This window comes from Meriones unguiculatus, chromosome 2, assembly GCF_030254825.1.
Source record: "Meriones unguiculatus strain TT.TT164.6M chromosome 2, Bangor_MerUng_6.1, whole genome shotgun sequence".
Taxonomy (NCBI): domain Eukaryota; kingdom Metazoa; phylum Chordata; class Mammalia; order Rodentia; family Muridae; genus Meriones; species Meriones unguiculatus.
The window spans coordinates 60,315,228-60,459,406 of record NC_083350.1 but is presented as its reverse complement, the minus strand read 5'-3'; positions in this window follow the sequence as shown (position 1 = coordinate 60,459,406).

Below are 144,179 nucleotides of genomic sequence, written 5' to 3'. Positions count from 1 at the left end.
ATTTAATTTTTTACAATTTATTCATTGTATATTCTTATTGTAGCCCCTTCTCTCAACTCATACCAGTCCCAACCTCCCTCCCTCTTTCTCCCCTATTCCCTTCTAGTAGTCCACTGAAAGGAGACCAACAAAACTAAAAAATCTGAGCCCAGGGATCCTGCAGAGACTGATGCACCAACCAAAGACCATACATGAAGAGGACCTAGACCCCCTGCTCAGATGTAGTCAGTAGAAAATGATAGTTTTAAGAAAGGAAAAAAAATAGCATTTGGGGAAAGATTTTTCCTGTGTTCAAAGCTGGATTGTGTCATTTGAAAATAGCTAATGACCTGAAAGAGGTCTCTAGAAAGATACCACCTGAGGAACACTGACCACAGTAGGCCACAATTACACTCCTAGTCCATAGTGCCCAAACACTATTGGAGCATGTTCTCAGGCATGATTATAATCTCAATTACCTCAGGGCTGGATATCTTTCAAAAACTAGGTATAGGGAGATTTGGCAACTCAAATACACTCCATCTACAGCATTTCTCACGAATCCTCTAAAGAGAAAGTGACATTGCCAGGATATTTCTGAAGATCATTTATTTAGCTACACTTCTGCTGTCATTTTTTATATGCTTGGTATTTCGCTCCCCATTTGATTAAGAGAGGCATACTTATAAATAAAAGATCTTAGTCTCCTGAAGCTGTCATGCTCTCTTATTTCCCCTGTGAAGTCATAATCCCCCATTTGTGACATCACAGCCTATCCACTGCAATCAACAGTGATGTTTCAAGCTGGGTATTAAATGCTTCAGAAGAGGAAGACATTACAAGAGCAAAGGGACTTTCCAGAAATAAAGATGCAATTAGTATGTAAATGACTCTTTCAATTAAAAATAAGAAAGAAAAAAAGAAGAAAAATGAAGAAGAAGACATGAGTAGTGGACAGACAGAATGATTTTTACCTTTTGAAAGAATGAATCTTGGAGTAGCTTTGTCTTGTAGCTTGTATCCTAAGGTTGTTTTTCCCCTTTTTGTTTTTGTTTTTGTTTTTCTGTCACAAATGAATATTCAACGCTAAAAAAAACATACTCTATAATAAGAGATAATTCTTTGAATAAATACAACTTTTTTTTAAAATGGGCAAATTATTTGCTCTAGTAACTTCACTGAGAATGGGGCAAATTTAGAGATTTTTTTTTTTAGGAAGCCTTGTCTCAATTTCACATGACCTGACATTGTTCTAACTGTATAATACATTTCACCAAATCTATGCATCATTATTGGCTTTTACTATGTTTAAAGTTATATCCAACTTCCTTAAAGGTATTTTCTACTTCAGAACTTGATTGCATGGTACTTTCATCCAGAAATGTGCCTGCCCCAAGTTTGTTCCACACTTTCTCTGGCCCATTAAATGGCAAACTCTATGCTATATGTCTTAGGGAATCTTAATCAGCTTTTATATTTTCATTTACATTAGAACCTTGCTCATTTGTGCTCTGGTACCTTAACACTTACTTTCCTTGTCCACGCACAATTATTTTTTATGCTCACGGGCTTGAAGTTTAGAGGTAGTGTCTTCTCTACAACTTGTCTTTGCCATGACTACAATGGTAATTAAAGAAAATACACTCTTGCATTTTCATTTACATTGGAAACTACTTCAGGCTATGGCACCTGTTCTTTTGTAATGTCTGGAAGGCATGTGTGTATATATATATATATATATGTGTGTGTGTGTGTGTGTGTATGTAATTAATGGTGAAGAGTACATAAATTTTCTATGTGGAGTCTATGAAAGATTCAAACACTTCCAAGACCAGTACAAACTTAACATTGTGTGTTTCTCTGTGTATGTGTGTGTCTGTTTGTGTATGTATGTGTGCGTTTATATGTACATGCCTGGTTCAGAGTTTAAATTTAGGTCTTATAATACTGGAAGTGTTCTACAATTGATAATAATTTTAAGGGAAAGAAAAAAGACTTCAAATATAGACAGTGAACTCTATGTGAAATGTATTGTCTTTGTGAGCATTATGACTAGATGAATACCATAAGTTAATTCATTTTAAGAAAGATTCAAACAGAAAGGGACATTATACATTCCATATTCACTTAGTTATGTTTGTTGTTGTTGAGAAGAGACACACAACTCTTATAAATCAAAACATTTAGTGGGAGCTGTTTTACAGGTTCGGAAGTTTAGTTCATTATCATCATGGCAGGAAGTATGGCATAAAAGACATGGTGCTGGAGAGCTAGCTTAGAATTTTACATCTGACTCCACAGGCAAAAGAAAATGGGAGAGAGAGAGAGAAAGAGAGAGAGAAAGAGAAAGGACTTGGCTTGAGCTTCTGAAACACCAAAGCCCACCCCAGTGGCACACTTTCACCCACAAGGCCACACTTATTCCAACAAGGCCATATCTCCTAATCCTTTCAAATAATGCCACACACTATGAGCCTTAAGGAACAATTTTCATTTAAACCAGAACATTCCACTTCCTGACCCTCATAGACTTGTAGCCATGTCATATGCAAAAAATGCATTCAGCTACTTCCAAAATATCCATATATAGTCTATAATGGTCTCAATTGCGTAAAAGAGGAAAGTTAAAAGTCTCTTCTGAGACTCATCTCAAATTTCTAAACTGTAATCTCCTATAAAAGCAAAAGAAAAAAGCAGATTGTATACTTCAATATGCAATCACAAATAATATATATATATTTTCTTCCCAAAATGGGGGAAAATAGCTTAGTGAGTAAATAGTGTACCAAAGCAAGACCAAAACACCAACTAGGAAAATGTCAAACTTTGCATCTCCATGCCTGATATCAAAGTACTCTTTTGCTATCCAACTCCTTTCAACTTTGTTGACACCAAAACACTTCTCTTTCCTGGGTTGGTTCCACCACTCACTCCCAGGTCACTCTCCAACATCCTGAGGTGTTCATTGCAAACCAGGCATTTCTTATATCCTTGACTCTAAAGCCTAAACCATACAGGCAAATCTGCCAAATTTTGCTGTTGGCTGCACCTGGAATGTGGTAAACTCCTTCAAATATATTTTCTACAGCCTTCTGGTTTTGATGATTTCCTTCATTGCCTAAGCATGGCTGTACTGAAACTCACTCTATAAAAATAGCCTTTGATTGCAGAGATCTGCCTACCTCTGCCTCCTGAGTGTTGGGATTGAAGGTGTGTGCCACCACATCCAGCCCTAAGTTTTTTCACAATTCCCTTCCATAGTTTGAAAGCTTAACTTGGTAGGATCTTGCTCTGATGCCACCATTCCTTTTATTGTATTTAGCTTGGATTTTTTTTTAATTTGTGTATCCTTGAACACTGGACTTGACTCCATTACACTTCCTAATACACATTTTCTCCTCAAACTGTACATTGTCTATTTTTCCTTGCTCAGCTTACTCCTTTTCATTGTAGATATGCATAAGCATGGCCACTAATAAACAAGCAACCTAGTCAATACCAGGTTATCTGGATATCTCCCCTCTTAAAGCTGTAAATCTATGACTCTCCAATTTTTCTTCAGGCAGACTTTTTGGAGAAGGACATAAAATATCACATTCTTCAACAAAATATCACAAAATGGTCTTTAGGTCACATATGATTCTCTTCCCCTCTGTAACCTCTTGAACTAAGTCTTATAGTTCAAATCACCTTTAGGACCACTGTCTTAATGTCCCTACTAGTATGGTCCATTATGCCTCACTTAAAATATTCAGCTGCTTTCCTAATCCAGATTTCCAAAGTCCACATTCCAAAAAAAAAAAAAAAGCCCACTTCTGGTATTAACTTTAAGAAACACCAAAACCACAATATCTCTTAAAAAGGAAAACATTTAATTGGAGCTGGTGTACAGGTTGAAAGATTAATCCTTTATCATCATGGTGAGAAGTATGGCAGCATGCAGGCAGATGAACTGGAGAAGGAGCTGAGGGTTCGACATCTTCTTCCACAGGAAGCAGGAAGAGGTTGTAAGTCACACTGTATGTAGCTTGAGCATATGAGAAGTCAAAGCCCACATGCAAACTGACACAATTCGTCCAACAAGGCCACATGTAGTTGGGTATGTTTTTCTGCCTTGCACCGAAATCCTGGAATAATAACTCATGAGACCCTAAATATATTTACAAATACCTAGGCCATGTAGCTAGGCTTTTCTATGACTATCTCATAACTTAAAATAACCCATTTATACTAATCTACAATCTGCCACTTGACTGGTTACCTCTACTCAGGTATCACGTCTCTCTCCTCCTCACATCTACCTGGGCAAATCCAGAAGGATCCAAGAATCCTTTCTTCCTGCTGGATATACCACCATCTATTCTACACTTCCCTATAGGTGATAGGTTTTTTAATTGACAGGTGATGCATCCATACAATACATAAGATAGTCTCTCTACAACCACACATACTCCAACAAGGCCCACATGTCCCAATGTTGTCAAATAATGCTACAACCTATGAGACTTTGGAGGCCAATTTTATTAAACCACGACAATTGTTCTTAGACTGAATTCTGGTAATCCTTATCTGATATTTCTGTACTTCAAAACATTATGACATGCCTTAAAAATTAGAAAATGAATACTAACATATCACTCAGTGAAGATTCTTTTATTCTTGGAATCTGAGATTTGAAACTATTTATTAGACTAATATGCATCTGATTACATTGATCAAATATTTTATCATCCAATAAGTAGGTTTCATTAGTGAAAATACTGCTAGTCAGGATTATTTCACGATGGTGGGCATACATCTCTTTGGTCTAATAACGGTGAAAGTTAATTATCAAATATTGCTGGAGAACTCAGAGAATGTCACACCAGAAAAGGAAGACTACATATCCTTAAAATTCCATGAAGCAAGTTCAAAAAATAAAATGGGTAAAACAAGAACTATAAAGTAATGTATTATTTCACTTACAAGAGCTATAAAATGTTCCAGAGTTTTGTAGTAATTAGTTACATATGATCAATGCTTATTTTCAAAAAAAAAAAAAAAAAAGAAAGAAAGAAAGAAAATGGAACTGTGTTCTATTGTTCTAGTTTTCATTTTGTGAGTGTGATAAAACATTCAAGTAATAACTTGAAACAGTGGCCATGAAGAATTCTACTTGTTGGCCAGATCTGAGGCTCATGTTTGCATATATATGTGTGTATACATATATAAAACACGGTATTACCTACATAGTCATTATACCACTAACTGTCATCTGAGCTTGCCTACAAGAAAATTCTCCACAGATGTTCCCATAAGACTGTCTAAGAGATAATTCCTCCATGAAGGCTCTTATCTCAGATGTCACTAGCCTGAGCCAAATTGTGAAGACTAACTCTACTCTTTGCCAATTTGACATACAAACACATCACTTTTAATGTTATCCTTTCAATTACTTGCTCCCTGGATCTTAACTTGTCACTGTGAAACAAAGTACAACTTTAAAAATCAGTGGACTTGGGGAGTGGCATGCAAGCAGAGGGAGGAGGGAGGGTGGGTTTGGGAGGGAAGGAGGGAGGGGCTTATGGGGGGATGCAGAATGAATAAAGTGTAATTGATGAAAAATTTAAAAAAAAAAGGGGGGGGAAATAATTTAAGAAGCTTAAATGACTTTCAAAAGTGGAGGAAAACATGGAGTTAGTCAATTTGCATGGAGCACGTCTCGCCTCTGGGGGCAATGGTCTCCTGAACCTACTCAGACCTCGGACACCACCACTGCTAGTTCTAGAACTGACGCAGGATGTTCCAACGAGGGGGTTAAGGCTTCTCATAATATTTCCTATAAGCCAACACCTGTTTGTTTATATCCCCCATTTTTATTCATTATTAGCCAGATAGAGCCAAGTAATTGTGGTGATGATACTTGCTTTTTTGCCCAATGATGGAATGCTAGTAAATTTAGGTATGCCCTGGTTACTCGCATGGCTCGCTGGGTGCCTGTCCCCATTGATGCCGCTCACGCTATGACTCTCTTCAGACAGAAAAGGGATCTTGGAACTACAGCCACCATTGTTACTACCATCTCATTGGCGGCTATTGGAGCTACCACCGCGGCATTAGCCATGAGTCATACTGGGCAGACTGCTCAGACCCTAAATAATCTTTAGCCAATGTAGCTCATGCCTTAGTTGTACAAAAAGGAATTAATGCTCAACTAAAAGGAAGCTTGATGATGTTCAATCAGAGGATTGACCTCGTGCAGGAGCAAATTGATACCCTATGGCAAATCACTCAACTTGGCTGTCAATGGAAGTATGCTGGACTTTGTGTCACTAGCATACAATATGAGAATTTTTCCCGTGCTGCAAATCTGTCTAAACAATTGTCTAGCTATATTTTAGGTAATTGGACTGGAGAATTCGATACTACGATGGAGCAGCTGAGAGTGGCCATTGTTATGGCAAATTCTACCAGAGTGGACGCAGGACTAGCCACAGGATTATCATCATGGATTGCTGCAGCCATGAATCATCTGAAGGAATGGGCGGGCATGGGAGTGTTAGCAGGCCTTCTGGTGTTGGTCTCCTTGGTTTGCCTCTGGTGTATATGCAAGATTAGAGTCTCACAACAGTGTAATGCAGCCATGATCATTCAGGCCTTTACAGCCATTGAAGCAGGACAGTCTCCCCAAGCATGGTTGGCTACCATAAAAAGCTAAAATGTTATGCTCAGGATGTGAGGCTAAGCACTGCACTCAGGGTCAGCTGCTTTCTACCCAGAGAAGAGCATGTCTGATTGCATGCAGGTTGATGCCCCATGTCCCGCCTCTGAGAAAAAGGTATCAGATGGGTCTCATGCTCTTTGGGTGGATGACACCTAAATGAACATTGGTACAAAGTCCCAATTTATTTCTAATATCAGAGATCAGACCTCTACTCTTGCCTGATGTGTCTGAAACAAAAAGGGGGAACTGTAGAGAGCTGTGTAATGCCGCGCCTTAAAGATGGAGCTGGTTTCCACCTTCCACCTTCCCGATGGTGAGTGCTCTCTGTCACAAACAACTCCATATTTGGCTAAGGCTGAGAATCTGGCTTGCTTCCATGTATGTGGACCTATCTGCATTGCCTACATGGCACGCTGGGGTTGGCTACCCAGAGGCTATTTAAGCTGTGGGCTGGCTTTCTCCAGGGTCAGAAGATTGTTCAAGGTTCCTGAATAAACTGCATTGAGAAGAAAAAAAATCCCAGTCTTTAAAAAAATTCAACACTTTTAAAGACCAAGCTCTCTTTAAAACTCTAAATATAGTGGGTTTCTGTAAAGAATAAAAAAAAAATTGTGCTTTTTAATTTCAAATTGGGAGTATCAGAATGTAAAATTAGATTAACGACAAATTAAAATAAGGATTCTGGTGGCTCAAAGTCTAGCATCCTGGATCATGATCTTCTGCATCCAAAGGTCTCAGGCATTCTCATTTATTCATCTTTGCCATCCACAGATCCATGACACACACAATTTATCTTCTAGGCTCAAGCTGTCTCTATGTAGCATTTGCTTCTGTCCTTAGTGAGATTCCTTTTTGTGTGTATTTGTATCCTTGATACCCTGAAATCTTCCATTACACGTGAGGCTCCATCTTCATTAATGACCTCTACAGAGGAAATTCAATACTTCCACTGCTTCTCACCATGATCGCTTCAGTCTTGCATCCTAAAATACATCAAAATCAGTATCATGAGGAATGCTATTTATTGGTTTGCTCTCAGGCTTATGGTAGGCTGGCTTTCCTACAGAGCCCAGGACACTTGCTTATTGATGTTACCAACCACAATGGGTGACTACATCAAGATAATTCCTCACAGACAAGTTCATAGGCCATCTGATCTAGGCAATTCCTCAACCGAAGCTGCGTCAAACCGACAACTTGAATTAAAGTTATCTAAGACGCCACTAAAGGAGTTCTTCCAATGATCTGCTACATCACAACATTAAAGAAAACAGCCTAATCTATATTAATGCCCCCCAAACACTTAACTCTTTGTTAAAATCTAATTGCAATGTGAAAAATTATACTTCTGAGGAAATGATATTGCTTATTTTTATTATAGAATATTATTTATTCTTTCTTGCTGAGGTCATATACCTGACAAAAGAATTTGAAGAAGGAATAGTTTATTTTCTTCATAGTTTGGAGAGAAACAGTCCATCAAGGCATGTATAACTGTAGAGCAAATCCATTCCCTTAGGAGCATAAGATTGGTTAGTTGTGTCTTAGTAGATCAATAAGCAGAGAAAAGGAAGTTTGGGTGCTCAGATAGCTAGTCTTTTTTTTTTTTTTTTTTTTTTTTACTTTTTATTCAGTCCATGCACTAGAACCTATGAGACAGTTCTTCACACATCCATATTGGGACTTCATTCTTGAAGTAATACTTTATGAAATAGCAGTCTTTCAAGCTACAGTATTTGTTAATCCAATTGACTTGTGGAACATAAAAACAAATATATACTATCCACGATTCTCAGCATTCTGCAATTGACCAACCACACTGTAATGATGGATTAACTTTTAGTTGGAACCAGGAACACAATTTTGCTTTGGAAAGCTCATGCCCACCAGAAAGAAGGAATGTTCTTCAATGTGTCACATAACTGTGAAGGTGTTATTGTGATATGTACAAGAATTCCACAAAAAGAGCCGATTGTGGAAAACCAGAATGCTGAAGGACTGTATATTGACTCAGAAATAAATATATCAAATTTACAAAAATGGAAGTCTAATATGAAGTTTAAATGCTGAAAATGCAACACAGTCCTCTTCAGTCCAAAGAGGACTGAAGCAGATTCTGAGACTCAAAGCCAAACTTTGGGCAATGCTCAGGGAGTCTTATGGAAGAGGAGGAGTGTGGGGACAGAAAGTCTTATGGAAAGAAGAGGAGCCCCACAAGGAGACCAATAAAGCTAAAAGTTCTGAGCCCAGTGTCCTGTAGAGACTGATGTATCAACCAAGGACCATGTATGTGGAGGACCCTGATGCCCTGCTTTGATGTGGCCTAATGGCAGCTCAATCTCCGGGTGAGTTCCCAAGTAAGGGGAGCTAGGGTTTCCTCTGTCATGAACTGGGCTGCCTACTCTTTGATCACTTGCCATGGTGATGTAACCTTACCAGGCCTAACAGAAAGAGGATCCAGGCCTGATGAGACTTGATAAGCTATGGCAGATGGCAAAAGAGGAGAATGCCCCCTTTCAGTTGACTAGGGGAAGGTGATAGGGGGAAGACAGAGGAAGTGTGGGACTGGTTGGAGATGAGGAAGGGGGCTTCAATAAGGATAGTTAATGAATAAATTGTGAAAAAAGAAAAAAGAAAAATAGGCTATGAATTTGTTATTAATTACACTTTATTCACTTTGTATCCCCCCCATAAACCCCTCCCAATTCCCCTCTTAATCCCACCTTCCCTGGCCCCTCTTCACTCATGCCCTTCCCCAAGTCCACTGATAGGGGAGGTCCCCCTCTTCTTCCTTCTGATCCTAGTCTATCAGGTCTTATCAGGAGTGGCCGAATTGTCATTTCCTGTGGCCTAGTAAGGCTGCTCCCCCCTCAGGGGAAAGTGATCATAGAGTAGGCCAATCAGTTTATGTCAGAGGCACTCCCTCTTCCCATTGCTATGGAACCCACTTGGACACTGAACTGCCATGGGCTACTTCTGTGTAGCCAACATCAAACTAAACAGAGAGAAACTTAAAGCAATCTCACTGAAATCAGGGACAAGGCAAGGCTGCCCACGCTCTCCATATCTCTTCAACATAGTTCTGGAAGTCCTTGCTAGAGCAATAAGACAGTTGAAGAAGATCAAGGGGATACAAATTGGAAAGGAAGAAGTCAAATTATCACTATTTGCAGATGATATGATAGTATACCTGAGTGACCCCAAGAATTCTACCAGGGAACTCCTACAGCTGATAAACACCTTCAGCAAAGTGGCTGGATACAAAATTAACTCAAAAAATCAGTAGCCTCCCTGTATACAAAAGACAAAAGGACTAAGAAAGAAACTAGGGAAACAACACCCTTCACAATAGCCACAAAGGACATAAAGTACCTTAGCGTAACCCTAACCAAGCAAGTCAAAGCCTTCTATGAAAAAAATTTCAAGTCTCTGAAGAAAGAATTAGACTATGAAATTTAAGGAGAGTCAGGATTGGCCTCAGAGAGTGTTTTTAAACTGGAGAGGAAAGAAAAATAGTATTATAATTATTTTTTAATCTCAAAAATTAAAAAAGAAAAATTTAAACTATGTAGTTTAATCAGTAAGACAGCTGAGTAGTCCTCATGTACATTCTAATAACCATCTCTGTAACTTGACAACTCTCTCATTTTTAGCATTAAATAAGATATAAAACAATATCCAAAGTTTTATGTCATGCCATGACTTTATGTTTTCAAGAAAACAGATATTTTCATGTTGTTGATAAAGAATGTGAGTTTCTAGAGCAGTTAAATTGCTGGTCAAGTATTCACCATTCATTGAGTAGCAGAAACAGTGAAGAGTTGAGATCTTCAGACATTCTTCTCCTCAGAAGGAAACCCAGAAGAACATAGAGTTTAAGAACATTATCATCACATTCATCATCCTGAACATAATGCAAATAAACATTTAAGTACATCTAATTGAAATTAAAGATCTAATAAAGAATAATCTATCATAAAACTATTCATTTAAGTGACTAAATTGCATTTAAATAAATAGCTTATTTTTGAAGAATGTTTTTATTAAATTTACATACTTATTCATTTTATATCCCAATTGCATCCCCCTCCCTCCTCTCCACCCAGTCCTACATCCCACCATATTCTCCCTTGCACCATTTCCCTTCTACTCAGAAAGGAGAGCAACTGTCATAGCGACTCACCGCAGTATATCAGGTCACATTACGAATAGGTGCATCATCTGCCACGGAGGCCAGGCAAGGCAGACCAGCTAGGTAAAGTGATCCAAAAGCGGGTAACAGAGTCCATGTGAAAGACAGCCCCCACTACACTTGCTAGGGAACCCACATGAAGACACAGGGGCCTAGGTCCAGTCCATGCATTCTCTTTGGTTGGTGCTTCAGTCTCTGTGAGCACCCATGGGCCTTGGTTAGTTGACTCTGTTGATTTCCTTGTAGATTTCTTGTCCTGTCCTGATTCTTTGGTCTTTACACCCACTCTTCCATAATACTCCAGAGCTCTGTCTAATGTTTGGAAATGGATATCAGCGCCTGTTTTGATCTGCTGCTGGGTAGAGCTTCTTTTCATTAATAGTGTCAGGGGTTGACTCTCTGTTATGGAATGGGGCTCAGGTTGGGCCAGTCATTAAACACTAACAAACGAAATAGTGTAATTAAAAATGGAGTACAGAGCTATGTAGAGAATTCTCGAGAGAAGACTCTCTAATGGCCAAGAAGCACTTAAGGAAATGCTCATTATCTTTATCCATTTGGGAATTTCAAGTCAAAATGTCTCAGAGATTGCATGTTACACCCATCAGAGTGGCCAAAATCAAAAACTCAAGTGGCAGTACATTCTGGCAAGGATGTAGAGCAAGGAGAACATTTAAATTGTTGGTGGGAGTGCAAATTTATACAACCATTGTGGAAATCAATCTGGTACTTTCTCCGAAAATTGGAAATAGTGCTACCTGAAGACCCAACTATACCACTCATGGGTATATAACCAAAAAATGAATATCATATAACAAGGACATTTGCTCAACTATCTTCATAGAAGTCTTATTCGTAATAGCCAGAAACTGGAAACAATCCAGATGTCTGCCAACTAAGAAATGGATACAGAAATTGTGGTACATTTACACAATGGAATACTGCTAAGCAATTTAAAAGCAAGGAAATCATGATTTTTAAAAAAAAGACTTATTTATTTATTATGTATACAATGTTCTGCATGAATGTGTGCTGGTGCACCAGAGGAGGGCACCAGATCTCATTATAAATGGTTAAGAGCCACCATGTGGTTGCTGGGAATTGAACTCAGAACCTCTGGAAGAGCAGACAGTGCTCTTAACTTCTAAGCCATCTCTCCAGTCCCCTGAAATCTAGAAATTTGAAGGCAAATGGATGGAACTAGAAAAGATGATCCTGAGTGAGGTAACTCAGACGAAGAAAGAAACATATGGTATAAACTCCTTTATAAGTGGATATTAGCCATATAAATATAGGATAAACATACTGCCATCCATAGAGCCAAAAATCTAAAAATACAATCAGCGCCTAGGAGTGGATGCTTGAATCCCACTCAGAAGAAGAAATAGAATAGACATCTGAAGCGAATGAAGTGAGAGAACTGGGTAGGAGAGGGGAAAGATGGTGGAGATCATATGTGGTGAAAGAAGCAGGAAGAGGTGACAGGGCTTGGAGAGAGAAGGGAAACTGAATGGGGGACATCTCTGAGACAAGCTGGAAAGCTGGGACAGGGTAGGATCCCGGGGGCATTTGGGAGTGACTCTTACTGAAATTCCTAACAGCAAGGGACATGGAGACGGAAGTGGCTACTTCGTAGTTAAGCAAGACTTCCGGGGGAGGGAGAGGGACACCAATCCATCCACAAATCCTTTAACCCCAAATTTACCCTGCCTACAAGATGTTCAGGGAGAAAGATGGAGCAGAGATTTTTAGAACATTTATCTTCCCTTCTCCATTCTAAGTTTAACCTCTTCTGATTCATTGAGACAGAATGTTGGATCAGATAGCCATGGGAAATTCTCATAGTTTAGTCTTCGTTTATAACAATATACTTACTATTTTTATGCTAACCTGAGACAAGATAGAGTCATCAGAGTGGATGAAGGCTTAACTGAGAAAATGCCTCCATAAAATTAGAGTGTAGTCAGGCCAGTGGGGAATTTTCTTTCTTTTTTCTTTTTCTTTTTTTTCCCAAACACAGAGAGAGATTCTTTATTAAGCAAGGCAAAGGGACAAGGTTACTGAATCTGAATTGAGCAGCAAATAACCTTGAAGGTGTTAATTTTTTAATTTAATTGTATTTATACATTTATTTATTACAATTTATTCACTTTGTAGCCCTGCTGCAGCCCCTCCCTCATCTCCTCCCAGTCCCACCCACCCTCTCACTTCTCTCCCTGTGCCTTTCTAGCTAGGGTCAGGTAGGGAATTTTCTTAATTCATGTGGAACAAACAGAGTCCACAACATTATGGGTGGGTCTAACCTTGACTTGGGGTCCTGGCTTCTACAAAAATGCAGACAAAGCAAGCTTCAAGGAGCAAGCCAGTAAACAGCACTCCTCTGTGGCCTCTGAATCAGCTCCTGCCTTCAGTTTCCTTCCCTGATTAAGCTTCTGCCTCGACTTCTTCTGATGATAAACTGTCATGTGGAAGTTGAAGTCAAAAACCCTATTCTCTCCTAGTTCCTTTGATGATGGTGTCTCATCAGAGTAATAATAACCATAACTAAGACAAACAGTATCTGTCTCTTAGCATTTTTCCATACTCTTAAGAAGGAAAAGCATATTCCTCCTTGAAGATGTGGCTTACTCTGAAAAGTGTGATAGCACAAATGTGAGGAAACAGTTGCTCACAGTGAGGTTCACCTATCAGAACTGAAAATAATCTATGTTTTATTTCACTTATATTTAGAAAACTGATATGGGCCCCAGAGGTAGTCAAGTGGCCAACTGCGCTTGGAAATGCCCGGAGCCATTGCAATCCACACTCCACTCTCCACAGCTCCCAAAATGAAACACTTTGAACACTCATTCAAAGGTGTGAAAGCATGGAAGTGTCACAGTGACTGGCCACACCAGCACTTCTCTTTGTTTTTCACTGCCTCCTGCTTTCTGGTTGGCCTTTTGTGCTGTTTGTCCCTTGATTCTGACAGTTCTTCAACTGTCTGCCTAAAGAGCTGCGGAAGCCTGGGAGAAAGAATTGAGCAAACATAAGAAAGTCTCTATTTTGAAGTAAAGAGAGCCGAAGAAATACAATTGGTTTCACAAATCATGAAAATGTTTGCTTATATAGATGATGTGGACCCGGAAAAGGGTTCATGAACTGATTGGTTCATCGTTTTAAAGTCCGAATCAAAGGATCCAGCCATAAAACAATCCAAACCTTTCACAGAATGTATATACTATTCCTTTTTCATCATCCATCTCCATAAGCTCAACTTGATGCAATTCTAGTATTCTGTTTAGAGTGATGGAGTGATCCTACAGGGCTTTTGATTATAGACTTGCACAGTTTCTGCCCAGAGTTGAATTAGCACTAATTTTTACATGATACGTTATTGAATGAAATGAATCTATATTGCACTCAGCAAATATTTTGAGCAAAGTTGCCTCAAAAAATTCTGTATGCTACTTAAGCATCCTAGACTGCCACAAGAAGTTCTTTTACTATATAACTTTATCATTTTCCCAAAGATACCCACAAACATTTTTCCTATTAGCACCTCTGTTGGAGCATCTACTCTCCACAGGACATTTCTGTTCTTACTAGTTCACATTCACCAGAGGAAATTCCTGAGGATAGAAATTTTATGTCAATCTATGCTCTTTCATTCCAATGAAATTCCTTTCAGATCAACACTCTTCCAGACCATTTTCATATTTATTTCAGTTTCCAGAGCAGTGCAGTGTTTCTGACTTAGGTATAGGAGGCCACAATAGTATAATGGACTAAAACAGTGCAGCTCTTATTAGTTTATAAATAAATTTCAACCCTTATAGTTGAAAGAAAAATTATTGCATTTAATTTTTTTGAAGAATTTTATATATGAGTACTACAGTACACAATTTCCATTCCTTCCCCCTTTTACTCCAACTCCTCTAATCTACTGTCTCAAATTCATGATGTCTTCTTCTTTAATTATCATTTTATTACCCACCACACACACATTTTTACACAAGGAGCTTACTGTATCCATTTAGTGCTATGAGTTTGTGTATGAGTTTGCAGTTGAGATGAATAACCTATCAGGAAATTTATCCCAGGAAAAAAATGATTTTTATATCTCCAAACTTAATCTATGCCTTGAATGATTGATACAAAAAGAAAATCTGGAGAAAAAAATCAAGTGTTTGTATTATGGAACTAAGATATTAAATGGAATGGGAAAAAAATTAATATCAGATGGGAAATAGGAAGGAGATGCTGGTTACTGTTCCTAAGAATACGTAATTATTTCTGTTGGACTAATAGAAACAATCATAACATCAAGCGAGAGCAGCAGATCACATGTCAGTAGCAGTGCCTGCTTCTCAGAGGTCACCCTGTGTGCCGTCTCTCTCCTCTTAGTTGTGTATCTGCCTTACGAGACATACTGAACACTTCTTGAGTGATAGGTGTTCACCTACTGTGTGTTTTTTATTAGGTAAAAGAAAGGTCGTTCTTTTTATTTTCTGCTACCTATGGTGACTTATTTAATTTCTCAAAGTAGATCATAACCAAATGAGAAAAATAAAAGTCCTGTTCAGTAGACTGACCGTTTACTACAACACGATGTGAAACCGGTCTGCTCATTTACATATCAGCTATCTTCTTTGGTATAGGTGTGTATGTATGTCTTTATGTTGTTGGTATGTCTATGTGTACATATTTGTGTGGTGGGACCTGGAAAAAAGCATATCTAATAATGAATCTCTTAGATGCATTTAGTTGTTGTAAAGAGGAAGCATGCCTTATCTTAGCATAGATACTGAAGAAATGCTCAGATTCATGGTCAATCCAGGTTGCATCAGCCCTTGATTTTTGTCTGTTACCATATGTTGGATTTTGTCCTGCATCCTTTTTGCATATAACCATGTATTCCATTGAAGAAATGATCAAAACTTTAAAAATATTTCCCAGATATACTTCTCACTTCTTTACAGACCACAAATGATCCATTGTCAAAATAGATTAGATTACTTTTTAACAAAGCCATTAGGATGGCTTATTAAGATTATTGGAAATTGCTTAAGTCATTGAAAAGACTGAGAACTCCTTGAAATGAGACATCTTTGTCTGTAAGAAAAATGTAATGATAGGAATGTCTGGATAGATGATACCGTCATGGTAATTGGTGCTTATTAAATGGCTACTCTAGTTGAGACACTGGGATAAACAGTTAAGCATACCACTGGATTTAGTAAGCATGACAGTGTTTCAGATGATCTGTGCACTGTAACTCATACAAGTGAACAGACATGTCAGATTTTACACATAAGAAATGACAAAAATTAGAACTGAGGTTTTTGAGGGATTCTGTCCACATTGCCACCTTGTTTCACCACATAACATTTTGCTTTCCAGAGAACACTCTGAAAGATGATATGGTTCAAAGTTGAGAATCAGATGAGAGATGTGTTTCATGATGTCAATGAACCACTTGCTGGGGTACCTCAGTTCTTTCCACTAATGTGTAATGGCTCATTGAAACATAGATCTTGCTGATTTTAAACTCCTATAATTAGAATATAAAAGTTGCTTTAACAATCTTTCTCTCAGCCTTCCTATTAATGATCTATTTAAGGGTCACTCATAATCTGGATTTCTTTGTCAATTAAACTATGTTAGAAGAGTTTGGAAATGACCAGTAGTTGATGATTCAATCAGTCCTCAGGCATTTTCTCCTGAGATACCCTTATTTGGATCTTCAAACTACAGTTCAAATCTCATTTTAAGAGAAAGACTATATTGCATAGTAATGCTGTCTTTTAAGTGACTCCATGAAGTGTTGAGGAGACATTCAAGCTGATCTTCTTTCTTTTGTTGTCTCTCCAAATCTAGCCACAGGAGTTGTTCTTTGCTGGAGGAGAGGGGTGGACATGGCTTAGTGGGAATCATACTTAACATGTCAGTATAAGGACCTTAGTTTAAATCCTTAGCACTCGTGATGTGTTGGTGAGGGTTGATATGGGGAGAGGGAAGTCCTGTTTCTGGCAAGAAAAGGAAAAGGAAAGGGTGAAGGAGGAGAATGGGGACTGGGAGAAGAAGATGGAGAGGATAACCCTGAGATGTAAAATAAATAAACTTAAATAAAAATGGAAAATGTGAATGAAGAGGGGAAAGAAATAAAACAACATAAAGACAAGAAAAAGAATCCTATAATTTCAGGTCTCAGAAAGAAGAGAAAGGAGGATCCCTGGAGCTTTCTAATTGAACCTGTGAGGTTCAGTTTCACTGAGATGCTGATTCAAAAAACAAAAATGGAAAACAACTGCCTGACTGCTACACATAAGCCCACATAGGTGCTCCAGCAACAACATATGCACACAAATACTTCTCCTCTCATCGTAGAGTTATGTATCTTCTCCTCTTTCTAGGCAGATAAGAATAAACTTCCAGAGATGGCTTCCTGGTTTTCTGGCTTTATTCCTTCAGCAACATTATGGTCTAGTATAAAGGTACCAGGCTTTTCTGACTAATTGATAATAGATTCATGGTTGAATATATTTGGAAGTCTGTTTATCTATGTCTGAAGAAAGAAGACAAACAATTCTTTACCAGTATGACCATCAAATGTCTGGCAGATAGCTCACAGTACATGTTTTATATAAACTTTTCTAACAGCCATCAATTTCCCTTTTATTAAAATTACCTTTCTCAGGATCTTCACCAACCCTATATCTGAGAGAGGGCTAATATCCAGAATATATAAAGAACTAAAGAAACTAAAAATCAATAAATCAAGAAATACAATTTAAAAATGGGGTAGAGAGCTAAACAGAATTCTCTGTAGAGGAATATAGAATGGCAGAGAAACACCTAAAGAGGTACTCAACTTCCTTAGCCATCAGAGAGATGCAAACCAAAATGACCCTGAGATTTCACCTTACACCCATCAGAATGGAAAAGGTTAAAAACTCAAGTGATAACACAAGCTGGAGAGGTTGTGGAGAACTAGGAACCCTCCTCCATTGCTGTGGGAATGTAAACTTGTAACAACCACTTTGGAAATCAATCTGGTGCTTTCTCAGACAATTAGGAATAGCGCTTCCTCAAGATCCAGCTATACCACCCCTAGGCATATATCCAAAAGAAACTCAAGTATACAACAAGGACATTTGCTCAACCATGTTTGTAGCAGCATTATTTGTAATAGCCAGAATCTGGAAACAACCCAGAAGTCCATCAATGGAGGAATGGATACAGAAATTGTGGTACTTTTACACAACAGAATACTACTCAGCAATTAAAAGCAAGGAAATAATGAAATTTGCAGGCAAATGGTGGGATCTAGAAAAGGTCATCCTGAGTGAGGTATCCCAGGAGCAGAAAGACACACTTATATATTCACTTATATACACCTATAAGATAACATAAACATACTAAAATTTGTGTACCTAAAGAAGATAAACAAGAAAGAGGACCTGGGGTAAGATGATGAATCCTCACTTAGAAAGACAAATGGGATGTGCATTGGACATAGGAGAAAACAAGTAACAGGACAGAAGCCTACTGCAGAGGGCCTCTGCAAGACTCTACCTAGCAGTGTATCAAAGCAGATGCGGAGACTCATAACCAAACCTTTGGCAGAGTGCAGGGAATCATGTGAAAGAAGGGCTAGTTAGTATGATGTAGAGAGGACAGGAGATCCACAAGGACAAAATATATCAGGGCACGGGTTTCCCTAGTAAGGCAAACAGGAAGTATTTCTGGCACGAATTCAATGACTGGCTCCTTTACACACACACATCCCCCCGAGGGAAGAACAGTCTTGCTAGGTAACAGAGGAGGACATGGCAGCCAGTCCTGAAGATACCTGATAAGCTATGGTCAGATGGAAGAGGAAGAGGACCTCCCCTTGCAGTGGACTTGGAAAGGGACAGGGAGGAGATGAGGGAGGGAGGGTGAGATTGGGAGGGAATGAAGGAGGGCTACAGCTGGGATACAAAGTAAATAACCTAAACAATACAGCATTATAGAATGGCAGAGAAACACCTAAAGAGGTACTCAACTTCCTTAGCCATCAGAGAGATGCAAACCAAAATGACCCTGAGATTTCACCTTACACCCATCAGAATGGAAAAGGTTAAAAACTCAAGTGATAACACAAGCTGGAGAGGTTGTGGAGAACTAGGAACCCTCCTCCATTGCTGTGGGAATGTAATTAATTAATATAATTAATATAAAAAATAAAAATTAATAAAAAGATGACATAACCACCCCCAAAAAATAAAATAAAAACCTTTCTCCATAGTAGTCTGAAGATATATTCTGATACATAAATATACATCAGTCTGGACAGGGAAGTGAACTGGGCAGCGTGAATCATTCAAAACGAATTCAGAAAGAAGTGGCCCACAAATGTGAAAGACTGAAGTTAACATTCAGGGGACCAAATAACATGGGGTGTGTTCAATTTTTTGATTTTCACCTTTTATTTTTATTTCTTCCTTATTTGGAAGCAAAAATACTTAAATAATATTCCTATGCAAGAATCATAGTTATTGTCTGACACAGCTAAGATGCTATGTACAGGTGAATTCTACATATGCCAGTGACACAGAAGTTCAACATGTCTGCCTTCCTCCATCTCCATTTTTCTGTGGCTCTGTGGCCTCAAGCTGCTTACTGCAAATTAGATTTTTCCTTAATATGCTAATGTTGAGTAGGGGAATTGGGCTCTAAATAATTAAGTTGTAAGAAGTACAAAACTAAAGCAATCTATTAATGTGGCATGAACATCTCTTGATTATATTTGTAGAGCGAATTTACCTGCTTTAAATGGTGAATTAGAATTGAAAGGTAAATTGAAGTTTGAAAGGAAATGTGATAATAAGTTCTCTCTCTCCCTGCCATTTTTAAGTTCTACATATCTGAGTTGTAACTCAGTAATACAATCCAAGTAAGGTGAAATCGCTATCGTAAGGCCTCAATAGATGTTGCTAAAGTACCGCTGAACACTACCCCTTGGCAGTCCTTTTTGGACTACTAAAGGAAATACTTCCAAGGGAGTTAATGAGTATTGTTGTGTTGGTAAAAGATTTATAGAATTGTGGGCTGGAATTTTGTTTCATTAAAGTTAAGACTATGTAAAAGACATTGTGAAGTACAGTTAGCTTTCAGGATCTTTGGGGAGGCAGTTCCAAATTCCCTAAAAATATAAAATGTGAGGAAGCTTGAGTCCCACCAAGAAAGAGGCATCATATTCTTACATACTGAATAGATTTCTTTTAATGCCTAATATAATGCAAATGATATGTTAATATTTGTTATGCTGTATTGTTTGGGAAATAATGAGAAGAAAAATGTATTTAAGTTCAATAAAAATACAGTTGTGTCTTTAGGTTGTTGTCCTTTGCACTTAGCTGAATATATAAATGTAGTATCCATACACACAAAAGCCTAATGATGTGTCATATTATGCAAACAAACATACAAAAATATATGGATAGGTTGATAGATGATAGAAGACAGATAAATGCTAGGATAATTGATAGACAGACAGACAGACAGACAGACAGACAGATAGATAGAGACTTAATCACCCTATCAGTAAAACTTTGACTGTCTGACACAACATGTTTTCCTCTGTAGCTTTTTTTTTTTTTTATGAGACCTCACAAGAAAGCTAAAATAACATCCAAGAAGTGAACACAAGAAAATTTTTCTAGGATTTTGACAGAAAGTTTGGTTTAAACAAACAACTAAACACTTAACTGAATTAAGATATGGATTAAGATAGAAGACTATTTCAAATGTAAAGAGCAGAGTGGGTCAGACAGGACACTAGAGACACTAGAGTCCCAAGCTCTGGCCTAACATCCATGCTGAGCAGGGAAAGCTTTAACTGGGACTTGAGCAATACTAGCACAATGGAGGGCTTAGAGATATATCAAATAATCATACAATTTATCTTGTAGTGAGATTACTTATATTTTGAAGGACATCTGATAAGATTTTTAGGATTCCCAACTCTTGTTCTAAAAAGGGATAAAAAGTTTAGGTGTAATGAGGGATAGCTGTATGCTTACACATGAAAGGGAAAATGTATCTTAGGCATTCAGGGTCTCGGGGAAAAAAAGAGAGCAGCAGAAAGGGATACAGTTGGTACATACACATCAAAGACTTCCTGGAACAAAGGCCTTTCCTGCGCAGGTTGTGCCTGTTCTGACAGGGCATAGGAAGGACATGAATATACAAGCATCATGAAGGAGAAGGGGGGGTGGGCTTTGCTGAAGTGAAAAAAACAATCAAATGAATAAAAGTCAACCAAATAGTCATAAATATTTTCTGAATTTCTCATAGAGTCCACACTATCTATTCTATTTCCTTGAAAAATTGAATTATGATTCCTGAGAATCACAGCCTCGTTGTATTTTTCCATGGCCTTGCCTTAATGGATGATGAATCATTAAGCAGCACCTGCCACACACAGGAGCCTTTGCAGTCAGTGTGCGTGTTCACCCTGTGAACTGCAATTAAGCTCATATTTTTGCTTCCCAATCTATCTCATTAGCACGGATTTGAAAAATAACTAAGGATGAAAACTTTCACATTTGCATATAGAGACTTAATAAATTCACTGGCTTTTTCCCCCTGATTTGTGGATTAGAAAGCGTAAGTGGAAAGAATATTGCATACAGAGTCAGTAGAGCTGAGCTCAACGCCACCTCCAGCTTTTGTTGTTGATTTGATTTGAAAGAACTGAATCTTAGTGTCCATGGCTGAAGCACGAAGGTAGCGTCAATTGACACAGTTAAGAGACTAAAGTCAAATATCACAAAATGCATGAAAAACTCAGAATATTTATAGTTGGACTGGGGAAGGGAGAAATTACAAGCAGCATTCATTTGCCTGTATAGTTTTATATTTTGGATATAATATCTGGTGTAGGTGGTATCTCTCTGGAGTGTTTGACCTCAGTTCTTAGCCAGGATTAAGTTTTATTATTACTGATTCAACTAGCCCTTTGATCCCGGAAGGCACCACAGAGCCCTACAGCACAAAGAAAAGAACATTCAAAGGCAGGCTACCTATACTCTCACTTTCCTTTTCCTCCCCATATTAAAAGTCAACATTTTCAACTTAATTTCAAAAAAAATCTTCATTTCTAAGACACATTGTGCCCAGCTTTAAAACTTCCATTGGTTCTTTATTTTCTGCTGAATAGGTTTAAAGAAAACCTGACTGTTTCTAGGAAACCATAACTAAGCATCCTACAGACATATTTCTTCTTCCAATTTGAATTCACATTTTCACTTCTGGTATGGTCCTGTCACATTTTATTCTTGATTCTGGCTTTGTCTTTGCACTTTTTTTCTCAGAAACTGGGAACACACACAGTGTTTCTCATTCCACCTGAACTACTGCTTCACAAATAAAAGTTTCCCTAGGACTGCTAATGTTCTTGGGGTGGAAAGCTTGCCTACTGTATTCAACGTGAGACCGCCACACGGAGATACCATCTTTTTGTTGTTGACATTAATGTTAATGGTGATTCCATGCAAGAATGAAACCGCATATCTTTCTTTCTCATCTGCCTCACTAAACCCTCTGATATCACTGAGGAGAAGGTGAAATAAATAGGGTATGCAAATTAATTCTCCTTTTTTTCAGGCATGGAAACATGAGTGTTTGACATGTATTTCAAAGAGACAGTAATTGGAGATGATAGCTCATACATGTGCACAGTCACAGACACATATACATGAGAAGTGGGGAGAGGAAGGCAGAACAAGATTGAACTTTCACAAAGGTTACTGCTTGGCTGGCCTTATCATATGGAAGATGAAGACGTGCCATTTTGCTGATAAAGGTTTTTTCGACCCCCTTTTAAATGCCATTATTACCAGCTTATGTTATTGCTGACTCCCCACCCCATCCCCCGCTGGGAAATGAAGAAACAGCTATCCAATGATCTCAAACCTACCTACGCTGATGCCTAAGATCGTCCGCTCATAATCAGGCAAATGGTTTGAATATCTAACCTGAAAAGGTCACATTGGTCACAGCTATAATTGGGCCCAACACCACATTGTAATTAAAGCTACAGAAGGTTTGAAAGTGCCAGCTCTCTGTCTCTCAGATACAGAAGGAAATATGAGTTTCAGAGACCACAGAAAAATGCACTGATTAATTACATGGTGATACATGTTAGCCCAACAGGGCAGCCCCTCTGAAACGTCCGGATTGGTTGTGCCACCTTTCTCCCAAACTCCCATCTTAAAGGGCCCTAGGATAAAAAACACTGCAATTATGTTCATAGACTGTGTCAAGTTTACAACAGAAAGAACTGCTCCCAACAGCAAATAATTATAGCACTACTTAATGATTGATTTAACATAGAAAACCCATCTAATTCCATTTGTCATTGCAATTTATAGTGCTAACAATCCAGCAATGCTGTCTTCCTGGAGAGACATTGCTTTAGAACTGAGACTAATGCTGACATACCAAAGTTTAACTTTTCTTTTGAGTCCACAATGATCCTTCATACAGCTATTAGGGAAGGGGAACTTCTGATTGAGATGGTCCTATGGAGTACTAGCTTTTCAGAGTCTGAGTAACTGAAAAACAGTACATTAACCCAAAAAAGACTTCTGCATTCTTCTACTGGAGGAAATATTAAAACACTTTATTTTCTGTTTTTTTGTTTGTGTTTGTTTTCAAAATGCCATTCTAGAGACAAAAAAAGCAAGATTCAAAATACAGAAAATTCTGCCATTACGATATGGAACAGACCTCCGCAGGGTTTGTGAGAAATATAAGACTTAGAAGAGGTGACCTGTTAGAATCTGTCATGTGGGCTCTGTGACTTTCCTGGGCTAAGGAATATGGCTATAATAAGACCATTCAATAACTTATAAAGGATTCAGAAAAAGTCAAAATAACTATGAGAATTTGCTTTCTTCTACAATATCCAGAAGATATAACATGAACGATTAAGGAGTTTATAGGCCTGCTTTGTCACTAATTTTCACATTATTACCTAGTTGTCTGGTTCCAACAGTTGTAAGGTTCATTCATGTATTCTATAAACTTCAAATATGAACCAGAAAGCTACCTATACCACAGCATGAATAAAGAAAATAGTGAGTGATCCCAAAATCAGAGGATGGTGATGGAAGACCTATCTGGGGAAGCTGCCAAGAGGAAGAGCTCACAGAAAGATTAGCATACATGTAGTATCCGAACAGTCAGACCATAGGCATTATATCTTATTGTGTCCAGGTAAAACGGCATCACATTTAGCAAGTGAGGTAAGGATTTGTTTAATATTTGCTTGTATGTAGAGCTGGGATGATGACTAAGCACTACCCATAGTAGCCTTTCTAAAACTGAAACATATTATGTTCTGGAAAATCAGTGGAGTGGCATGGAACACGGTTTATATCACTTGCTTCTCCTATTAAATTTGCTGGGCATCAACTTCCTTGTTCTGATGTCTCCAGGACGACTTCTCTCAATGGATAAATTGTGTGCGAGAGAATGTGTGCCAGTGTACTTGTGTGTGTGTATGTGTGTGTGAGTGTATTTGTGACTGCGTGTGATTGTGAAGAGTTGATGGAATGTCATCTCATGTATTAATTCTATATAAATCTTTTATTGAAATTGTGGATATCAGAATTCTTTTTCCCACTTTGGTTTCCAGTTGGCAATTCTATCCCTGGTTGAGATTCTGTGAGTATGTCAAAATTATCCATGTCCTGAAGAGAGTACATGCATAACTGTCTACCAAAGCATTGCCTTTGTAAGAGTACCGGTTTCCAAACAAGTATCTCATTATTCTCAAACTATAAATTCATGTTTAGTTTTAAAATGGGAGTGTGGCCACAACATGGTTTAGCTCCCTTTTTTGTCTTACAAAAACTTATAGGTAATTTGGTGAAAGATGGATGAAAAATCAGGAAATCAGAATCATTCAGGGCTGTGCACTAGAAGTTACTGTACCTACAGAAATCCATGCAGCTTTATTCATCCTTAGATGCTGTCCAATTATTTCTTTTTTTTTAATTTTTTTTGATATTTTTTTTATTTTTTTCCATCAATTACACTTTATTCATTCCCCCCATAAGCCCCTCCCTCCTCCCCTCCCAATCCCACCCTCCCTCCTCCCTCTGCTTGCATGCCACTCCCCAAGTCCACTAATAGGGGAGGTTCTCCTCTCCTTTCTGATCTTAGTCTGTCAGTTCACATCAAAAGTGGCTGCATTGTCCTCTACTATGGCCTGGTAAGGCTGCTCCCCCCCCAGAGGGAGGTGATCAAAGAGCAGGCCAATCAGATTATGTCAGTTAAGCCCTGGTCTTTTGTTATTTATTTTGACATTTCTATATTAGTCTCTTCTCTCCCTCCATGGGTTCACATGTGTGCACTTGATCATTTTTTTCAAAACCAACACAGTCTTCTCCACAGAAAAGCCCATTCTCTCCGCAAAAGGAAAATAAATTAGTCGTAATGTATCTTGTAGAACCATGGTTCTCAATCTGTGGGGTCATGACCTCTTTCAGAGTTGAACAACTCTTTCACAGGGGTTGTATATCAGATACCCTGCATATCAGATACTTACATTACAACTCATAACACTAGCAATGAAAATAAAGTTATGGTTGAGGGTGACCACAACATATGAGGAACTGTATTGAGGGGTGGTAACATTAAGAAGGTATTTTAGAATGTAATAAACTTGTGTTAAATTTTGAAAAATACCAGTGATGGTTGTAGAATAGAGGTAAAGTTGATTCCTGCTGTTTCAGGGAAGAGTAGTGCTAGGACTCTTCATCTTCTATTAAAAAAAAAATACAAGGGTCAATCTTAATTTACTATAGAGAGAAACAAGAGACTTCTTCAGAATATACCATATTTTATTAGAATGTATTTAACCTACTGCCAAGATTTTGAGATTGACTCATTCTGTAAGATAAGAAAAGACAACAAAAATTAATTATTATTCTGAATTTGTGACCATTTTCATCATTAATTTTGTTGCTTATTCCAAGAATAAGTAATGTTCCTTTTGATTACAACATATTGGGTGAAAATAAATATTTTATGTATTTTTGTCATAAAGACAGCCAGAAATAAGGACTTCAGTTTAACCTTGGAGCCTTTCTAAACTGATCTTTTTAGGATTTTCCAAATATGTACATGAATCCTGAATAACTATCCCTTAACAGAATTACATGAACTCTTAACCCTCTCCCTCCTATAACGATCATATCTGAATATTAAAAAAAAAAATCTCTTTGATTTTTAGCCAAACTGAAATAAGATACAGATCAGAGTTGGGGTTTTTGTTTTGTTTTGTTTTTTGTTTTTTTTTTTTCTTTTGTCCTGGTTTAAAAATTTCCTAATATTGACACATATTATATCAACAAAAGAAAACATATGAACAGACTAGTAAAGTGGGATTATAGAATTAAGATACTGAATCTTAATTTTTTTTTCAGCTCACATTTTTTATGCCTTGCTGCTGTTTTGGCTGCTTGAACAAAAGAATTACATATGCTCTTTTTCTGCACATAAAATCTGAAAATCTGTTTGCTTTAAAGGCTTGTTAAACTCTTCTTTTTTTAAAAAAAATTTTATTAATTACACTTTATTCACTTTGTATCCCCCATAAGCCCCTCCCTCCTCCCCTCTTAATCCCACCTTCCCTCCTCCTTCTTCACTCATGATCCTCCCCAAGTCCACTGATAGGGGAAGTCCCCCTCTCATTCCTTCTGATCCTAGTCTATCAGATCTCATCAGGAGTGGCTGCATTGTCATCTTCTGTGGCCTGGTAAGGCTGCTACCCCCTCAGGTGGAGATGATCAAAGAGCAGGCTAACCAGTTTATGTGAGAGACTGTCCCTCTTCCCATTACTATGGAACCCGCTTGGACACTGAACTGCCATGGGCTACATCAGTGCAGGGGTTCTAGGTTATCTCCATGCTTGGTCCTTGGTTGGAGTATGAGTCTCTGGAAAGACCCCTGTGTTCAAATTTTCTGGTTCTGATGCTCTCCTTGTGGAGTTCCTGTCCTCTCCAGATCTTACTATTTCCCACTTCTTTCATAAGATTCCATGCACTCTGCCCAACAGTTGGCCCTAAGTCTCAGCATCTGCTTTGATAGTCTGCAGGGCAGAGCCTTTCAGAGGCCCTCTGTGGCAGATTCCTAACTTGTTTCCTGTTTTCTTCTTCTTCTGATGTCCATCCTCTTTGCCTTTGAGCATTTTAGTCAGAGTCCTCTCTCTTGATTGGCTTCTTTAGATGTGCAGTTTTTAGTTGGGACAGAATAAAGTTACTGCTGAGATAACAGTGGAGAAAATAATACTCTGAGCTGAGATATTACTCAACCGTAAGAGAGCTTGGTGCTCTTTCAGGGCACATGAACTCAGTTCTCAGCAGTCATATTAGATGGTTCAAAACTGCCAGAGGATCAAAACACTAACCTGCTCCCTGTGGGCACTTGTACTTGTGCACACACTTGCATACATACACACATACAACAACAACAATAATAATTGTTATTAGCTCTGCTCCCTAGGCTTTGTAAAGACAAAGCTTAATATCTCCTTTCTAGCCACCAGCTGTCAAAAACTTGAATGCAAGTGCATGTCCACAGAAGCAGCTGCTGATGCTCTTGATAAGGAGTGAAAGGATTAGGTGGTTCAAAAAGGTGGTAGGAGTATAAACAAGACTTTCCTGAGAAGCAAGGTATCTTGACACATGGCAACGTACACCTGCTGGTGAGTCGGGGGCACTCTTGTTCTAGAACAAGGACTGAAGAAAGCAAGCACAAGTCTTTTCGAACATGCTTCATGGATGCTACTCTGAGCATTCTTGACTTGTTTATTGTTTAAAAAGGAGAAAAAAAATATTCCTTGACTGACTAGTACTATTGTTTCTTCGGAGTTGGGGTCCAAAACAGCAAGCACAATCTGAAAGCTTTTCAGTCTGTCTAAAGATGATGCCCTCCAGTATGTTGTCAGAAACCTCTAAACAGAGAAGTTACGAAGCTCAGATCCAAAGCACCCCAAATTCAGTATCCTGTTATTTTACATGACTTTCAACGCAAACAGATGTATTGCTCTGAATAAACAAAGTATTAAAAAAAGATAAGAAAGAAACTTGAGAGTATCTTAAACTTCTTTCCAAGAGAATGAAGGAAGCCAAAAGGAAAAAAAAAAACCTGCAACATAATGCCTAAAGACGTAGAGTGTCTTCACTGTGAGCTTCTACATCTGAGTCTGACTCAAGTCCAAATTAAGTCTTTAAGAGTAAAAACTAAACTCTCAGAGCTTAAAAAGAAAATTGTCCTTGACAGACTGTAGGAGTTATATGTAAAGTTTGAAAAATAAAAACATAAATTGAATGGGGTTTTGATTTGATTATTAGTAAATCACCAACAGTTGTATGCACTGTGCTGTTTACCTCTCAGGTAAGCGTTGTGTTTCTTTATAGGTACAGTTCTAAAGTTTTGATAACTAAATTTAGTTCAGTGTCTCTGTAAGTAAAGAGAATTTTTTATCTTATTTTCTCATTTTTCTCCTTGCGATTAATCAAAGACAGTAATCACACTACCACTCTCCTGGTGGCTTAGTTAGATAGTAGTTGAGATGCAGACTGTGTGGAGTTTGGTTGGTTAAAGGTACTATTGATTACTTTGTAGGTATCCTCAATAATTATTTTTTAATTTATTTATTTACTTTTTTATTAATTACATTTTATTCATTTTGTATCCCAGCTGTAGCCCTCTCCCTCACTCCCTTCCAATCCCACCCTCCCTCCTTCATCTCCTCCCATGCCCCTCCCCAAGTTCACTGATAGGGAAGATTCTCCTCCCCTTTCCCTCTGATCTTAGCCTACTAGGTCTCATCAGGACTGGCTGCACTGCCTTCCTCTGTGGCCTGGTAAGGTTGCTTTTCCCCCCACCCCCTGTCAGGGGGAGATGATCAAAGAGCCAACCACTGAGTTCATGTTAGAGATCATCCCTGTTCCCATTACTAGGAAACTCACTTGGAGACTGAACTGCCTTCGGCTACATCTGTCTAAAGGTTCTCAATAATTATTATCCATACTATTGTCATCATTTCACTTTATATCATTGCAACAAAAGAAAAAGAAGTAAGAAGCAGACATCTAGCATGCTTAGAAAAATAGACTCAAGGATAATCAAATCATTGAAGGAGACTTCCCATGATGTGATGTAGGATTCTTGGAAGTATGCGTTTTGTCTTTCTCATTATGAATTTTTCTTTTTTTTTAAATTTTTTATTAATTACACTTTATTCATTTTGTATCCCCCCATAAGCCCCTCCCTCCTCCCCTCCCGATCCCACCCTCCCTTCCCTTTCTGCATGCATGCCACTCACCAAGTCCACTGATAGGGAAGGTTCTCCTCTCCTTTCTGATCTTAGTCTATCAGTTCTCAGCATAAAACCAGATACTCTAAATCTATTAGAAGAAAAAGTGGTGAACAGCCTAGAACTCATTGGCACAGGAGACAACTTCCTGAACAGAACATCAACAGCACAGGCTCTAAGAGCAACAATCAATAAATGGGACCTCATGAAACTGAAAAGTTTCTGTAAAGCAAAGGATACCATCATCAAAACAAAATGACTGCCTACAGATTGGGAGAGAATCATCACTAACCCTTTATCTGACAGAGGACTAATATCCAGTATATATGAAGAACTAAAGAAGCTGAAAAGCAGCAAACCAAGTAATCCAATTAAAAAATGGGGAACAGAGCTAAACAGAGAATTCTCGACAGAGGAATATCGAATGGCAGAGAAACACTTAAAGAAATGTTCAACCTCATTAACCATCAGGGAAATGCAAATCAAAATGACCCTGAGATATCACCTTACACCCATCAGAATGGCATGAGTTTTTCATGCCAAGATGAAAAACTCAAGTGACAACACATGCTGGAGAGGTTGTGGAGAAAGGGGAACCCTCTTCCACTGCTGGTGGGAATGTAAACTGGCACAACCACTCTGGAAATCTATCTGGTACTTTCTAAGACAATTAGGAATAGTGCTTCCTCAAGACCCAGCTATACCACTGCTAGGTATATACCCAAAGTTTGCTCAAGTACACAAAAGGGATACTTGCTCAACCATGTTTATACCAGCTTTATTTGCAATAGCCAGAACCTGGAAACAACCCAGATGTCCATCAACGGAGGAATGGGTACAGAAATTGTGGTATTTTTATACAATGGAATACTACTCAGCAATCAAAAAGGAGGAAATCATGGCATTTGCAGGCAAATGGTGGGATCTAGAAAAGATCATTCTGAGTGAAATATCCCAGAAGGAGAAAGACAAACACGGTATATACTCACTTATATAGACCTATAAGATATGATAAACATAATGAAATCTATACACCTAAAAAAGGTAATCAAGAAAGTGGACATGGGGTAAGAGGATCAATCCTCATTTAGAAAGACAGATGGGATGTGCATTGAACATATGACAGGAGTCTACTGAGCGCATCTGAAAGACTCTAACTAGCAGTGTTGTCAAAGCAAAGACTCATGACCAAACCTTTGGCAGAGTACAGGGAATCATAAGAAAGAAGGGGAGTTAGTCTGATGGGGAAAGGATAGGAGCTCCACAAGGACCAAATATATCTGGGCACAGGGTCTTTTCTGAGACTGACATTCAACCAAGGACCATGTATGGATATAACCTAGAACCTCCACTCAGATGTAGCCTGTGGTAGCTCAGTAACCAATTGGTTTCCCAAAGTGAGGGGAACAAGGACTATTTCTAACAGGAACTCAATGACTGGCTCTTTGGCCTCCCCACCCCACAAGGGAGGAGCAGTTCTGTTAGGCCACAGAGGAGGGCTTTGCAGCTAGTCCTGAAGATACCTGATAAAACAGGATCAGATGAATTGGGAGGAGGTCCCCCCTTATCAGTGGACTTGGAAAGGGGCATGGTGGAGATAAGGGAGGGAGGGAGGTACTGGGAGGGAATGAGGGAGCGGGACACAGCTGGGATACAGAGTTAATAAAATGTAACTGATAAGAAAAAGATAAAATTAAAAAAAATTACACTTTATTCATTTTGTATCCCCCCATAAGCCCCTCCCTCCTCCCCTCCCAATCCCACCCTCCTTTCCCTTTCTGCATGCATGACACTCCCTAAGTCCACTGATAGGGGAGGTCTTCCTCTCCTTCTTTCTGATCTTAGACTATCAGTTTTCATCAGAAGTGGCTGCATTGTCATCTTCTGTGGCCTGGTAAGGCTGCTCCCCCTTCAGGGGGAGGTGATCAAAGAGCAGGCCAATCAGATTATGTCAGAGGCAGTCCCTCTTCCCATTACTATGGAACCCAGTTGGACACTGAACTGCCATGGGCTATATCTGTGCAGGGGTTCTAGGTTATCTCCATGAATAGTCCTTGGTTGGAGTATGAGTCTCTGGGAAGTTCCCTGTGTTCAAATTTTCTTGTTCTGTTGCTCTCCTTGTGGAGACCCTGTCCTCTCCAGCTCTTACTATTTCCCACTTCGTACATAAAATTTTTCAATGATATAGCTTTCCACCTTCATTTTATTTTTCTCTAGCATGCCTTCCCTGTCCTTTCTCCAATTAAATGTATGTTGCCCATTGTTTGAGACCAGGATATGCCTTCTCTCATCAATGAAGGTTGGGACTGATCTCTCAAGCACCTAACACACACAAGTTGGAACATGGAACACACCTTTTAAACGAGAGGAGGTGTGTTCCATGTCCCTTATATCTGGGAATCAGTGGCTCTGTCCAACTCTCCATGTGTGTGCTGGAATCCAGCTCAAGGCATCACACCTCCAAGGCAACCAGTTTACTAAAAGAGCACCTTAAAAAACTCCTCACTATTCGAGTTGATAACAATTAAAATTTTACAGTTGTCTGCAGCATTAAGAAACCATTGCATAGGTGTATTTGTTTGGATGGTGTAATGACTTACAAACCAGTCTCTTATACACAATGATTATGATTTAGTTGCTGATTTTCCCTTCAGTCATGTGACAAACAGTGCTTAGGGAGCATTTGGTTCATAATATGTTTTGGTTATCATTGCTTCATGTACAGGAACTGCACACAACTTTCAAGAAACATAAGTGGCAGCAGTTGTTTGGAGGTTTCTTAGTCTCAAAATTTTAGTTAAGTTGCAATGCACCCTAGCCATATTTCTCAAGCTTAGCACTAGAGCACAAATAAGCTAAGAGGAGAAGTGTGAAATCATTAGGATTTGTGTATCAATGTGATTCTAAAATTGGTTTGGCTTACTTTTTTTTTTTTTTTTTTTTTGAAGGAGCAATGGCTTCCTGGTTAACCCATGCAACTATCTCTTTGGTACTAAATAACACGGCTGGATTCTTGCTGAATTTTATGCTTCAGGAAGGACATAAAGTAGCAAGACATTCCCTAGGCTCTGCCCTTTGCATACCTCCTAGCTATCAAAATTTGCTATAATCTGAGGTACACTGTAGCAGCCCATATAATTAAATATATTTAATCAATCCTGACTTTCTGTACAGTCAGTGTGTAGCCAGCATTTTAAAGAATGAAATATCAATGACAATTGCTATTATCAATAAAGAAGCCAGTGTTGAGAGACATTAAGTCACTTTAGTAAGCAAAATAGAATGTAGGAAGAAGCTACATTTGTATTAGAATGATATAAAATTAGAGAAAAATTTTGTTGGAAGATTTGAATTTCATAGAGGACAAATTGGCAGCTTCCAGATGAAATCCAGCTGGCATGAATACATGTTTCCTACAACAAAGCAGTGTTGTTTGTGTTTTGTTTCTTAGGTTTTAGTTTAATGCTTAATCCTTTCAGTTTGCTATAGGCCATAACAGCCCAACATAGAATTTTCTAAGACTGATGCATTTGAGTCATCTGCCTGAACCCTATGTGCAAAAGCCTGTTTCCTACTGATCTCTCTGGGAGCTGGGGCAAACTGTGAAATCTAAAGAAGACTCTGTGTAGTGGAAAGATTAGACAGAGCCCACTTCCATGTCCCTGGTAACCAATAACTGAGACAGTTGGGGTTCAAACTGTCCTGTATCTTGGTGTCTCCTAATATGATAATCAAGATTGGGTTAAATTCCATCTTGCTGAGAGAAAGAGACTGAGGCTGTGTGGGTTTTCTAGATCTGCCTTCATTTACTAAGCACATGTATTTCCTGGGTTAGTACAGTTACTTCATTACTTATATCCTAGCTTTCTATAAAAGTCAGTAAAGTGACCCAGACTCACTCAGGTCATTGCTGTGAGTGTGTCTTAAGATGTGTCCATGTGCTGCATGTAGTAGTATTCATTTAATTAGGGAAAATTAGGATCCTAGTAAATGCAGCTACCTTAGCCCATGAAAACACATTAAATGTACTTGTTACTTAGGTCAAAGTCCATATAATATTTAATATTATACAGTGTTTTGGACCAAAGCAAGGATGACATAGAAACACGAGCTTCTATGAAAGCTGTGAAAGGGGGAAAAAAAGCAAAGAAACCATCCAGTCTGCTCACCTCCCCTGTAATCTATCTCAAAAGTGCTTATCTCTGCTGCTATTATGACAATCGCTGAACATGACAGCGTGCTGCAGATCTGAGATAAAACTCAGGCTTCAGGGCCAGCTGGAAATAACACAGCTTAGAGTGTCATGGTCTCTAGCCACCTTCCCCTCACTGCTCATAGTTGACGCTGAAAACATTTTGAGCAGAGAAAATGAAGTTCGCTCTTTGTGTTAGAGCTATTCTGCCTGTCCTCCCTTTGGTGCTTCCTCTCAGTATCTGCTCTTCTTCTCATGGTATGAGACTATCACATTCTTTCTATCAGAATTCATAAGCTATCAGCTACATACTCTATAATCTGTCTTTAATGTTACATTAAAATCACCACATGAGGTATTGTATTATTCTTGATTTCTAATTTGTCCCTCTCTTTGTTGCTTTCTTCTAAAATTCATCTTTTCACTATCTTGGACTCTTTTGCCAATACAATGCTATTTGTGATGAGCCAATGGAAGACTTTGATAGTTCTTTTTCTTATAACTGTGACACAAAAACCCATGGGAATATCTGATGGAGAAAAATTGTTTATTTGGATTCCTAACTTCAGAGGATTCAGTCTATAATACTATTTGGGCTTCATGCTCTTAGACAACTTATAATTGTAGGATAGAATTACCATGTGGCAGAATGCAATTTTCGCTTCTTGACTTATAGGAAGATGGGATCTAGGAGTTCTATGGACAAAATACCTGCCCCCATTGCCCTGTTTCCTTCACCAACGTCTGAAGTTCTCAGATTCTCTTCAATTGAATACCACCAACTGTTGACCAAGCTCTAAACATAAGAGCTTTTAGGGAGATAGTTTATCTCCAAACCATAACAGAATCAAAAGTGATCATCAGTCAGAGGCTAGGGAACCAAAGAGACAGAAACATCTGTTTCCTGGTAATCCTTGACATAGGTTGAATTTCTTCAAATGCATGTGTTATGACTCCGTCATCGTTGATGTCTTCCATACAGGCAGGGACCTTTGAAGAGTGACTACATCAGAATGAGTCTGCTCTCATGACGATCTATTCCATAAATGGCTGGGGGGGCTAGCTCAAGCCCCTTTGTGACTTTCATCGTTCTATATGGTGAGAAAGTGGTGTCTATCTACATTTGTTCTTTCATCGCTTTTGCAGTGTGAAAATTGTGTTTTTCAATCTGTGCCAAGCAGGCTGCCACTAGAAACCAAATGCCAAAGCCTTCTTTGGACTTCCTAGATGCCAGAAACATAGGGAATCTATATAATCTATATATTATTTGTTATATAGTCTCTTGTATCATGCCAGCATATATGCAAGAAGACAGCTGCATTCATGTACTGAAAGCCAAGACTCATTTTCAACAGTCTTCTCCTTTAACTTTCTTCCCAATTCCTTCATCATAGTTTGATAACTTCTTTCTCTAGTTGCTACTGTCTGGAGGGTATCATATCATGGCATCCCACTGCTATGATTCCTGTTGCATTGAATTGAAAGTTGCTTATCCTAAACAGTTTACACCTTTGCTAAAAGTCACTTTAGTAAACCAATCTTTTCTACTTGCTAAAAGTGTATTTTCATGGACTGTTGGTGTAAATGTGTTTTAGTTCAAACACTATAGAAATAAGTATGGTGAGTTTTTAAATTCTAAAATTAAGAGTTAGATGTGACCCAGCACAGAAATAAATCCAAAGGACTCTAAGTCAGCATACCATAGAGGTAATTATGCATTTTGTTTATTTTTGCACTATTGACAGCTCTTGAGTTATGTAATCAACTTAGGTGTCTGACAATAAAGGAATTGTTAAAAATGACATAATAGATATATACATAATAGATATAAACTCCAATATATATATTGGAGTTTTAGTCAGCCATAAAGAATTAAATTGTGTCATTTCCTGGAAGAATGAATGAAATTGTACATTATCATGTTAGCTTAATTAAGCCAAATTCATATAGACAAATACATTTTCTTACCAGTGTATCAAGGACTCAAGTAAATATATTACTGCCACATGCTGATTCTATCCTATAATTAAAAGCTGTCTAAATGCACTGGTTGGCCCTTGAGTACCTGACTGCCATGATAAAAGTTTGGAAAAAGACTTATAGAAAAGCTGGAATAAGGTGAGTTGTACTTGCTCTGATGGAATGCAGCTCCTAAGCAGCAAACTGAAACCTCGGGAGTTCATCACTGAAGGTGTTAAATGGGCTCAGTTAGAGGTCTCTTTAGGCCAAACCAGTCTCAGGTGGCAAACACCTGGGAAGAAGAAGCTGCAGTAGATACTTTTCATGCACACTAGTCAATGGTACACAGTGTCAACATCTGAACTTGGACAGAGGAAGTCTTTGCCATCCCCCTAAGCTACACTGAGAGAGGGGATACATTGTCACTCTAGGGGTCTGAGTCTTTGTGTGTTTGACATAAATATGCCCATCTCAACAATACACGTTCATTCAGAACTTTATCCTTTTTTGACATATTCACTCAGGGCTTTCTCAACTCAACTAATAAAATATAATATGTTATGATGATATGATATGATATAATACAATACAACACAACACAATATAATGATATAATATAATAGGCAGTTCCAAGTGAAAAAAGCTGTCCTTAAAAGCATAAACCAATTTGGCTGTTCTCTCTTGTTAGGATACATTGTTCTCTGTGGCTCCCATGTGTGCCTAGGAAATAAAAGACTCGTAACATGGAGGGATCCCTGAGTATGATGGCCTGCAGTATATGATCAGCCCCAGTGCCACCATGCTATATGTATATTAAGACTACAACCCTGGAGTGATCACTCTATAATTCTAAAGAAAATTGAAGTTTCTTTTTCTCATTATTATTTTATTTAAAGTATTTCTTTCAGATAATAAAAAAAAATAAAAACAAAGAAAAAATGTAAATATATCATAGAAAAAGAAGGGCAAAGGAAAGATGTTTCAAAGGTCACACTGTTGTACCTGACTCTTCTTTTCCCAAATGTGCTTCATTCTCAGACTGTAGCCACTCTGCTCACTGCTCCATACTTCTTTGTGGCTGTCACTAATTCCCCTATACTCCTTCTTCCCTCTCCTGCCTCTGCTTTCATCCCACCATCTTTGCCACCCTTTTTGTCTCATCATCAGCTGTGTGAGTTTGAGCTGCGTCTAGTACTCTCCATTTCATTCTGTCTTTTTCTTCAAGTTTCCCAGTAGTCAGAGGAAAAACAGAATCTCTAAAATCTGAAAAGAACATCTTCAAGGCAAGGCTGAGACGCATCTCGATAATAGCCCTGTGAGTGACAGGAAGCAGAGTCTGTGTCTTTTTAACCAGCAGGCATCAAGGTCTATAACCACATTTTTCGAGAGGCTGAACTCAGCACCATGCTGGCCACAGTAAAATGCTCATAAATAACAGGATCACAGGAAATTGGAAAATGATGACTACACAAATACAAGAGGAATTTTTATGTTTTCCAAAACCCAAACAGCATTGACAGTCCATCTCTCCTTGACTGTAAGTCACTATTCCTCAGGGAGCTCTTAGAAATTTGTGATAAGGTAGGAGAAGTCATATTTGGGGAAGGGCAAGCCTCATAGCCCAGGCTAAAATAGTGCAATTTGCTTTAGGCTCTCCATATGTCATTTTTAGTACTTCTCTTATGTGCCAGCAATACACTAATTTGCTCTCTGGTGTTTGTCAAAGCAGGTAATAAGGTGAATTCCCAGTATGATACAATGACTAATTGATGTTCTAAGTTAGCATGCAAGGGTTAATTATTTAAAAGCCAGCTTAATAAAACAAATGCATTTTGAATTTATATTTCAAGCAAGTACAAGGCTCAAAACAGTACACATTGGGGAGAAGAGAAATGTTTTCCAAAAGAAAGAATATTTGATAGCATCAAGTTAGGCACTTGTATCACAGCTTTTAAAGTTGCTCTGACTCCTGGATGGGAAAAGGCATTCTTATCTCTATAAGAAATCACAGTATTCATTTGGGAATTAAACCTTTGTCTGAAAATGATGGAAGAAATATGGATATTAAAAAGAAAAAAAGAAAGAAGAAATAAACAGAAGATAGAGGGAAGGAAGGAGAAAATACATACATACATATATACAAACATATATGCATACATACATACATACATTTAAAGACAAATAGGCTGAAAGAAAGAAGGAAAAGAAGAAGGAAGCTCAGCCATAGGTAAAACAAATCAACAGGTGCCTGGTTAGCCTCAAGTGTCTAAACAAGATTATATATTTTTTTCTCTCCCCATCTCACTGTCAGGAAAAAATATGTAATTTAGAACATTTTGGACTCACAAAATGTATCATAGGTCAATGCAAATATTTTGAAATCAGTATTTGTAAAAAACTTTTGAATAGAGCATTTTATTTCTTTGGATGGGTTTGTTAGAACCCTTTGCACTTATCTCTGATTTTTGTTGACCTGGTGGAGAAAGCATTAAAGACAAGAATGGATATGCATTCTATGTTGAAATTAAGAACTCCTTACTCAGTATGAGATTTAGTTTACACAAGAAGGACTTTGATGCTCAGCACAGTTTAGAGTATTCATGTATTAACAGAAAAATTGGTTGTAAGAATAATGTGCTAATCATTAAAAATAATATTAATAACAAAACCCAGTAAACTACCTACCATCTTTGTACTATCCTAATTCTTTTTGTTTTGTTGTCATAGCATTTTCAAAAAAATAACTAAAATATAATATCATAATATGCTTCCTTTCTCATAACTTCCATTCTGCCTCTAGATAAGCTTCATCTATCTGAATGAAAGTCATTGTGTTAGGATTTTTATTACTTTATTTTACATGTCCCTGTGATAAAACCCCTGTTTTTCCATGTGTAAGCTTCATCTTTTTGTTAGTAGCCCTTCCTATTGCAAATGTGCATTAGGGACAATTGGATATAAAAATGAATGGCTGAATGAAAAATGTATAGATATTACTGTACACACATGGGAGGGAGATAAAGCATTTGTCCTCAAAGCTATGATGCTATTAAGGCATCTAGTATAAAGTCCTGTGGCTCATTTTTATTAAAAACCTTGGACTCGCTTTGTTCTAAAAGAAATCAGAAAGGGTTAACCTTTGTTAAGATATTTTTTTTTCAATTTTGAAACAAAATGAGAGAAGTCATGTGTGACTAATTCAGAGTGATATTTTAAGGATTAAAAGTATTCATTAATAAAGGGGAAAGCCTTCCGTGCATGAGAATGAATTTATGTCCCTTCCTGAGGAATGGAGCCTGCCTCTGGAACAAGGCTGAGTGCATTGATTTGCTTACAGTTAGATGCTCCTTGAAGCTGGATAATGCCATTGTATTCAAGCCCACATATTCCCAAATCACAAAGAAACTAGAAATTAACTTCCTCACGGAGATGGCACTTAAAGGAAAATTCATCCTAGACTGAATCCATGAGTAAAATTAAACATGGACGCAGGAGTTGTGTTTCTATTACAAAAAAAAAAAAAAAAAAAAAAAAACTTCCATTTTCAGCCACATAGTCTTTTTTAAGGTGGTTGAAATTCCACCATTAAAGCTCAATAGATTTGAATTCAAGAGCTGAAATCTCTTTAAACTCCCCTGGGAGGTGTTACACATTCAACCATAATCATTTAATAAAAACGATAGTTGCTAACATTTATTGAGGGCTTAAGATGTGCAAGACACTCTTTTAAGCATTAGTGTTATCTTCTTTAATCCTTACAATAACACGATGAATAGGTAATGCTACCATTCTACTGCATAGATAAGAGGAAAGGGATTTCATGCTGTATTTAAGTTTCTGTCACAGCTGGTGCTGATGACCAAGGCCTGAGTCCTGACATGTTAGCACTGAAATACCTACATTGACATAATGAACCTTCACATAATGGGTAAACAACAAAGGACTCTGTTTTGTTCTTGAAATTTCCACGGGACAATTGTGGAAGCTGAGAAGCTAAAGAGAGTGCATGTCATGGGAGCCTCCATGGTCGTCTCCAGCAAAGGACCTAGAAAGAACTAATTATTTAACAGTCCTGATATTTTGGTCCCACTACTGGTCCCTTTGAAACATCTAGAATATGTCCTTCATCTGTAGCACTCTATGGAATTCACAATTACCTTCTAGTTTTATCACTGGGAGTCTTCTTTGCAGATGTGTGATCAGGACAACAGGGCTCTTCCTGTTGTCCTCTGAAGGGATTACACACTTTCCTCCCTTTACCTGTTCTTTTAATCAGGTAGCAGAATCCCATCTAAGAGCCTCTTCTCCACAACGAGGGTGCTACAGTTATTAAGCAGCATCTCACAGCTTAAGCAGATCATTGGCATTTATTATATAACAAAATAAGAGCAGTACGTTACAGCAAGACCTATGACATAGGAGTGCAACCAAGTAGACACACATCTTTTTTCTCTAGGAGGTCTGAACAAAAAGAGAAAGGAAAAACACGTTAAAAATACAATAAAACATAATTTGAGAAGGTTATTTTCTTTTTTTTGATATTTAATAATTTTTTATTACATGAATAAATAACATGACATATCTGACTTATAATTGGTGATTAGTAAATTTTTTTTTCAATGCAGTTTATACAGGAATATTGAACAATCCTCGGACCCCGGGGAAAGCCAGCCCACAGCTTAAATAGCCTCTGGGTAGCCAACCCAGGCGTGCCCCGGGGGCAATGCAGATAGGTCCACATACATGGAAGCAAGCCAGATCCTAGGCCTTAGCCAAATGTGGAGTTGTTCGTGACAGAGAGCACTCACCATCGGGAAGGTGGAAGGCGGAAACCAGCTCCATCTTTAAGGCATAGCATTCCGCAGCTCTCTACAGTTCCCCCTTTTTGTTTTAGACGCATCAGGCAAGAGTAGAGGTCTGATCTCTGATATTAGAAATAAATTGGGACTTTGTACAGATGTTCATTTAGGTGTCATCCACCCAAAGAGCATCAGACCCGTCCGATACCTTTTTCTCAGAGGCGGGACCTGGGGCATCAACCCGCATGCAATCAGACATGCTCTTCTCTGGGTCCAAAGCAGCTGACCCTGAGCGCAGTGCTTAGCCTCGCATCCTGAGCGTATCATTTTAGCTTTTCCAACGAGGGGTTAAGGCTTCTCATAATATTTCCTATAAGCCCACACCTGTTTGTCTATATCCCCCATTTTTATTCATTATTAGCCAGATAGAGCCAAGTAATTGTGGTAATGATACTTGCTTTTTTGCCCAATGCTGGAATGCTAGTAAATTTAGGTATGCCCTGGTTACTCGCATGCCTCACTGGGTGCCTGTGCCCATTGATGCCCCTCACGCTATGACTCTCTTCAGAGAGAAGGTTATTTTCAAGGTTTTGACCCTCAGTTCTCTCTTCCATATTGTATCTGTGGATAAAGGAGAACTGATCTACTTGGGCTATGAAGCTACAGTCTCAAGGCTCAAGCCACCATCTCTTAAGGTAGTTCTGATGACTATGCATTAAACAGTAAGCTCACAGATCTGTTACTATCTTAACTGTTCTTCAGGTATACCGCTCTTTGCCTGATGTGTCTAAAACAAAAAGGGGGAACTGTAGAGAGCTGCGTAATGCCGCGCCTTAAAGATGGAGCTGGTTTCTGCCTTCCACCTTCCCGATGTGAGTGCTCTCTGTCACAAACAACTCCATATTTGGCTAAGGCTGAGGATCTGGCTTGCTTTCGTGTATGTGGACCTATCTGCATTGCCCACGAGGCATGCTGGGGTTGGCTACCCAGAGGCTATTTAAGCTGTGGGCTGGCTTTCCCCAAAGTCAGAAGATTATTCAAGGTTCCTGAATAAACTGCATTGAGAAGAACAAAAAAAAAAAAAAAAGAATTCAACTTTACAACAAAGGTAACTTCTTTGGAAAGGTGGACAAGATCATAAAAATAAGTATAGAGGAGACTAGATCATGGCATGAAGAAATTTTCTGGGGACCCCATGTAAAAATTTCTCAGATGATAGAGAAAGAGGAAGAAGGGGAAAGGGAAAGGGGGAAAAAGAGGGTGGGGACAGCAAAGCTAGAGATGGAAAGGAAAGAGATAGCAGGGTTTGGGGTGAAGACAAAGAACAGTGAATCAAATGTTCTTTTGATTTCACCTGAGCATCAGGGAACAAATGGCCATTCAAAGTTTGTCACTAAGGGACCTATTCATGTAAAGGTCAGAGATATGAAAGTATGTCTTCTTGTTACAGCACATGAAAACAGAACCTTCCCATTTTGTTTTTATTAGATACAAAGCAACTTTTAAAAATGGAAAGAATACGCCTATGGCTTGCTGTACATGGTTTCTGACTCTGAAGCATAACCCACATTAGTTTGCTGTTAAGAAAATATCCTGTAGTCAATTGCATTCTTTTGTTTGCATAGAAAATCAGAAGTAGAAAGAGCTTGTTAAAATAACTCAGAGCTCCAGGGGCAACAAACAGTTTCCCAAAAAACAACAATCTGATGGGTTAAGAAAAACAAAATCAACAACATATAGATTATATCATCCTTAACGAATATGAGAGCTTCCAGAAGTTCAGTGGGCAGTGATGTTATGGAATGTACGTGAGCCCTAGGCCCTGAAAGATTAATCAAATTTCAGAAATGGAAACATATCTACATATCTGCGGCAGTCATGCAAAGCACTTCTTTTGTGTAGAAGTTGTTTGGATGTGAAGACCGGAGTCTGTTTATTATGTTTTACTGTTTCACAATCTATTCAATGACCCAAATGTTCCATTTCATGCAGTTTAATCTCACACCAAATGCCGTTAACGATCAGAGAATGACTTCAGATTTTTTTCACAGTTTCCAATTGAAGCTGTATTAAATCCATATTCTAAGTCTCTGACCAGGTACTGTAAGAAATTACCATGCTTGGGGATGGGAGAGAAAATGGAACAAAGGTCCAAGTCGGTAACTTCCAAGGCTTCTATCAATACACAGAGAGGATAAAAATAATCAGTTATGGGAAGCAGCATAAAGTGCCTTGGAGAAGAAATGATGGTCATTGCAATTCAACAGAAAAACTCACAGAAAAAAAGGAGAATAACAGAAAGTACTCCTCAGTGTTCTGAGAGTGTTTATGGCTTTGTAGATGAGAGCTTTTTTCAGAACCACACAAAATGCAGCAAAACCAGAAGTCAGGAAAATGTGTCCTGTACAGCAGAGGAAAGGGTCTGATTTCCATTTACTAGAAATGAGAAGCTTCCTCTCAAAAGATAAAGAAAGGTATTTCCAGTGTCCCAATTGTTTTAAGTGGTTATAATCACATATCAGAAAGTGCCTTAGGTATGGAAACAAATCAAAACGCAGATCAGCAGGTTTTTATTGTATATTTCTAGAAAAGAACTATACAGGCCTAAAAACTATCATACTCAAATAACAATGCTCTGGAAATCATATTGTAGGCATTGGCCACAGTATGAAAATCAAGGCTGCATGAATACTAAAGGTGTCACACAGTTTCCTTGCAAAACTCATGGTGGGTGACACTGTGCTTGTCTGTTCTAGTTCCTATTGAAAAACTTGTCATGAGACCGCTCTGTGTCTAAATGTTCACTCACATTAAGAGAAAATGATGGGGTGAGGAGAAAGGGAGAAAGAGTAGCTTTATAGATGGCTAGAGATGAATAGATAAAAATACACCAATAAATAAATAATAGATCAATGATTAACAGAGGGATAGATGATAGCTTACACATAGATGGTAGATAGATAATAGAAGCTATTAGATAGTAGAAAATAGTTGATAGATTATAGACAATTGATAGATAATGATAGATGATGGAAAGATAGATAATGATAATGATGAAGGTAGATAATAGATAAGTAGATAAATAAAGATATACAGATGATAGATGAAATATTGATCTGTATATGGTGACAGATAATAGATGATAGATAAATAGATACATAGATAGATAGATAGGTTTTACCTTAACATGGTATGATAACTATTCCCCATTTTCTTCTGCCTTATCTCCAGTCCAATTTAGAGGAACTTGACTTAAGTCCATTGCCTAATGCCAGAGGACAAAGACCTTGGGACAGGATGCTTTTATCCCAGTATACTATTTCCTTTAGAAATCTTGATTCTCAGGGCCCTTTTCCTCTGATATATGTATTGTATATTTCTACTTTTCCACTGATATATATAATATATATATTATTATATACATAATATATGTATATATATTATATATATTAATCACAGGTCATTCACTTTCTATCCCAGCCGTAGCCCCCTCCTTCTTTCCCTCCCAATCCCACCTTCCCTCCCTCATTGCCTCCATGCCTCCTTCCAAGTCCACTAATAGGGAGGTCCTCCTCCCCTTCCATCTGACCCTAGCTTATTAGGTATCGTCAGGACTGGCTGCTTATGTGGCTTCATCTCCATCAATGTTCACTCTATAGAGACACATTAGATATAATGCACAGATATTGTGTCAACCTCCTGACCTGGTGTGAGTACTCACTTTATGCTCAGGGTCAGCCATGGGAGTTCAGTTCCCTAAAACTTCTGAATCCTTTTGCTGTGAGCCTCTGATGCTAAGAGTCACACGTGTTTTTTCTTCTTTTCTACTATTGTCTCCAAGTCGTCCCTAATTGTCAATGTGAGCTTTCGTAGATAGAAATTCTATATACAAAAAGAAAGAGAGAGAGAGAGAGAGAGAGAGAGAGAGAGAGAGAGAGGAAGGAAGGAAGGAAGGAAGGAAGGAAGAAGGAAAGAAAGAAAGAAAGAAAGAAAGAAAGAAAGAAAGAAAGAAAGAAGGAAAGAGAAAAGAAAAAGAAATTCTGAAACAAGAAGGAACATGCCACCAAATGTAAGCACTGTCATACAGAATATATAAGCTCTGGGTTCACAGTTGTGGCCTCTGTTTTATTAATGATTAACGAATTTAGAATTTCCACTAAATAAATCCATTAAATAAGAAAAAAAAAAGAAATTCTATATGTAGAAGGAAGCTACTGACCACTTAGGGCTACCATTTTCTTCTCTCACGTCTCCTAGTGATTCTGAAACACAGAAATCTTAAGTATATATGAAATGTTACTTTTGCCCTACATACAAAAGTTTTCTGTGCTCACTTTATGTGTAATTCTTGAGCCACGCTTTCAGCTACATACATAGATTTCTAGTATTATTATTATTATTATTATTATTATTATTATTATTATTATTTTGTTATGTACTATTCCAGTAGCTTGAAGCCTCTTTGGTGTTTCAAACTAGAATAAAATTTCAAAAATAAAACATTTGTTTGTTAATATTTTACAGCTTGTTTGGGGCATTAGAACACTTTATTGTGAGATGAGGTTTAGACTGAGAGAGAGGGCAATGTTCAAACTTCAGGTAGGCCTTTCTGGTTAAGGGATGATGTCATAATCTTTTCTGGGGAAACTGCTGCTTGATCCCATGGGATTCAGAAATACAGACTTGTTTCTGGCTCTAGTGGAGGATTCAACTCTCTTTGGTTATAAGGAGTCACCCAATGGAAATGATCCCCACACAGCCAGAATTCCTTAATATATCTCAAACCATCCATTTAACAAGCTTCCCTGGTCAGGACTCTGGCTTCTGAGACTCAGATGATTCAGCAATCAGTCTTCATTTCCTTTTGGAGTACTTGTAAGGCATAGCTAAGGGTCTTATATTTTGATTTCCTGGACTACAGGAAGCTTTAGCCCAGCACCCTGGTCTTTTGTGAAAGATATGCCAGTGGACTTGGGGCTCTGGCATTCTTGATAGCTAACTGAATCTGTGCACTGAAGATGGGTGTGAGTGTAGCTCATTTGCATTTCAGGGATGAGGAAAACGGATACAACATGAGTGAGAGTCTCGGATAAATTATAATTAATATAGACTCTAAATTCTCCCAGAGGCATTTCTGACTGTCCCCCAACCACAATGTCCACTATATGATATAGTGTTTGGTTGTGGCCTTATCCAAGGCTACCAGGTGGGAGGGATCATAGTTAAAATCTCAGGAACCTCAGGACTGGTGTGCATTCAAATTCTTTGTAGTAGCTGTGATTCTGAGAGCTCCAATAACCTCATGTGCCCTCTTTGGGGGCAGTTCCCGTTCTTTGGATGTCTCAGTTGTTGCAAGGTCTGTAGAGCTCAGCTGTTTGTTGGCCTCTAAGGTCGTTTATGTTGTTATGTATTCACCTCCCTTAGCCCCTTGTGTGGCAATGGAGCCCAACAAGTGAATAACAACCAGAAGGAAAAAGCTGCCCTTGGGTTTCTCACTGTGATGTGAACTCCCAGGCTCCATCACCTCTGAGATACAGAGTGCTCACACTAACCTTAATTGGGTAGAGGGTTCAAACTCCCTTACATAATTTCCTATTTACAAACATTTCTACAAGTCTCACAGGCAATATAAATACATGTTGGATTTTTAGTTGATTCTGAAGTCTCTGTTTTTACTTCTGTTGCTACAGAATTCATCTGTGTTTGCTTGCAAGAAGGAAGTTGCCCAATAGGAATGGTCCCCACAGAGCAAGCATTTGAATAAGACTTCTCAACCCAGCAAAGCATAACCACATGCAGCGCTTTGCCAAGCTTTGTTTACTGACCAATTTGAGCCATTTTCCATGTTTTATGGTTAAACACAGATTTGTGAGACATGAGAAAGGTCAAATCAGTAAGACAGCTGTCAATTCACTGTATTAGGAGTCTGATATTGAGTGATGGAGGTTTCTAGGTGTCCAACTAGGGTGCTGCATGAAAGGTGGGACCTTTCCCTAAGTGGGAAACATCCAGTTATAGCTGGATTCACCACTACCCACCTGGACCACAGTTGGGTGTCTATAGGGTAGAAAGACTGTACTGCTTCCTGTCTGCATGACCTTCTCTGTCGGTTCTAGTTTCACTCAGCGAGGCTTCAATGAACATTGCATTTCCTGACTCAGAAAATGCACATCTGCTGACATTCCTCCTAAGAACGCTGCACAACCGCAGGCAACTTTGGCAATCCAGGGCGATAAGATGACCTTTTGTGAAACACACTTCAGATCACAGCTCCATCTATAAGTGACAGAATGATGGGACTGAAGAACAGGTCAAGTCCAAGGTAGAATTCAGTGTCAGGCCACGGGAGATCTGTCTTCACATTTTTGCTAAATGTTCCATAGCAGCCTTCCTGCATGCTCCTCCACACAGCCACATGTTTGTTCATAGTCACAAAAGAGTCTCTCAGAAGTACAGCCGAATGCTGAGTTGAAACTCTGGTGCAGTGTATTTCTGACCTCCATCTTTTGGCAAATCTAGTTAATATGTGTAGGACAGTATTTGTGTTTGGGATGAGTACAGGCTGGCAAATGCAGATAAGTGTGGCTAAGCCTATCAGTGAAGCAAACCACATTTGTGTCAGTCAGTTCTACCATGTTGACAAAAATGCCTGAACACAGCAGCTCGAAGAAGGAAGGTTTATTTCAGGTTACCCATTCAGAGGATGCAGTCCATTTACTCTTGGCTACATCAGTGTGGGCTGGAGGCAGGCTTTCAGTAGAAAGGCTGTTTTCCTCTTAGTGCACAGGAAACAAAGAGGAAGCGGGTTGGGGTGAGTTGGTATGTCCGGATTCTTCCTTTTCCTGTTTATTTTGCTCCCTAGGTTTGCAGAAATCAGCGACACTCAAATTCAGGGCAGTTCTCCACTCTCCTTTGTTACTGTCCCTTATGCCAAAAATATCTACAAGCATTCTCCAAATGAAGAGAAGTGATTACTGATCTCATAGGCAATTTTCACTCCAATAAAAATGGATAGTCTTGATGATGTGTTTACTATGTAATATGAGTAATGCCAGACATAGTAAGAATTTTAACTACTGGGTTTAATAAAGCAAAGGGATCACTAGATTGAAAGCCTGTGCTGGACCACAGAGTTTTTCTGGAAATAACCTTTAAAAACAATAAAAAACCCGAGGTTATCAGGTCTCATCAGGGCTGGCTGCATCATCTTTCCTGGCAAGGCTGCACTCCCCCAAGGGGAGGTGATCAAAGAGCCAGCCACTGAGTTCATGCCAGAGACAGCCCCTGTTCCCCTTAATAGGGTCAGATAGAAGGGGAGGAAGACCTCCCCTATCAGTGGACTAGGGGAGGGACATAGGGGGAGACAGCAGAGGGTGAGTGGGTGCGACTGAAAGGAGATAGGGAAGAGGGCTGTAGCTGGCATACAAAGTGAATAAATTGTAATAAATAAATATATAATTAAAATTAAATTTAAAAAAATCAAAGAGCTGAGGCTATATCTCATTGCTAAAGTGCTTGCCTAGCATAAATAAGGCCTTAGGTTTATTCCTCATTGACATACAAACATGCACACATATACACACACACAAGCACATATACATACTTGCACATACAAATGCATACATATACACACACACAAGCACATATACACACTTGCACATACAAATGCATACAAACATACACATAGACATATGCACATAGACATAAATTCACATGCACATACTACACATACACATATACATATAAATATACATATAAATGCATATACATATACACACATATATGTACTCAAATATAGACACAGAATTATACAAACATACACATTTACATTTACATATATACATTCATATATACACATACATGCACATATATACATATACATACATACATAAACATATAAAAACCTGCATGCGCACATGAACATATATGCACATATAAAATCTCTCATGTGAACATAAAATATATATATATATACATATACATACAACTATACATTCAATATATGTTTATAAACATATGCATTCATGTAAACATATACATTTACAAGAATGCATACATATATACAAATACATACACATATATACACTTTTCCTCACACACACACACACACACACATGAAACAACAAGAAGTGTGACTCTGCTGGCACTGAAACTGTTCATGCTGGTCCCTAAGAAGGTCACTGGAAGCTCTAAGTCTCAGAATCACACAATCTAACATTGTCAGTCAAATCACAGCAGGACTGGACGGTGCCTGTCCAGGAGCACTGTGAGAGCTGCCAAAGAGAGGAGCATCTCTCTGTCTGCCTGTATTCAGTCCAGAGAAACAGATGAAGCTGCGTCCTCCGAAAGAGTGGTGCTGTCCACCTAGGCACATCCCAAAGTGTATTTGCTGTGTCCACACAAGATAGGGTTTAGAAGAAAACCTTGCCAAAGGAGACAGCATGAGCACAGGAGAGGTGCCGGGTAATGATCTCCTCAGGTGGCTGTCAATCTGGAAAAATGAAAGATTTAAAAAATTTTGCTTCCTTAAATATTCTGACTAATTAAATTACATTAAAGTTCAAAGTTTTGAATAGTTCAAATATATTTACAGAAATAAAACTTTAAAAAGAATGACCCTGGAGAAAAGAACACTGTATTCTGAACTAACATCTTTCCAGGTCTGATCTTGAGTAGGTTTCTGCAACTGTTTGAATGCTAGATTGCTTATATTTCAATAAATATTCTAGACTTCAACATGCTAGTATAAATGAAGAAAAGCAGGGTCCAGGTTCTCATTTGCCTGTCCTTTCAGGACAAAGTTGAGAGTACATACGACTCTTAACTGGATTCCAGTTCCCAATGAACTATAGCCTATTGTCATACCCATAATCAACAAATGTTACTATTTTAAAAGTAATTCTACAGAAAAACTGTGTCTCCTAATGGACTCTGAGACAATCCTAGTACACCCTCTTTTTGCCATGGCTTGCTTCCTGCAAAAGTCCACATTATAGTAGACATTCAGAAACATACAAAAATATCTCACATGGAACAGAAGAAGCATCACAGATTTTGAAGAAAATTTAAAGCTTTTCTGTGATTAGTGGAAATACATGGTTTATGTATAAGAAGAGAGGGTGAACAAATAGGGCAGAGATACAAACAAGAAGGTTATATTTCAGCATAGTAAAATGTCCTTTGTTCTCTGGTTCTGTTATTACAGGGGATTGGTGGTCAACAGTGGAGAAAAAAAAGAAAAAAGAAAAAAAAACAGGTGAGAAAAAAGAGCTTTAAGGTTTTTCATAAAACGAAGACAACTGAGTTGCATGTTACATTGATAAAATTATACATGTGAGGTAACGTGTAAAGCAAGCAGAAAATGTAAGGAAGAATAGCAGGCTGGGTGTTGTACTGCACACGTCTAGTGACAGCCCCCAGGATGCACACGCAGGTGGATCTCTATGAGCCTGAGGCCAGTCGGATCTATATTGTAAGTTTCAGGCCTCACATAGCTGCACAGTGAAACCCTGTCTTAAACAGCAAGAGAAAGAATGAAAACAGCAACAACAGAAACAAGTCAAACAAATGTAAAGAAAAAAGATAGAAGCAACAAAACCCAGACTGTGGCGTTTCCCTCAGCAGAATCCATCCTGACAAGTTATGCTGTGGTGTCCCACAGAAATGAGTACTGTATCTGCCCCCAAGGCTTCTGAGAAATTGCTCTTGGCAGATCCTGATTAATATGTTCTTTTAGTATGAATGAAAATAAGGATATTAGACTTCAAAGTGGTTGACAAATATCAACGTTCAGGATTTCCTTCATGATTTTATATAAATTATCAAGGATATTCTGAGACTGATTCTCCAACCAAGGACCATGCATGGATATAACATAGAACCCCTGCTCAGATGTAGCCCATAGCAGCTCAGTATCCAAGGGGGTTCCCTAGTAAGGGGAACAGGGACTGTCTCTGACATGAACTTAGTGGCTGCTTCTTAGACCTCACACACACACACTCAAGGGAGGAGCATCCTTGTTAGGCCACAGAGAAGGACATCGCAGCCAGTCCTGATGAGACCTGATAAGCTAGGGTCAAATGGAAGGGGAGGAAAACCTCCCCTATGAGTGGACTTAGACAGGGGCAGGGAGGAGATGAGGGAGGGAAGGTTGGATTGGGAGGGAATGAAAGAGGGGGCTACAGCTGGGATACAAAGTAAGTAAACTGTAATTAATATAAAAAATAAAATTTTAATTTAAAATAATTAGGAAAAAATAAATATTATAAATGCATTTTTGGTTAAATTATATTTTGCAATTAACTACTTTACCTTATTATTTTATATATACAAAGGGTTTATTCCATGCTGTTTGGCTTAAAGTTCCTGTAGGATAGGAGTTCATGGTCATTATACTGAGCAGCAGGGCAGCAGGCAGGCAGACAGAGGAGGAGTTAAAGCAACAGCTAACAGCTCTCATCTAGATCTGAAAACAGGAGAGAGAGAAAGAGACAGACAGAGAGAGAGAGAGAGAGAAAGAGAGAGAGAAAACATTACAGAGCAGAGGCCACCATACCCTGGATCCTACTTTCTTTGTAAAATCTTTTAGAGATACCCTGAGTCTGTTGAAAATTTAAGCCTCCCTCAGTTACACAACTCTTCCAACAAGACCACTCCTCCCAAACAGCCACCAACTGGGAATCCAGTATTAAATGCCTTACACTTATGAGGGATATGAGGGATATCTCACATTCATATTTCTACAAGTGGTATAAGTGAATTAATTTTCTTTATCTCCTCATCAAAATTCATTTTGTCTAAATAATACCTAGTATAAATAGTATAGCTCTTTATATGTATGCACATATATCTTAATTGATATAAGTATATCAATGAAGTCACAATGTTTTATATGTGTATACATGACATAATATTTAAATATTGAATATATCTGTTTCCTTGATTTTTATCAATTTTTACTTTTTTAATGTGGCTGTAAGAATATTTTACTTTTCTAATATCTCACATTATATGGAAATTCTACATTAGTGGTTGAAAACATCCCCTAAATGATCTTCAAACATCAGTAATACAAATCTAGACCATAAACCCTATGTGGAGTCACACGCCTTTAATCCCATCACTTGGCAGGCAGAGGCAGGCAGATCTCTGTGAGTTTGAGGTCAGGCTGGCCTACAATGTTAGTCCAGGACAGCCAAGGCTATAGAGAAAGAGTCGGAAATCCTCACTCAAAACATTTAAAAAAAAGTAATTCATCTATAGCTCATCTACAGATAAGATACAGATGCCACCAGGTAACCTCAAGTCGCCATCTGCTTTAAGAATACTGTATGTGGTGTTAGGGGATCATCAAGAGATGATGTTAACAGAACCTACTTACACCATGAAAATGTCACTTCAAACAAGCTTTTTTGTCAGGGGATATGGTTGGAGTGGCACACTGAACAGATATGTATATATATACAATGTATAATTTATATACATTTATGTATATAATATATAAAATGCTATATAAATATATACATACATAAGTATATATACATGTATGCATATGATATTTTAATATATTAATATATGTATATATTATATACATTATGGAGAAATAATATTTTAAGCTGCCGTCTCACTTTTACTTTATAAAAATAGTTCTAGATTGATAAAAACTTATTTTAACTTATTCTTCAGTGAAGTCTGAGGTTTAAATGTTATATTTAAATATATTATATTTAATTTATATATATATATACAGAAATTAGGGAGATTTTTAAATTCATAAGAATTAAGTTTTTCTGCCATTGAAAAACTGAGCTACATTCACTAAAACAAGCTGAAATCACATTTTAAGCTTCATTCTTACTTTTACTCTATAAAATAGTGCTAGAAAGATAAAGAGTTACTTTTTTCCTTCAGTGAAGTCTGAAAGCTAATTTTTTTTGAGCCACAGCCCTACAATTTTATTGTTCTGACTAGTGAAAAATGATGGTTTAGCTTTTTTGCAGTGGTGTCTGGAGCGGCGCTATAACGATCAGTCCCAGCTGAGTGTACCAATGGCTGTAGGCCATCACTGGGGACCGACTAAGCTTGGCTTTTATAACTATTTAAGTACAAGAGAGGAGCTTTCATTTGTTTGCTGACTTCTCATAAAAGTAACTGCAGTAAGACTAATGAGAAATTTAGAAAATTCATCAAGTGCACATCTCAGCACAGAGGCCACCATCCTCTGGCTGTTCTTTCCTTCGTAACTGTACAAATAAATTCTACTTTCTTCTAATTCCACAATGTTTAATGGAACACTTCCTGGCCTGCCTTTGCCAGGAAGCACCAACATGTTTCCTAGCAGTGAATTTTCTTTTATAAACGATTTTAAGGGAATTTATAGAATATATCAGGAGGTTAGGGAAGGCACCCACACAGACACCACATGGTCATGCTCTGAGTTAGGAAGTTTGTAGAATCTTAGAGTTACAGTGGAGGAGAGAGTTGAGTAAAGAAGAATAATGGAAGTGAAAATCACCAAAATTCATTACATGCTTGCGTGAAATCATCACAGACTAAAACAACTTAGAAATTAAAATCATCATATCAGCTTTTTTATTTTTTATGTTACAGTTTATTCACTTTGTATCCCAGCTGTACCTTCTCTTCATCATTTTCTTCTAATCCTGCCCTCCCTCCCGCCTCACCTCCATGGCTCTACCCCAGTCCACTGATAAGGGAGGTCCTTCTCCCCATTCTGACCCTAGCCTATGAAGTCTCATCAGGACCACATCAGTTTTATTTATTTATTTATTTATTTATTACACTTTGTAGTCCCCCATAAGCCTCTCCCTCCACCCCTCCCGGTCCCACCTTCCCTCCCCCTTCTTCACACATGCCTTTCCCCAAGTCCACTGATAGGGGAGGTCCTCCTCTCCTTCCTTCTTATCTTAGTCTATCAGATCACATCAGGAGTGGCTGCATTGTCAATTTTAAACACCATCGTGCACATAGGAAAGAGAAAAGATGTATATTATCACATGACTTATTCAGGAGCAGAGAGATAGCTGAAGTCACAAGTTTGGTGTTTTAGTTTCTTTCTAATTACAAAATACTAGTTTCTTTTAGGTACCCGGCACTACAAAGAGCAGATGGTTTTGTTTGTTTCTGTTCCATGATCATCTCACATGTATCACTTTCGTTTGCTGAAAAGAGTCCTCTTTGTAGTGAAGGCAACAATTGCATCTGAGGGACTACTGCAGCATTGCAAAGCCAAGTATGAAGCTGCCCTGGGCCGTTTCATAGATCATGGCTTAAGTCAGATCCCTCAGAGAACAGAGAAGTGCTTCCAGCAGCTTTAACTTTAGCGCATGTCAACGTGATGTACGGTGTCTTTGGTGCCAGTATATCATGGAGCGGAAGGGGTGTTGTCCATGGGTGGGAATGTCTGTTCCTTCCTGCCACTGCCCTCTTCCCATAGCTGTGTGATGACGACCTTATCCAGGCTGGCTTGTCCTTTCTTGAGCTCATCTTCTGTGAAGGACAGAGTCTGTCAGAACTTTGGAGATTTTTTTTATGTGGGGACATACTTTGTAAAACTATGAAAGAAATGAGAGATGAGGTTATTCTACATTTGTTACATCCATCTTCTTTTGAACATATCAAGAGGCATAAGGTTTCTATTCAGGGAACATACCTATTAAGCATCAGTTCTCAAAAGCAATCTTTCTCTTGGTTCAAATGCCTTGTCAGTCATTACTTTCTGCCAGCATAATTCAGGCAAGATGCTAACCAATCTTAGTGTTAGTTTCATTACTACCAAAATGCAGACTCTATGAAAATGAAATGATTGTGAAGAATGAGCAAATACAAATGAAATTCACTCCTAAAATTTTGCACTAATACTTTATCTTCTGGTCTTGCACAGGACTTAGGTTAAGACAGTGTAATTAAATTTGTAATTTGAACAATTATTCTCTCAGTAAATGGAAAGTTTATTAAGCAAGTCATCTCTGGCTTTTTACCTTTCAGAAGGCTGAAAAAAGAAGAAAGCTCACAAAATAGTCTACTATTTTCTACTAAGTCTCTTCCCTCCTTCCACACTCATATTTTTCTCATCTTACACATTTATATAGCTAACCACTGTTCATTCATCAGTCATACTGTTCATTAACCACATCCACCTACCCATCCACCTACTTAACCATTCATCTTTCTGCCCCATTTACCTATCCTTTTCATCATAAACTCACCCATCAGTCCTAGCATGGGTCCATCCACCCATCTTCCCATTTTCCCATAAATACATCCATCCATCCATGCATGCTTCCATGAGTGCATGCATGCATACACTCGCCCATCCACCTATCCATCCGCCTATCCATCCATCTATCCATCCACTTATTTGCGTATCCAAGTGTTTTCTCATCTGTTTGAGTTTCATGGCCTATTTTAATATGTGTGAGGACTTTTTGCTTACTTTTCTTCATATGTGTTTTTTTATACATAGTCAAGGAACCTTCAGGGAAAAGAGAAAATAAAATACTGCGAAGGCAAAGTTTGATAATAAAAAATCTCTACATATGTAAAACATATTATATATAATGCTATATATAATATTATTATATATTATACATACTATAAATACTAAACATTTTTATTATTACATATACATATGTATGAATATGTAAAACACATTATATATGTATGTATGTATAATGTTCTTAGCACATATAAACATACAACATGTGTATGTATATTAAGCCATGAATGAGAGTTTGTTTTTCCTTAGGAGACTCTGGTCAAATGGATCAATGGATAATTGGAATTTAGAGTTAAACAATGTTTTCCATGCTGGATAGTCTTATTTGCCAAATAAAACAGTAAATCTTAAATTTGGAATCCCACTGCCTTAATGTTTTCTGTTTAATCAGTGACTAGGACAGTCCAAACATACAGTAGAAAATTACAAAGTGATAGGTTAATGGACTGAATGTTTCAATCAGGAGTTCTAGAAAAATTAGAAGAGTCTATTACTTCTTCTTCTGATGTCCAATTTTTATAGTCTAATTATTCTCATTTCCATAATAATCACCACAATAGCTTCTGCTCCTACCACATGGAAAATGGTGTTTTGTGAGCTAGCCTACTGGCACCTTTCCTGGTGATTGCTTCTTCACTTCCTCCTGAGTTTATGCACCTGTACCCAATCTGAGTAACAAACACGGCAGAAGAGTTCACTAAAACCTCTTACTGTTTCCCTCAAGGCACACTCACAGGAGTGAACAGAGAACTTTTACTTACACAGTGTAGCAACAGTAACGTTCCTTCTGTGACTTTGCTTCTTTTGTAAGAGGCAAAATTAATTAAAAAAAAAAAAAAACAAGAACAACAAAACAAAACATGTAGCTCTCTGTACACTGGTCCTGGTGGTACCTCTCAGTACGCTGGTTCAGAAATGACTTTTGTTTTCCAAGTGATGCTTGACTGTGTGTTCTCAGTAATTAGAAATATTCAATGCAGGCAAACATCAGTAAGTTAAGATTGTTTTCTGCTTAAATCTTGTCATTTGCCAGAAAGGAAATGAAATGTTAGGCATGTCCCACTCTTTCTCAGTATGATAGCAACTAAAGTGGCTTAAAATTGGATTCATTTATAAAGCTGGACACTATTAATATCATTCCCTGCATGATAGTAATTCATTTTACTCTGCTTTGTCTCAGAAGCAGTAGGGGCTCTGTTCCTTATAGTCTGTTTGCAGTCCTAATTAAGTATTCATTATGGAATACATATTTTTTCATTTAAGACTGGATATCAAATATTTATGCATCGTACTACATTTGTTTACTATTAGGCAAACGTAGTGAGGAGGCAACACAAGTATGTATGTGTCATCATCCCGTAAAATTAAGGTTTAGAAAGAACTCAGCTGAAGTAAAGTCCAGCCTCCCTCAGGGTTTTAGTTTTACTACAATTGTATAAAACCAGCTAAAATCCCAGCTGACTGTAACGGGTTCCAGCACGGAGAATAATAAAATTATTATTACTATGAATCCAGTATTGGACACAAGTGTTGCTTGGGAAGGGAAGGGCTTGGTGGTTTAGGTAACCAAAGTTCTACGTTCATATTCAAATAAAAGAATGATGCAAAGTCTGTCTATTCATAGTTTTTTAACATATTTACCTCACTTAAATATGTCATGATTTCATTATATAATGCCAAGTGGACATTCTCTATGAAATCACAAGGTTTTACTATTTTAATTAAAGAGTAAATTTGTTCATTGTAAAAGCTGAGTCTGACACACACACAGAAAACACATAAATACACACTTGTACGTAAACTGTGAAGAATAAAAATAATTCTGAATATGCAATGGCTAATCCATAGAAGTCTACATGTAAATAAAGACTACAACATCAGACTTTAGGTCTGTGGAGAATTTTCTCTTCTGTGTGGTATACAGAAATCATCTTCTTAGTACAGGAAATCTAGCAATCTTTCCAGAACTGAAGCTCAGTTTCCTTTTAAAGAGTAGCAATAATAACCCATTGATCACTTTAATTATTTCCATTTGTAAAAAATCAAGGTTTCCTAAATTTTCCCTTCTTTCAAATACCTTGCAATTTCAGGTGAGTAAAATGGGCAGTTAGTGAGTACTAAACAGCTGTTTCTTGGCTCATATGTGATGTCATGCGATTCTCTCAGGAAAACAACTTTGCTCTGTAGAAGAACCACACTGATTTAGTTCACAGAAGATATGCCAACACTTCCAAGAAAGTCCCTGTGGCACCAAAGGCTACTCGGCCCCATTTTTCACCTTCAGAGATCTTGAAACACATCAGCTAGATTCCTTCTCTAGGGCCTTTGTGAAGATGGTGACTTTACAAATTCCTTTTTTGACAAATTTCTCCCTAGGGGGACATTAGGACTGCTGATGGGGAAAATGCATCTTCTGAAGATTAGAGCCCGCCTGGAATACAGAGCCCTCAAGGTTGGTAACTGTGTGGGGCCTTTTTGAGCAGAGGACTTACCTAAGACTCAAATAGAAAATGTTAGCTACAAGACTATGTACAATTAATAAATGCAAAAAAAATATGTGTCACTTTATTTCCAAAATAAATAGGATGTTTGTCAAAAAACACTTTCCTTTGATTATAACCTATAGATAATGAAAATGTGTTTTTGCTGCACAAGTACATTTGATTCTTCTGGAGAGCATTTCTCAGGTTCAGATTCAGCAAATGTTTTCACATGCTAACTCCTCAAATCAGGCAGAAGGTTTTAGTTGACTGGAAATATTATATATTTGAGAATACAGAGGTTTGGGCAAAAGCTGAGTAAGAGATTTAGTAATTATTTCCTAGAAGAGTGGTAAGGACCAGTATTGGATTGCTAGGGGCAAAGTACATAGTATCAAGCACCAATTTCTCATATAGAGAAAAATAATCAAATATATATTACCCAGATTTATCTTAACAAATCTAGGTAATTTAACAAATTACCTATTAGCAAATCAGAGACAATTACCCTTAACTTATTCTATTATTTGGAGCATCACTGCAAAGATGGTATAGGTAAGAGTTTAGAAACAGAAACAATTCTGAGTATGCAGAGGCATTGTGGAGATTTGGCTAGCAAACTGACCCTTGAAGAGAAGAGGGTGTGCTTCTTAGCTCTTGGGAAAATATTCCACAGAGGTGAAGAATAATTTGTTCAACAGTACATGAAATATATATCTTATTCTTGGTAATGAGTGTCAGATGTTTTCCAGGGTTCGACTCTATAATAAGCTAAAATGTCCTTTTGATGCAAATGCATGGGTGGGCGGTGGGGTCAGGTGCCTTGAATAATGCTTAATTAAGGAAGAACTATACCATATTCAACACTGTACAACACCATAGATATTCTCTCTCTGTCTTTCTCTCTCTCTGTTTCTATGTGACCACACACACACATACACAAATACACGCGTGAGCTTATACACACACAAATGTCGTGTAAAAAAAATCATTTTCCAAAGTTTCCCAACAATGGTCAGTGTTTGTTTGGTTGATTGGTTGTTCGTTTGTTTGATTGGTTGGTTGTTTGGTTGGTTTGGTTTTTAATATTCTTTCATCTACTTTTATTTTCTATTAATTCTAAAAAGTGGTTGCTCTCATTCTGCAAACACAATTTCCATTTTGTTTTAATCTTGATCCTCCTCCCTTTCCCACAACCCCTCTCTCCCTTAACCCCTTTACTCTTAGTCACATGTATTCTGCTGCCAAAACATCTTCAATCCTTCTTTTCCCTCTTGTGGTGATCTTCCTGGTTTCATGATGTATGTTAATACCTACTTTCATATAATCTCTGTGTTTGTGTGTATAACACTGAAATCTAAGTCCTGTCTATGAGAGAGAAGATATAGTTTAATGAGTCACCTAAGACAGTATAATAATTTATATGTATTTTCCTAATTTCATTTTTCTTTGTGTCTGAATAAAATTGCACTCTTTTTAGATGCCATGTTTTCATTATCTATTCATGTGTTGATGGACAGCAAGACCACTTCCATGTTCTTGCTGTTTGGAAGAAGCAACAATGAACCTAGGCATGCAAATACCTCTCTGGTAGGATATGGAGTCTTTCAAGAATATACCCAAAAGTGGTACAGATGGATTACATGTCATTTTTAGCTTTTTTTAAGTGTGACATTTATTAAAGGAAAGATATAGAGGTAAGCCTGAGACCCTTGTGAAGGCTCCCTCGGGACAAGGAGAAAAAAAGGTGATTTGTGTTGCTATGATTGTATGGTAACCGAAAGTTGTTATTCTGTAAGATGTGTGCAAAAGATTAATTGTCAATGTATCAGTTAATATGAGAGATTCAGAATGGTTTCTGTGAACATAGCTAAACATTCTGGCATATTAGAACACAAGAAGAGAGATCACAGAACTTATATTTAAAATCTTCATCACCCCCTTCTATTTCTTCTCATATGCATTGTGTTCTGAAATCAAATACATGATAGTTCTATAAATGGACCAGTTCTATTAAAATAAATACAAACAAACAAAAAAACAAGATCAGAAAGTTTTCTACAAACATTTTCAAGAAAAATTAAGAAGCCCTCTGTCTCAAAGATTTAGTTTTAATTTTATTTGCTTATGTTTTTTGAGAAAGAATTTCTCTGTGTAACCCTGGCTTTCTTGGAACTCACTTTGCTGACCAGGCTAGCCTGAAACTCTAAGACCTGCCTCTCTATGTCTCTGTGTGTCTGTCTCTGTTTGTCTGTCTGTCTCTTTCTCTGCATATTCTTTTCTTGTAATCACTTCAGTCAAAACAAAGGAATTGAGGTGTTGTAAGCTTGAATTATTTCCTTATGGCCGGCTAGTGAACAAGATCATCAGGTCATCAGAACATGTGCAGCTGGGCTCTCTGGAATATTGCTTCTCTGATACCTCCTCTTACTTGCTTATATTCTTCCATTTGTTAAGCAGCAAGCTACAAATTTCTTCTTTTCCTATGGCTTTTAAGTTCACCTGATCAGTAATCATTTTGTGTGATTTTGATAATCAACAGCAATTGTTTCATTGATATATTTGTTCAGAATCTGTTTGTATCATGAAGCCATCTGTGGCTCCTTTCCTGTTTCAGTCCCTGTCATCATTCACCACATGGTTCTCTATTCACAGCCATACCCAGGCTGCCATGTTTTTGCTCATATGCTGTTCTTGAATGGATATATTGCTTTGGCTTTCATCAAGAAAGGTGATGCTTCTCTTCTTTAAGATACGATCTAAGTAGTTAGAGATTTTTCAAACCTTAACATCTGCCCCTCATAATAGTCTCAGCTAGAGTAATGTTACTAATGTATAAACGTTTTCAAATACAATGGTACTTATCCATCAGTGTGATCAAGTTATATTTTTGTCAGTTCATAAAGTATGCTTGAAATAAAAAAAAGAAAATATCTACTATTCAAAAGGCCTAAGATGAAAATGTCTCCTAAAACTATTATCCTTTGAATTTTCCCTGTTGCCAGACAATGTGATATTTTGAGAGTCAGAAAGATGGTGCTGTTGGTAAGCAATGGGGAAATATAGCTTTCATTGTGTTTCAGGACCCATCAAAAGTTCAGCAGGGCTACATCTTCTTGGGCTACACACCACACAATTCTCAGTATCTTTTATACTAAATTTAGCATCCTGTGATTACCAATGACAGAAGCAATGGCCTCTACTTTCTTGTCCTGACACAAAATAGGCTGTGGAAGATTCCTACCCTCCAAGTCCTCTTATGGCCCACCCTCCATATTACTGAAATTATGTGATGGTGTGACGGCAAAGATTTTTACTGGTTTTCTGAATCAGTTATTTGTGGGACAAAAGCCAAGCAAACCCATCAAACTGCCTGCCTAAACACTAAGTACACTTCATTGGGTTAAGCTTAGACTGGTTTTCCATAGTATAATTCCTATCCCAGACACTTGAAAACAGAGAGCACACTCTAACAGCGGACATGAAAATATTCTCAGAGATGAGATATGTCTACAGGTGGACAATTTACTACATACCTGAGCTTGTGCATGCATGTGCCTGTGCATGGCTGACCAGCTCTCTACTCTCTTCACAGAAGCCCAGACTATTCATCACTGAAATAATTGTGACCTTAGATGTCTTTCCAGCTTGAAATCTTCACTGGAAAATATCTTGAAGATTATCCAAAACAGTTTTTCATTTCTTTAGGTCTCAACATTTCTAAAGTTCTTTAAACCTAAGAACAAAACTCTGGGCTAGAGCAGACTGATTTTAAGTTCATCCAAACCATCTCTTTGTTGCCTTTGCCCCCTTTAAGAAAATTCTAGATGAAAGCATAAATCTGCCACATGAACTGATTTGCTGCACAGCAAGATAATTCTTTTAAGTAGTTTCTATTATAGGAAAATTAATTTCAAGGCACTTCATAGAGTTCTAGTAAAATCCTTCCGCTCCATGGGGGTCCGTGAGCAACATTAACTGTGCAGCCTTTGCTGGCTACGCCTCCTTATGACTTGGTGCACTGAAGGATAATTTTTTTTCCAAAAAGAAATTAAGATGAGCTTTATGAAAATGCATTCTTTTTCCTCATCTCTGCAGGAACACTTTGAGAAAACTAGAATTTGAAATATTTTTATAAAGGCAAAATATATTTCTTCCTTATATAACTGAACAGAAATGGTCAACTAGGTGAAACTTGGTACTGTGTGTATGTGTGTGTGTGTGTGCGTGCGTGCGTGCGTGCGTGTGTGCATGCAGAGCCATATTATTGACACATCTAAGGACTTTACGAAAAAACAAAACAAAACAACAACAACAAAAAACATAAGCTTAGGTATGAATAACCATCTTTCAAGTTTGAATGATGGACAATAAAGTAGACACCATCATTTGCCATTTATCCAGTTTTCTTCATCTTCCAGGAATGCAGCACATATGTTATCTTCCTTAGAGTCCATTTCATATAGATCCTGACCTCATACATGTAGCCTGAAAAGTCTTTTATGGGATGATTCTGCCATATCTACTCTCTGTTCCAGCAAATGTCCTATGTCACTCCTCTCCAAATGACTTTGTTACATGTTTTCCCCCTCTGTCCTCAATCTATATAAAGCATCCCCTCCTGAAGAGCACTGTTGTCTGATCTCTATTTCCTGTAATCTCTGTATTCATCCTTCAAGGAGGGGTTCATGTGCTTTGTGTCTGCCTCTTCTCCAGATCAGCCTTATTTCAGATAAAGTTCCTTTCTCTGAGTCACAGCAAAAACAGTATCAGAATTACTTCAAATGAACAACTTTATAGCATAAACTGAGAGCATTCAGGGCTTTTTCTCCCTTTCAACAACTTTCAGAGCACCGGAATCTAGATCTTCCTTCAGTTTGTGGTTAAGTTGTCTGTTATCATAGGGTTTGTTAGGCTGTGCCTATAGCTCAGGTTTGCTGCATTCAGTTATATGATGAGTGTCATGCATTGCGGTCAGAGAAAGAGATAACAACAATTTATATGTAAACAAGAGATATATTCTCACAATCCATATTAATAATGTTAATACAATATTTATTAATGTCTTAAAATGAATTCACAAATTACTACACAGATTTTTCTAACAGACTATGAAGGCAGACCTGAACAGTAATCCTCTAGACTTCCTTGAGAAGCTGCATCATGACAAGCAGTCCTTTCTATCCATAGTTGGTGAAGCTAAAAGAGGGTGTGCTTTGCAAACTAGTAATATCAAACCCAGAGTTCTACAGAGTGTGTTGATTTTATTTTCTTATAAACCATGGAGTAGAAATTGTGGTACATTTACACAATAGAATCCTACTCAGCAATTAAAAACAAGGAAATTATAAAATCTGCAGACAAATGATGGGAACTAGAAAGATCACCCTGAATGACGCATCCCAAAAGCAGAAAAACACACATGGTATATACTCATTTATAAGTAGATATTAGACATATAATTTAGGATAATCATACTAAAGTCTGTACACCTAAAGAAGATAAGCAAGAAGGAAGACCCTGGGTAAGATGCTCAGTCCTCTTTCTGAAAGTCAAACAAGTTAGACATTGGAAGAGGAAGAAAACAGGGCACAAGACAGGAGTCTACCACAGAGGGCCTCTACCTAACAGGGTATCAAAGCAGATGCTGAGATTCAGAGCCAAACTTTGGGCAGAGTGCAGGAAATCTTTTGAAAGAACCGGGAGATGAAACACCTGCATGTCTTTTGCAGTGCGAATCTTTCAAAATAATGCTGGCTATTGAAACATCATGATAACTTCTGAAATGTTTGACAGGTTTGAGTGGGTATGGTATATGCAGATAGTATATGCACATCTTTGCATTTAATACATCTACTATGTGTAACTGTGGAGGCCAGAAGAGGGTGGCAGATTTTCTGCTCTATTAGTCCCTAACTTATGTTTTGAGATGAGGTTGTTCGTTGAAAGCTGAGCCAAGCTGGCAGTCCGCAAGCCCCAGAAATCCTCTCTACCTCCCTCTATCTGTACTGACTTCTTAAGTGTGGTATTTGGGATTTGAACCCAGTACTTCACATTTATTCGGGAAGCACATTGAATCACTGAACCATTGTGTCATCTTTTATAAAAATAATAAGCATGTAAGTAGGATTGGATGATTGAAATAAAATACTTGAAAAACAAGATTTGATTGAGCTAAGTCACAAATTCTGACCTTCAATCTAGCTGGAAACATTTATTAATCAGAATTTACCTCTGAAAAGTGCATCTGAAAAATCTTGGCATGTATATTGAAATGGCTTTGCTCTACAGCAGGCTATTGGAGCAGCCTTTGTTGTCTTTTCAAAAGGCCGTGGGTCCACATTGACCCAGTGCGAGCACATCACCCACCCAGCAGAGGCAGGATGTTCATAGATTGGTGAGTTCACATGACTGAGTTTTTGATTTAAGGCTGGTCTTTTTTATAGGGCCTCTAAGAACCTTTTCAACTCCAGGTTTCATGTGTCTACATCTGAGAATTCAAGAAGAGGGGAACATATGACCTGATTGTGCATTGGCATTAATCTATTAATCTGCACAGGAGGATCATGTCCACATCATTGCCACACTTTGTCTTTTCCTTCCAAAGTAATTGAGTCAGACAAAAAGAGATGTCTCCTCCTGTTTGTGGAATTGATTTCTGATTAGGTGTTTCAGTGGGTCCTACCACCTGCAAATGTGAGTCTCCCAGCATGTGTTGGCTGTTGAATGAAGATAATCTGATACTCTCTTTGAGTCTTCAACCCTCTTCCTTCTTCCTCTATCCACACATTCATCTTAGGATAAACAAAACAAAACCTATAAAGGATAAACTTTATACACAGGAAGGGAAAGAGGGAAAAAGGCTTCCAAATTGAGCATACTGAATAAGAAACAAGGAACAGTAAAAGACAGATATATTCTCCTTATTCCTAGTTGATTCATAAGGAAATTTGCTGTAGCCTTTTTCTTCTTCTTGTTGAGAACAAAATAAAATTTGGTTGCAAATGGAAATTAGCCAGTAGACATACTAATTTGGAAAGGGGAGCATGCATAGAGGCCCCAACTCTTGAGAAAGAGCTTTATGCAATTAAGAAATACTGTGAGTGAGAAAAATAGTCTTCCACAGAGAACACACCATTATCCAATATCACAGAGTAAGCTCTGAAAACACACACAAGTTATACTATAAGGACTATACAGGTGTATTTATGTATTTAGGAAAACACACAAGCAAGCATGCACACATACACACTCACACATACACACTCACATATCTAACAAAGAGGGGACATATGTGAGTGGTTTTTTTCAAGGAAGAAATGTGAGGAATTATGATGTGATTATAATCTCAAATATTATATATAATTTATTGTTATATATTTCATATATATTTGTATTAATAAGTTACATATAAATATGTTATATAATAATTATATGTATAAGTAGATGATTATCATATAACTTCATGAATAATGTTATTATTTCTTGGTTTTCTTTAATTTTTTAACATTTATGTATTAAAAGTAAATTTGAAAGTACTAATTACCCACTGTTCTGGTCCACATCATGTGTAATTTTTAAAAAGTTTACAAAAGACTTTGACTCTAGAACACTGCTGTTTTCGTCAGGCCACAGTATTATAGCTTCTGCATATTATTATATTATTATATATTATATATTATTATAATATATATTATTATAGTTCTGCATATAGAAATAATGCTGAAATGTCAGGGTGTCATGACATTAGTTGTTTTTAATTTGTTATTCACGACAATTGTATGTATCGCAACAGATCTTACAATTAAACATTTAGAATTCCCCTCAAAAGATATTTTCATTTTTTCCCCCAAATACTACAGATACTAGATGAATCACATTTCAGATTAGATGTGGGACCTTGTGAGATCAAAGGAGACAGAGGGCCAGAGTTTCAAGCTGCCTACAGATCTTTTTAGACATAGAGTGCACTGTTGGTGGCCGCAGAATATGGTGATGGTGGTGATGGTGATGGTGGTGATGGTGATGGTGGTGTGTGTGTTCTCCATTGCAGACTTGCTCTTCATGTTACATTCCAAAGTTCTTTTCTTTAACTATTTTTCTTTATATTATGGCTCTCTCCCTCTTTCTTTCTCTCGCTCTCTCTCTCTCTCTCTCTCTCTCTCTCTCTCTCTCCAGTTACATGTACCAAGAATACTCTGCCATTTGAAGGAAAATACATCTGCATGACTCACCCACAATGGTATCAGATAAACAGAGTACTTTCAGAATATTATCTCTTGCCATAAATGTTTCCTCCTCCTGCCTTTGTTTTGGGTACTTGCCTTTCACCCCAAACTTTTTCCTCTCTATTTCAGGCACATATTAACCATCCTCTTTGATATAGGTGCCGTGTGGAGATGACCTCTGTAATAGCACAATGACAGAAGTCTGGGCTTGTTTATTAGACTGCAGAGTTGGTTCTATGATGGAAACTAACAGGAGGAAATTTTGAATAAACTGGAAGTTTTTATGGACTTATGTTTGTGGCTGCCTGATGCTCCCAGGTAGACAAGCTGGGAACACATTCCTTGACAAGGGATATATCATAGCACAGACAGAAAAGCAAGAAGAAAGTACCATGTTCCAGAAAAAGAGGCCATGCAGGAAGTCAAAGCAACACAACAAATGAGCACAGGAAATGGGATTGATTGAAGATGTCTAGTTGGAGAAATCATGATGCTCAACATGAGCAAAAAGGTCAATGGCTCCTCACAAAGCATGAAGAGGTAAATTTCTGAGCCTGGGCATTACTGTCATGGTGCCTGTTCCTTTTCTTTTCTTCCTACACTCATGCTGTTGAGGAAACCCAAATGAAATGCCAATTGTAACACCATTCATTGGTGTGAGACTAATTGTAGTCTCAATTAATAAAAAGTAGAGATAGGCTGACTAAGGCAAGCTAGATGTGTGGGGAGGCTCCAAATATTAATATGTGCCCAGTGTCTGTCAGTCCATGTGTGTTTAAATTTATAAAAAAAAAAATACTGTACTTGAAAACATTTTGCATGATTATTTACATTTAAAAAATGACAGAGTGACTATTTCTGGGGCTGGTACCAGTGTGGTTTATACCAAATTGTTAGTATTTGTGGAAGACTGTTTAAAACCAATCTTTCTCAAAAAAGTGTTTACTTTCAGTGAGCTCCATATGAGAAAAGAGTAATGAAGCAGAATCTCTTGTCTACTCATAGGTTGTTTTACCAGGTATCCTGGTGAGTGAGCCAGGAGCACTTGGATTCATTGAGTAAGTAACAAATACCATGCAGTGTACTCAAATGGGATCTGCCCACGGACACACATAATACAGTGGGTAGAGTTCCTGTAGTAACATGCTCTGCAGAAAGTAGTCAAATATTTTGTTTTCTCCCTGAAGTTTATTTCCCTCAGCCTGATGAAATTCTGCAAGGGTTGAGCATGCAAAAACCATATCAGTATGCATATTGAACACAACAAAATCCCATTTCTTCTGACCAAAATGCTTGAACAAGTTAAAATACTCATAATGTGAACTTGGTCAGGGAGTATAAGAATTGGGTCCATAGAATAGTTCAGCTATGAAAATAATTCAACCTCTTTTGGCCTCAATAACAAAATCGAAGCAATGAGCAGAAACCCTATCAAACTGACTTGGCTTTAGTACAACTAGAATAAACTGATCAGATGATCACACAGCCCTTTTGTAAGAACACACTATAGAAAACATTTCTATAGGTTTCCACAGGGTACTTAGCCGTTGGATAATTTCATTAAGAAAAATGTAAATGAAAGACATGATTTTTCAGACAGCTCAATCAAAAAAAGGTTCTTTATAAAATAGGAAATAGAATGGAGAATCCCAACAGGTAATCCAGCTTTGTGAAATAAAGAACCTGCTAAAGGGCTGGGCAGAATTTTCAGTACTTAAAATCACTTGCTGCTCTTGGAAAGCCTCCTCAGTGCCCATATGTTGGATCCTAGTCTACTCTGACTCCAGGTATAGGTGGCCCAATGCCTCCATCTATCCTCTTTAAACACATGTAGGCAAAACATTCAGACCAAATAAATAAATAAATAAATAAATAAATAAATAAATACAGTAAAATTAAATAATTACTTTAAAAGAACCCTATAAAGCATTTCAGGAAAACACTCAACCTTTTGTATTAATAGAATTGCCTTTTACACCATTGACTATCCTCTTTTGTTCAGCTTTCTTATTGGAGAAATCTTGCATTATGTAACCACAGTTAGGTCAACATTTGATTGGACTTTTAAAGACAAATATAAATCCATTCCCTTCTCAACTGATATCTTTTTTCTGACTTTATTAAATCAATAAAAAATGAATGTCTAATTAGAGAAATGAATTTAAACACTGTTGTGTACTATGCAATTACCCAAACATTTTGCTACACCTTTGTTTCTCTGAAACACCAACAGGAAGTTGGAAAACAAGAGAATACGAAGGAGAAATCAAATATGTCACTGAATACTGGAGCCCACCAGCAGAGTAGAACAGTACCTGAGTGGGGAGTGAGGATTTAAAATAATGAAAACAAAACACACTATACCCAGGACGGCTTGAGAGGGCTGTCAGTATGACTGAAGCAGCAGCAGCATGGGTTTATCCCAGGGTTCATTTTTCATACGTAAAACAAACACAAGTCACATCAATTCAAAAAGAAAAGGTTCATTGAAATGCCCAACTTCTATTTCAAAAACTACCTCCCTATAGTGGATAAAGTCCTATTCTAAAACTAATTCCTTAAAGCAGTTATGGTCCAAGGTCACAAGACAAGCATTTTAGGAATTTGGAACTTGCTTTTAAGGAATTTGGCGAAACTTCCTCCTTTCTTTGTCAAGGTAAAAGCCAAGATGAAAACATAACAATGCAGCTTAAGGAGCGGCTCTCCACAACTGAATAAATGAAAAAAAGAAATGGAAACTTAAAATCAACAGTCCTGTCCCTCAGCTTTTCTTCACTACCTGAACACAGAGTAGTTTCCTCACTAATTTGATTCTAGTCTGGTTGTCTACCTCAGGGATAGGGATTGAAGTACTTCCAGTGGGTTAGAGGTGAGAGTCTCTTTCCCCCAGATGCAGCTCAGTGAGACAAGAAAGTGGCATTCAGTTCCCCAGCCTTCAGCTCCTGAATCTAACTATTCACTGTGTGTAAGGCAGAGGGAATGTTTCCCTTAATCACTCTTTATCAAACCCCATGAGGATTTATTGGCAGGTCTATCAGTGGTGATTTGGTGTCCTGTCTTTTCTCCAAGTACTGTGGGTCTACATCAGACCTCCTAGTGTCCCTTATGGGAGCCAGATGTGCCAGGAACTACTAATTGCAAGAAAGTTTCAGGTGTGACACTGAGATTATAGTCAATAGAATTGGTAGGATAGGCTTTGTCTCTCCCTTGAAAATGTGACATTGAATCAGCTCTGTAGAAAACGTATCAGGCCAATATCAAACATTTCTACAAATCCTAGCTTCATGTTAATGGAATTCTACCTAATATCTCCTAAATATAAGGATGCTTAGGCATCTGAATGGATATGGAAAAATCCTTAAAAACACCTTAAGATGTTTTTGAATTTCTACCTCCTATGTTTCCTTTGAATGTGTACACGCGTGTGCGCACATGTGCACGTGTGTGAATAGGTGTGTGCACCTGTGCATGCAGCTGTGGGGGTGCATGGGTGAAGGAAGCTGTGACAGCGTCGGTGCACACATCCGTAAGGAATTCCCAAGAAGAGTCTTGCCATTCTTCTGTGCCATCCAGCTTGTCTTTGACATAGGCTTTTTGATTGACCTGGGGCACATCCAGTAGTCCAGGCTAGCAGGCAAATTAGCCTCAGGAATCTTCCTGCCTCTGTCTGTGACAGAACTGGACTTCAAGTCCTGAAAATGGCCCTCTGTTCCCCCCTGTTTCAGAGGCTGCCCCATATATACATGTAATGTCAGCCTAGTACTTGAGACACACTTGTGAAGGTCAGAGTGTGTTTGTTATAGGTGATTTTTTTTTTTCCTCCAACCCTCATGCTTCCAGAATAACAATTCATAGATTTTATTATTATATCACAAATACTAGGCCATATAGCTAGGCTCTTTTCTGACTAGCTCATATCCTAAAACAACCTATTTATACTATTTTACATTCTGCCATACAGCTGGTTACCTAAGCTCAGGCACCACACATGCTGTCCTTGTCACATTTGGGTGCCTGAATCCTGTGCATGTGACTCTATTCCACAATCTCTTTGTCTGCTGTATATCCCACCTATTTACTGCCTCAGCTATAGGCCACAGTTTTTTTTTTTAATTGACCAGAATTGTACCAGTACACTACACAAGAGATTCCTTCTACAATGAACCTTTTCAGTTCAATAAAAAGCTCCTTTTCTTTCAATAGTAAACTGTATGCAATAATAATAAATATGAAACAATTATGAAAATTTTATGTAGGTAAAATATACATTCACAATGTTCAGTCCATATACATTTGGCAACCTAGGAGAAGCTATTCTATCATCTATCCTATTTTGGTGAGTTTAGAGTTCTATGCATAAATCATTTTCTGTTCTTCTTTGCATTACCAATCTAAAAACATCTTCTTAGATCTAAACATTTTCCTATATCTAAAAAAACTAAGCATAATTTTAACATTATAACTATCTATTCTTCAACCCCATCAAGACTTGGAAGGAAATAAATATTACCTAAGTATGTAGCAAGAACAGGCAAGCAGCTTTCAATACTAAGAATTAACAGATAGCTGGCTGCCTGAACAGCTACCCATATTCCTCCATAACATTGCAGCACCATCTTCAGCCTTGTATATCAGCAGGTTTGACAAACATAATTTTGAAGCAGGAAATATGAAGGACTTGCTTTCTGTCTTGGAAGAGTTAGATAGTCTACTTCACCTACATCCAATTTTTTTCCAATTTTGGATGGCATTTTTGTCTGCAGTGAAAACAAGGCCATTCTTTGCCTGCTGGCTAGCCTATCATAATGGAGATTCTTTGATGGCCATCAGATTCTTTCAAGTAAATTAGGGTACTGCGAGGAGTTTGGCATGTCTCATTACCAGAAAAGCATTAAAATAATAGAAATAGTTGAAATGCCAAATTCTGTAGGTTTCTGAGGTGTTGGAAGACCACTTATCTATCTATACACATTTACATAGTGTTTAATAATTATCTGTCTATCTATCTCTCTGTTGATCATCTGAATAGGCAAAGATTGCTTCTTTCTAGCTATTTATTATCAGTTTGGCATAAGAATTATATTTTATGATAAAATAGACTAGTAACTGACATGACCATGAGTTTAATTGAGTAACCTGCATTACTTAAGTATTGTAAACCTTTTGTATTAACAGTGTTTAAAAGGACTGGAAATAAATCTTGTATTTTTAGATGTGTTGCAAAGGTTCAATACTTTATTCAAGAGTATAAGCACTATATATATATATATATATGTATGTATATATATATGTGTGTGTGTGTGTGTATGTGTATCAAAATAACTTAAAATTTGTAACCATATATACTAATCTATACCAATGTATCAAAAGTATCTGAAAATGACAATGGCTCTTTAAAGAGCAGATTCAATTATCTATCTTTTTCTCCTATTATCCCTATATAATATTCCTATATTCCCCCTTTTTCTTCTCAACCCTTTTCCCTTTACCATAAAAAGAAAAAAAAAATAGAGAACAGAAAAGAGAGAAATCCCTGAGTCTAAGTTTTTATACCTTGTTTTTTCTTGATCAAGACGATTAATAACTTATAACAAACTCCCCCAAGTGACAACTAACATCCATATCCAATTAAACAACCAAAGCCATCCACTCCAAAAATGGGCTGTTTTTCTTTTCTTTCTTTCTTTCTTTTTTTTTTTTTTCCTTCTTGCTGATTTGGGGAAAAGGATACCACTTTTTTTATGGGCCGAAACAAATTTAGAAAAAAGTAGTTAAACAAGCAGGAAGTAACATTTTTTGTCCAGTCTGTAAATGCTGTGAAAATAATAGATATTCCTTCTGCAAGATAGAATGAATATAGCTATAATGGGCACCTGGTTACTAGGGCTTCCATCAACTCTGGCAATGAGGATGTTATTGCCATCACTAAGCCCTTCACTGACCTCATCTCCATGGTCTACATGTTGCAGTATGATTCTACTCATGACAAATGTCATGGCACAGTCAAGGCTGAGAACAGAAAACCATCTATCAGAAAAACTATCAACAAGAAGGCCATCACCATATTCTAGGATCGAGATCTAGCTAATTTCATGTCTACTTGACACAAGATAGAGTTTGCAAAGAAGATGGAATTTCAATTCAGAATATGATTCCATAATATTCACCTGTAGGATATTTTCTTAGTCATTGATGAAATAGGTCCCAACCCATCTTGAGCAGTGCCATCCCTGCATTGATGGTCCTGTTTTTTAGGGACTCCCAACAATTAGAGCAAGAAGTCTCTGACTCTCTTGCCTGTGCTTGGGACAATTTTTCTCCCACTATGTTGCCTCATCTAGTGTTGATATGAGGGTTTCTGCCAAGTTTTATTATATCATGTTAGGCCATGTTCAGTGTATATCCATAGGAAGCCTGATTTTATTTATTTTTATTTTTATTTTTGAAGGGAAACCAAAGAGAAGTAGATCTAGGAGAGAGTGGTGATAGGGCAAGAAACTGGGAGAAGTAAAGGGAGAAGAATAAAAGTTAAAAGAAAAAAAGAAAAAGAAAACAAGCAAGCAGGCTGAGCAAACTATGTAGAGCAAGCCAGTAAGCAGCACCCCTCCATGACCTTTTTATAAGCTCCTGCCTCCAGGTTCCTGCCATGCTTGAGTTTTTTGTCCTGACCTCCTTTGATGATGAAATGTGATGTGGAAGCATAGCTAAATAGACTTTTTCCTCACAACTTTCTTTTTAGTTGTGGTACTTTATTAAAACAATAGAAACCCTGACTGTTGTAGATATTAGGATAGTGAGGTATTGTTAGGAGAGACCTGATCATGTCTTTTGAGGAGAATTTTGGAAAGACCTTAGAACTTTGGACTAGAAAGGTCTTTTAGAGTGAAGATATCAGTAGACGGTTTCTGTAGGAACTTGAAGTTTAGAACATTGAGGGAAATGTAAACAGTGGAGGCCTGGCTTGTGAAGTTTCAAAGGGAAGCTTAAAGATTTTGGGGGGACCATTTCTTATTTTAAATTAAGATTCCATGGTTCAGATTAGATAGGGCTGAAGAACAAGGTTTGAATAACAAGATACCAATACTGCTAAAGTGAAAATTTTGCTTTTCTGGAGTTCTCAATGTTGTTTAGATGGAACTGAGAAATTACTAATGATTAAGAAAAGACCAGGATCTTGGAGGTGAAATCTTCTGGAAAGTATTTCCTGACAGGCAGCACACAGAAGCTGAGTTTTAGACAAGGCCAAGGTTATACCTTGTGCTGGCAACTGAACTTGGTACTATAACATTCACCCAGGTAGTGGTTTTGAAGGGGTGAAGGAGTCTCAGAGAGTGGCTGAGGCTTGGTACTATGTGGTAGGTCTGGAGTCCCTGAAGAAAGCACAGGAGACATTTTTTGTTGAGAGTGTCGTCCAGTTACAGAAAAGCACTCCAGCAATTTTAGAAATACCAATATCATGAGATGAACACCAAGAATAGCAGCAGAAGTAGAATGGAGCCAGCCAATATCTAGAAGATGAACTGTGTGTGCTGCAGAGGGCAGAGATGGAAAGGTGACTCAACCTACTTGGAGGATCCCATATGATTGTGAGTGAATCTCAGATAATTGGACATTTAGTCACAGTTTTGTTTTACTTTGTATAGATTGTGACTGTGTCCTAGTTACCCCATCTTGTAATAAGAAAAATTGTAATTTGTTTTTCATTTGGCAGGAGTCCACAATTGAGAGATTTTGAACTTTCCAAAGATTGATCTATTAATGGGTTAATTTTTTAAGGCTGTGGGGTTTTAAAGTTATGTTTAATATTGTGATATTTATATTATCATGCCATCTTGGTAATAAATGAGAAAAGAAGGGTTCTAATAAAAAAATGTTGTGGTTTTGTTTAAAGTTGTCAAGGGGTGGGCTGTGCTGCTTAGTCTCACGTGAACATGACACAAGCTAGATCTATCTCAAAGATGGAACCTCAATTTTGAAAATTCCACCATAATATCCACTTGTAGGGCATTTCTTTATTTAAGTTAATATGGAAGGGCTCAGCCCATTTCTTTTGGGACTATCACAGGGACTATCAGCCCAGGCTGATGATCCTGGGCTCTATAAAAAATCAGGCTGCACAATCCATGTGGAACAATTCAGTAATCAGCATGCCTCTGTGGCCTCTGCATTAGGTCCTGCCTCTAGGTTCCTACCATTCTGGAATTCCTGTCCTGACTTCCTTTGATGATGAACTGTGATATATAAGTGCAATTCAAATAACTCATTTTTTTCCTCAAAATTGCTTTAGCCATTGTGTTTCATCGTAGTAGTAGTAACCATAACTAAGACTCCTACCAATAGCAAATATGGTGATGCTGTTGCCAAGTACTTTGGAAAATACATTGGTATTTTCATCACTATGGAGCAGGCTGGGGACTAGTTGAAGGATGGAGCCTAAAGGGTCTTCATCTCTGCCCCTTCTGATTATTTCCCTATATTTGTGATGGGTATAAACCAGGAGAAGTATAACACTTCACTCAACATTGTCAACAGCAACTGTTCCCTCCCTCCGTCCCCTTAAAGTTATCCATGACAACTTTGGCATTGTGGAGGGACTCATGACCATAGTACATGCCATTGCTGCCACCAATTTGTCTACGATAAGGCCCTTTGTGAAGCTGTGGTGTGACAGGCAAGGGGCTTTCCAGAATACTGTTCTTGCATCTACTGTTGCTGCCAAGGCTGTAGGCAACATCATCCCAGAACTAAACCAGAAGCTCACTGACATGCGTTCCTCCTCTGAATGTGGCTATCCTGAATCTGGCACGCCATCTGGAGAAAGCTGCCATGTATAATGATACCAAGAAATGGTGAAGAAAGCATAAAAGGGCCCAAACAATGGCATCCTGAGCTATATTATGTCCAGGTTAACTCCTGCACCTTTCATAGTGACACTCACTCTTTCATTGTTCTCAGTGTTAGTTTTATAAAGCTCATTGCCTTGTGTGACAATGAATGTGGTTATTGGACTTCATGACCTATATGGCCACCAAAGAGTAATTCTATGACATCAACCCCAGCAAGAGCACAAAAGGAAGAAAGAGCACCTTGCCCTGTTGAGGAGTTCCTCTCCCATCTCAGCCCCTTACACTGAGCATCTCAACTCACAGTTTTCATCCCAGATCCCCAGAAGAAGCAGAGAAGGTTAAGGATCCCTACTTTCTTGAAAAGCATCAGTAAAGTTAACTGCCAAAAAGGAAAAAAAAAACAAAAAATAAAAAAATAAAAGAGAGAGAAAGAGAGAGACAGACAGTGTGTGTCCTGGACCAATACTGGACCTTGTCTACCTCATCTTTAGATACCAAAAAAAAAAAAAAAATGCTAGGAGGTTGCATTTTACAAGGTAGATGTTAAGTCCTATGCTGGTGACAGTAACTTATATGGCTACCTAGATACCTGCTGTGATTTGCATGTTGGAATGATAAATCAGCCAATGGTTCTTGTCCTAAAATGTACATTGAAGCTCTAAAAGTGAATACTTTAGGTCTTTTGTATTTTTAAATTTCAGTGCTTCTAATATTTTTTGAATAATGTTAGGGTGCCTAATATGGGAGAAGGTACTATAAAACCATGTCCAATCTTTTATATTGGACCTAGGCTAAGTGCTAAGTCATCTCCCAATTGTACGGAAAAATATTATTGTATGAATTCTTGGAGCAAATGCTCCTTACAAAGTGAGGGAACTTTATCTTCACAATGGTGAAGGAGAGGACGTGTTTGTCTAGCAGAGGACAACCTCCTCCTGACCACTGTCACTGTCTTAGTTTAATCATTTCTGCGCTGTGCTCTCCCTGTTCTGATTTCAAGTCCTCCTTGTGCTGGGTGAATGAACAGCTTTCCATTTGCTAGGCTCATTTTATGTAATAATAAAATAATCTTGATCCTTAATGTGAATTTAAAAAAAAAAAAGAAATTGATTTTTAGCTTCAGAAATCTCAATTAATTGAGACCACTTACAACTGCCTGGCAGCCCGAGATTTGAAAAAGCCTCAGGCAAAAATATGCAGAAACATGGAAAAGCAGGGAAAAATGTATTTCTCCATCTCTGGACAAAAACTTTCTTCTTGACCCACCCATCCAGTTCTGTCACTTGTCAAAATCAATTAATTATTGCTTGAATTCCATGAAAACAGAGAGGAAGAAAATGAAAACCCTCAGGACAAGAGAAAACTCAGGGTACTATTGGAACCACAAGTTCAAGAGCAAATCATAACAACATGAAACAACAAATTGAAACTAGAGGTAGAATATGCAATAAGGTCTTCTTCAGAGATGCTGTCTGGTTTGGGTCACATCACATGGAAATGTCACTGTTCTAGTTTTATTCTAGTACTCTGATACAACCATCTAACCAAAAGCCACTCATGGGGAAAGTGTTTATGTTGCTTACACTTTCAGATCAGAGCCCATCACTGAGGGAATGCAGGGCACAAACCCAGGCAGGAACTGAAGCAGAAATCATGAAGCGATGTTGCTTATTGGCTCTCTTACATGCGTATGTTCAGTTAGCTTTCTTACACTACATAGGTACTGACCGTTTCTACCTACAATGGGCTAGGCACTTTATATCAATTAACAATCAAGAAAATTTTCTAGGAACATACCCACGGCTAATTTAATTTTGGAAATTCCTAATTGAGACCCACTTCTCAGATAACTCTAGGATGTGGCAAATTGACAGATAAGGTTAACGAAGAAAGGAACCTATGCAACAAAGAACATGACAGACAAACAAACACTGCATACAAAGCCTGTAGCTTTTGCTATTCTTTCGTACTTTGTACTGCAATGCATATTATCTTAATATACACTATATCAAGATTGTTGAGAACTTGATGCAACAGAGGGATTTTCAGTATTTTTCCGTGTTATTACAAGGAAAACATGTTTAAAAGTAATGTATGTGATTATCATAAAAAGTGATGTTCCCAAGGAAGAAAAATGCATCATTGAATATTTAGTATGCATCAGAAAATGTGCCAGATATACTTGGAATAAAGCAATAAATCCGAGTGAGTTACTGTGTAGAATAGAGTTTATAAATATAATGTGTTGTTTAAGGTTTATGAATGCAGTAGGTGAAGAGGAGAATGATATCAGAAAGCAATCAGAAATATTTTCTTCTATGACTTCCAAGGTTAATGCTAATATTGAGACTCCATCTTCATCAAAGTTGTAGTATTTCATTGAAATGAAGAGCATACAGAAAAAAAATATTTGCAAAGAATATCACATGTAAGGATGGGTCATAAGCATAAGCAAAGAAACCCAGAGTAAACAAGCATTTTAGAGGGAGACTGAAAGCTCTTAAGATGTATGAACTTAAACAAACAAACAAACAAACAAAAAGATGTATGAACTTTATAAGAATCTCCATCCTGTAAAATAAAAAAGGAAGCTACTCTGCCCTAGTTACTATTCTACTGCTATGAAGAGACACCATGACCATATCGACTCTTACAAAAGAAATAATTTAAATGGAGGCTTGCTTACAGTTTCGGTGTGTTAGTCCATGATCATCATGGCAAGAAGCATCACAGCAGGCAAAGGACTGGGACCTTATATCCTGATTCACAAGAACGGACTTTTGAAACTTCAAAGCCATCCCCAGTGACAATCCTACAATCTTTTCTAAAGATTCACCAACTGGGGCTAAGCATTTCAAACAAATAAGCATATGGAGGCATTTTCATTCAAACCACCACAACATCATTCTAAGAAAGATGGTTACTTCCAAACCATTTCAGATAAAAGGTATTTGTTGTCAAAAAGAATTACTTGATAAAGTATGATGTGTAAAACAGCTCACTGGAAAGTTCGGGTTACACTGTGTTTGTAACAAAAATCATGCCATTGTTATCTCCAATCTCTTTGGCCTTTCTATGCTTCATAAGAAGTAGTATCTATTAAAGATATTAGTTGTTTTTTCCATTCATGTGCCTCTTTTCTCTAGTTTCCCATTAATTTTCATCATGATTTTTCAACGTGATTTGTATGTTTCATTTTAGCAATTTCATAGTATTTATATGTAACCTAGAGGACTGTGGCACGGATGGAAAGAGAAGAGTTGGATTTTTCCCTAAAACATAAACAACTAATTTTTTTAAGATGGACAATTTATACACATTTTAAAAATATTAGTGGGCAACAATTAAGAAATAATATAATCCCTAAGAAATTGGTACCAGAGGCAGCAAGCCGCAAACTGCCCAGGTGGTTTCCTTGAAACTTGAGGCCCTATAGCAGAGGAAAGAAAATGAGGCAGACACTAGAAACAGCCTTGACCAGTGCAGACAGAACTCACGTGCTTAGCAGTGAAAACAGCTAGAGCAGGAAACAAAGGTCCTACGCCAGCATGCAAAGAAAACACTGAAGTTCTGCTGGGGATTCACATCAGATGCTTGGCAACATGATCGTTGGCCTGTGCAATGAAGGAGCTACCTAAGAAAAGAAGAAGAATGGTCTGGAATAAACAGAGTATAGCTCTCACACAGCGGATAGGTTGTCTCCACTAGCTCACTTCAGGCTAAGCTCCACTCTAAAGAAGCATTCCAATAACATCTAAAGAACCAGAGAAACAAAAGCAAAGAAACCTGGATCCAAGCAGCAATGCCACACCCCACAACAATGTTCAAATATAAAAGGAGAAATACAACGCTATCCAGATCTGGAAATTTTAAAAGTCAGCATACCTGAGAACCAATCAAGAAGCAGTATGGAAATTCAGTAATGCATAATGAGGAGAGGGCCGTGATAACAAAGGTAGGCTCGAAACTGACACATAGGTGAAACCTTGAACATTAAGGGATTGCTAGTATTCCAAAGCTAAATACAGATTTAATGACTCAAGTCAATTTTCTAGAGATGTATAGTCTATATCTGAGGTAAGAGGCTAACTGAATGGCTCTTATGGCCTAATTTGTAGCAAAGAGGAAATTCTTGGTGTACTTAAGAACATAATGGAAAATGCCACAAGTGAATCATAGACTATTCCCTTCTGAAATTCAGAAAGCCCATGATACAGATGACTGGCTTCCTTGAGCCAGAGCAGAAATGGAGAGGAAGTAAATTTAAATGGCTGGCTCTAAGATCACCTCCCCTTTCAGGGAGGGGGCATCGTTACCAGGCCACAGAGGAGGGCAATGCAGCCAGTCCTGATGAGACCTGATAGGCTAAGGTCTGAGGGAAGGAGAAGAGGACCCCCACTATCAGTGGACTGGGGGAGGGTCATGGGGGGAGAAGAGGGAGAGAGGGCAGGATTGGGAAGGGATGTGGGAGAGGGCTACAGCTGGGATACAAAGTGAATACATTGTAATGAATAAAAAATGAGATAAATAAAAAAGCAAATAAAAATAACGACTGAAAAATTTTCAAGTATGATTATGTGTATGTGTGTAAACCTAAGAACCCATAAAGCTCAATGAATTTTGAGTAAAGGAAATAGAAGTAAATAAGTTATTTTGCATTTATATTTAAATTTTTTAAAATGCAACATAAAAATAAAATCCTTGGCCAGGAAAAGAAGGCCATGTTACATAAAGAATATTGAGATGATGGTGAATACATGCCCTAACACTGTATTGTAGATTTTGTACAAAGAAGCCTATAAAAGATAAAGGATAAAATAATAAGTAATTTACAACATTAGCCAGGACATCCATTAAAAACCATGGATAAAAATGGAAAATAAACTTCATAGAAAACAATACCCATGAGAATTTTTAAAAACTGAACATATGCATAATTGTATTGAAAATAGAAGGCCTGACCTGAACAGCATGAAAGCACAGATTTTTAAATTGGTTACCAAGTCTTATGCTTCCTAAAAGTCATAATTTAAATAAATTGAGTAATTATAGAGAAAAAGAAATCTTGTGTTCATACTAACAAAAAAAAATCTGAAAAGGCCACATTGATATCAGACCAACACACAATGAAAAACTCTTGCTGAAAAACACAGGATTCAATTGATAATATGGATATACAATTTTTAAGCTATTATACACCTCAAAGGAGATTCAGAATTGAAAAAAAAAGTTAAGCAAATCTTTTTTATAATTTTTATTTTTTATATTAATCACAGGTTATTTACTTTGTATCCCAGCTGTAGTCCCCTCCCTCAGTCCCTCCCAATCCCACCCTTCCTCCCTCATCTCCTCCCTGCCCCTTTCCAAGTCCACTGATAGGGGAGGTCCTCCTCCCCTCCATCTGACCCTAGCAAATCTTATCAACTCAAATGCAACAGTGAATCAAGAGGGTAACACATTGGTGGAAAGGCACACTCACCATGGGAATGCACAGATGTTCACAATGAGAATGCCAGTCAAGGCATCTCAAGGCAACCATGAGTCATCTAATGATGGGATTACTGCTCTGTGTACTTACACAATCCTACATCGGTTAAGTCCCTCTTTCTTAAACTGAATGTCCTTGCTACATGGGGTTCTGCTAAGTGTGGGGTTGTGAAAATAGTTGGAAACAGTAAGATGCTTCAGAATGCATAACAATCAATCTTAAATTCAAATCAACAAAAGCTCTGTGGTAGTTCTGCAATGCTCAGCCAGGTTGCATGCATGATTTCACTGCAGCCTTGATTATTAATCTCAGATCCTCATTTTCACTATGTAGAAACAGTCACTGTGTAATGTCAACAGGACCCTGAAACACTTGGGCCCTTATTGGAGATTGTAAGCCCAAATGCAGTGCTTATTGTACCACAACCTGATTATGGTTTAGTGAAAGAAAGAAGAGTTTTATAGTTCACTATAGTCATGCCTTAGCATGTGTGTATCAGATTAAGCTGTTTTAGATTGGATTAAGTAATAATGTTTGTGGGTTTTTTTTTCTTTCAACATCTGTTTGAGTTGCTAACTAGAGTTTTCTAGAAAATTGTTTAAATATCTTTGGCTTTGAAATATGATAATTTCTAATATTTTCTAATATATCCCCCAAAACATACTTCTGATTGCATTCAGATGTCATGTTGTGTGAGTGATGGACATTTGAGTGTGTGTTTGCTTGTGTGTGTGGTGTATGGCATTGTTCAGGGTTTGAACATTCATAAAGTTGAATTATTGATCAAAATTGAAAATCATTGGTGGTGTGCAATATCTTGTAGTATGAACTATTCAGTCAAGATTTAATTCCTTATGTCAAACAAATGATAATCAATCAATATGCTAATTTTCTTTATTCTTTAATAAATGGTAAAAATGGATATACACTGAAGAATGCTTTTGAAAATTTCTTCATGACTCATTTTTAATGTTTCTTGATTTAGAGAACAGCTTTCTATATCTATGTACTCAGGTTCATAAGTAAAAAATTGTTTAAGTCCTGAAACTGAATAACCACTCAACATGGCTTTTGGGTGATAGCAAGTAATATGGTAAATAAAAAATATATTAAGCTGCTGCTAGGGAATCAACAGTATGGTTTCACTGTTAATGTCTTGTAAGCAGAAGGATATATAAACCTGTAGTATATTTTCTTATATTATCAAATCTTATATAGTACACATAACTGCATGTTCCACACTCTCATGTAACTGGCAATGCAGAAGGATTGCTAGTATAAATCCCATCACAGGCTTGAGTAGTGAAAATGTTTAATTTTAATGCTTCAATGGCTAAATGTGTCAGGAAACAGTAATTTTTCTCATAGAATCATCTTTGCATCATCTTGTGGTCAAAATATCAGTATGTAGATTTAGGTGTAGGTTAGCAAAATAATCTTTTTTAATGTTCAACTGAACATATTTGGGTTAGCGAAGTATTTTATAAATCCCAAGATGCAGCCTAAGAAATATTTATTAAACCAGGAATAAATGATTATCTCCTCAATCATATAAGGGATGTAATAGCTAGAGGTAGCATTATTTAAACTCATAAAAATTATTTCTCCATGATATGAGAAATGAGGCTCAACATAGAGATTCTGACTTTTGCAATAAGGCAAGAAAATGCAAAAATGAAAGAAATGGAAAGAATATGCTGATATATTTATCTTCTTGGAAAGTGTAATGAAAGCTCCAAATGCTTCTAGTAAAAGTTTATAAAAAAGATTTAAAGAACATGTGATACAGAATTCTTTTACAAAATCTTTCATGAATCTGTTTTCCAGAGAGGGAAGAACACAAATTTATATTTTAAAAATATTCCTAATTATGAAGTAATCAAGTGAACTAAATATTTAATTAAGCTTTAATTGGAGAAAGACATCAGAGGTCTGGATTTTTAAAACTTTTTTTAAAAAGTCACTGTTAAGATGACAAGCTTCTTGTGAAATTTATATAAAATACAATCAAATTGTCAAAATATATTTGAGAAAATAAACTCTATAAACTTAAAGGATAATTTTAAAAATAATTATGAGGTCATAGCATTGGAAACTTGTGTACAGTATTTGTATAATTACAACTACATAAATTGAACAAAATGGAGTTAAGAAATAGACTTACCTGTGTATGTGCAAAACTGAATTACAAAGGTATAGACTCAGTCTTGTTAAAGATGCAGCCTTTTCAGCAAAAGTTTGTAGAACAGATAGAAAATTTATTGGCTGTAGATAGATAAATGTCTTACACAGGATACCAAATGACAAGTTATAAAATAACAAACTGATAAATTGGATTTTATCAAAAATAGAACCTAGATTTCAATGTCACTATTAAGTGAAATAAATACAAGTTACATACCAGTAATAAATATTTAACTCATTTTCCAAGAAATCACTTGTATCCAGAATACTGCATTGCCTGCTTTTGAATCCCTATCCCCTAACTGGAGAGCCTTGTCTAGACTCAATAGAAAAAGATGTACCTAATCTTAGTACATTTTCATTTGCCAAGGCCAACAGATATCCATGGGAAGCCTCCACTTTTCTGAGCAGGATGGGGAAAGAAGAAGTGAGAGGGAAGGAATGGGAGGAGAGGAGAGAGAGGAAGCTGTGAGTTGAGTTGGATGTAGAGAAAATGAGTAACTTAACAAAAATGTATAAATGCCTAATTCAAAATTAGCAGAACATTTGAACAAATAATTCAGCAAAATGTGATATTCAATGGGTATATGAAGAGATATCTCAACAGTTCTAGTCACTACAGGAAAGTGATTTCGAAGTTTGACGAAGTTAGGACCCACACATTGGAATAACTGTCCCTAAGAAGACTAACCACACCTATTTTTTTGAAAAAGACTGAAAGGAAGCAAATCTCTTAGAATGATGAAGATCAGATTGTAAAACCAGTGGACCTTTTCAGAAAAGTTTGTTAGTTTCTTAAATGATTAAACAAATTTATTTTATGATTCAGCTACCCTTCCCCTAGGTATTTACCTAAGAGAAACTCACATCTGTGTTCTTGTTCATATATATTTGCATGCAACTGTTCCCAATCGATTTGTTTATAATAACTATAACCCAAATGTTTCTAAAGACAACACAGATAAAGGATTTATGAAGTGCAGGGACTACTTACTACTCAGTAAAAACAAATTCACTAAAAATGAATGGAAAAGAACTACATGAAAATCTCACTGCTCTGACAAAAACACAAATGCATGCTGTGACTACATTTTGTAAAGTTACAGAAAATGTAAGTAAGCACTGATTTTGACTTACCTCCAAAGGCCTGTGGAAGAGCTTGGAGCATTTGCCTACCATGTGTGAGGTGCTGGGTTCAGTCTTTAGTACCCAGAAATATATTGACAGAGAGATGCCAGGAAGGGCATGGGTGCCTTTAGATGATGTGTTCATTATTCTGGTTCCCATAAACTCATATATTTCCATGCCTAGTCCTTAGTCTGGAGAACAATTAAGTAAAGACTAAAGGATGGCCTTGTTGGAGTAGATGTGTGACTGGAGGTATATTTAGAGGTCTCTAAATCTTAGGCTAGGCCAGTTTCACTCTCTCTCTACTTGGAACTCTTGGATCAGATTTAAAGCTCTCAGCTATTGCTCTAGTACCATGCTGTCAGATTCCTGCCATAATGATCACAGACTAAGACTGTAAACAAGACCCCAGCTAAACATTTTCTTGGTCATGGTGTCTCTTCAATAGCAGAAGAGCCGTAACTAAGACAAATATCAGTCCATTGAAAGGGGGATTTCCCCCTCCCCTCCTATCTGACCCTGCCCTATCAAGTCTAATCAGCCTGGATCACCTTCCTCTTTGGGCTGTACAGCTCTTACCACAAGGGGGAAGTGATCAAAGAGCAGGCAACCAAGTTCCTGTAGGCTCCCATCCTTCTGCTTTCAGTATCTATCCTATTTGCCTTCTGAATGAGAAGTAAGCATACTTCCTATGGACCTCCTTGTTGTTTAGCTTCTTTAGGTCTGTAATTTTAGTGTTTATCCTATATTATATAGCTAATAACCACTTATAAGTGAGTATATACCATGAGTGTCTTTCTGGTTATGGGTTACCTCACTCAGGATGATCTTTTCTAGTTCCATCTGTTTGCCTGCAAATGCCATGATGACATTGTTTTTAATAGCTGAGTAGTATTCCATTGTGGAAATGTAGCACAATTTTTGTATCCATTCTTCAGTTGAAGGACATCTAAGTTGTTTACAGATTCTGGTTATTATGAATAAAGTTGCTATGAATATAGCTAAACAACTGATCTTATATGATGGGGCGTCTTTCAGGTATATGCCCAGGAGTTGTATGACTGGATCTTGAGGTAGCACTACTCCCAGTTTTCTGAAAAAGGGCCAGATTGATTTCCAAAGTGGTTGTACAAGTCTGCACTCCTGCCAGCAATAGAGGAGGGTTCCCCTTTCTCAACATCCCCTCTAGTATGTGTTGTCACTTGAGTTTTTGATCTTAGCCATTCTGACAGGTGAAAGATGGGATCTCAGAGTCATTTTTATTTGCATTTCCCTAATGACTAAGTACACTGAACATTTCTTTAAGTGTTTTCCCACCATTCGATATTCTGTTGAGAATTATGTTTTTAGCTCTGTAGCCCTTTTTTTTTTTTTCAATGCAGTTTATTCAGGAACCTTGAACAATCCTCGGACCCTGGGGAAAGCCAGCCCACAGCTTAAATATCCTCTGGGTAGCCAACCCAGGCGTGCCACGTGGGCAATGCAGATAGGTCCACATACATGGAAGCAAGCCAGATCCTCAGCCTTTGCCAAATGTGGAATTGTTCTTAACCGAGAGCACTCACCATCGGGAAGGTGGAAGGCGGAAACCAGCTCCATCTTTAAGGCATAGCATTCCGCAGCTCTCTACAGTTCCCCCTTTTTGTTTTAGACGCATCAGGCAAGAGTAGAGGTCTGATCTCTGATATTAGAAATAAATTGGGACTTTGTACTAATGTTCATTTAGGTGTCATCCACCCAAAGAGCATCAGACCCGTCCGATATCTTTTTCTCAGAGGCGGGACCTGGGGCATCAACCCGCATGCAATCAGACATGCTCTTCTCTGGGTCGAAAGCTGCCATTGTCACAGTAAATTCTACCAGAGTGGACGCAGGACTAGCCACAGGATTATCAACATGGATTGCTGCAGCCATGAATCATCTGAAGGAATGGGTGGGCATGGGAGCATTAGCAGGCCTTCTGGTGTTGGTCTCCTTGGTTTGCCTGTGGTATATATGCAAGATTAGAGTCTCACAACAGTGTGATGCAGCCATGATCATTCAGGCCTTTACAGCCATTGAAGCAGGACATTCTCCCCAAGCATGGTTGAATACCATAAAAAGCTAAAATGATACGCTCAGGATGCGAGGCTAAGCACTGCACTCTGTAGCCCATTTTTAATTGAGTTACTTGGTTTGATGGTGTTTAATTTCTTGAGTTCTTTATATATTCTGGATATTAGCACTCTGTCAGATGAAAGGTTGGTGAAGATCTTTCCAGGGAGTAGCCGGGTGGCCTAAATACGGACCCTTAAGTTTCCCCATGGGTTCTCATCTCACTTGGGAAACACAGCAGTCAGGGTTTTGTGGTCCAGAGTATGGCCTGCTGGTTACTCTGCTCTAACTGCTGAGCTGCGGTTTAGATACCCTTCATGGTTGGTGCAGCCTTTTTGGATCACCCCCACACACACACACACATCAGTGTCATTATAATATCAACACAAGGAATTAGGAGAGAAGTATTCAGAGTGAAGCAACCCTGCTCAAAACTGTTGTTTCAATTAGATACTGGGGTCAGAGGGAAGAGTGTTGTTACAAAAACTTTACTGTGCAAGTGTAGAAGTTCTTATTTAGGATGCATACCTCCCCCAAAAAAATGACAGTATGTCCAATTGCAAAGATAATTAACAACTGTTTCAGAGTGAAGGCAAAGACACAAATCTCTTTCTCTTGGTATCAGATATTGGGGCCACAGAACTGATATTTGTGAATTATTCAACATTATCTTCATTGGCTCTTGTGATTTTTATCATGTTCACAAGTCATATAGAGCTCATTGGACAAAACACAGGCAGAACAATGGTAATTGTGAGTATCTTAATTGCTGATTATAGCTGCTTTTAATTCTAACATATATGTTTTACATACACACACACACACACACACACACACACACACATTAAACCTTATTTGTGTTCTCCAGACAAAAAGTTTCCAAAAGTGTAAGTTTATCAGAGCAATATTGTGAATGCAGTGTTTCTACTCAAATGATGTGGTGTCTGAACAAATCCAGTGTTCCAGGAAATAATAAAACCTGCCATTTGCCCATTAGCAGTGATGTAGCAGGCACCATGAAGTGGAGTAATGCTCAGCAGTGAGTGTTGCAACTATTTTTTTCTGACCTCACAAGCAGCCAGATATTTCTCTTCCCTGATGTTATAAATGTCAGTCATACTGACTTAGCTTTATAATTTAAGATTCCCATTACTCAAATGCAAATATTCAAATAGTATGTTCCATCCCTAACCTCTACCACTTTAGCATAAATTTGTTCCCAGATGATTCTGTCCAAGTTGGTTGAGAAAGGGATGGGTGAAAATTAGAGCTCCCCTACAACCATTTGGATTTGCAGCCGTGGGTTCGAGAGGAGCTGGGACGGCACCAAGTGTTACACTGGCTTGGCTTTACTTTGTCTGCCAGATTCATGGATTCCTACTGGGCTTCTTATAGTTTGTGGAACTGAGATACTAGGCTAGAAAAGACCTAGTTTTAATGGCATAGTATGAACTTAATTTTATTGTAGTTTTCCTTTGTAAAAAAAAATCTATGAAACTTTTGTACAAATTCCTGTGGAGAATAAGTTAGGGAATACATACAGGGCAATGTGTCACTCGAAGAGACATGTGTCACCAAAAAGCCTACCATAACATGCATGGCAATGGTCAAAAGGAACATCCCTGTCCAGCTTTGAGGCAGGTCCATTGGAGAGACTCTTCTTATCAACTGTCACTGCTTTCATATGTCCAGAGTGAAGCTTCTGAGCTTACCTGGTATTTTGAGTATTCTTAGATCCCTGAGTCTTGTGAGCCTCCTTTTTCTCTCCAGAACATGGGGAATAGTTTCACTTGGAGGAGCTATCCACAAACCCAAGCATACCTTGGAGTGAAACACATGCAGGATGCTACATATCCATGATGCAGCTTTTAAGCCTGCTCACTTTTTAATATTCTAATTCCACTAAGTAATTGTTTGAATTAAAATATAATTAGATTATTTCCCCCCCTTTTTTTCCTCCCTCCTACCATTCTTGTGACCTCTTAAACAAACCTGTCCTGTGTTTCCTTTACTACCTCTCAAATATCATGGTCCCTTGCTTGGACTTATATTGTCCTCTCTCTGTGTCTCTTTCTCTTTCTCTGTCTTTCTCTCTCTATATATGTGTGTGTGCATATTGTTTTATATGTATATGTATATGACACATAGCAGGTTGAAATTACATCTTAATGCACTTATATGCATAAAATATGTATTCATATATATATATATATATATATATCAATGCATCATGCTGAATCCATTTAATCTTTCTGGAATGTATATCGTTTCAAGACTGACAACTTGGTATTAAATAACCACTTAAGTGCTTCATCCATCAGAATGATTAATTCTCCCTACCTCAACAGTCAGTAGTTGCCTTTGGTTTTTTAGGTATGTGTGGGACCACAAGAAATTTCTTCTTTCTACATTATCATGTTTATTGATGTTGAACTTCCTTGTTCAGGTCCTGTTTAGGTAGCCATATTGTTGAGGTCTCATGATAGTAGCGTCCCTGTTATTTCTAGAATCTCCTAGTAGACTCTCTGGTCCTCTGACTCTGACAGTCTTCCCTTCTTTAATTTGAAAACAATGTAGAAGCCATTGTTTAGATACTGAGTTGTTTTTCTCGTTGACACCGGGCATCGGTGCAACACTCTGGTAGGGTGAACATTAGCGGTCTTCTTCTACACAGGCCAAGGTACAAACAGAATGCTCAGCAGTCTTCTTCATTCACTCAGTCTGACAAATAGCACATATCCACTGTGCCTTCTGAGGGGCTTCTTGATGTGGCATGTGTTTGAGATGAAAAAACAGTAATTTATTTATTCCATGTGAAATTTACAATGTTGTAAAGAAAGCCACCAACATAGCCACTTGAAGACAAAGACTTTGAATTCTTTGTCACCGCTCACTAGAGAACACTAGATTCTCTTCTTAGACAAATTTGGAGAATTTTACTATGGCAAATTGAAGATGAGTCGATAAGTCATAAATCTTTTGATAGCATGAATTTGCCATGAACATTTGCCATCAACAAAGTTCAGCCTTCTGAACTGGCATAACGGAGTTGTAAAATTAGGAAAAACTTTGACACAGGAAAGTTACATCTTAAGAAACTTCAGCATTTTGTGGTGGGAAATGACCTACACACTGTAGGCTCTGAAGATGTGCTAGCTGCTTCCTTTTAAATGTTTCTGAATATTCAGATTGACTTGATACACTCTGAAAGCAGCTGTGTCACTGTTGACACATGCTAAGACTTTCTATATCCCAGGTGCTTTGGTTTTCAGACAATATGGGATCCCTTCTAGGAGGGAAGGTGTCCTGAACTTGACTGGGGCTGATTTGCTGTGCCTTCACTCTGCTTCTAAGCTGTAGCAGTATGGGGCTGTCACAGTGGAGTGAGTTTACCTTCCCCCAAATTGTACAACTATCTGAAGGGCCTTCCAAAGTTCTGGTTTCTTCTGAATGCTGGTAAAGCTTGTTGAGATTGTGCCCGAATCATTATAGGCTTAGAGTCTTCCAACTCAATATTGGTTGTCCTGTTTGTGGGACTTACAAACACTGGCATGCTCACACCCACCACAATAGTCACACACAACCCCAGGTGGAACAGGGAATTAGTCAGCGGAGGTCTGACAAACTGCTTCCTCCACATGCTGCTCTGTCAGGCAGCACAGCTTCTTGGGCGTCAGAAGTAATTACATGGATTTTCTGTCTTGTACTTGCAAAAACACAGCCCAGCATTGAGCTGCTGTTGCTGGCTCGTCGCTGACAAAGCCTTTGGCTCTAGCAGGCAGCAGGTTACAGGAGAATGTTTACATGATCTTTTAAGAATTCAAACCCCAAGTAGGTACAAGAGGTAACAAAGGACATAAGCAGGCAGGAGCTCAGATGAGGGGGTTGGGGGTGTAGACTTAGAAACTCAAGCACAACATTCCACAGGAGGTGGCATTATACAAAACAGGGAGAATTACTGCAGAAAAAGGCCACAAAAATGCACATATTAATGAGTTTTTGTTTCTCTTCTTTCATCCATCAGCATAATTGTTCAGCTAGTCATACCTGTTTTGTTTTCTATTGATTCATCAATCAATCAAATGTTATTAAATCTTGCATGCCGTGAATTCTGGGCTGGGCAATCTGTTTGTGATTTAGGGATAAGGGCATAAAACATATGTCCCTAACAGAGTGCCTCACAGAGGATGGGGGGGAAGAGAACTCTTTATTTCACAGAAATGGAAAGAAGCTCGTCATTAACAAATAACCAAGTGAACGTAGACGACGAATCCTGATGTGACGCCTACAACCACTATTCTGAGACATTCATGTTTTCCTAGCCTTTATTTTAATGGAGATTAAAATGTAGCAATATAATTTAGAAAGAGAATTAGAGAAAAATATTAGAAAATGTGTGCATGTGTATTCTGCCTGTCTCTCTCTGTCTCTTGTGTGTACGTGTGTGTGTTTGTGTGTGTGTGTGTTTTGTTTGTGTGATTGTTAACTTTGGCTTCTAGCTCAACCTGGTTGAGAAATGCCTTGGACAGGCCTTGGTGTATCATTAACGGTATTCATGGAGAAGATTGGCATGTGGTAAGCAAGAAATGTGAGGAACACCTACCTTTACTGAAAGCAGTACCCTGCAGTAGCCCCAAGACAGGAGAGAACAAGAGAAGGAGAAGGAAGTGTCCTGTGCTCATAGTGAATTCATCTGAGCAGAGGAGTCTTTCTGCTATAGTGGCCCATGGATAGGAGCCCACAGACTTTGTAGCTTCTGAATACAATATGTATTGGTACTTGAAGCTCTATATGAAAATAAAAGGCATGCAACCCTGGTCTGTCATTGCATTTTTGGTCCCATTTAGTCTCTGGCTTCAAATTACCTAAACAGACAAGCTGCTGGTATCCACAGAACTCTAAAATGTTTAAAACTATTCCAGTATAATAGATCTGTGAAGGGGCTAGAGAGATGGCTCAGAGGTTAAGAACACTGGCTTCTCTTCTTAAAAAAAAAAAAAGGTCCTGAGTTCAATTCTCATCAACCACATGGTGGCTCACAACCATCTATAACGAGATCTGATGCCCCCTCTTCTGGCAGGCAGAACATTGTATACATAATAAATAAAATAAATCTTAAAAAAAATGTCCATCAACGGAGGAATGGGTACAGAAATTGTGGTATTTTTACACAATGGAATACTACTCAGCAATCAAAAAGGAGGAAATCATGAAATTTGCAGGCAAATGGTGGGATCTAGAAAAGATCATTCTGAGTGAAATATCCCAGAAGGAGAAAGACAAACATGGGATATACTCACTTATATAGACCTATAAGATATGATAAACATAATGAAATCTATACACCTAAAAAAAAGATAATCAATTGAGCGGACATGGGGTAAGATGATCAATCCTCGTTTAGAAAGACAGATGGGATGTGCATTGAACGTATGACAGGAGTCTACTGAGCGCATCTGAAAGACTCTAACTAGCAGTGTTTTCAAAGCAAAGACTCATGACCAAACCTTTGGCAGAGTACAGGGAATCATGAGAAAGAAGGGGAGTTAGTCTGATGGGGAAAGGATAGGAGCTCCACAAGGACCAAATATATCTGGGCACAGGGTCTTTTCTGAGACTGACATTCAGCAACGGACCATGTATGGATATAACCTAGAACCTCCACTCGATGTAGCCTGTGGTAGCTCAGTAACCAATTGGTTTCCCAAAGTGAGGGGAATAAGGACTATTTCTAACAGGAACTCAATGACTGGCTCTTTGGTCTCCCCACCCCCGAAGGGAGGAGCAGTCCTGTTAGGCCACAGAGGAGGGCTTTGCAGCTAGTCCTGAAGATACCTGATAAAACAGGATCAGATGAATTGGGAGGAGGTCCCCCCCTTATCAGTGGACTTGGAAAGGGGCATGGTGGAGATAAGGGAGGGAGGGAAGTACTGGGAGAGAATGAGGAAAAAAAAATAAAGTATATATTTATACAAAAAAAAAAATAGATCTGTGAATGGTATAAGCCAATACAATAAGTCTTATTTAGCACCATATATACTATACTGGTTTTGTTCTTCTGAAGTCTTTTTTTTTTTTTCCAATGCAGTTTATTCAGGAACCTTGAACAATCATCTGACCTTGGGGAAAGCCAGCCCACAGCTTAAATAGCCTCTGGGTAGCCAAACCCAGCGTGGGGAGAAGGCTCAATGGACAAGGCACTTACCATTCAAATTCAGGGCCCTGAGTTTGGTCCCCAAAGAACCACAAAAAGTCAGTCACAGTAACATACTTACAGTTCCAGTTTCCTGTAATTAAGGGAAGAGAGTCCCCAGAAGCTCATGGACAGCTAACCTGGTGTATGCAGTGGTAAAAACCAAGAGACTATGCCTCAAAAAAGGTAGACAGTGTCAGCATCTGATGTTTGCCACTGACGCTCACTTGTGCATAATGACACACACCACACACACACACACACACACACACACATCACATGCGTTAACATCTCCACATGCACACACCTATGCATGCACACATATAAAATGGTTTGAAAACATATAGGTTAAAGGGATTCATGTTTTATAACTACTAATGGAATCTATGACCTTGAATAATTTCTTCTTTTCTCTGGACTTCTTGGATATACTCAAATATTCTAGACATAGTTTGATCCAGTGAATTTATGCAGCCATAATGGCTTTTTTGTCCCCACCAACACCTACTAGCCAGTCAATCTCCTACACTTTCTGCATTATGGCTTCTTTTGAGTTTTCCCTAAGCTATTTTCTGCTGTTTTTCATTGTCTCCTAGTCTATGAAAAACTAGCTTCCTTTACAGGCCTAACTCAAGGCAGCCTCTACAATGAGCCTTCATTTATTTCTGCTTCAGCCTGCATTTCCTTTCCTATTCTGAATTCACACAAGACCTTAGTAACAACTGGAAAGGTACTAAAGGCTTCATGATACTGTTTCTTAACAGGTTCTCTCTCTCTCTCTCTCTCTCTCTCTCTCTCTCTCTCTCTCTCTCTCTCTCTCTGTATGTGCATTTACGTAGGTATGTATGCGTAAGTGTATGCATTTAAATGAAACAAGGCATTTTAAGTCACTTGGGAGAGGCCGACAAAATTGCCATTGATATTTTGTTATGTCTCTCAAGAAAAACAAAGGGAATGACAAAAGACATCTCTTTAATTCAACCAAATCAAAGTCCATAGGGAAACATGACTTCTGTGAGGTTCAGTGTGAAATACAGTGAATTGGTGGTTTTAAAGATTGGTCCTTAATTGTGAGTGACCATTTGAAGTAGTGGAAATATTGCACAGCAGAAGTCTTGATAAAAGTATGTCGATGGAAGGGTGCATTTGAAGACTATATATAGTAAGACTCTGAGTTTAGTTTCTATTTCTTCTCTGCTTCCTGTCCACTGTATCAAATGCTGATTCTACATGATCCCCAACCCCAAACAACAAACTAACCCTTTGAAAGTTTGAGACAAAACTCAAACTCTTTTACAAGTTCTTTTGGCAGGTAGTTCGCTGGTCATGGAAATGAAATGAGCAAGCATTACATGTAATGGAAATTTAGGTTTCTTTGTATACTATGTAAAAATGTTTTTGTTTTAATCCCAGTTGTGTGGGATTTTAGTTAGGCTGTAGTTTGTCCGTACATGTTAATTGTCACTTGTGGGACTTGATCTTGGCCAGCCGGTAAGTAAGACCTTCCTTGTCCACATGAAGAGGGGAGCGTTCTAGGACACATACTATAAATATGAGGCAGAGAATAAGACTTTGTGCCATTAGGTGGAGTTTGGTGTTGGCATGTGGCATGGAGCAATTTGGACAGAGGAAGAGACCCAGAGATGGTGCAGTGTGGTGTTCAGGAGGGAGAGAAACCCTTCTGGGAGTAGTGGTGTGGAGGAGACTGTTAGCTGCATCTGCGTTTGACGGAAATTGGTATAGAACCCTAAAAGAACCCCTTGACCTTAAACAGCCAGGCCCTCTCTATACACTAACCTTTTTTCTCTCCTACTTAACATTGAGGGGTTGGTGGAAGGGAGGTAGAGACCTAAATACCACAAATAGAGATTAAAGCAAGAGTGCCACTGGTGGCTTTCAACTACAATCACTCCCTACCAGACTTCACTTGGTTTCTAATTGGATAATCAGAACCTTGTCTTTAGGGATAAATGACAGGTGACATCAAAGATTCAGTCCATTACTTGAATTTTGGTGTTCTTTATTTTTCTTTCTTTCTTTTTTTTTTTGTCTTTATTTTTTTAATTTTTGAAATAATTACACTTTATTTACTTTGTATCCCCCCTGTAGTTCCCTCCCTCCTCCCCTCCCAATCCCTCCCTTCCTCCCCTTTTCCACGAATGCTCCTCCCCAACTCCACTGGTAGGGAAGGTCTTCTTTTCCTTCCTTTTGATCCTAGTCTGTTAGGTCTCATCAGGAGTGGCTGCCTTGTCTTCCTCTATGGCCTGGTAAGGCTGCTCCATCCTCAGAGGGAGGTGATCAAAGACAGGCCAATCAGTTCATGTCAGAGACAGTCCCTGTTGCTATTACTATGCAACCCACTTAGAGACTGAATTGTCATGGGCTACATATGTGCAGGGATTCTAGGTTATCTCCATGCATGCTACTTGGTTGAAGAATCAGTCTCAGGGAAGACCCCTGTGCTCAGATTTTTTGGTTCTGTTGCTCTCCTTGTGGGGCTTCTGTCTTCTCCAGATCTTACTATTTCCCACTTCTTGCATAAGATTACCTGCATTCTGCCCAAGGTTTGGCCATAAGTCTCAGCATCTGCTTTGATAGTCTGCAGGAATAAAAAACAAACAAACAAACAAACAAGAAACAGACAAGTAGAGCAAACTACATATAACAGTGAGCGAGCAGGATGCTGAATAAGACTTCTGTTAAAATTAACTAGGGTAATTATTGATTCATTAAAATAATATTATGTGGGAGTGGAAACACCTGTTCTTGCCTTTATTCTGGTTGTATATTTTGAACAGCCCATCTTTCTGGAACGTATGTTTCCTGGTGATGCTGTATTGCACTGGTGAAGACAGAATGGAATGTGATGAGCAAGAACATTGAGAAAATATGCACCTTTTTCAAATAAAAATTATTTTACAATAAAAATATTTAACAAGATTAAAATGTAAAGTTGAACAAAAAAAAAGATCAGAAAGAAGGAGAGGAGGACCTCCCCTATCAATGGACTTGGGGAGAGGTATGCATGCAGAAAGGGGGGGAGGGTGGGACCGGGAGGGGAGGATGGAGGGGCTTATAGGGGGATACAAAAGGAATAAAGTGTAATTAATAAAAGTTAAATAAAAAATTAAAAAGCAAAACTTTTGTAGAAGCTAGATCCTAATTACAAAATTTAAAACTAGGAATGTATATATAGAATAAGGAACCAAAAGAAATGTCCTATATTAATTGGGACACAGAGAAAAAAAAAATGGAACTGAGAGAATTTCATATATAAGAATAGTTATTGAAATGATAATACAGTAAAATGACCCCTGAGTGACATCGTTTTTCCAATTGATGAGACTCGTTAAATCCAATCCAGAATTCATGTGTTTAAATTCTTTTTTAATACCTGGATGATAGTGTAATTCTATATAAGGTAAAAATGTCACAGTCAAACAAAGAACAGAAAGTCTGAAACTTCGTATCAGCAACTTGGAAATCTGGAAGACAAGCAGAGTTGACCTCAAAACACTGCAGAAATCATCTTCAAAGTAGATTTATTTTCTGGTTAATAAATCAATCAAATGCAAGATTGAATGGACATTTATATCTAAAAGACTTCATGTAATTTATCACATACAAACACACACACACTTTCCTAGGAGTAAACTGTGAAATATGCAGTTAAAGGAAGAAAGGTGAAGAGAAAGACAGAACAAAAATGTTTACTGACACTTTTAAGAAAAATATAATGTATATATTTTGTAATGCAAATGTCATGCCTGAGATTGGTTTTAACATTGTAGATATTTTAAGATGTTTTATGACTCTACTTTTAAAGAAAATCCCTTCCAATAGTCCTCATTGTTCCACTTTTGTTATAACTCTGTGTCCAGTAAGATGTCCCCCAGCTATAACAAATATCAGGAAAAAATTAATTTATTTAAAAAAAGAGGTCATTTATTTTGGCTGATGATTTGGGGGGTTTAGTCCATGTTCAGTTGGCCCTGTTGCTTTGACAATTATACTGGAACAAATGACAGAGAAATCACTCATCTATCAATCAGAAGGTACAAAGAGAATAAAGAAGGCCAAGATTACTAAATACAATTTGGTGGAACACCCCTAACCACGTGCAACTTCCTAAAAGTCGCATTTCTCTGTTTCTCATATCTTTTGTTTCATTTTTGAGATTATAATACAATAATATTTCTCCCTTTCCTTTAAACCTGCTCACATACCCCTCCCCACTCTCCTTCAAATGGATAGCCTCATTTTTCATCATGTGTTATTGCATGCTTATATGTATTTGTATGTGTGTGTGTATGTGTGTGTGTGTGTGTGTGTGTGTGTGTGTGTGTATATATTTTCCTGTTACTTGCTGAGTTCATGCTATTTTTATATGTGTGTCCAGAGGTGACTGTTTGGCACTAGAAAACAACTTCATATGTTTTTCCCTGTGGAAGACTACCTCCCCTGCCTCCAGCTTTCTCATTTGGTGATAGCTCATGGTTTAAGGTCAAGGCCTCCTGAGTACTTTTGCCTATGCAGTTTGGCAGACACATTGATTAGTTCACATTTGGGCACTCATGCTGATGAGACTCTATGGGAATAGCTTCTGATGTAACTAGGAGACAATCTCACAACAAAAACTCGGTCTTCTGGCTCTTAGCGTTTCCTGCCTCCTCTTCTAAAATGTTCCCAGTCCTTAGGTGTGTTACTGTTCTGTGGATGTAACTCTGGGGATTGGGATCCACAAGTCTGCTCTTTGGTTATAGTTTTCTATAGTGGTCTTTGTCTGTTGCAAAGAGAAATTTCCTTGATGAAAAGAGAAAACTCCATTTATCTGTGGATATGAGGACAAATGTCTATAAATTGTCATTAGAGATTATGTTGCTCTAGTAAATTAATGAATGTTCATTTTTATCCGATAACTATCATTGGACTAATACTGGTTTGTCAACTAGGTTGTCAGTACTAGGCATGGTATTCCTTTTATTGAGCAGGTCTTAATCTAATTAGAGAGCTGTTGGTTACCACCAAAGTGTGCTTGCCACTTTATAATCTTAGGCTTATCATTCCTTAACAGTCATTGATTTAGTTTGCAGTGTCATCACTGGGTAAGACTGTTGGTTGCCTTCAGTCTTTGGAAGCTTATGTGGTATCTTCTGGAACTATGAAAGCTAATTCTCAAATTGGAGAAAGTCATGTCAATTCCAGTTCAGGGTCTCAAGGCCTTGCTTTCTGAAGCACATGGTGTCTTTAGAAATAGGGACTTACTGTGCATTCACTTCTGGAGATAACCAAGGACAACAGAAGTAGGGCTGTATGTTTTGACAGTCTCTAGCAAAGCTCTCACTAACAACTCAAGGAAGACTTCTCTTGACTAATGTTGGACTCACTAGTGTCATCCTAAAGATCATTCCTTTCTTTACATGGAGCTTCTGGATTCACAGTGTAGTGAAGTTAACCTCATGAACACAAGTTCAAAAATCTGTATCTGGAGAGACATTCCCCACAATTTCTCCATTACAGTGCCAGGCTTGACATGGCTCTTTTATATATCCTGAAAATTGGCATATTCTAATTTCTAATTAGTGCCTCTAATTTCTTTGCTTGATGACATTTCTCATCTTCAATGATACCTGTGTGACTCCATTTCTCACTTGCACCTGGCTTGACATAGCCAGCAAAGTCTGTAGCTCTTATGCTGCCCTTTTATAGGTCAACATGCTTTGTAATGTTATGACACTTTTTTTTCCTTTTCTGACATAAATATAAAGTCATCAGTGAAATGTAATGCATAGTTTAGTCAGCTAACATGTCTTTGGTTATTAGTAATTATTTAAACCAATCATAACATCTTATTTAATCTTTCAAGCAAACATAAGCAGTGGGGAATCTTATACATATGAAAAGACCCAGAGTGTATGAATTAATTGGGGAAATGTTAACTTTTGGTCATCATAAGACTGAGCTCAAACTCAGGTCTATATCAGTTTCACTTCTTCCCAGTTCATGCTTGAGTAATGAGCCTTCATTAGGGCAATGCAAAGTGGAAACTCATGCCTGGTTCTGCTGTGCCCAAAGCCAGTAATAGTGTTTCTAGCAGAGACTGGTGTATGGGAAAGGCACATATTTTCAATCTAAGTAACCATGCAATGTCAATGGCATATCTGGGAAGGTCTGGGGGCTCTGAAGTATCCACTACATTTGGTACAGGGTGGTCAGTTTTAATTGCAGCCACTTCTAATTGCTCACTCTGCATTTTCTTAATTGTGGTATCTCATGTTAACATTCTTTCAAAGTCATCTTTATCTCTCTCTGTGTCTGCCCCCAATTGCCCATGTAACGTGAACAATGATGTTACTGCATTTGTGTGTTACCACTTCTTGAAAGATTTGACAAGAATAAATGATCCAAATATTATCTCAACAAAGCCTACTTAAACTGTATCTTTATTTTAAATGTTGCATAGAATGGGTGGACACAATCAATACTGTAAAATGACTCAAAAATTAATGTGAAAAAATATTTTATTTAGAAACTTTAATAAATAATCTGGCTGGAGAGACAGCTCAGAGGTGAAGAGCACTGGTTTCTCTTCCAGAGGTCCTGAGTTCAATTCCCAGCAACCACATGGTGGTTCACAACCATCTATAATGAGATCTGGTGCCCTCTTCTGGCATGCAGGTATACATGCAGACAGAACATTGTATACATAATAAATAAATAAAATATTTTAAAAAATAATAATCTTTCATAGGTAGAGACTAAAAATGACGTCTTGCTTTGACATTGTTTATATAATAGGAAGAAATTATGGAGTATATAGATAAGTCATTTTTAAAGACAAGACAACTTGACACAATATAGTTAAAAAAGATTTTTTCCTGTTGAAAACTAGAATTCTCTGTTACAGTTGTATATTCCATTATTTTCACTTGGTCCTGAAAAATGCAAGAAGATGAGTCACATCTAAAGAAACATTGATTCCAATGCATTTTCAAATCAAATAGTCCTCACTCAACAATGGAATTTGTATTAAAAATGAGCATAGTTTTTTTTTTTTTTTTTCATTTTCTCCTATTTATAAGTATACAATCAGACAGGCCATAACAATAACCACACAAGCGCATGCATTAACAAACAAACTTAGATCAATGGATATAATTTGACACACATGCACTGTTCTCTATGAAAACATCAATAGTCTAAAAGCTGAGTGGGCATAGCTGTAAAAATATGCTTTACAGACATAATGTTTGCACAAGATTAAATAACCAGAAGTAAGAGGAAAATTTTCAATGAAACCAACTTCGTATTAGAAATGTGCAGGTTTTCTATAGGACTAAACTGTTCAAGATTTATAATAAGAAAATTATCTTCTACTTGCAGTCATTCAATTACTGTGTGTACAGATATGTTGGATTGGATGTTTCTTATGTAAATATGCCATTATCTGCCTCAGGTGTATTTTTGGAAGTCAAGGCAAGCCTAGGATATGAGTTGCACAATGCAGTTCAATCTGAAAACAATATCCTAAGTTGCTGTAGAGTCTTTCATAAGCAGAACCACAGATGACTCATGTCATTCAAATCTATAGCACTGTGATAGAGCAATGAAAAGAGAATATATAACTTAGTAATGGGCGCAGGCAGCTGAAAGAAGCCAAGTTTATAGAGAGCATTTGATTGAAAATAGATGAAATTCAAGAGTGTGTCAACTCTGCCAGCACCTACACAAACCAAAAAGCAAATAAGCCATTTACCATTTTATTATCAGGCCATATGGATGTGGGAAGGGCAGCGCTCTAGGGACAGGAGCTATAGAACATTTTTATCATTTTCCAATGTTACTAGATGAAATAATTCATTGTAATTACAAGCAATAGAAGACAGTATGTCTCTCATGACTAATATTTTTAAGGGGTGACTCCTGGCTTCTGAGCACACACAAATTGTCAAGAATGACCACAGCTAGAGAAACTGCCAATTTATTCTTAAAAACGTTTAATTCTCATTTAAAAAGAAATCACTGCTCTATAAATCTATGCACACTACTTAAAATCAATCTATACTTACGTGATTCCTGAGTTTTCTCACAGTGTAGTCTCACTGTTTCTAGAACTGTAAAAGTTTAAAAAATAAATATGATACATTAAAGCTATGCTTCCTATTTTCTGTGTAGGAAATAGGAGGATAATGAGAGAAGATAAATGTGGGGGTAGAATTTAATATTAAATATTAAAAGAAATTAAACTGATGGAAAAGTAAATAGGTTATAAAGGTTATCTTCCCAGAGAAAAGTAACTCAGAAAAGAATTGAGAACATAGATACTAAGACATGAGAAACAATTCAAATATGAGCATGAAAATGAGACCAGATAGTTATGAATGTAGCAATCAACATGCAAGTTGAGTCTTCAAAGTGGTGAGTGGCAGAAGCGAGAGAGCAGATGACATGACAAGAAACAAGCAACAACAAGAACATGTGTAAATTATTGAGACTGTAATGATGTAATGTCAGAACATAAAGGACGATGTTTATTGAGTATTGTCTACTATGATTGTTAGTGTATCCACTGACAGCATCTACAATAATCTAGACACCAGGCCTCTGGACATGTCTATGGAGCGTTATCATACTTATAATAACTGAAGTGGGAAGTCCTGCCCACTGCTGGTGACACCATTCCCTGAATAGGATTCTTGACTGGACATGTAGAGGAAGGGGAAGTGAGCAGTAGCATACATGCATCCTCCTTTGCTTCCTAATTTCAGGTAGAAAGCAGCCAATGTCATCAATTACTGTTGTTTTGACTCCTCCCTGTGATGGACTGCCCCTGGAACTAAAATCTGGAATATACTCTTTTTGTGTGAATTACTGTTGTCAGAATACTTTATCACAGCAGCTGCAAAGGAAACTAAAACCGTGAATTTTACTATTGAAGGATAGAATTCATTTGCACAAACAAATTAGAAAAGAAAATGAAGCCAAGTAAACAAACTGATAAAATACTCAGTTACACAAGTAGTCAATAGACATAGTTAACAGCAGCCACTCTTATCAAATAAATACTAGTAAAATATGCTGGTTTCTAGCCCAAAATGTTTGATAATATTCAAACAATACAAAAGATACATCATCACATTAAGCCTGGATTATGTAGGTGTTTTCTCAGTCAGTGTGCTACCTTGGGACATTTAGGAGTAAAGTCTTCATTTTTTTTATTTTTTTAATAACCAAGAAGTATATCTTCCATGTATAAGTGGGACTCATTAAAAGACTTAATCACAGATATTAAATCCATCGTGCTTAGAGCAACACACAGTGACGTATCAATCACTTATATGTAGTTTTCACAGCATCTCAGAGAAATCTACATTGATATTTTTATTAGTCTTGTTGCTGTTATAAACACCATGACTTAATGAAGCAACTTAATGAAGAAAAAGGCTGTTTGTACTTACTGTTCCAGATTACAATGTCAGGAAGTCATTATGCAGGCGTAGGAGTGGAAACTGGCTGATCGTTTTATCAGTATACAGAAAGCAGAGAGAGTGTGAGGCAGAAAGACAGACAAACAGACAGACACAGAGACAGATAGACACAGGAAAATCAGAAAATAAAACAAGGTAATGTCAGAACATAAAGGACGATGTTTATTGAGTATTGTCTACTACCTGAAATTAGGAAGCAAAGGAGGATGCATGTATGCTACTGCTCACTTCCCCTTCCTCTACATGTCCAGTCAAGAATCCTATTCAGGGAATGGTGTCACCAGCAGTGGGCAGGACTTCCCACTTCAGTTATTATAAGTATGATAACGCTCCATAGACATGTTATGGAGCATTAAGTTATCAAATCCTTCTCATCAAGGTTCACCTCTTAAAGGTTCCAGACACTTCTGAAACAGTGCTACAAAAGAGGTCCTAGTATTTAAAGATCTCTGCCTATGAAGAGCATTTTTTTTTCATTCAAATCACAATTTGAATTCTTTTAAGTCTGGGAGTTAATGAATTGACACATTCTTCCTTCTTTCTCATCCTCTATTCTGTTCACAATGTCAGATATAATCTTGGGTAACAGCATCTGCACCTCTCCCAGACCACAGATTACTCTGTGAGCTGCAGGCTATAGGCTGAAAAAGAACGGAGATGTTGACTTGACTGGTCACTGCCTACATGTAAGAGTCCACAGATAAAGTTTAATGGGCATAGGAAGTACTTGTGAAGATAATACCTAACCCAGGTGATTTGGGGAATGCTTGAAAGAACAGCAGCACCAAGAGATTTCTCAACAGGGCCGCCTCTATCTAAAGAAACAACAAAAACAAAACAAAGCAAAACAAAAACTCTCTGTACCAGCAGTATAAAAACACATTGCTCATGAGGGCCTTTTGGACATTGTTTTCATTGGAGCCTGCCTAGAGAACAGTAGGAAATGCTCAGGGATCCACAGATAATTAGAGTTACTCTTTATTAAAAAAATATTTATTTTTTATTAAGTACAGTTTATTCATTGTGTATCCCAACTGTAGCCCCCTCCCTCATCTCCTCCCAATCCCACCCTCCCTCCCTCTTCTCCACTCATGCTCCTCCCCCAGTCCACTGGGGGTAGATCCTCCTCCCCTTCCCTCTGATCCTAGTCGATCAGGTCTCATCAGGAGTGGCTGCATTGTCCTCCTTCATGGCCTCGTAAGGCTGTACCCCTGTCAGGGGGAGGTGATCAAAGAGCCAGCCACTGAGTTCATATCAGAGACATTCCCTGTTCCTATTACTAGGAAACCCACTTGGAGACTGAGCTGCCATGGGCTATATCTATTCAGGGGTTCTAGAGTTATTCTTAAAGTGATGATTGGTGGTTAAAACTACTGTCCAAGAATACAGTCCAAATAAGCAAAGACATCTTTTCACCTCTAAATACAGTTTCATGAAATTCCACACAAGATGTAAACTAGGTCTAGGAAAGTAATTGGAGAGTCCGGAGTGGAATCTTTGCAGGGTTTTTGAGACGTCCTGTGGATTCTATTAAATTTATTACCAAATTCAGAGTAAATTAACTTTATCCTAAAAGTTATGCACCTTTACCTGATATGATCTGCACAAACAGCCATCTGTCATATTGTGTATGGGGAGGTGACAGAGTTGCACTTCTCTGGTAGAGAAGTACATAGCTCCCTATATTTTGTACGAAAAGTAGCCTATATGGTCTCACGTGGCAAACCTGCTGCCTTGGACACCCATCTGCAAAAATCACAGACATACATGGCTACACAAGACTCTATCATATTTTGTTTTACAAAAATAAAGTGCAAAAAGGTGTTTTAAAGTATCAGTATGAGGACGCATGAATCAGACCTAATCATGGAGTCAGTAATATCAAAACATCGTGAGCCAAAGCTGTTGGGACTCCATTTTGAAGAAAGCTCCATGAGGTGCAGAGAAGAAGGTATATTCTTTTGTGTTTAGGTGAAATGTTCTATAAATATCTATTAGGTAAATTTGGTTCATAATATCTGTTCCAGTATTTTTCTGTTTAGTTTTTGTTTGGATAGCCCATCCATTTGTGAGAGTTGCTCCTGTCCATTTGTGAGAACTGTTGCACTTTAAGTGTGTGAGGATCAATATGTTGTTTAAGCCATAGTAGTGTTTCTTATACAACCATGGGTACCCTTGTGTTTGGTGCATATATATTAAAAACTGAAGTGTCATCTTTGTGGATTTTTTCTCTGAAGGGTATGAAGTGTCATTCTCTATCTCTTTTGATTAGTTTGGTTTGAAGTACATTTTGTTTGACATTAAAATGGCTTCTAGGCTTGGTCCTTAGGTCCATTTACTTGGAATAGCTTTTGGCGACCCTTTCTCCTGAGGTAATGTCTATCCTTGATGTTGAGGTGTAGTTCTTGGGTGCAACAGAAGGATGAATCCTGTTTTTACATCCATTCTGTTAATCTGTGTCTTTTTATTGGGAATTGAAACCATTGATATTGAGAGATGTCTCTGACCAATGATTGTTGATTTCTATTATTTTGTTGTTGTGTTGTGGTGGTTGTTGTTTTTGATAATGGTGGTGATGGTGGTGGTATAAGAGAAACAGAGAGAGATTGTGTCCCTGTGTGTCTGTTTCCCTTCTTTTCATTTTTCCCTTGTGAGATTATGCATTTCCTGTGTTTTCATAGGTAAAATTAACCTCCTTCAGTTAAAATTTTCCTTCTGGTATCTTATGTATAGATGGAATTATTGATAGATACTGTTCAAATTTGACTTTATTTTGGAATAATTTATTTTCTCCATTTATGATTATTGGAAGTTTTGCTAAGTATAGCAATTTGGGTTGACATCTGTGGTCTCTTAGAGTTTTAATGACATCTGTTTAGGCCCTTCTGGCTTTTAGAGTATCCATTGAAAATCAGATGTAATTCTAATAGCTCTATCATTATATGTTACTTGGTCTTTTCCCCTTGCATTTTTAATATTCTTGTTTTTTTCTGTATGTTTAGTATTTATTATTGTTTGGAAAGGAGGCATTTTTCTTGTCCAATCTATTTGGTGTTCTGTATGCTTCTTTTGCTTTTGTGTGTATATCTTTTGCTTTTGTGTGTATATTGTACTATAGATTAGGAGAATATTCTTCTATGATTATATTGAAAATATTTTCTGAGCATTTGAGCTGAAGATTCTTTTCATTCCTATATTTCTATCACTTATAGGCTTGATCTCAGATTTCCTGGATGTTTTCTCAGGAGGTTTTTAGATCTACCACATTTTTACCTATATATTCATTTATTATGCTGTATCTTCTAGTCTATCTATCTTCTACACCTGAAATTCTTTCTTAGATCTCTTATATGCTGTTGGTGAAGCATGTCTCTGTAATTCCTATTCAAATTCCTAAATTTCTTATTTCTAAAATTATATCATTATTATTTTATTATTATTGGATAATAATAATAAAAGGATAAATTTCACAAGATGCCAGTGAAATTCTTACCTGGCAATAAGAGATGGCCAATTTTGAATAAATAGTTTAAAGAAATATAGAAAAAACACACTCAAAAACTTGGAGGAATTCAATAAATTCCTTAAAGACATGCAACAAAACACAAACAAATAATTGAAGGAAATGGATAAAACTGTTCAAGACATTGAAAGTGGGTTCCATTGTGATAGGAACAGGGACTGTCTCTGACATGAACTGATTGGCCTGCTCTTTAATTACCTCTCCCTAAGGGGGAAGCAGCATTACCAGGCCACAGAAGAGGACAAGACAGCCATTCCTGATGAGACCTAATTGACTAGGATCAGAAGGAAGGAAAAGAAGTCCTCCCCTCTCAGTGGACTTGGGGAGGGGCATGCATGCAGAGGGTAGAGGAAGGGAGGGATTGGGATGGGAGGAAGGAGGGAACCATGGGGGGGGATACAAAGTGAGTAAAGTGTAATTAATAAAGGAAAAAAAGTCATAATCTAAGCTTCACTAAATGTAATCTTAGCAAAACACTGTTTGGCTCTTCAGTGGGTTGAGGAAATGAAAAATGAAAAATAAATGAACATGAAAATTAAAAAAAGAAGAATTTCACTGGTAGAACTTGGTTGCATTCAGTTGAGTTATTGGGTAAGGGAGCCCTATGGAATTCCTCAACCAATCCATGGTGTTGCTAAGACAATGGGTTGCTATCTGAAAACTGGCTGTGGGGCTGCATTGGCCAGAAAAGCACACACCAAACTTGTTGAACATGGAAAAGTCAATGTAGTGGCTACATGGAGCATTCACCCCTAAATTCTGTCCTCTTTTGTGCTACTCTTTTGTGCTAATAGCTACTCTTCAGGGTACCAGAAGAGAGCTTGGACACCAATCCAGTCACAAAAATCTTTGACTACAATCTCTCCTGCCCCAAAATATTATAGAACAATGGTAACACAAAACTTGTGGTAGTAGCCAACCAATACCTTGTTTGACCTAAGACTCACTCCACAAGAAAGAACCTATTCCCAACACTGCCTGGGTAGCCATGAACCAGAGAGTAGATATAACAGAGACCTAGGGAAAACCAAACATTACTGGTCTAGAAAAAGGATAAAAGTATCAATAAAATGACCTCTAGACATATCCTGTTATACACATATATCAGTATCTTACCCAGTCATCATCAGAGAGGCTTCTTCCTGCAGCAGAAGGGAACACATGTGGAGACCCAAAGCCAGACAATACATAAAGGGATAGTCTAAATGGTAGGTTTTCATCAAATCCTTACACTCAGAGGTTAGGAAATCATGGAGAAGAGGAGGCAAAAAGACACTAAGAGCCAGAGGGTTAAAAGAACACCATGAATACACAGCCATCTCAATCAATTAAGCAAGAAGCATGTGATCTCACGGACACTGAAACCGCAAGCACTGGGCCTGCATGAGTCTGCACAAAGTCCTTGGCATTTATAATATATCCATTAACTTTTGTATTTTATGGGACTTCTGACCATGTAACCAGTACATCTCTGAGTCTTCTGTTTGATCTTAAGTTTGTTTTCTTCTCCTGCTGGGTTCCTGTGCCCAACTTGGATAGGATAGTTCTTCCTTCATCTTATATTTTATTTTGTCATGTTTTCTTGTTATATCTTAGAAGCCTGTTCTTTTCTAATGAGAGACAGAAAGTGGATCTGGAGGGGAAAGGAGGTGGGGATCATTTGAAAGAGTGGAGGGAGCAGAAACAGAATTTAGCATTGTTGTATGAGAAAGATATCTATTTTCCATAAAATGAATACAATGAGAAGAAAAGATAGAAATGGTGAGACAAGAGTAGAGGATTATGAATGTCATCTCCACACTTAAAATATTGAGGCAGGAGGATCACCATAAATGTGGTCCCTATCTTGGTCATATATTCCAGGTCAGTTTTGAGAAGAGGGAGAAAGGCAGTGGAAAGGGATAAAGAGAAGAAGCAATGGTGGAAAGGAGATTTTATAACAATTACAGGATCAGAAAATTTCCCATGTAAAAAGGATCTCAGACTATGACCCTCTTGAATTACACTTCCTTACCCCAGAATGTCATTTCACCCTCATGACTCAAAGAAACATCTATAGTTATCCATGTCTCTGGCCTATTGCATTGGTCATAGATCCTGGTAAGTATGTTCTTTCTTGTGTCTTCACCAGCCCTGTCAGGCAGGCACATCACATGTTTTAGCACTGTGGCACTGCTAAGCCCTTCCCACCTTTGAGATAAAGAACACATCATGTTTATTGTGGAACTCTCTCTTTTTCAAGGAAATCTGAGTTTGTTATGTCTTTCCTTGTCATTTGTGAGCCTTTAAACCTTTCACCTTGGATTTGAATCTAATCTATTATTCATTGGTGGTGAGATCTTTCTTTTATTTACTGTTTCAACTATATGTGTAAGGGACAAGTTACAAGCACACTGCTTCTATAAGGCCACATAAAAACACAGCAAGCTACAAATATAGAACTATAACTTAATCAATATCTCATTAAACGTGTTCCCTTATACTTGTTATTCATTTATATGAGATTCTTCACCCATCAAATATTTTATCATTTTTTTTTCTTTTCAGGGCTGTTTTATGGCTAATAAGTGAGCACTACAGATCAGGGTGGGGATTGTGTTCAGGTCACATGGCAAAGATTAACATTTGTGTGCCCCTTATTGCTCCTGCAGGCCATCCCTCACATTTACATTTTTATTATAGCATCTTTACTCTAGAATATAACTGCATTTGCGCTGCACGAACATACTAAGATTGCTCAGTTATAAAGTACAATTGATGCCAAATTTTGAATCAACTTTGATAAAGTATTAGAAGCTTATGTGTGATAGAATTACTTTGGCTGACTTGAAATTTCATGTATAACAGTAACAAATGTAAAGATTTTGGTAATATTAAATGACACAAACTCAGAAAGTCTATAATATAATAAAGTTTGCTATTTCCTTATGCCCACAACTCTCAGTCTTCAAGAGCAAGGTAAATGTCTCCAGCACATCGAGGAAACACTTTCTGTTTGTTAAATATGGAAATATTTTTGTACTATAAAATCTCGTCCTACACTTGTATGTTCATTTCTCACATGTCATTTATATGTACTACTTATTTAGATGGTCTTTTTAAAAAAAGCGATTTAACAACCCAGATGCCCCTCAGCTGAAGAATGGATGCAGAAATTGTGGTACATCTACACAATGGAATATTACTCAGCAATGAAAAATAAGGAAATCATGAAATTTGCAGGTAAATGGTGGGACCTGTAAAGGGTCATCCTGAGTGAGTTGTCCCAGAAGCAAAAAGACACACATGGTATATACTCACTCATATAGACATACAACATAGGACAAACCCACTAAAATCTGTGCATCTAAAGAAACTAAGCAAGAGAGAGGACCCTAACTAAAATGTCCAATCCTCATCCGGAAAGGCAAAGAGGATGGACATCGGAAGAAGAAGAAAACAGGAAACAACCTAGGAACCTTCTACAGAGGACTACTGAAAGCCAGAAGAAGAAAACAGGAAACAAACTAGGAACCTACCACAGAGGGCCTCTGAAAGCCTCTGCCCTACAGACTATCAAAGTAGATGCTGAGCCTGATGGGCAACTGTTGGGCAGAGTGAATGGAATTTTAGGTAAGAACTGGGAAATAGTAAGAGCTGGAGAGGACAGGGTCTCCACAAAGAGAGCAACAGAACAAGAAAATTTGAACACAGGGAACTTCCCAGAGACTCATACTCCAACCAAGGACTATTCATGGAGATAACCTAGAACCCCTGCACAGATGTAGCCCATGGCAGTTCAGTGTCCAAGTGGGTTACATAGTAAAGGGAAGAGGGACTGCCTCTGACATAATCTGACTGGCCTGCTCTTTGATCACCTCCCCCAGGGGGGGAGCAGCCTTACCAGGCCACAGTGCAGTCACTTTTGATGTGAACTGATATACTAGGATCAGAAAGGAGAGGAGAACCTCCCCTATCAGTGGACTTGGGGAATGGCATGCATGCAGAGGGAGGAGGGAGGGTGGGATCGGGAGGGGAGGAGGGAGGGGCCTATGGGGGGATACAAAATGAATAAAGTATAATAATAAAAAATTAAAAAAACAAAATGAATAAAGTGTAATTAATAAAAGTTAAATAAAAAATTTTTTAAAAAAGCGATTTAGTAGGTTCAGGAGACCATTGCCCCCAGGAGCGAGACGTGCTCCATGCCAATTGACTAACTCCATGTTTTCCTCCAATTTTGAAAGTCATTTAAGGTTCTTAAATTATTTTTTCCCTTTTTTTTTTAATTTTTCATCAATTACACTTTATTCATTCTGCATCCCCCCATAAGCCCCTCCCTCCTCCCCTCCCAATCCCATCCTCCCTCCTCCCTCTGCTTGCATGCCACTCCCCAAGTCCACTAATAGGGGAGGTTCTCCTCTCCTTTCTGATCTTAGTCTGTCAGTTCACATCAAAAGTGGCTGCATTGTCCTCTACTATGGCCTGGTAAGGCTGCTCCCCCCCTGGGGGAGGTGATCAAAGAGCAGGCCAATCAGATTATGTCAGAGGCAGTCCCTCTTCCCATTACTATGTAACCCATTGGACTCTGAACTGCCCTGGGCTACATCTGTGCAGGGGTTCTGGGTTATCTCCATGAATAGTCCTTGGTCCCGATGGTGAGTGCTCTCTGTCACGAACAACTCCACATTTGGCTAAGGCTGAGGATCTGGCTTGCTTCCATGTATGTGGACCTATCTGCATTGCCCACGTGGCACGCCTGGGTTGGCTACCCAGAGGCTATTTAAGCTGTGGGCTGGCTTTCCCCGGGGTCCGAGGATTGTTCAAGGTTCCTGAATAAACTGCATTGAAAAAAAAAAAAAAAGCGATTTAATACACTGGGAGTTTTAACACCTTCCATACCTAAGCATGTTCATGGATACAATAGGCACTCAGTAGATATTCCCTACATGCTTCCACATGTGTAGCGTATATGTCAGCTAAATACACAAATACAACAAAAACAAACCCACAAATATTTTGCCATTATAACATCACTCGGGCTTTATGTAGATTTGACTCTGACTGTTATCAAGGTTTCAGTACAGAAATATCTTTTTTAAGTTGGTTAATTTGGGAGCTTGGGGTATAAGTCAGTTGTTACAATGCTCAGCTGGTAAAGTTGCTAAGGGCTGTTAAATGCCTGGGTTTGAGTCTAGTACTCCATCAATTGTTTATGCTAATTCAGGCCTGTGTGCTAGCCTGAAATTTATGGAGACAGATGGATCAGAAGTTTAAGGTCATCTTTAGCTACATAGTGACTTATAGGCCAGATTGAGTTACGTGAGTTCCTCTTTCAAAAAGAATAAAGAAAAGAAAAAAAAAAAGAGCAAACTCCCTGATTTTTATGCATTAGCGCACAGGGAGGCAGAAATCAGCCTAGGAGCACCTCTCATCAGCCTTTGCTCCATCAGGAGTGAGTGTTAAGTTTTCTTGAGAGTGGCTTCACCCTCTCCTTTACCAGGTAGCTGTGGTTGGATGGAAAGGACTGAGCCCATTGCAGGATCCTCAGAAAGGCAGTGACCAAAGAATCTAGGGATTCACATGTCGAGTCAAAGAATACTGATGTTTCTTCATGGTGGCTCTTTGTTTGTTAGTCCCACATGCGGTCCAAACCAACACTGGATGTTGGAAATTTCATATTAATTTCAATATCAAATTTACCTAAACAATTACAGTCACCTTTAATTTCTCCTCGAATATTTTTGTGGTGTTCCCTTCTTAAAATTGTTATTACAGTTTTTACTATCTTCTTCCTTTAGCCTAAGTCCTCTTGGTATGAACAAGGTAACATTTTCTTTTTCAAATGAACAAAGTGTGAGCAAATGATAAATCAAACACTTGAAGTGAAACATAAAGGAATTTTCCATGAGAAGATGTAGTCCGTGACATTTGTAATGCTAAGTAATAAGTGTCTTATTTCTTCTTCACAGTTCTGATCAAACTCAGACCCCAAGTTTCTGTTATTTATGTTTTCTTGGGTCTGATGTTTTCACTATGTTTGGTAATCGCATGTAAATAGTCATCTGCGTGAAGATCATAGGAATCAGAAGCGTTTTTTTCTCCTCCTCATACAGCAGTTGAGATGCCCCATGCACCACACACCTCCTAAGAGCTGGCTGACTGAAGATGCGGATACATTTGGTGCTGATACATTCACGTAACAACTTTTAAAATGCACTGTGCAAATTTTTGGTGCGTTCACACGTTAAAGTGCAGTTCAAAAGAATGGCTTTGGTTAAGAGTTTCTTCCTTTCACCCCTCAGGTCCACTATACTCTTTACCCATGGATCTGTCTACAACAACAGAAAGGAACTGGGAAACTCCAGACCAGCACAGTGACAAAAGCAATATCTTTAAAAGTGCAGAGGAATAAACTAACTTGTTCACTCATTTTCCCTTTATGTTATTGTTACTCACACACGTACATCATCATCATCATCATCCCTTATTGTACAGTTTGGTCTCAAAGTCATTATGGATCTGAGACAAGTTTTGAAATCTTCATCCTACCCTTCCTCCTGAATGCTAGGATTATAGAATACCACACCCAGAATTATCATGTTTAAATGAAGTATTCATTAGCCTCAACCTTGTTCTCAGCTTTCTGACCCCTTCTAGGTAGACTATTTACTTAGAGGATCATTTTCTTTTACCTCTGTCCCTGAAAGTTAAATAAAGGGTTTATCACATGCTGGCTGTCTAAGTTAAATTTCCATTGTTGTGATAGACACCATAACCAGAAACAACTGCTGAAGCGAAAGGTTTATTTTATCTTTTTTTAATGAGCATGATTAATTAGCATGATACATGTTATACATGTTCACTCTTCTTTTGTAGTTTGTTCATTCACTTTTACTGATTGTAGTTTGCTCTCTCCTCCTCCTAGTGCACAGCTCACACACTGCTACCCCATTTTCTACTCTCCTTCTCAGTGAAGGGGGAGGTCCCACGTGACTACTAACCCACCCTGGCACATTAAGTCCCTACTGGGATAGACATACCCTCTCCTACCGGGGCCAGGCTAGACAGCCCATGATCCAAAGGCAAACAACAGAGTCAGAGAGGGTCTTCCAGCCCAGGTGCTGGGGACCCATTCTAATATCAGAGATCAGACCTCTACTCTTGCCTGATGCGTCTAAAACAAAAAGGGGGAACTGTAGAGAGCTGCGGAATGCTATGCCTTAAAGATGGAGCTGGTTTCCACCTTCCACCTTCCCGATGGTGAGTGCTCTCTGTCACGAACAACTCCACATTTGGCTAAGGCTGAGGATCTGGCTTGCTTCCATGTATGTGGACCTATCTGCATTGCCCCCGTGGCACGCCTGGGTTGGCTACCCAGAGGCTATTTAAGCTGTGGGCTGGCTTTCCCCCGGGGTCCGAGGATTGTTCAATGTTCCTGAATAAATTGCATTGAAAAAAAAAAAAAAAAAAAAACAAAAAAAACCAAACTGTGTGTATGCTACATATGTGCAGGGTCCATGCATGCTCTTTGGTTGGTGGTTCAGCCTCTGTGAGGCTCCAAAACCTAGGTTAGTTGACACTGTGTATCTTCTTGTGGAGTCCCTGAGCCCTCCAGCTACTTCAATTGTTCCCCAACTGTTCCATAGCATTCCCTGAGCTCTGTCTAATATTTTGCTATGGGTCTCTGCATCTGTTTCTATCAGATGCTGGCTGAAGCCTCTCTCGGGAGTTATGCTAGGCTGTTGTCTACAAGCATAACAGAGTAACATTAACAGTGTCACGGAGTGGTTCTCACTCATGGGATGAATTGCAAGCAGGCCCACTCTTCGGTTAACCATTCCCTCAATCTTTAATCCACCTTTGTCCCTGAACATCTTATCTTCTAGGGCAAGACATTTGGAGTGAAGGTTTTTTGGGGGGGGGGAGTTGGTGTCCTTCTCTCTCCCCTGCAAGTCCAGACTGACTATAATAGGTGGCCACTTCAGGCTCCATTACCCAACTGCTAGGAGTCTCAGCTAGATGGCTTCTATAGACTTCCCAAGGCCTCCCCTATTACAGGTCTCTGGCTCATCCCAGAGATGCCTACCACCTCCAACTTCTCTTCTTTCACAGGCCCTCAGAGCAGTGTCTCCCCTGCTCTGCCTACTCCTAATACCCACTCCTGCTCCCTTTCCCAATTCCCTTTCCTACCCAACTCCTTCCCACCATTTACCTCCAATGTCTATATTATTTTCCCTTCTGAGTGAAATTCAAGTATTTTCTTTTGGGTCATGCTTGTTACTTGGCTTCTTTGGGTCTGTGGACCCTAACATGGTTATCCTTTACTTTATGGCTAATATGCACTTATAAGTGAGTACATACCTTGCATGTCTTTCTAGGTCTAGGTAACCTCACACAGGATCATCTTTTCTAGTTCTATCTATTTGCTTGAAAATGTCATGATTTCCTTGTTTTTAATAGCTGAATAGTATTCCATTGTGCAAATATACCACATGCCCTTTATCCATTCTTCCATTGAGGGACATTTGGTTTGTTTCCAGTTTCTTGCTGCTATGAATAAAGTTCCTGTGAACATGGTTGAGCAAGTGTCATTGTGGTATGGTGACGCATCTTTTGGATATATGCCTGGGAGTGCTATAGCTGGGTCTTGAATTAGATCTATTCCCAAATTTCTGAGAAGCTTCCAGATTGATTTCCATTGTAGTTGTGTAAGTTTGTACTCTCAGCAGCAATGGGGTGTTTCCCTTGCTCCACATTCTAACCAGCATATGCTGTCACTTGAGTTCTTAATCTCAGCCATTCTGATTGGTGTAAGGTAGAATCTCAGAATCATTTTGATTTGCATTTCTCTGATGACTAATGACTTAGGGTAGTCCTTTAAGTGCTTCACAGCCATTAGAGATTTCTCTGTTAAGAATTCTCTGTTTAGCTCTATACCCCAATTTTTGATTGGCTTATTTATTTTATTTTATTTCATACTCATAAATTACAGTCCTTTTCTGAGGGAATCCAGGACAGGAACTCAGGGCAGGTGACAGGTGACATTTTCTCATTTGTGGTTGCTCCTTCACACACCCACACACCCACCCACCCACACACACACACTCACACACACACACACACACACACAGAGAGAGAGAGGGAGAGAGAGAGAGAGAGAGAGTAATGTGAACACTAGACAACCCTCTGCTCCTAAGTTGCGTCCTCATCCCTATACTTTGTAACTTCCACCTTAGGTCTGTCTTCCTTTTATTTAAATTTATTAACTCATGGAATTTTGAAGCTGGAAAGAACCATAGAGCTTAGGAATTCACTTCTCCCCTTCAGGAGTGAAAAGCAGAGGATCAACATGTTTCAACTTTTTATTCTTATTTTCTAACCTACCTAGTACTCAAGTAGGCAAACTGGAATGAGAACTAAGCAGTGAGTTCAGTCCTCCCTCTGGTACAATTACTTTTCTCACGATCTTACGACACGTGGTTCCCTTCAGAAGTTGCCTTTCATGATTCCATGCATTATAATACTGTGAATATTTTAATAACTTTCTGCTTCTCACCCTTTTAAAATTTACAGGTTATTGCAAATATTAATGGAAAAGAATCCCAAACCCTGGTACAAACTTGGATGGTGGCAAAGTGATCTACATATTCATGCCAGCTTTGAATGCCTGGCATGACTCCAGAACCCAGTAAACTGACAGAGAAGACCTTTACTCCAGCTGCTGCATTTAGCCAGCTCGAATCTCATACATTAGAGATGTTTTCCCAAGTTTTGCCTTGTTAAAATAATTCATAATGATGTCAAGGTCAGCACAAGCTCAAGCCATTTGTTCTGTAGACGCCAGACATGCGAGCTACACCTCCTAGGACACTATTACCAGCCGTCAACCCAAATAGCCAGTAAGGATGCAAATTTTAATTCTCCCTATAAATCTTCAGCTTACATCTGTCATGACAACTTCTGCCCACCCTACACAATGCTCTCTGACTCAGTCCTTGTGCAGGCTTCAAGAAGGAACATTCCCTGCATAATTTACAATGCTTCTCAGCGTGAAGATCTACCAAGAAGTTTCCGTAAAAAAGAAAACAAATATTCTTTCCATGATCAAACTAGAATGTATCAACCTAAAACTTAAAGACCTCCTTCTGTTCCTCTCTTTCCTCCCCACTTGCCCTCTTTCTTTCTCCTACTCTTTTGTTTCTCTTATTCATTTCCCTTCTACTTTTTATCTTCTTGTTTTAAATGGAAAATAATACGTGTGCACATGCATGATGGGGAATGCAATGTCTAAAATCACATGCATACTTTGGAGTATCTAAATAAAGTTAAAAAGTGCATTACTTCACAAAGCCATAAGTTACTTGATGTGAAAGGAACTAAATCTACATCCATCTTAGTTTTAGGAAATACAGAGTGTGATGACTGCAGCCATGGCTCTATAAAATTAATAACTTGATGTGATTCTTCCTGCCTACCTGAAAGTATTAATTTTTTTAACCAAAATCTTCCTATATGTTCCCTGACTTTGTCCTAAAGTTACTCTCAATTTTACCTTCAATTTCTATTTGTTACTAATTTTTTTCATTTTACTTATAAATGAGACCATGGAGTGCTTGTGTTTCCATCCCTATCCCAATTCATGTGGTACCTTTTCCTCTGTATTTCTATGTACTTTGGCCAAGTGAAGTTTCTTCAGTGCATTTCACTATGTGTGTGGTTCATCAGTTTTTCTTTTCCTTGGCCATTAATGCACTGATAGATAAATATCTGGATATCACTCTTTGAGTAATTCTACAGTTACTATGGGACTGTATACCTTGCTTTGAGGTACTGATTCTATCTTGGATATAGACTGAGTGGTTGGATTGCTAAATCATATTATTATTCTATTTTGATGTTTATGAGGAATCTACAATCTGTTTCCTGGAGGGGATATACTAAAATTTAATTTCTCACCAACAATATGTAAGTCTTTTCAGCAGGCAGTTCTGGGAAAAGTTGGAACATCTGTACTGAAGAATGGAATTAGAGATTTTCTCACATTATGTACTAAATCAACTCAAAATAGATAAAAAGCTTAAACAAAAACCTTAGAAACTGTAAAGCTATCAGAAGAAACTATAAGCAGAAAGATCTATGATATTCATCTGCAAAGTGGATTCTGGCATATGATCAAAAGAATACAAGAACTAAAATCAGATAACACCAATCACATAGAACTAAAATTATGTAAAGCTAAAATAAAATGCATAAAATAAAGTGTAGATACAATATAAAATAACAGGGGAAATTTTTTTGTAAGTGGTGTTACATAAGATAATGGGCTAACATGCAAAAATAAATAACCATGAAACAAATTATAAAGAACAATTTTTAAATGTACACAATAGGACTCAAGTAAACATTTATGAACCATGCAATGACCAACAAGAATACTGAAAGTGAATGATTGGACACTCAACAACAGTATGGATAGGAGAAATCCTAACTAAAACTACAACAAGTTGTCAGTTCTCACCTATTAGTGACGTTTTAGAAGTTGCAATAGATATCCAGTGTTGGCAGAAGTTGGATCACTAATATTTATGTAGTGTTCAAGTGTTTTTGTTGATAATAAAATTTAAAAGAAAAGTGTATGGCAATAAGTTGAGACTGTTGTGAAATCTGTTGTCCAATATTGTTACATGTGTTCATTTTTTTGTTTATAAAAATTAAATATAAGACTCCATTTGTCAAACTGCATGAACTCCACCCAGATTCAAGACTCATTTCTCCAGGGCCTCATGGATAATAAGATCTCTATTAAAATATAACCAATAGAATATTGCATTCTTCACATGTAAATCAAAACTTGCAACTACCTTCAGGTGATAATACTCATCTGTGCATATACTGTGAGGATCTCTGTACAGCCCTCATTTCATATGAATCAAACACATGAGGGTTGATATTTAGTGTTTTTCAAGAACAAAATAGAAAATGAATAGTAATAGGGAAAAAAAAAACTAGAATCCATTTCATGATCAGTAGTAAGCAGAGAATAGCAGCCTTAATTGAGAGTCCATGAAAGAATTACTTTCAAAGTATGTCCAGTGTGATCAGGGGAAAGCAAACCACAAGGTTTGTCACCATGTTGGGGATCTAGAAGGCTATGCTGCTTGTTCTGTAGTGTTAATTCTACAGATATGTAGAAAATGCTTCACAGAGGCCCTCCCAGAGCTTATCTCTTGGAGCATGGAGGAAGAAACACAGCCTAGGCCAGAACAGGATAGGCTCAGAAGCAGCCTACCCATAGCTCTCCAGTTATAGGGTTAGTGACCATGCATATGCCTTAGAAGCAAAGGCAGAGAATGTCAGAAGTGCAGTGTGGAGAAGCAGCATCTTTGGAAATCTCCCAACAATCAACAAGGTATATGCAATGGTTTCTGTATCTTTGCCCTTGCTCATATTCCAGATGGAGTAAGAGGTCTCCCTAAACTCTTCTCATTTTTCCCTCATGGTCAGTGTGTAGGACTAAAGGGTGGCATTTGACTTCATACTCAAAACATCTTCTATATTGTTATTTATAATTTTATGTTTAAATAGGCAAATCAAACTCAGTGACCAACATACTGTCTCACAAGAAAACAATTCCTTTACTTCCTCAGTTACCTTCCTTTACTAGTTTTATTCATATGTCTGTGAGTATTCTAGGCTTTAAAGCTTTTGGGAGAATGCTTATCATACACTGCCGCATTTAGGTATGTAGACTCATACATAGTGTTCTTTAAATATATGTTGGCTATGTGAAAGAAGATCATGCGGTGCTTATCAGAATCCAGAAATTCCCAGTGATCAGAAAGGCTGCAAAGGCCCCTCAATGGTCCCCAGGCTCTAGCCTTACATACCTGCTCACAGCTCCTCTGGTGGATTTAAAGGGTATTCTGCTTGGGAATTTAAGATAAATGGTACTATGGAGAATATCAGGTCCTGGAAGGGAAGTAGGGCTCTGGCATTTTGCTGTGAGCAAAGACAAATGCTCTGTAGTATATTAAAAGCACTTTTTGCAATCAAAAGATTTGGCAACTCACCCAGAATTTTTAACTTTCCCACCATGGCAGAAATCTCATTATGTATAACCTTTTAAATGAGACCAGAGAAAAGCTTTCAACTTGAGTCTCATTGAACACAACCTCTACCTGGAAGGGCAATCCAAATGGTGACAAAGCATGTATTATTTTCACATTAGCTTGCCCTGCCAAGTGCACCTTTTCAGTATTCTTTTTGCTCTCTCTCCTCCTCCTCTCTCTGCTTTCCTTTAATTTCTTTTTCTTTCCTTCCCTGCACCACACACATTCCAGTTTTTTTATATTTTACTAATATTTGTTCACTGTACATAAAATTGATTTAATTAAGAATTTTTTATAGCTACTTATAATGAATTTAGATTGTATACTTATCATACTCTCTTGATCCTTCCCATACCTTCTGATGCCCACTTCTATTTTTGTCATTGGCCCTTTTGGTTTCTATAATTCTTCTTCCTGTCTTCCATAGGATCCCCAAACTCCACCTAATGTTTGGCCATGGGTCATTAATATGCTCCAATCAGTTACTATATAAACCCTCTCTGTTGCAGATTATGCTAGGCTCCATTCTGTGAATATAGCAGAGCATCTTTATGAATCATTGACTTTTTTTTGTCAGTCATGTTTCATTCTATCCTAGGTTTCTGGGATATGCAACCTCTGGTTCCTGGACCCCCAGGCAGTATCAGACATGGTCTCCCTCTCATGCTATGGGTCTCAAGTTAGACCAGTCATTCATTGGCCACTCTGACAAGTTCTGTGACCCATTTACAAGAGCACATCTTCCAGGCACGACAAACTGTATGTTGAAGATTTTGTGTTGATGCCCCAGTAACACCCCTGGAAGCCTAGCCTGGTTACTGAAGATGGAGAGTTCAGGCTCCATGTCCTCTGTTCCTAGGAGTCTTTGCTAGGAATATGCTTGTAGATTCCAGGGAGTTTCCATTAAAGTAGATTTCCACATTGCCCTCCCAAATTGCCCCAAATTCCAATTGTCTTTCTGAGTTATCTCTCTCTGCCTCCCTCCCACCTACTCCTAAAACACTGAGTTCATGAAATTTAGAGGCAAATGGATGGCACTAGAAATAATCATCCTGAGTGAGGTAACACAGACCAGGAAAGACAGATATGGTATATGCCCATTATAAGTGAATATTAGCTGTAAAGTAAAGGCAAATCGTGTTACAATCCACAGAACCAGAGAAGCTAAGTACCAAGGAGGGTTTAATAGGGTACACATAAATCTCTGTTCTTCCTTCCTAAACAGCTTCATCAACTAGGGAACAAATATTCAAACATAAGAGTCTATGGGGGGCCACTCTCATTCAAATCACCACATTACGCTCCTGGCCCCCAGAGGCCTGTTGCCATATCTTAAGGCAAATTCAGTTAGTCCAACTAGAAAGTTCCTATAGACTATAACAGTCTCAACACATCAAAGTCTCTTCTGAGACTCATGGCAATCTTTAATTGTAACCCCATGCACAATCAAAAGGAAAAAGTAAATTACATGTTTGGAAAGGACACTGGCACAGAATGCACATCACCATTCCAAATGGGAGGAAAAAGAGCATAGTAAAACTAGTGAAACAAAGTCACATTTCCTAATCCAGACAATTCAACCACATATAACTAGTATTCAACATCTGAGCCTTCTGATACAATTCCTATTCAAATCATCACAGATTTTTTTAATATGCCTTTTTTGAACTTTATCATGGATGGGTGAATTTTCTAGCAGCATGTAGCATAAATGGTCAAACCATACCTTGAAAGCCATTGATCTGCTTGGTTAGTTTGTGCTGATAAATATGTGAAGGATTCAAACTGCTTTCCATAGAGAAAGTAAAGAAAGTTCTTTTTCATTTTAATACATCTATTTGTGCAGGAAACATAACATGTTTTTCTAACTTAGATATAAAGGCAGTTTATACTCTTTCTAAAGAAGAGCCTAGCCCCCTAAGTGAGGAGAGCAAGGAAAAAATAGAATGTGTGTGTGAGAGAGAGAATCATGTTTCATCAATTCTTCGCAGTCACCATTTTTTCCCTTTTTTATGTCTTATTGCACAATATCTACTGTAAAGTCTGATATGTTTGCTACTTTGGACAGTAGTAATGGTCACATATAGTTATAAAATGAACTATATATCTTGAATAACACTAATCTGTTGTTATATTTATTTCCTTCTTAGATTAGAAAATCTAATTGAAGAAATGGACAATAAGACTAAAAGGAAAACAAAATTCAGAAATGCATATATCAAATCTCACACAATTGAGAGAGTAAGCTGCCAAACATACTTCTTAATGTCTAACATGAAGGACTTTGCTGTCATTATAAATGAAACGAGTAGACAGACTATGGTGAGATAAAATTTCTCCAAGTTGTGTGAGACAAATAGGGTGACTTGGAAAGATGGTTAGCGGCATCATTTACAAAGGGCAGATGTTTCTAAGCCATTATCACAGAGCCATTCTTAATGGAATTGTCACCGACTCTCTCTGTGTTGGAACTCAAAACACAGCCTCTTTATATTTATATTACTCCATCTCGACAGTTTCATCAGAGAAGTACAGGACATCCTCCATTTCTCAGAAAGAAATCAGACATTTCTTGGACAGGGATTTACAACAAACCTCGAAGGAACTAGAAGCCTTTCATTCCAGAACTCAGGAATTCGGGAAAATCAGCTAAGTGCCTGTTACATTCGCAAGCTATTGCTTTATTTCTGTGTTTCTTTAATCGCTGTGCTTTTTTTCTACATAGCTGTTATTTAGCAAGGTGCTCACAAAAGTCTTTTGTGAATGGGATGACTGTGATCAAATGAGTAACAAAGAAATCAAGGCTGAAGTTAGGCACGATTACCTGATATGATGAGTATTTGTTAGAGTCTATAGCTAGTTTTTCTGGAAAAGGAATTTGAAAAATCCATGTACCCCTGTTTGTAGGTCAAGCCTTCTCTCTGGCTTTGTTGTGGTCTACACCCTCTCAAAGGGAATTTATGTACATCTACTCCCTTCCATACACACACACACACACACACATACACACACACACACACACACACACACACACACGAAATGTTTGGAATAGAAAAATACAACTCTACTGTGTTCAGTGCATTTATAGATTCTTTTTCTAACCTAGAGGGCCTGAGTCCTGCATATTTCCTTAAGACTGTAATAGAAACAGGTTCATGTGATCGGGTAAATGAGTTCTTTTTAATAATTTATGGATTCTAATAGGAACTGATATCTACTTGGATGAAGTAGAAAAGGACAGATATGTTTTTGTTACTTTATTTTAGCCTGAGCTCCTCCCCCTATTTAAGTACTATTCTCAGATATTCTGTCTTTTTAAGCTATAAATGGATTATAGTCTTTGACTCAAGAAATCTCAGATGTATGAAGCTAAATAAAAATTGAATAAAACTTATTTAAATGGTGATTAAATAACTTGGGGAACCTTTAAAAATGAGTAGCTTTTTTAAAAATATTTGTATGTAAAATGTTTAATTACTAGAGGTGAGTGCTGGCTCTGCTTCCAGCTCAATTCATACTGTGGGTATAACTTTGACCATTTCCTGTGACCCTGTCCAACTTGAGGATCTATGTATTTAGAAGTGCGATAATGACAGTGCCTTGAGTAATTCTGTGTTGGTTACTGGATAGTGGGCCAAATTCCATTGCTGAAGATCATCATAGGCTCATTTGCCTATGGACTACATGTTCCTTCTAAAGAAATCATCTATCTGTCTACCCTCTCATTCATGATTATGTCAGGCCAGAGCACTCTACCCTCTTACAGGACACAGGTGGCCAGTGTATGTATGTGCTTGAGCACACATGCGTGTGTGTATGTATGTATGTGTTTGTGTGTATTTCTTTACCTTGAGAGACATCTATAGTGTCAGGAGTATACTTCAAATAACTATCTCACAGAGGTAACATGGAATTTGTCTTGAATGACAATCTTTACAATTACATGTATTCTGTCTAGTAAGGAAGAAAAAGTAGAAAAGATTGGATCATGATTACCAGCCCTAAAACAGTTTCATACAAGAATTTCAATAAAGTAAGTTATCACATAGGTGTGAAGGTATTTAGAAAAATTATGTAAATTGTAAAATAATACTCTGTTATGTACTAGATTGTACCATATTAGAAAAATAGCTCTGAATATTTAAAAGAAATATTTGCAATAGAAACAAAATAAAACAATTGGTGTAACACAGTAATATATAAATGCTATCTATAATAATGATCAAACATTTTGTTCTCTGGTTATTTTCAATAATTGGGATTTTAGCTTAAAAAGATAACTTATGAAATACCAAATTTTCATTGCTGTAAAGAGCAGAAATAGTTAATAAAGACATAATTTCAAGCATTAAATGTGGTAGCCAATTTTTTAATAGAACGTTCTTATTTAGGAATGTAGAAGATAAACTTGTGAACATTATCAATTTCCAATACATTGGGTATATTATAAAAGTAGGAGAATTGTTTCCTTCAGAGCCATGAGAATCCCCAAGAGCTTTCTGAGTGCTTTCTCTGACTGCCAGTACTGCTAGTGGAGGCCAGTGTAGAACACAGCATCAGTATCTTCTTTAGGACTACAGGGACTACAGAAAGCAGGACCTTCATGCTCGGTATGGGGTGTCCAGGTACAAATCTGGAAGACAAGCTTCCAGGTGTGTTATTTTGTATTTTTGTTTATTGGTATCTTTCACGCAGGCTGTGTATGGAAGAGTTCTGCATTTTAATCATTGGAGGAAATACAGTGATGCCAGCCCATTCATTCCTCTGTGTTACCATACTACCTAGCAGCCCAGTAGAAGGGTAAGAAAAGTTAAGACCTGGGGATCATCTAACATCACAAGAGAGGAACATAAACAGGCAAATAGGAACCCTTGCTACCTTCGAAGAAACAAAGAAGGGAGCAGAAGCTCGATGGTAGCGTGCAGCAAGCCAGATGAAGGTCGCCCCTCACATCCTCTGCTTTGGCTTTAAAAGCGTTGTTTAATTGTTAGTCATGACTCTCTGTGGGCAGAACAATTACTTGTATCTATATTAGATCTAAGCTGTAATTATTTGTAACATTAATCATGACTAGAGTAAGAATTTAATTAGTCAGGAACATTAAGTAAATTTTTCTGGAGCAGGGAAAAATGTTTTTTGCTGTTTGGTGCACTGCAACACAACTGGCTGGAGAGCCGAAAGGAACACAGCCTTCAAGCATTTGTCTGTTTAGACAAAGGAATGGGGACCCCTGAGCACTACGCAGGTGCTTCTAGGCCTAGCTGTAGATCTGGGTAGGTGCCTTGACACTGGCAGTGGAGGAGTCTCTACATCCGGTATCACTCTCTGTGAGGCACAATCTCATGCCAGCCCCATCCAGTTTCTATTTCTTATTTTACTACCTTCTAAATGTTTATGATCATAAACATATCACCTGAGAAAATCCACAGGAGTAGGAAGGAAGATAGCTGGAAGGAAGTCCACATTGAGTTATGCTAAAATTTATGCCTGATAGATTTTGGAATAAATAGCATGTTAGGCATTCATCTGATTCCATAACTGCTAAGGTCCAAATCCTCAAAGCTTTGCCAACTGTACTCCTTCCAAAGTATTAAAAAAAAGATATTTGTCTCGCCTGGGCGAGACAAAGAATAAATATGGTGCCTGAGATAGTGTGGACCACACATTTGATAATATGACACGTTTAATGAGTCACATACAAGAAACTGTTATCTCCTCAAACAGCTCTACCCTGCTGATGTGAGGGAAAACTTTTAGACAAACTCAGCGTTCTTTTGCTCATTACACTGACCTGTCAAAAATGACAACTTGGCCCTGTCTGGTTATTCCATGCTGACAAGGTACCATTCAGGTTTCGCGGCAATAATGTCAGCTTTTAAAGGTGCAAGGTACTTAAGGAGGCTCATTTCTATGATTTGGCCAGAAAGAGCCATTTTCCTTGTCAGTGGTGAGGGATGCCTTAGTTTTCTGTAAATTAGGAGTCGTTTTCATGGAGATGGTTCCCGGACAAACCTGAAGAAAGTAGAGAAGCTATTTTTTTAAGGTTTAAAATAATTTAGCCTACTGAGCAATGATGTGATTACCCATGGTGTTATAGACAGCTGAGATGCCCTGAAATATCCAAATTATATTCAACAAATAGAACTGAATAGTATGTGTCATTGCCTAAAATCGCAGGACAGTGCCTTCGAAAATTCTTTCCAAGGAAGTTTGAGGCTGCAGCATGCGAAGTTGTTCTTAAGATGAAGGCGATATTTTGAGGAGATTTTTAAGCTCCTGCACCAGAACTAAAGGATCTGCTTAGATACCCCAGGAAGAACAAACAGAAACAATTCTGTATCTTGGGTTGGGCGTAGTAATATGTATGACATAATAGTGGGAAAGACTGGTGAGAAGTTAGAAAACAGAGACAAGAGACAGGCAAGCAAATAATGCACCCGCCTTTAAGGCTTTTCTAATTAATTCCAAGGAACAGGGAGTCCAGTTACTTTCTATGTTCTTGGAAAAGTGAAATTTCAAACTTCAAATATGAGGTGGTTTTATCCTTATTGTTTTAAAATATCACCCCAGAAATTCAACAAGTGTGAGACAGATAGAAAGAGCGGCAAGCAAGCAAGAAGACAGATACACAGAACTGTGTCTGCATCAGTAATAAATTGATCTAAATTTCTAACAACAATGGTGCATTTAAATAAATTTCTATGGCCTGGAAGGTTTTGCTTCTTATGTCAAAATTCCAGAAAATGTCTGTGAATGGGAAATTGTCTTCTCTATAGTCAAGTCCTGTGGAAAACTCTATCATTTCTTCATAGAAGCTACATATTTGCATGAGTATGTATATATGTGTATGTGTGAGTGTCAGTGTGCATACACACATATGATCATATATAGATATATATATGTGTGTGTGTATGTTCTATTTTATCACATACAAATATATATGCATATGTATGTCTTACTCCTATATAACACATATTCTAAGAAATATCCAAAACACACAAGATAAATTCACACTATAGATTCTCAGTTATTCAAAACTTTGTGCTAAATTTTTTTAATTTTTATAATTTATTCACTTTACATCCTTATAACCTTCTCCCTCATCTCTTCCCTCTCCCGCCCTCTTTCTTTCTTCCCTTTCATCATTCTACCTTAGTCATCTTCTTCTGGGATACCTCACTCAATGATCTTTTCCAGTTCCCACCCTTTACCTGCATAGAAAGGTGGAGCCCTCTTCCCCTACCATCTGACCCTAGCTTTTCATCAGGACTGCTGGAATCCTCTTTCTCTCTGGCCTGGCAAGGCCACATTGCCAGACTGAGTGATCAAAGGGCAACCTAGTTCATGTCAGAGACAACCTATAATCCCCTTACTAGGGAACCAACATGGAGACAGACTGAGCTGCCTACGGCTACATGTGAGCAAGAGTTTAGGTCTTCTCCATGCATGGTGCTTGGTTGGTATCTTCAGGACCCCCCGGGCCCAGATATTTTGGCTTTGTTTTGGGAGCTCCTTTCCCTTCTGGGTTCTTCTATCTATCCATTCTTCCATAAGGTTCCCTGCACTCTGCCCAAAGTTTGGGTGTGAGTCTCAGCAATAGCTTCTATCCCCTGCAGTGTGGAGTCTTTCAGAGGCCATCTGTGGTAGGCTTCTGCCCTGTTCCTTCTCTACAACTATTGTCTATTCTTTTTGTCCACCTTATGTTAAAAAAAATAGAAATGTTTAAAAACACCACATTATTGTCCAGGTTTTCATTGTTTTTTCTTATGGTAAGAAAGTAAAATGGTCTCATAAGATGGTTAAAATTCCAAATACCATTTTCCATTTCTTTCATAAGATTCCCTGCACTCTGTCCAAAGGTTGACCATAAGTGTCAGCATCTACTTTGTAACCCTACAGGGTAAAGCCTTTCAGAGGCCCTCTGTGGCAGGCTCTTGTCCTGGTCCCTGTTTACTCCTTCTTCCGATGTCTATCCTCTTTGCCTTTCTGAATGGAGATTGAGGGTTTTAGCCAAAGTCCTCCTTCTTGATTAGTTTCTTTAGGTGTACAGATTTTGGTAGGTTTATCCTATATTATATGTCTAATATTCACTTATGAATGAGTATAGACCCTATGTATCTTTCTGCTTCTGGGATACCTCACTCAATAATCTTTTCCAGTTCCCACCATTTACCTACAAATTTCATGATTTCCATGTCTTTTGCTGCTGAGTAATATTCCATTGTGTAGACATACCATAATTTCTGTATCCATTACTCCACTGAGAGGCATTTGGGTTGTTTTCAGGTTGTGACTATTACGAATAAAACTGCTACAAACATGGTTAAGCAAATGTCCTTATTGTGTACTTGAGGATCTTTTGGATACATGCCAAGGAGTGGCATAGCTGAATCTTGAGGAAGCACTATTCCTAATTGTCTGAGAAACCACCAGATTGTTTTCCGGAGTGGTTATACAAGTGTACATTCCCATCAGGAGTGGAGGAGGGTTCCCCTTTGTTCACAACCTCTCCAGCATGTGTTGTCACTTGAGCTTTTGATCTTGGCCATTCTGATGGGTGTAAGGTGAAATCTCAGGGTCATTTTGATTTGCATTTCCCTGATGACTAAGGACATTGAGCAGACAGGATCTCCATAAGGAGAGCAACAGAACCAAAAACTCTGGGCACAGGGTTCTTTTCTGAGACTGATACACCAGCCAAGGACCACTGATGGAGATAACCAAGAACCCCTGCAGAGATGTAGCCCGTGACATTTCAATGTCCAAGTGGGTTCCATAGTGATGGGAACAGGAACTATCTCTGACATGAACTGATTGGCCTGCTCTTTGGTCACCTCCTCCTGAGGAGGGAGCAGCCTTACCAGGCCACAGAGGAAGAAAATGCAGCCAGTCCTGATGAGACCTGATAGACTAGGATCAGAAGGCGTGGAAGACCTCCCCTATCAGTTGACTTGGGGAGGGGCACGTGTGGAGAAGGGGGAGGGAAGGTGGAAGTAGGAGGGGAGGAGGATGGAGTTCACGGGGGTGGGGGGATGCAAAGTGAATAAAGTGCAATTAATAAAAATTAAAATAAAAAATGAGGAACTAGGAAGAGGTAGCAAGTTGGGAATGAGGACATTGGGCTGCTTCTCATGCAAGACAAGTTAAATTATATAAATGTAGGTTCATTGGAAGCAGGTCATGGCTGCCATGCAAGGTGGGGGTGGGGGACAGAGAGAGAGACAGACAGAAAGAACAAAGACAGAGAGAAGCAAACACACCAAAATGTCCAGATTATATGATGACTGGGAAGAGGAAGCGCCTGCCCTGGAAAGTTCAGTGTAGAGGGTGGGATTTTCCAGCCATGCCCAGCAGCAGGTAGAGACCTAATATTCCAGCCTTTTGTTGAAAATAAGTAGATAACAGGCAAAGAAAAAAATTCCAAATATCTAAGACAACATTTCCAAAAAAATCCATATTCTGAGATTAGGGTTTATGGGTCACTGGGTGTTTATAATCTGAGACATAGGGTGTTATGATGTATGAGATTTTTAAGTAACGGATATGGAAGTTATCTCATAAACCTTTATTAAGCAATTAGTAACACTGAATTATAGAAAACAGCATATTATCTTCAAATATCTTTTACCTGGATAGGATGGGCCACATCAAAACAGAAAATGCTATTAGCAACATTATATTTAAGACAGAGACCCTTTTAAGACAGAGAACCCAGAAAAATGAGATTGTAAAACATGGTTGAAAATAGTGTTCTGCAAGCACATTCTTGGAAAGACAAAATTCATGCAAGGTGAATTTCCAAGGGACCACTTGACTTCAGTAGAATGAAAATGTTCTAATCACGAAATAAAAGGAAAATATTTAGTTTCATTGTAAGAGGAAATAAATGAGAAAAGAGATCAGCATAATATTTTGCTGTAGTTAGTTTTCAGATCATTTTGTTGACTTGATGAGAATGCGGTTAATCCGTGCTTAATTATTACTAGCCTATTGTAAATGAACAATTGTAGCCCATGTGACTCAGCATGGAGCTTCAACTTCTTTTGTGCATGTTTCTACTCACTGCTTTTATCTCACTGAGATTTGCTCAGTCTTACTTTATTGGAAGGAGCCTGCGGTTTGAGGTTGCAGTCCTCCCAGTCCAGATAGCCATTCTGAGCTAGGTGTTAAGGGGCAGGACTCCCTCTTCCCAGCACAGTCTCCTGTTCTCTGCCTGACTTCTTCTGGATAGTGTCTGTAGACAGATGTCCCTAACCACATTTGATATATGGCCTTTAATACTGCTCTGTGTTAGCACTCGCTTCCCTGTACCTATAGGATAATTAGGTTTGTTTCTCTTCATATGATAGGAGCCTGCTGTTTAATGCAAATGAAGTATCCTTCGAGCACCTAGTTCCAACCAATTACATATACCTATCCTTGGAGACCTTCCTCCCACTCCCCAAGGGATATACAGCCTTTGTTCTCTGAAATTAAAGTTGAACTAGCTCTCTAAAGTGATTCCTGAGGTGTTTGATTCCTACATAGTACTCACCAGCCATTCTAGGCACACTGATTCTCTCCTGCCCCTCTTGAAGTCATGGGCTGGTGGGAGACAGCCCCCAGGCAGGAGAACCATACTACTCTTTGCCTACTTCAGCACTAGAATTTACTAGTGATGCTAAGGGGAAATCAATCCCTTCTGCTTACTTAGAGTATTGCTTTCCTGCTACTAGGAACATTCTGCCAATCTTATTTTTAGCTTGAAGCCATATTGGCAGAAACAAGAATCAAGATCACAGCACTGGCAAACCAAGCTGTGAACTTCGTAAGTCATTCCATCTGTTTTGCAGAGAATCAAGAATTTGTTACCACAAATATCTTTACTTTGTTTTTCTATTGCTGTGATAAATAACCTACACAAAATAAATGTAAGGGAGGAGTGGTTTATTTAGCCACAGGTTCAAATTGTAGACCATCATTTCATGGAAGTCAAAGCAGTGGGAACTTGAAGCAGCTAGTCACATGACGTGCACACAAACAAGCAGCCGACAATGAGCTAATGCCTGTATGCTGGGGCTCAGCTTGCTGTCTCCACGAATAAGATCTAGGTTCCCCTGACTAGTGAATTATGCCACCCACAGTGGATGAGTCCACCCCAATCGGTGTAATCACTATAATTGCCAATATTCATTCCCTCAGGCTAATGTAATCTAAACAACCTCTCTGTTATGTGGAGAGGTGTCCTTTGGATATCTTTGTATTTTTTGTTCTTTTCTTGGGTGCACTATATATATATATATATATATATATATATGTATACATATACATATGTATACATATATACATATATATACATTACATGTTTTACAGATGTGAAATTTCAAGGAAGTCTCATACTTTAAAAAGACAGAGGAAGACAATGCAGCCAGTCTTAATAAAACCTGATAGACTAGGGTCAGATGGAAGGGGAGGAGGACCTTGCCTATCATTATACTGGGGAAGGGGCATAGAGAAGAAGATGAAGGGAAGGTGGGATTGGGAGGGGATGGGGAGGCAGCTACAGTTGGGATAAAAAGTGAATAAACTGTAATTAATAAAAATAAAATTAAAATTAAAAAGAAGAGTTTAGGTTTCCACAGAGCCCAACTCTTTTTTGAGTTGTGTTTAACTTACTCAGCATTCTTTCACATCTTTTCTCCCATTTGATGTTGTTTATTTTTGTCATAAAGTATATTTACATATTATTCATATTTACAGTTCTCTTCTCATCAAATTAAACCAACAGAACTTCCACAGGCATTGCATACCAATTTCTTGCAACCCAATACTGTCAAAGTCATCACTTCAGCTTATCTCTTCACCTGTACTCTTGTATCAACAGTTTACCACTCTGGCTCCATCTTCCAAGACACACTGATGATATACATCAAGAGTTGTAGGTAAGATAAGTTTCAAACATGGCATAATTTTCTTTTCTTTCTTAAAGGAAGATATAAAGTCTTCCTCATAGGAATATGATCATTTTCTCTCTCTTTTTTTTAAATATTAGTGTTTTGATTTAAGACATCCTTGCTCAAAGAAAGGTGTGTTCCGAGACCAAATAGATAATAATCTTCCATTGAGCGATATAATGTTTCTTGCCTTAATAATGAACTTCCTGTGTCCAGCTATTGGTCATTTAGAGGGTTTCACATAGAGATTTTGCTTTGTATAATTGTTCTTACTACTTTCAGCCCCTTGATTAACTATAGGTTTGCAACGTTTACTCACGAGGGCCTTATGATCTTCTTGTCAGGAATGAAGACACCCATCCTCATTATAACATTCCACCTTAGAGCTCAACCCCCACTGAATAACTGAAATTTACGTTCTTTCTTTTGACACTATAGGGAAAGTAGACAATCTTTTCCAAATTCATTCCAAGATTCCTTATCATATTACCTTTTTAAAAAAATTTTAATGGAAAGTGAGAGAGTATGTGTATCCATGAAAACAAATGTCTTCTGATTACCACATACAGTGATGTTTTGTATAACAATGATATCAGATCTTCTTTTTATCCTTTATTATACATGGTCTCTTTTTAACTGTTAAATGTTTTTCTTTAAAATACACCTCATAAGTTCTTCTTTATCATTCGTATCGTATTTCATCTTCAGTCTTATTTATGTGGGCAAAAATGCCACATTTAATTTACATTTTACTTTCCTCCTTCCTTTATTGTGAGCATTTTCCTTACCCTCTTTATCTCTGGCTTCTTTCAAACAAATACTGCTCTTAAAGTATTCTATTTATTTCTCCTGTTCTCTAAAATTATTTGACATTCCATCCTAATATTTTGATTTTCTATATTTTATTGGCTCTGAGATGGTGTTAGTTTTGTCCCTTGACATTTGGGTTTGTGTGGAGACGTCCTTTGCTGCTGCAGTAGGAAGAGTGGAGCACTGAGATCTAATGTACAAAGGTTCAGAACACCATCAGGTATCCTACAATACATTGGGCCTTGTTTGGTCCAAAACACCATTAATGTTGCGAGTGAGAGGAAGTCCATGGCAGCTCTAAAAACACATCTCATGCCACATGTTTCTGATCCTCACTACTGGCATTTTGTTCTTCCTTAAATATTTCCACTGTACTTCACCCAAATGCCTGTAGTGTAATTTTTATGAGAGGGGTTACAGACAACACATAAAATGATTTTCTGACAGTCACTTGTACAAACACCTGGAATCTGTTACATGAACTCCCCTGGAACACTATGTGTTAGCAAAGCACTAAGGAAAAGTTACCAGTTCAAAAGAAAAGTAATTCTCCTCAGGTCAGCAAATATATCCTGCTCATGAGTCTCATAAGTGTCTCCTGTGCCTTCTGTGAAATTTTTGTCTCTTATCAGCTGATGCAAGATACACTACATTACCTGATTTTAATCGTATTTGTATCTCTCATCTATATATTCTGATGTGCACAGTTTTTGCCAGACTTCATAATTGTTGTACTATTTTTCTTGATGCCCTGAACATTCCATTTTCTCCAGGAACAACTGTAAAATTTGTTCCAAATAATTTCACATGTTCCTTAAAAGAATTCTTATGGTCTAATAAAATCACTGACATGTGTGTTCTATCAGTAGAGTACTATTAGAATTTCAATGAGTTTTGATAAAAATAAATTTTTAAGTAGATTTTTAAATATGAATCTATTTTTTCCATTCTGTATGACATTTTCTATGACAATATTCTAAACCAGTACTTCACTACCCTTAGTGGATATATTCTGGTTTTATCATGATTGTGTTATCCAAGCTGCTCTCACATTGAAGCTTGTATATCTCCTAACTTAATTTTTTCTTTTAAACTGTGAGTCTGTCTTCAAAAAATCTTTAATTTTTCTCTTTTGCCTTTATCTTTGCTTGATCTTTATTTAAATGTATTAATATACCACCTGAAATACTGATTTGCCAACAATATCTGTTTTATGACATTTGCAAGCTTCTTTGGATTTAAACCTAAATTTGTTTAAATGTCTTGAATTGTTGCTTAGGTGTCCAAAGGCCAATGGCTGTTCTAATGTGCCTGGTGTTCTCAGCTCCATCTCCAGTGTCACACAACTTCTTCCAACATGTCAGATTCTGAGAAGTCAAGAGCACTTGTAATAAAAAGCCATACTTGTCAAAATTCTGCAGCTATAATTCCCTCTAGTTCAAAAATTATCCCTTTCTTTTTTCCCATGATGATTAGAGACTATTTCCAAAACCAAGCCAAATGCTACTCCCACAGTCCCTCATTAATCTTTGTGTGGCCCATAATCCATTTATATATAGAAATATACAGAAAACAGCCATTTGAGAAAATTTAAGAAATGATCATCTTTCCTAATAAGAAGAAAGATAGATGAAAATAATTCCTCCATCACACATGCCCTCATTTTACAAGCTACACTGTAGAGAGATGTTTGTACCTAACACCTACTTTGTCTTAGAAAGACTGCCACCTTCAAGACCAACAGTTAAAATTATGAAAAGATAGTTCCATCCCTGACCTGTGGCACCAAAGCCAGTGGCTGCTGATGCCAGCAACAGTGACAACATTATACAGTTTGATACATAGTAAGCATCATATATCTCTTAGCCAGAAGCTCTAATTTTTCCATTCACGTATGTGACACTGTAGAAGAACATTTTCCATGTTTCTCTGAGGAAAACAAAACATGCCTAAAGAGATTATCTAGAGTCAATCACACCAGCAAGGAGATCACAGGCCTCAAGCCTGATGGCTTTGTCATTGAGAGCCTTAGTCTGTGTTACTCTTTCATACCTGAGCAAAAGTACATACTCCAGATGTCTATGTACTTCAGGTAATTGTGCCTGAACTGTCTAAAATACTATCACTGAATATTGATCACTTCTGCCAAATAACAGCTTCTGAACACAGTTGTCCAATAGCTTGTTTCTGGTTTAAATGGTTTTGTGGAACTCACCTCTACTTTATCTTGAGTTACTTTTCATGATCCAAATAATGATTCTATAAATTGCATCAGTGAATTACTTCCAGGCTATCATTCCATCCTTTCACCCAAAGCCTCGCACTTCTGTCATGTCCCATCTTATCCCACCATATTCCTATCAATTTTTCTATCTGCTGGTTACTCACTTCACCATATGGAGAATTGTGGCCAAAATATTTCCATTCAGTTTTAGTTCAATATCTTCATTTCTGCTGTGTCATTATTTTAAGGAGTATGTTCCTTATTTCCTTATTCATTAATTCAGGGAACTACCTCTTTGTGGGGAAGCAGTGGAACTTTCATTTGACTGCTAGTTCCTTTCACATTCATAAATTTGTCTCCATCTAACCGGATTCCCCTCCCCTTTTACTTTGCACCTCAACCTTGTCCTCATGATCATCTGAAATTCTGAATGGTTAATTTTAGTAGCCTGTTACTAGAAAACTCTTATTTTCCCTAAAGTTAGGAACCATTGTCTTTGTTAGAGTTATTCTCAGTTATTTAGAAGGAGAATTTCATCCAAGAGACAATGGCACAACACAGTCCCCAGCAGAGGCTCAGTTAGCTGCAGTGTGGGGAGTTTGCTCCTGCATTTAGCTAAGCATTCTACAAATGTCAGAGTTGTTTTACTTTTTCCCACCAAAGTACAAGAGTCTGTCTGCCGTCTTTAGTTTTCTCTTGTCGTTTCTCTATTGTTCCGCAGTTTGGATGGATGTGTCCTTTTTGTCCCCAGAAGCTATCCAGAGTAGCCTTTACAAATGGTAGGAATTCTCAGGGCCTAAAACCTTTTACCTACCTGTACGTTCTACTTAAATGATTTCTTGAGCTTCATCAGTAGCTGATCTTTAGATGTCCTCTGTGCAGCTATAACTCATCACGGTTCTTAAATGAAAAGTGCCCATAGGCACTGCTCCGTCCTCCAGTGAGTGAGCAGGGTCTTTAGCCTGGACCTGTTCAGAGGAATCATCGCAAAATTTTCTGAATAGTATTGGTCCTTTTCAGTTCTGACACTTACTCGATAATAAATTCAATTTATCTTCTCATCTAATGCTCATATCAAATTTCTTGCATCCTGGATTTTGAATTACAGCAAATATGCCCCTTGGTATATCCAATAGAATTAATAATCAGCGTCCTCACCATGTGATCTTTTGATAGGACTCTGTCCTCATCTCTGGTGTCACCATTTGCCACAAATCTTCTTGCAGAAAGACTTGTCTCCTTGCTTGGGAGTTATACAATTCATATTTTTTTATTATTATTCATGTCACTGTTCTGAAAGACTCCTTAACGCTAGTTTCCTCTATGGCACTCCCTTGTCATCTATTTTTTTTTTTTTTTTGTTCATGCTTCCCCCCAGCTTTTCTCTTTTATAGCCAATTATGTGGCATTTTCATGACTTTCTCCTACTGCTGTAAATGGTTTTAGTGTACAATGATGATAATTATGCTCAACAATTACTGGTATTTTTATGAACATTTGTATACTTGTATTCTCTCTGCTGCATATGTATTTTTTGTATGAGTATCATAACACTTGACAGACAAGAACATTTCAGACATGAGAAACGAAAAACTGGTTCTGTTCATATGCTAAAAATTGCTGTTTGTAATTCTGATTCCATTTAAATAGCACATTTAATAAGTTATGTCCATGTATCTGAATGTATGTATGTATGTTTATATATGAATACACATGTAAAAATGGTATGTATGAATTAATTATATTCACTGGATAATATAAATATTGGTATATATTTAAATTGTAGAAGTATCTATAGATATGTATGTGTGAGCATGTGCTTGTGCAAACACATCTGTTATGGCATCTGTGTGACTTTCCTCTTTTAAAAATGACTGATCTGAAGGTGAGACTAAGATGGCTGACAAAAGTCACAAAGATTGTAAATGGCAGAAGAGGAAATGATTTATTTCCTTTGTTTCCAAGCTGTTTATGTGGACTCTTCATCTGTGACCCTTACCGTAGCCATAACTTGAGCCATAACTTTTCCCTGAGATATAAGTAAACAGAAACATATAACCAGGACGCTGGCCCTTTCATGCATAATGCATCTCCACTCCCTAGCAGTTAACTCTATCCTGTCGATTTTGCAATTAGGGGGACTGTTTCCCCTCTTTCCTTTTTTCTCAGCATATATTTTTTTTACAATCTCCCATATTTGGTATGTTCATGTACATTTTTATCTGCCCTGTCTATATGCTCGTTGTGTATTCCTGCATCATCTCACTCTGTGTCACTCATATAAGCGCAGTTCATTAGGATAGACTATGCATCTGTGTGGTGTCAAGACAAGCTCACCCCACCTAACTCCAGGGGACTCTCATCTAGTCATTGCTTGAATGTTTCTTAGTCACACAAAGATAGAAACCCCAATGATCTCCTTGAAACAAGCTTTGTAATTTCTACCTCTAAAAACTTGAGTTTTGTCCTTACAGTTTCTGTTGTTCGTGGCTGTAAGATTCTAATATCATTCCATGAGTAGTTGGCTATTCTGTTCAATTCTGTGAGCCACTTCAAGATTTTTTCCCCAAACTATTGAATTCTGTGCTCTCCAAGGATAAAATTGTTGCTAATTCCTACAATCATTTCTTTGTTCTTACTTCAGTCCTGTTTGTTCTCCCAATCTGAACTGTCTTCCACCTGTCAGAGCACATCCTTCCTTCACTAGCTCTTGCTTCTCTGGCCAGTTCCTATGTCTATCGTCTACCTATCACTTTATTTACCCTCCATCTATCTACCTGTACATCTATCTACTTACTCTATCATTAATGCATTTAGGAGTTGATAAGTAAGCAAAGGTTAATAAAAATGTTTTTAAAAATAACAAAGTATGAATCCAAGAAACAAAAACAACTTCAAGAACAGTATCTAACAGAAAAACTCCAAGATAAATCTGAAAAAAAAGTTATGGTGAACAGAAGGACAAAACAAGTAATCAAAGAGATAATAGAGAAACTGGGAGACTATTTTCTTCAGAGGAACACATAGAGCAAGAACCTTCTCATAATCACTGATGGAATTTTTAAAAATTTTAGTTTTCTGAGACTGATACTCCAACCAAGGACCATGCATGGTGATAACCTAGAACCCCTGCACAGATGCAGCCCACGGCAGTTGAGTCTCCATGAGGGTTCTCTAGTAAGAGAAACAAGAGCTGTCTATGACATGAACTTACTGGCTGGCTCCTTGATCACCTATCCATTGGGAGGGAACAGCCTTACCAGACCCCTGGCTGCATCCTACTTAGTTGGGATTTCAGGATACACTAAAGGCTAGGTAAGACATTCAATTTTATAGAGGGAGCAACTACTGTATTCTTTGACTTCTCACTCATATCTTGGTGCCATTGTTGGATTAGCTAAACTACAGCCTTTAAATTATTTCGATAAATCCCTCACACACACACACACACACACACACACACACACACACACATATATATATATATGAAGAAAGGTATTCATGCTATAAGTCCTGTTACTCTAGAGAATCCCAGCTAATACACACTGGTACAAAAACAGACTTGTAAGCCAATGATAGAAAATCAAAGACATAAAACATGCATACATATAATTTCAGCCACTTAATACTTGACACAGATTCCAAAACATATCTGAAGAAAAAATATACCTTGTACAAATGGTACCAGGAAAACACTATGTTCACACACAGAAAAGATTGCTAGAAGAAAAAATAGGCAGTGCCCTACATGACATGAGTGTTGGGTAAAAATTTCCTAAATAGGAATCCATTTCCTTAAGAATTACAGACACAGAGGAAGACAATGCAGCCAGTCCTGATGAAACCTGACAGGCTAAGGTCATATAGTAGGGAGGAGAACCTCTCCTATCAGTAGACTAGGGGAAGAACATAGAGAAAGAAGAGGGAGGATCTAGCCTAATACTCCAACCAAGGACCATTCATGGAGATAACCTAGAACTCCTACACAGATGTGGCCCATGGCAGCTTAGTCTTCAAGTGGGTTCTCTAGTAAAGGGGAACAGGGGCAGTCTCTGACATGAACTCAGTGGCTGGTTCTTTGATCACCTCCCCATGAGGGGATGAGGGAGTGCAGCCTTACCAGACCACAGAGGAAGACCAGTCAGTCCTGATGAGACCTGATAGGCTAGGGTCAGATGGAAGAGGAGGAGGACCTCTCCTATGAGTGGACTAGGGGTGAGTCATGGGAGGAGAAGAGAGAAGTAGGGCGGGATTGGTAGGGGTCAAGGGAGGGGTCTACAAGAGAGATAGAATGTGAATAAATAGTAATAAATAAAAATATAAATTAAAAATATTAAGAAAGAAAGAAAAAATGGATTTGCAGATACAAGATGACAGACCTGATCACATACTATGTCTGATCAGCAGGGCAGCAGTGATTACATGTGGACCAACAGACCAAACTGTGGGCCCAAAACACAGGTGACTGTTTTCCCAGGTGAGAGGAAACCCTCACAGTGAGGGAAACAATCCAGTCTGACTTCAGGTTACCAAGATAATTCCCAGAAAAATACCTGGGTTCCTGCAGGCACTTGGTCTCCAATGTCCAGCCGCAGGCCTACATGCTGTGCTTACCACCCCAGATAGAACTCTGATCCCCAAAACACCAGAGACTGGGTCTCTCCGTAAAGAACAAACCCCATGGTGAGGGAAACCATTGACTCTAACCTTTGGTCACCCAGGTAATCTCAGAAAGTTTCTGGATTTCTGTAAGCACGGGGTCTCCAGCACTTAGCCATACTCCTGTATACTGTTCTCATCCACCAGTGAATTCATCTGGTTACTGAGGTAACTCAGGCCTCCTGATGCCTGTGAGCCACTGGACCAGCCCCAGATGCAGCTCCAAAGTTTAACCTGTCTCCCTAGAAAGATCAAGAAAACCTCTGGGCTCACTTGTTCTTCAAGATGGCTGTGCCTAGCAAACAAAGAGTCTTAGCACACTGTCTGGGCAGCTGCAGCTCATTTACCTCAAATCAAGGAAGTCAGAGGCAGGGCCATCTCTGAGACTTCCCCTGGTAAGAGTAGACAGCCCTTGGGCACTTGAGGAGTCTAGTTAGTCCATATGCTCAAACACTCCAGGAGAGCCTCAACAGTTCCCAGAGGACCACCTGACAGTTGGAGACCATAGGAAACAATCTGAGGGACACTCTTTTGGGAAATCAGCTATCTTCCTAAGACTTTTCCTGCACACCTCTTCCTCCAGACCTCCAGCATGCACTAGAAACAAATAGCCAATGCCAGAGAGAGCTATATGGTGAAAGACCAGCATTAAAAATACAATCAACAGGAAAGGGGACAAGATGGCAGTGCCAGGAGAACACTGCCTCTGAGGAGCAGGACAACATTTTCCATACAGCGACCAAGAGGCTGAACTCTGGGCCCTAAAACAACAGCGATAGTGTTTCCCAGGTGAGAGGAAACCCCCATGGCATGGGAATCAGTCGGGTCCACTCTCAGGTCACCCAGCCAGAACCTGGAACAGATCCCGGGTTGCACAGGCACTAGGTCGCCAGATCAGAGCCACATGCCTGTGTGTCCTGATCACCTTCCCAGGCTGATCAGTGGGCACAAAAATCAACAGAGACTGGGAGTCAGTCATGATAAAACCCCACAGGGAAGGAAGGAAACGGTGCTGACTTGGGTCACCCAGTGTTTCCTGGAAAAAGTCCCACAGACTGGCGGGTACGAGCCTCCATCACTGAACTGGGCTCCAGTCACAGGCACAGAAAGTTGCTGCTCGCCCAGCTCTCAAGCACAGATAGAGCTGTGTGCCCCAGGGCACCAGACACTGGGAGTCACTGTCGGGAGAAATCCTCACAGGGAACAAAGCAAAGGGGTCGGACTTAGGCCACCCAGTTTATCCCTGGAAAAAGGCCCTGCAGACCAGCCCAACTCAGGGACCTGCTGTGCACCAGATAGCCTGCTGTTACCAGGAGAGCTGTACCCACCCGCCACAGATTACCACTTTGGGTACTAGGGCACAAACCCCCAAACTCAGACCTAAAGAAACCCGGAATCCCCGAGATCAACCACCAGATACTGCTCCAAGGGGCAACCAGTTATCCCTAACAAAATCGACCAAACCACAGGATACACAGGTTACAGCAGCAGATCACTAAATTTATAGCAAGAAACCCAGAAGCAGGGCAGCTGTCTTCAGGACTTCTCCAGTGTGAAGAGAGCCCTCTTGACTAACAAGGACCACAGTTACCACTCAGGTCTCTATGCCTGAGGTGAGCAGCGGGAACTCCTGAAAAACACCAGCCATCCAGTTACTATACCCAAAAAGCTGAGAAGGCTTCCTTCAGGAAAAACCATTTTCCTCCCAAGGGGATTCTCTCCACCACAGGATTCCAGGAACCACCAGAAACTAACCCCAAACACCTAAGATAGCCCAATTGGTAGAGGCCAGCATAAAAGCTCAACCAACAAAAGACAGAGCAATATGGCATCTACAGAACCCAGTAGCCTGGGTAGCCCTGGACACCCCAGCGTAATTGAAATTCAAGAAGATGACCTAACATCTATGCTTTTGAAGATGATAACAGAGGAAACAAATAAAATGCGTAAAGACCTAGAAGAAGATAAACTCAAACAGATTATGGCCATCTGTAAAGAAATAGAAGAAGATAAAAACAAACAGATTATGGCCATCTGTAAAGAAATACAGGAAGTTGCAGCCAAACAGTTTGTGGCCTTTAGACAGGAAATGCTTAAATCATTGAATGAAATAAAAAAAACAGAGGATTGTTCAAACAAACAGCTGAAGGGATTGATGAAAACCTGGAAAATACAGTCAGACAGATGAAGGAAATCAACAAAACGGCTTAAGATCTGAAGATAGAATCAGAAAAATTAAAGAAAACACAAAAGGAGGAAATTGTGGAGAGAAAGAACTTAGGGAAGAAAACAAGAACTACAGAGGTTAATATAACCAAAAGACTACAAGAGATGGAAGAAAGAATCTCAGGTGTGGGAGATACAATGGAAGAAATAGATGTATCTGTCAAAGAAAATGTTAAATCAAAAAATATTCCTGACACAAATTGTTCAAGAAATTCAAGACATCATAAAAAGACAAAACCTAAGAATAATAGGAATAGAGGAAAAATAAGATTCCCTGCTCCAAGGCCCAGAAAATATTTTCAACAAAATCATTGAAGAATTAACATAGTAAAAATGGCCATCTTACCAAAAGCAATCTACAGGTTCAATGCAATTCCCATCAAATTACCCACACAATTCTTTTTTTTAACTTTTATTAATTAAACTTTATTCATTTTGTATCCCCCCATACGCCCCTCCCTCCTCCCCTCCCGGTCCCACCCTCCTCCCCCTTTCTGCATGCATGCCCCTCCCCAAGTCCACTGATAGGGGAGGTCCTCCTTTCCTTCTTTCTGATCTTAGTCTATCAGTTCTCATCAGAAGTGGCTGCATTGTCAGGGTTCTAGGTTATCTCCATGAATAGTCCTTGGTTGGAGTATGAGTCTCTGGGAAGTTCCCTGTGTTCAAATTTTCTTGTTCTGTTGCTCTCCTTGTGGAGTTCCTGTCCTCTCCAGCTCTTACTATTTCCCACTTCTTACATAAAATTCCATTCACTCTGCCTGTCAATTGGCCATCAGGCTCAGTATCTGCTTTCACAGTCTGCATGGCAGAGGCTTTCAGAGGCCCTCTGTGGCAGGTTCCTAGGTTGTTTCCTATTTTCTTCTTCTGGCTTTCAGAGGCCCTCTGTAGCAGGTTCCTAGGTTGTTTCCTATTTTCTTCTTCTGGCTTTCAGAGGCCCTCTGTACCAGGTTCTCATGTTGTTTCCTGTTTTCTTCTTCTTCAGATGTCCATATATACTCACTCATATAAACATTCAACATAGAATAAACCCACTAAAATCTGTACATCTAAAAATACTAAGCAAAAGAGAGGACCCTAACTAAAATGTTCAATACCCATCCTGAAAGGCAAAGAGGATGGACCAACACAATTCTTTACAGACCTGGAAAGAAAAATTCTCAACTTCATATGGAATAACAAGACACTCAGAATTGCTAAAACAATCCTATACAATAAAAAATCTTCTGGAGGTATCTCCATCCCTGATCTTAAGCTGTACTATAGAGCGACAGTTATAAAAACTGCATGGTACTGGCATAGAAACAAAATGGTGGATCAATGGAACCAAACAGAAGACCCAGAAATAAACCCACACACTTGTGGACACCTGATCTTTTTTTTTTTTTTTTTTTTTTTTTTTTTTATCAGTTACATTTTATTAACTCTGTATCCCAGGACACCTGATCTTTGACAAATATGCCAAAACCATACAATGGAGAAAAGATCTTCAACAAATGGTGCTGGTCTAACTGGATGCCTACATGTAGAAAAATGAAAGCAGATCCATACTTATCACCCTGCACAAAACTGAAGTCCAAGTGGATCAAAGACCTCAACATAAAACCAGACACATTAAATTGGTTAGAAAAAAAAAAGTGGGGAATACCCTTTAACTCACTGGCACAGAAGACAACGTCCTGAACAGAACACCAACAGCACAGGCTCTAAGAGCAACAATCAATAAATGGGACTCATGAAACTGAAAAGTTTCTGTAAAGCAAAGGTCACCATCATCAAAACAAAACAACTGCCTACACATTGGGAAAGAATCTTCACCAAACCTTTATCTGACAGAGGGCTAATATCCAGTATATATATATAAAGAACTAAAGAAGCTGAAAAGCAGCAACCCAAGTAATCCAATTAAAAAATGGGGAACAGAGCTAAACAGAGAACTCTATGTAGATGAATATCGAATGGCAGAGAAACACTTAAAGAAATGCTCAGCTTCATTAGCCATTAGGGAAATGCAAATCAAAAAGACCCTTCGATTTCACCTTACACCCATCAGAATGGCCAAGATGAAAAACTCAAGTGTTAACACATGCTGGAGAGGTTGTGGAGAAAGGGGAACCCTTCTCCACTGCTGGTAGGAATGTAAACTTGTACAACCACTCTGGAAATCATTCTGGCACTTTCTCAGACAACTAGGAATAGCGCTTCCTTAAGATCCAGCCATACCACTCCTAGGCATATATCCAAAAGAGGCTCAAGTACACAATAAGGACATTTGCTCAACCATGTTTGTAGCAGCTTTATTTGTCATAGCCAGAAGCTGGAAACAACCCAGATGCCCCTCAACTGAAGAATGGATGCACAAATTGTGGTACATCTACACAATGGAGTATTACTCTACAATGGAAAATAAGGCAATCATGAAATTTGGAAGTAAATGGTGGGACCTGGAAAGGATCATCCTGAGTGAACTGTCCCAGAAGCAGAAATACACATGGTAGGTACTCAGTCATATAGACATATTACATAGGATAAACCTACTAAAATCCGTACATCTAAAGAAACTAATCAAGAGAGAGGACCCTGACTAAAATGCTAAATCCCCATCACGAAAGGCAAAGAGGATGGACATCAGAAGAAGAAAACAGGAAACAACCTAAGAACCTGTCACAGAGGGCCTCTGAAAGGCTCTGCCCTGCAGACTATCAAAGCAGGTGCTGAGACTTATGGCCAACTGTTGGGCAGAGTGCATGGAATCTTATGTAAGAAGTGGGAAATAGTAAGAGCTGGAGAGGACAGGAACCACACAAGAAGAGCAACAGAACCAGAAAATTTGAACACAGGGGTCTTTCCAGAGACTTCATACGCTTACCAAGTACCAGGCATGGAGATAACCTAGAACCCCTGCACAGATGTAGCCCATGGCAGTTTAGTGTCCAAGTGGATTCCATAATAATGGGAAGAGAGACTCCTCTGACATAATATAGATTGGCCTGTTCTTTGATCACTCCCCCTGAGCAAGGAGCAGCCTTACCAGGCCACAGAAGAGGACAATGCAGCCATTCCTGATGTGATCTGACAGACTAAGATCAGAAGGAAGTAGAGGAAGACTGCCCTTATCAGTGGTCTTGGGGAGAAGCATTCGTGAAGAAGGGTGGGATTGGGACGGGAGGAGGGAAGGGCTCATGTTGAGATAAAAAGTGAATAAAGTATAATTAATAAAATAAAATAAATGGATTCTAAGCAAAAAAAGAAAGAAAGAAAGAAAGAAAGAAAGAAAGAAAGAAAGAAAGAAAGAAAGAAAGAAAGAAAGAAAGAAAGTAAACTGAGGAAGCCAGGGAAGTGTCCAGGAAGTAGCAAGTCTCTGTGGCTACTGCCTCTGCTCCTGTTTGAGTCCCCGTTCTGACTTCCCTCAATGATGGACTAAGACAGGAACTACAAGCCAAATAAACCCTTTGCTCCAAAGTTGCTTTTCGTGGATGGTGCTTATCAATCTAGAATAACAGGGAAGAGGACTGGTCAGTTCTGTTTCCAAGACTAAAAGTGGAGGCAATAGTTACCTGCAGCCTATCACTGTACCCAGCTCACTAAACTTACTCTGATTTGATTCCATTTGGTGCTTAGCAATAGACCCATTAATAAAAGTGGCCAATATACTCAAATTTGGAAAACAAGGAAAGACCAGAAGATGCTGCAAAGCTTAGAAGAGAGAGTACTAAACAGCAGATAAAAGACAAAAGTGCCTATCTGGCTCTTCCACATCAATCATTAACCAAGAAAAGTCCCCCCGCCAGAGATTTGATTACAGGCAATATAATAAAAGCAATCCCTTGACTAAGCTTTCTTCTCTCCAGATGTGTCTAGTCTGTGTCAAGCTAGCAAAAAACAAAAACAAAACAAGCAACAACCAAAAAACCTAACCACACACCTGTTTTTCCTTTATGTCTGAGGAATGAAAGAGACTGTGGGCGATGGACTATTTCAGAATGTCTTGGAGTTTGAGAATGCCAACCTCCTTCCCTGTATCATTAAGATGGGGAAAACATGGAGTGCCAGATACTCCCTGGACCTGGCTATCACTAAACCAGCCAGTGTTCACCAGGATGTTCTTATCTACTTAGTGAAGGTGAAATGTGCTAGTCTTGCTGGGACAGTTTCACTTAGAATGCTTCACAAGCCCTGGGATTTACCCTAAGAACAGTGTCATAGAGCTGACCTGTACCGTTCAGCCTTCTCCTTAGTCATCAAGCTTTCTCACACAGAACTACAGAGACCATTGGCTGTTTAAGTCTGGAGTCTTAGAAAGAATGCTGGGTCGGTGCTCAGCAGAGAACTCTTAACTTACATTTATTTTATAACCTTGAATAAATACAATCACCAGGGAGGGGGGGCAAGATGGCAGAGCCGGGAGGACTCTCATTCTGAGCAGCAGCACAGCAGGATCAGCACAGTGACCAGCAATCAGAACTCTCGGCCATAAAACACAGTCATTGTGTTTCCCAGGTGAGAGGATACCCCACGGTGGGGGATTCAATCAGCTTTTAACTGACCCGGCTAAAACGCGGAAGAGATCCCGGTTCCGCCAGACGCTTGGCTGCGGGCCACCAGCCCCAGCCTCAGCCCCAGCCCAGAGCCACAAACCAGTGTCTCTGGTCATGGTCCCAGACTGAACCGTGGGCACCACACTATCAGAGACTGGAATTTTCAGTCGAGAGATAACCCCAGGGTACAGGAAACGATTGGGACCGGCCTTAGGTCACCCAGCCATCCCCTGGAAAAGACTCGGGCGGGTTCCACGGGCACCCCAGGAGCCAGCCCGGAGCCAGAGCCGGGGACCCAGGTTCCTGCACAGAGCCCTGCCTGCCTGCGCGCCTGATTCGCCGCCGG